Source organism: Rousettus aegyptiacus, unplaced genomic scaffold (assembly GCF_014176215.1).
Source record: "Rousettus aegyptiacus isolate mRouAeg1 unplaced genomic scaffold, mRouAeg1.p scaffold_m13_p_4, whole genome shotgun sequence".
Lineage (NCBI taxonomy): Eukaryota > Metazoa > Chordata > Mammalia > Chiroptera > Pteropodidae > Rousettus > Rousettus aegyptiacus.
Genome location: NW_023416307.1, coordinates 92,206,032 through 92,350,210, shown reverse-complemented (window position 1 = coordinate 92,350,210; position 144,179 = coordinate 92,206,032). Strand labels below are relative to the sequence as shown.

The following is a 144,179-nucleotide window of genomic DNA, read 5'->3' as shown; positions in this document are numbered from 1 at the left end:
TCTGTGTGCTGTAAATGTTAATTACTAACTATCCTGTACCCACCAATGTAAAAGAAGTATGGGTCTCTCCATTTTGCTTTTTATTCAGTCTCAGAGATTTCTCTGCTTTCCTTTCTCCCACCTTCCTAATCTACCTCCAATAAATTTTATGTAACTCCCCTTACATCTCCTCCTTTGATTCTAATGTATAAAATAAGCTATAAGACTTCCATTCTCTGAAGCATTTCCTCAATCCATAAACTCTTTTTCTTATTCTGGACATTTTTTTGTTGGCACTTAGATCATACAAAATAGACTTTAAAATAAAGTCTATAAAATAAAGCTATAACAAGAGACAAAGAAGGACCCAGCAGACAGAAAAAGTTGAGAACCATATGATTTCACTCATACTTAGGATATAAAATTGAAAGCAACAAATAAACAAGATAGGCAAACAAAAAACTCAAAGACAAAGACAGCTGTTTAGTAGTTACCAGAGGAAAAGGAGGAAATGGGGGAAGGTAGATAGGGTAAATGGGGTTAAATGCATAGTAATGAAAGGAGATTTGGCTTTGGACGGTGAACAATACAGATGATGTATTATAAAATTGTACACTCGAAACATATAATTTTATTAATCAATGTCACTCCGATACATTTTATTTTTTAAAAGGACTAACTAATTCTACTTCTGGGTATTAATCTTAAAAAATCCCAAAACACTAATTCAAAAAGACATATGCATCTATATGTTCATTGTAGCATTATTTACAATAGCCAAGATATGGAAACAACCTAAGTGTCCATTGATAGACTATCAGATATAGAAGATAGGTAAACATACACAATGAAATATTACTGAACCATAAAAAGAGTGACATCTTGCTATTCATACAACATGGATGGACTTAGAGGATATTATGCTAAGTGAAATAAGTCAGACAGAGAAAGACAAATATATAATTTCATTTGTACATGGAATCTAAACATTAAAATAAATGAACAAACAAACAGAAACAATTATAGATACAGAGAACATTTTGATGGTTGCCAAGTGGGAGAGGGTTAAGCAGGATGAATGAAAAAAAGGGAATGGATCCAAATGTGCAAATTTTCAGTTATAAAAACAGTTGTGAAGAGTTAAAGTACAGCTTAGAGGATATTGTCAATAATATTTTAATAACTATGTATGATGTCAGATGTGTGCTAGATGTATTCAGGTGATCGCTCTGTAAGTTATATAAATGTGTGATCACTATGTCGTAGAGCTAAAACTAATATAGTATCTGTCAACTATTATTACTAGTATTAGTATCATTATTAAAAACAAAATGTTTGGGAAAGAAATAAAGAAAACTAATTCATAATAGAATCAGTGCTATAAGATATTTAGGAATAAATTTAACCGAGGAAATGAAAAATCTATATAATGAAAACTATAAGACTTCCATGAAAGCAATTAAGGAAGACACAAGCAAATAGAAAAATATCTTGTGTTCACAGATTGAAGAAATTAATATTGCTAAAATGTCCATACTGCCAAAAACCATAAGTAGATTCAGTATAATCCCTATCAAAATTCCAATGGTATTTTTCACAGAAATAGAAAAAACAATCTTAAAATTTGTATGGAATCACAGGAGGCCCTGAATAGCCAAAGTAAAACAAGGGGGAAAAAAGCCAGAGGCATCACACTTTATGATTTCAAACTATACTACCAAGCAGCAATAATTTTACAAGTATGGAACCAGCATAAAAATAAAAGCATAGACCAATGGAACAGAATCAAGAATCCAGAAATAAATCTTTGCAAATATGGGCAACAAGTATTTGACAAGGGAACTAAGAATACTCAATGGGTAAAGGATAGTCTCCTCAATAAATGATATTAGAGAACTTGGGTAATCACATGTAGAAAAATAAAGTTAGATCTCGTATTTTACGTCACTCAAAAAAAATCAACTTGAAATGGTTTAGAGACTTAAATTTATGACCTGAAACAGAAAAACTTCTAGAAGCTATCATAAGAAAGAATCTTTTCGATATTGATCTTAGCAGTGGTTTTTTTGGATGTGACACTGAAAGCACAAACGATGAAAGAAAAATCACCAAACAGGACTACATCTAATTAAGAAGCTTCTCAACAAAAAGAAATAATCAACAAAATGAAAAGGCAACCTAAGGAATAGGATAAAATATTTTGCAAACCATATAACGGTTATGGGGTTAATATCCAAATATATTAAAAAGTTGTACAATTCAACAATAAAAATCCAATTAAGAAATAGACAAAAAACTAAATAGACTTTTTTTCCTAAAAAAGACATTCAAATGGCCAACAGGTACGTGAAAATTGCTAATTATCAGAGAAATGCAAATAAAACCCACAATGAGATATCACTTCACACCTGTTAGTATAGTCGTCATAAAGAAAGGAGATAACAAGTATTGGCAAAGATGTGGAGGAAAGGTAGCAGTGGTAATGAAACTTGGCTCATCCACTATGAAAAATAATATGGAGATTCCTCAAAAAATTAAAAATAGAAGTACCACATAATCCAGCATTCCTACTTCTGAGTATATATTCAAAGGAAATGAAAACATGATATTGAAAAAATATTTTCAGTACCATGTTTATTGAAATATTATTCACAGTATCCAAGGGGTGGAAACAACCCAAGTGTCTACTGACGAATGAATAAATAAAGAAATTGTGATTATATATATCATTCAGTTACTGAATGACTGAATATATATGTGCATGTGTGCATACATATATATTCATTTATGAGAAAGAAATACTGTCATTTGTGACAATATAGATGGACCTTGAGAACATTATGTTAAGTGAGATAAGTCAGATGGAAAAATACAAAAACTATATGATATCACATATGTGAAATCGAAAAATGTCTAACTTATAGAAACAGTAGAATGGTAATTACCAGGTGCTCAGGGTGTGGAAGAATTGAGAAGATATTGGTCAAAGAGTATAAACTTGCAACTGAAAGATGACCAAGTTTCAGAGATAGAATGCACAGTATAGTGATTATAGTCAACAATACTGTATCGTATACATCAAATTTGCTGAGATCTTAGATCTTAAGTGTTCTCACCACACACACTAAAAAATCATAAGTGACATGACAGAAGTGCTAGCTAACTAGCTTGGTAACCATACTGCAATATATAAATTTATTAAATTTTAAAAACCAATCTGATTAAATTTCAAAACCTTCATGTAGCATAATATCAAGAATTAAACATGCAGAGTGATGACTGATGTCTTCTTTCTAAAGCATCTACACTCTCAGACATTTTAGGATGACATGGTTTAATTTCTCATATACTTGCCTCTTAAAGCAAAGCACATGGTAGACCCCTGAATATTATGCTTTTAATCCAGAAATTCTCCTTTTTATTTCTCTATAAAAGAAAATTCCTAGGTTATTTTCAGGTTCCAGAAGAGATAAAAGATAGATGACAGCATATTCTGTAAGTGTGTACAGATATTTATGTGCACTTTTTGTTGTAAATTTGTATCTTACGCTTTGTATTCTGGTTACCATTGCTGGGTCACAAATTACCCCCAAACTTAGTGGCTTACAATAACCATTGTACTATGCCCACTACTTTTAGGGTTAAGAATTCAGACAAAGGACAGTGAGAGCCATTTGTCTCTGCTCACCATGTCTGGGGCCTCAGCTGAGAAGATTTGATGACTAAGGTGACTCAACAGCCAGGGGCTGGAATCTTCCCATTTATTCTAGTTATTGGCTGGGACTTCAGCTGAGGGTGTTGACCAGAACTTCTCTGTGTGATCTTTCCTTATAACCTGAACTGCTTCACAGTATGGTTTTCTTAGCATAGTCTGACTTTTCACATGAGGAATGAAGGCCTTAAATTTAGTGCCTCAAGTAGCAAGACAGAAGCTCAATTGCCCCTTCTAACTTAGCTTTGAAAGTCAGATAACATCAATTTCGCCTCATTCTATTGGTTATAAGTCAATCACAGGCCATTTCAGTTAAAAGAAAGGGGACATAGGAGAGTAACATAGGTAACATGGCAGAGTAGAAAACTCTTTTGTTTCTCTCCTTAAATTTATAAGTTATATGACTATAACTAAACAAAGGATCTACTCAACACATAAATATGCCTGAGGGAGCCACACATTTGTACATATGAAGGTGAACGTATTGGAATGAATAAGTGAAGTGGTCACAGATGCAATTTGGCTTCCACTGCACCCACAGCGAGCATGGCAGCAGTGGAGAAATCAGGATGAAGCCCTCACACTGTAGCCAGGAGCACAGAAGGAGCAGAAGCAGTGCCATTTCCTAAGAAGGTAGCCCTTTCCTCTCTCCTTATCACAGCAGAGCTCACTAGAGGTGGCTAGGATGCCTTAAACTGCTCAATGGTGCAGGCAGCTGTTGCAGATAGGGAAGAGAAGCCATGAAATTGTCTCTTTTTCTCACCCATCTCTGAAGAGCCCAGGAGAGGCAACTGAGATGCTTTAAAACAAACAAACAAACAAATAGCAGTGTCAGCAGCCATTGCTGGCAAGGGAACAAAGGCATAAAATCACAAACTTGCCTCATTTAACATACCCAACCTAGAAGAACCTGGTAGAGGTAGTGAGATGCCTTCAATGACACAGAGAAGCCAATAGACATTAGTAAGAAGAAGGCAGAAGCTCCTTCTTGCAAAATGGGTTCTACACCACCTTCCACATTTCCTCACCATGGTGGTATGCTCCATAACCGCAGAAAGCCAGTCACAGAGAAGACAACCATCACCCCAATAAGCAGATGGCATTTTCCTCAACAGAAATGATGCCATTCCACTGTGATCCCAGAGGTGCAGATAGTGCAGGTAAGAGAAAACAAAAAGTTGTGCTACATCAACAACTATTGGAAAACAAAGTAAAGAATTCTAATTATCAAACTGCTGAAATGTGAAGAGCAGAAGAGTATCTAAACTCTTTTGAGCTGACTACCTCAAAAGAACAGGCAGAGAAACAATCCATCAAGTACAATGAACAACCAAGATAACATGGGAGCACCAAAAAAAAATTGAAAAGTTTTCAGAAATTAAACTCAGTGTAATATAAGACTACAATTTAAATGATAGAATTTAAGAGTACAGTTATGAAGAAACTCAATGAGATACAAGAAAATTCAGAAAGGCAGTCCAATGAATAAAATTAATGAACAAAAGGAGTACTTTAAATGAGACATTGAAAATATAAAAAAGAACCAAACAGAAATTCTAGAGCTGAAGAACTCAATAGGAGATGAAAAATGTATTAGAGAACGTTGGAAATAAAGTATAGAAGGTGGAAAATAAAATTAGTGAGCTAGGAGATAGAAAACTAGAAATGACCTCAGAGGAAGAAGAGAATGAAAGTTAAAAAATGAAAGAACTCTATGAGAACAATATGATTCTATTAGAAAGAGCAACATAAGGATAATAGATATACCAGAAGGAAAAGATAGGAAGAAGGGGACAGAGAGCCTATTCAAAAATATAATCGATGGGAACTTCTCAAACTATTAGAAATAAGTGGATTTTTAAATACAAGAAGCTAACAAATATCTAATTGTCTCAACACAAAACATTTTCTCTGAGACAGGTTACATTAAAAATGTCAAAAGTTAATGACATAGAAATAATTCTCAAGTCATCCAGAGAAAAAAGACTATAAATTATAAAAGAAACTCTACTTGATCATCATCAGATTTTTTCAATAGAAAGTTACAATCCAGAAGAGAATGGAAGAAAATATTCAAAATATTAAAAGAAAAAACATCAACTAAATATACTATATCCATCAGAGTTATCCTTCAGGTAGATATGAAGGAGAAATAAAGGCCTTCCCAGGCAAAGGCTGAGTTTACCACCACAAAACCTGCATTACAAGAAATGTTGAAAGGGTGCTTTTGCCAGAAACAATAAGACAAAAGTATGCAACACTTTCAGTAAGATCATTAACAGACAGAAGCAGAAAATTGTAACTCTATTTTAAAATAGGATATTTAACAATTATATAGAAGGTAGAGGGGAAAAGAGATCGTGAAAATAATTATAACTACTGCAATTTGGTAATAAATACACAGCATAAAAAGGAGTAATTTGTTATAACAAAAACATATAAGGGGAGGAGAAAAAGAACTGACAAAGTACAAATGAATAAAGATAAGATACAATCAGAAGAAAAAAATCATAGAAAACCATGAAAATAAAATGGTACACAGAAATACAAAAGAAAGGAAACAATGGAGATACAGAGTAACCAGAAAACAAAAGACAAAATGGTGGTAGTACATCCTCATATACCAATAATCATCCTAATAGTAAATAAATTTTTTAAATGTTATCATTTTTTAATAATTTTTAATTTTTCAATTACAGTTGGCATAAAATATTATATTAGTATCAGGTATACAACCTTGTAATTAGACATTTATATAACTTGCAAAGTTATCACCCCAGTAAGTCTAGTGCTCATCTGATACCACACATAATTATTAAAATATTATCGACTATATTCCTTATGCTATACTTTACATCCCCATGACTATTCTAGCAACCATCAAATGTTCTCTGCATCTCTGAGTTTCTTTCTGTTTTTATTTTGTTCTTTAGATTGTTACATGTAATTAAAATCATATAGCAGTTGTCTTTTCCTGTCTGACTTACTTTACTCAGCACAATACCCTCTAGGTCCAAACATGTAGTTACGGATGGCAGGATCTTATTCTATTTTATGGCCTAGTAATATTTCATTGTAAATATGTACCACCTCTTTTTTTTCCATCTATCCTTTGATGGACACTCAGGTTGCCTCCATATCCTGGATATTGTAAATAATGCAACAGTGAACATAGGAGTTCTCCTTTTGAAGTAGTGTTTTGGATTTCTTTGGATAAATACGCAGGAATGGGAATACTAGGTCTTTGTGTCTTGTTATAGCCTTTGTTTTAAAGACTATTTTGTCTGGTATAAGACTTGTATATCACTTTTTGTTTGTTTCCATTTTCATGAAATATCTTGTACCATTCCTTTACATTGTCAATATGTGTCTTTCAATCTGAAGTGAGTGTCTAGTAGGCAGTATATGTAAGAGTTTTATTTTCTTATCCATTCAACCACCGTATATTTTGATTGGAGCATTTAATTCATTTACATTTAAAGCAATTGTTGCTAGATATGCAGTAATTGCCATTTTTTTTTCTCAGTTTCTTCTTAAAACATTTCTTCTAACATTTTTTGAATATTAGTTTGGTGTTAATAAACTCCTTTAGCTTTTTCTTGTGTGAGAAGCTCTTTTTCTGTCCTTTGGTAGTTTTGCTGGGTAGAGTAATCTTAGTTGTATGTCCTTGCTTTTATCACTTTGAATATTTTATGTCAATCCCTTCTGGACTGCAAAGTTTCTGTTGAGAAATTAACTAACAGTCGTATGGGAGCTCCCCTGTAGGTAACTAGCTGCCTTTTTCTTGCCGCTTTTAAAAATTCTCTCTTTGTCTTTTAACCTTGGACATTTCCATTATAACATGTCTTGGTACAGATCTCTTTGGATTCATCTTTTTTTGGTTTCTCTGAGCTTCCTGACTTTATATTTCTTTCACTGGCTTCAGAAGTTTTCAGTCATTATTTCTTTAAATAGGTTTTTAATTCTTTGTTCTTTCTCTTCTCCTCTGGTACTCCTATGATGCAAATGTTGATCTGGTTTATGTTATCCCAGAGGCACCTTAAACTATCCTTTTTCTGCCATTTTCTGGATTTTTTTTTTTTTTTTTTTGCTGTTCTTATTGGATGTTTTCTGTTACCTTATCTTCTAAATCAGGGGTTCCCAAATACTGAGCTGCAGACTGGTCACAGTCCGTGGCCTGGGTGAGTGGCAGGTAAGTGAAATCTATATTTACGGCCACTCCCCAGTGCTAACATCACCACCTCAACTCTACCTCAGATCATTGGGCACTAGATTCTCATAGGAGCACCAGTCCCTGGTGCCAAAAAGATTGGAGACTGCTGTTCTAAATCACTGATTAGAACCTCTGCTTTATCTAATCTACTGCTGATTCACTCTAATGTATTCTTTATTTCAATTATTATATCCTTCATTTCTGAGTTGTTTTATTTTGTTTTCTATCTCCATTTTCATGTTTCCTATCTCTTTATTATTGAACTCTTCCCCAAGTTCAGTGAGAATCGTCATAACCAGTATTTTGAATTCTGCATCTGGCACATTGCTTGTCTCAATTGTGCTTATTCTTTTTCTGAAACTTTGTTCTATTCTTTCATTTGGCCCAATTTTTTGTCTCCTATTTTGACTGCCTCCCTCTGTTTGTTTCTCTGTATTAGATAGGACTGTTATGTCTCTTGATCTTCGTAGAGGGCCTTGTATTGTAGGTGTCTTGTGGGGCCCAGTGGCATAGTATTTTCTAGCAACCTGAGCTGGATGCTCCAAGTATATCCCTTTTATGGGTTGTGCGTGCCCTCCTGTTGTAGTTAAGCTTTAATTGTTGTTTGCATATCAATGAGAGAGATTGACTCCCGGGCAAATTTGTTGTAAGAACTAGCCACTAGGAGCTAGCCTTACGGAGCAAGATTCACTTTAGCAGGGCTCCATTGCCTACTCAGGATGCCCTTTGGGTGTGTCATTCTCAGATGCAGCCCTAGGTGGTGTTCCAGCTTCTCTGAAGCTGGCCACTGAATGTGCCATCCCTGGGCCTCCTGGGAGAAGCCCAGCCACAAGCCAAGTTCAGCTGCAGCCTCTGCCCTACTGGGATCCCCTGGCAAGAGTGACCGAGCAATCCACAGATTGCCACCACTCATATGCTGGGCTTAGAGGTACCTTGAGATATCAAGCTGCAAACCAAGGCCAGCTGCCACTGGTGCTGGTCTTGGGGCTGTTCAGCAAGAGGTACGGGGCATGTCAAGGCCAGATGCTGCTTGTTTGGGTTTTACAAACCTCTGAGAGATTTTAGGAAGCCCACATCTTGAGCCAAGACATGCTATTTATATAGGAAAGCCACTGGAAGTGGTTTGGTTGGGTGGATGGGGCAGGATCTCAGAGAATCACCAGGGCGGGGTGACCAGTTTTAGCCAATTAATGGAAGCTCAGATATGGTGCTGCCTTCATCTGCACACCAGGCAGGAGAGGGCTAAACAAAGAAACAATGGGTTCTGCCAGCACTTTTGTCTAGTAGAAAGCTGCTCCTCCAGCCCTCACCCTAAAGCTGGACAACTCATTTCTTCCCCATAAGTCACTTGCACCTTTCAATCTGCATCCCCAGCACTGGAGTTCAGAATGAATGAGTCTGTTAGAAAGTAAGTCTGCGTGTGAACTCTATAAGAGGAGTGCCTGGGACTCCAACAGCCCTCTATCTCACTCAACCTCAATCTCTGATGGTTTTTACAGCTAGAATTAGTGGGAACATCTCTTCCTGGCACTAAACTTTGGGTTGGGGAACCCACTGTGGGGCAGGGAACACTCACTCCTCCAGGGGGACCTCTGCAACAGAGATATCCATCCTGGTTTTCAACTGCCACAAGCAGGTATCTAAATGTAAATGAGCTGAATTTACCAACTAAAAGGCAGAAACTATCATGATGGGTTAAAAAACAAGACCCAATGATATGTTTGTTGCCTTCATTAGACTCAGTTCAGCTCCAAAGAAAAACATAGACTCAGAAGGAAGGGGTGGAAGATTGCCATCAGAAACATGGCAGAGCGAGAGACATCACCAGATCTTTCCCCTTGAAACAACAATAAGCTGACGATCTAAAACTCAACGACAACAAAAAACCACTCAAATTGCACACCAGCACATCTGAGTGTGGAATCTGAGCATAAGAGCTACCACAGGTTAGAACCCCAAAAGTCACAGGCGGTAGACCAGGAGAAACAAAGAAGCTGCCTCTTGAAGTCGCAGCTCCCTGCAAGAGGAGGGGGAGGGGTGAAGGTGCAACAGATTCCCTGAACAGCCCTGTCTGACAGAGGCGAGAGCTGCATGTGTCCCACAGCAGTGTCTGGAGTTCAGGGAAGAAAGCAGAGAAGTAGAGATGGCAGAGAAACAACAGTTGATTATTACCAGCAGCGATTGCAAAATGCAAGGTTGAGCTGCAGTCCTCATCCCCCAACTCAGAGGGCTCCTCCCCCCATATCTTCCAAGACTAAATACTGCAGAACCCCAGGAGAATCTGAGCAAATGCTACCGAAACTGTCCTTAATGCTGGAAGGGACTGAGACTGAGGGTAGTGGGCATGAGTGAATGTCTATTAGAAAAAAAGAAAGGCATTATTAAGACTTTAAATAAAGCAGGGACCCAAGAGGCTTAGACGCTACCTACTGGAAAACAAAACAAAAACGCCTTCTTTGCTACAGGCTTAAAGAGAGACCTTTATATAATAGATCTTTGTGGAAAAAAAGGAGAATACAATTCCATTAATGCTCAGGCAGAGAAATAGTTGATTAAACACCATGAACAAGCAAGGTGACAAGGCATCTCAGAAAGAAAAAGAAAAATATCCAGAAAATAAGCTTACAGGCATAGAAATATGCAACTTAAATTACAGAGAATTCAGGATGATATTTCTGAAAAAACTCAATATCAGAAACAATTCATATTCAAAAAAAAAAGCTAGATGAACAGAATGAATTCTTCAGCAAGGAGATGAAACCTTCAAAAAGTATATAACACCAAATTTAATAACCTAGAAGAAAAGGAAAAATACTTAGAAGGATAAAACCTTCCTAGACTGAATCAAGAAGAACTGGAAAATTTAAATAGACTGATCAGCAGAATGGAAATTGGAAAAATCATCAAAAACCTACCAAAAAGTAAAGTCCAGGACCAGAGGCTTCACTAGTGAATTGTACTAGACATTCAAAGAAGATTTAATATCTATTCTCCTAAAATTCCTCCAAAGAATCTAAGAGAAGGCAATACTTCTCAACTCATTTTATAAGACCAATATTACCCTGATACCAAAACCTGGTAAAGATAACACACACAAAAAAGAAAACTACAGACCAATATCTCTCATGAACACAGATGCAAAAATCCTAAATAAGATACTAGCGAACCAAATACAGCAACATATTTAAAAGATGCAGCACAGTCAAGTGGGCTTCATCCCAGGGACAATGAGATGGTTCAACATACACAAACCAATTAATGTGATATACCATATAAACAAATTAAAAAATAAGAATCATGTGAGCAGATGAACAGATGTAGAAAAAGCCTTCAACAAGATACAGCATCCATTTATGATCAAAACACTTAACAAAATTAGCATAGAAGGAAAATACCTTAATATAATAAAGGCCATATATGACAAACCATCATCCAACATTATACGTAATGGTAAAAAATTAAAAACCTTCCCTCTAAGATCAGGAACAAAGCAAAGCTGTCCACTATCTCCACTGTTATTCGATATAACATTGGAGGTCCTAATGAGTGCAATCAAACAAGAGAAAGATATAAAAAGCTTCCAAATTGGAATCAAAGAAATCAAACCATCACTATTTGAGGATGATATGATTCTCTATATAAAAAACCCTAAAGACTCCACAAGAACACTACTAGAAACAATAAGCAAATACTGTAGTCTCTGAATACAAAGTGAACATTCAAAAATCCATAGCATTCCTATAGTCTAATAATAAAATGTCAGAAAAAGAAGTAGAAATAATAATTTCTTTTGCAATTGCAACAAAAAGAATAAAATACCTAGGAATAAATTTAACAAAACATGTGAAGGACTTATATAATGAAAACTACAAGACCCTATTAAAAGAAATGGAAGAAGATACTAAGAAATGGAAAAGTATTTCGTGTTCTTGGATTGAAAGAATCAACACTGTTAAAATGACCATATTACCTAAAGCATTATACAGATTTAATGCAATCCCCATCAAAATCCCATTGGCATTTTTTAAAGAAATAGGACAAAAAATCATCAGATTTCTATGGAACCACAAAAGACTCCAAATTGTCAAAGCCATCTTGAGAAAAAAGAACGAAGCTGGAGACATCACTCTGCCCGACTTCTGGTAATTACCAGTTTGTTCTCTCTTTCTATGAGGGTTCACTTTTTTCCATATGCTCACTAACATTTGCCATTCTGGCAAGTGCGAGATGACAGCTCATTGTAGTTTTAATTTGCATCTTTCTGATAATTAGTGACATTGAGCATATTTTCATATGTCTGTTGGCCATCTGTATGTCCTCTTTGGAGAAATGCGTATTCAGGTCCTCTGCACATTTTCCAATTGGATTGTTCACTTTTTTGTGTGTCGAGTTGTATGAGTTATAAATTTTGAATATTAATCCATTATTGGGTATATCATTGGCAAATATCTCCCATTCAGTGGGTTGTCTTTTCCTTTTGTTGATGGTTTGTTTTGCTGTGTAAAAACTTTTTAATTTGATGTGGTCCCATTTGGTTATTTTTGTTTTTGTTTTCTTTGACTTAGTAGATGGATCAGAAAAAAATATTGCTAAGAGCAATGTCAGAGAGTTTACTGCCTATGTTTTCTTCTAGAAGTTTTATGGTTTTAGGTCTTATATTTAAGTGTCTAACACATGTTGAGTTTATTCTTGGATATGGTATAAGAAGGTGGTCTGGCTTTATTATTTTTCATGTATCTATCCAGTTTTCCCAGCACCATTTATTGAAGAGACTATCTTTGCCCCATTATATAGTCTTGCCTCCTTTGTAATAGATTAATTGACCATATAGGTGTGGATATATTTCTGGGCTCTCTATTCTGTTCCATTGATATATGTGCCTGTTTCTGTGTCAGTACCATGCTGTTTTGATCACTATAGCCTTGTGATATAGTTTAATAACAGGTAGCATGACAACTCCAACTTTGTTCTTCTTTCTCAAGATTGCCGTGACTATTTGGGGTCTTCTTGGGTTCTATATAAATTTTAGGATTATTTTTTCTAGTTCTATGAAAAATGCCATTGGTATTTTGATAGGGATCAACTTTAATCTATAGATTGCTTTGGATAGTATGGCCATTTTAATGATATTAATTCTTTTTACCCATGAGCACAGCATATGATTTCATTTATTTGTATATTCTTTAATTTCTTTCTTTGATGACTTATAATTTTTCAAGTACAGGTCTTTTACTTCCTTGGTTGAATTTATTCCTAGGTAGTTTATTATTTTGATGCAATTATAAATGGGATTGTTTTCTTTCTGATAGTTCATTATTGTTGAAAAATGCAATCAATTTCTGAATATTAATTCTGTATTCTGCTACTTTACTGAATTTGTTTATCAGATCTAAAAGTTTTTTGGTGGAATCGTAGGGTTCTCTCTATATAGTATCATGTCATCTGCAAATAATGACAGTTTTTCTTCCTTTACAATTGGAAGGTCTTCTTTTTTTCCTAGTTTGATTGCTGTAGCTAAAACTTCCAATACTGTGTTAAATAAAAGTGGTGAAAATGGCCATTCTTGTATTCCTGATCTTAAAGAAAGTGCTTTTAGTTTTTCCCAGTTAGGTATGATGATAACTGTGGTTTTGTCATATATGGCTTTTATTGTGGTAAGTATGTTCCCTCTATTCCCACTTTGCTGAAAGTTTTCATCATAAATGGGTGCTGGATTTTGTTAAACACTTCTTCTGCACCTATTGATGTCATCATATGATTTCTATCTTTCAATTTGTCGATAGGATGTATAACAGTTGATTTGTGGATACTGAACCCTTGCGCCCCAGGAATAAATCCCACTTGATCTTTTTAATGCCTTGCTGAATTCAGTTTGCTAACATTTTGTTGAGGATTTTGGCATCAATATTCATCAAGGATGTTGGCCTATAGTTTATTTTATTTTTTGTACTGTCTTTGGTTTGGTAATCAGGGTAATGGTGGCCTTGTAAAATGAGTTAAGGAACCTTCCTTCCTCTTGAATTTTTTGGAATATTTTAAGAAGAATAGGTATTAATTCTTCTTTGAATATTTGGTAAATTCGCCCCTGAGGCCATCTTGTCCAGGACTCTGTTTGTTGAGAGTTGTTCGTTTGTTTTTTAATTGATTCAATTTCGTTAGTAGTAATAGGTGTGTTCTGATTATGTTTCTTATTGGCTCAGTGTTGAAAGACTGAATGCTTTTAGGACTGTATCCATTTCTTTCAGATTGTCCAATTTGTTGGCATACAATTGCTTGTGGTATTTTCTTGTAATTTTTTGTATTTCTGTAGAGTCAGTCATCACTTCTTTTTCATTTCTGATTTTACTTAATTGGATCCTCTCTCTTTTTTCTGGATGAATCTGATAAAAGGTTTCCCAATTTTGTTTACCTTTTCAAAGAACCACCTCTTGTTTCCATGTATCTTTTGTATTGCTTTTTTAGATTCATTTTGTTCATTTTCATTCTGATCTTCATTATTTCTTTCCTTCTACTCACTTTGAACTTTGTTTGCTGTTCTTTTTCTAGTTCCTTTAAGTGCAAAGTTAGGTTGTTTATTTGAGACTTTTCTATTTCTTGAGATAGGCCTGTATTGCTATTAATTTTCCTCTTAAGACTGTTTTTGTTGTAGCCCATACATTTTGGTTTGTTATGTTTTCATTTTTATTTGTTTCAAGGTACGTTTTGATTTCTTCCTTGATCTCTTTGTTAACCCATTCATTGTTTAGTAGAGTATTATTTAGCCTCTATGTGTTTGTGTGTTTTTTAGTTTTTTTTTCTTGTAATTGATTTCTAGTTTCATACTATTGTGGATGGGGAAGACACTTGATATAATTTCAATTTCCTTAAAGTTTTTGAGGCTTGTTTTGTGGCTTAACATGTGACCTATCTTGGAAAATGTTCCATGTACACTTGAGAAAAATTTCTATTTTGCTGCTTGGGGTGGAATGTTCTAAATATATCGATTAACTCCATCTATTCTAGTGTGTCATTTAAGGCTGCTGTTTTTTTGTTGATCTTCAGGAAAAATCTGTCCATTGGTGTCAAAATGGTGTTAAAATCCCCTATCATGATTGTATTACTGTTGATCTCTCCCTCTTTGTCAATCAATATTTACTTTACATATTTAGGTGCTCCTATGTGGGGTGCATACATGTTTACAAGGGTTATATTTTCTTGTTAGATTGACCCCTTTGTCATTATGTAATGTCTTTCATCTCTGATGATATCCTTACTTGGAAGTCTATTTTGTCTGGTATAAGTATTGCTACCCAGCCTTTTTTCATTTCCATTTGCATAAAATATCTTTTTACACCTGTTTGCTTTCAGTCTGTGTATGTCTTTTGATCTGGAGTGTGTCTTTTGTAGACAGTATATGTATGGATCTCGTTTTCTTATCCATTTAGTCATCCTGTGTCTTTCGATTAGATCACTTCATCCATTTTAATTTACGTAATTATTGATAGGTACATAGTTACTGCCATTTTATTATTCAAATTTATGTTCTTTTTTCTCGACTCTTCTTTAAAAAGTCCCTCTAACATTTTTTGCTTTACTGTTTTTTTCTTGCCTCGAAAGCTTTTGATCTCCCTTCATGTTTTAATTGATAGCCTTGCTGGGTAGAGTAGTCTTGGTCGTAGGTCTTTCTTTTATCACTTTGATTATTTTGTGTCAATCACTTCTTGCCTGCAAAGTTTCTGTTGAGAAAGCAGCTGAAAGTCTTATGGGAGATCCCTTGTAGGTAACTAACTGCTTTTCTACTGCTGCTCTTAGAATTCTCTTTTTGTCTTAACTTTTGCCATTTTAATGATTATGTGTCTTAGTGTGGGACTCTTTGGCTTCATTTTGTTTGAGACTCTGAACTTCCTGGATTTGTATGTCTATTCTATTTGTCAGGTTAACAAAGATTTTAATCATTATTTCTTCAAATATATTCTCAATCCCTTGCTCTTTTTCTCTTCGCCTACTGGTACCTCTATGATGTGAATGTTGTTCCACTTGATGTTGTATCAGAAGTCCCTTAAACTATATTTATTTTCTCTCTCTCTCTCTCTCTCTCTCTCTCTCTCTCCATATATACATATATATATCTATATCTATATATAGATATATATATAGATATAGATAGATATAGATATAGATAGATATCGATATAGATATATATAGATATATACACATATATAAATATGTATATATATATATTTATATATATAACATATATAATGTATCTTTTTTTTTCTGCTTCAATTGGATTTTTCTGCTACTTGTCTTTCAAATTGCAGATTTGATCCTCTGCTTCATCTAATTTACAATTGATTCTCTCTAATGTATTCTTCATTTTGGTGAATGTATTCTTCATCTCTGACTAGGTCTTTTTTATGTTTTCTATTGCTCTGTGTAAGTTTTCACCGAACTCATCTATTCTTCTTCTAAGTTCATTGAGCATCCTATAACCGGTGTTTTGAACTCTGTATCTGGTACGTTGCTTTCTTCCATTTTATTTAGTTATTCTTCTGGAGTTTTTTTTCTATTCTTTCATTTGGGACATGTCTCTTTGTTTTCTCATTTTGGCTGCCTCTCTGTTCATTTCTCTGTATTAAGGAAATCTTCTACATCTCCTAGTCTCCCCGGCTAGCTTTATGTGGTAGGTGCCCTGTGTTTCTCAGTGTTCCAGTGTCCTTGATTACTCATACCAGGTACTGCAGGAGTGTCCCTTGTGTGGGTTGTGTGTTCTCTTTTGTCAAAATTGAGTCCTGATTTCTGTTGATACGTACATGGGTGAAATGACTCCCAGGCTGACTGGCTGTGAAGATTGGCCACACCCAAAGGGTATTAGCTGCTGTGTGGGGGCTGACCCCACAGAATAGGATATACCCTAGCTGGCTTGTGTGCCTGTTGAGATCACACTTTGGCTCTGCCACTTTTGGGGCTAATCAAGTGGTGTTCTGTTGTGGTTTGACATCAACCTCTGGGTGTGTTGATTCTGGGGCCTCTTTGGAGAGGCTCCCATGCAGGCCAAGGTCAGCCACTGCCTCTGACCACCTGAGGCTAACTGGTAGAATCTACAAAGTTTTATGTAGTTGGTCACTGCCTGTGCTGAATCTGGAGGCATATGAGAGAGGGATGCTGTGAACTAAGGCCAGCTGCCATCATACTGGGCCTGAGGCAGCTTGGCAAAAGGCCCAGGACACCTACAGGCTGCCTATAAAACTCAGTCACTAAAGAAACTTTGAGCGATATGTGAGATACATGATGCCGGATTCCAGGGGTCACCAGGGGCAAGTCACCATGGTGGACCAAGTGGTATTCCCCAGGTTAATGCTGACTCAGACCTGGTGCCTGTGCTGAGCCAATGGCCACTCCTAAAAGTCTCAGATCACCTGGATGCCATCCACTGCCAGCTTTGGGCACACAGGCCCCCAATATTTGTTCAAGAAATACTGAAGCTGGGGATGGTTTCCCACCACTGAAAGTGGTATGGAAGCAGAGGCCTGTTGATTGCTGCTAAAGGAGCCTCCTGCTGAAAGCTCAATGTTAAGCTCATTGCCTAGCCATGAAATTGCTTCCAGCAAGGTGAGAGTTGGGTGGAGTGAAGTTTCGGGAAGTCACCAAGATACAGCGAATGAAGTTCACTGATTAAGATTTGGCTGTGTGGAAGGAGGGCTCAACACAGGAAAGATGGTGCCCACCTTAAACTACACAGGAGAAGGACTCAACAAAGATACAATGGCAGCTATCCCTCCAGCTTTTGCCCTAAAGCCACTCTCTTCAGTCTTCTCCAGCATGGCTCTGGTATCCCTGGAGCTACTGTTCCTCCACTGGAGCCCATGGTAATTGCCTACAAGCGAGTCTTTGTGTAGGCCCTTTAAGGGGATATCTTGGTTCCCAGTAGCCTTCCATCTCATCCAGATGGTCAGAATCCCTGCTGATTTTCACAGGCAGAATTTGTGGGGACTTCTCTTCCTGACACTGGAACCGTGGGCTAAGGAACTCTAATGATGAGCTGGGGTACCATGTTTCTTCAAGGCAGGGGTGGGGGGTATTCTGCAGCTAAGATATCCCTTTTGATTCTCAATCACCACACATGAGTGTGGGGGCAGCCAATTTCATGTCACTTTCCCTCCTACCAATCTCAATATGGTCTCTTCTTTGTATTTTTGGTTATCAGGGTTTTGTTCATCCAGTCTTCATATTGCTCTCCAGGTTGATTGTTCTATAATTTAGTTTTAATTTTAATGCAGTCATAGGAGTAGGTGAGCACAGAGTTTTATTTACTTTCCAATCTCCTCCTGTGATTTTTGATGAAGGAGCAAAAGCAATCCAATGGAGAAGAATAGTATCTTGAAATTTTGGTACTGAAACAATTGGTCATTCATATGCAAAAAGATTTAGACAAAGATATTAGACCTTCATGAAAATTAATTTTAAATGGGTCCCAGACCTAAATATATAAGTAAAAACTATAAAACATCTAGACTATAACACAGGAGAAAATCTATATGACCTCGGGCTTGCTTATGAGGTTTTTGATTCAACATCAAAAGCATAATCCAGAAAAGAAAAAAATTATGTTAGCCTTCATCAAATTAAAAAAAACTTCTGATCTCTGAATAATATTGAGTAAATGAAAAAAGAAGCCATAGCATTTGCAAATAATATGTATAACAAATTTGTATCCAAAATATACAAGAACCCTTAATACTCAACAAGAAGAAAACAAACAACACAATTAAAAATCAGCAAAAGATCTAAATAGACACCTCGCCAAAGAAGTTAAACAAATGGCAAGTAAAAATATGAAAATATGCTCAACCTCATATGTCAATAAGATATTATGAGTTAAAACAATAATGAGCTACTGCTACATATATATTAGAATGGCTAATCCCCCCAAACGAGCAACAATACCAAATACTGATGAGGATGTAGATCAACAAGAACTCTTTCATTGGTGGTAGGAATGCAAACGATATTGCCATTTTGGAAGACTATTTGGCAATTTCTTATGAAGCTAAATTAAATATAGTCTTACCTTAAGATCCAGAAATCACACTCCTAGGCATCTATCCAAATGAGCTGAAAATTGTGCCCACACAAAAGTCTGCACATGAATGTTTCTAGCAGCTTTACTTATAAAACTAAATGCCAGAAACAACCGAGATGATCTTCAATAGGTGAGTGGATAAACAATCTGTGTGTGGTACCTCCATACAATGGAATATTATATAGCTATAAAAGAAATGAACTATCAAGATATGAAAATATATAGAAAAACCTTAAGTGAATATTGCTAAGTGAAAGAAACCATGTGAAAGGCTAAATAATATATAATTCCAGTTACATGATGTTTTGGAAAAGGCAAATCTGTGAATGCAGTAAACATATCACTGGTTGCCAGTGCCTCAGACTGGGAGTAGAAAAAATTAGTAGGTGAAGCAGATGGAAATATAAGATGGTGAAACCATTCTATGTAATTCTGTAATGGTAGATAAATAACATTATTTATTTATTATTCATCAAAACATGTAGAACTGTACAACCCAAAGGATAACCCATAATGTAAACTGTGGAATTTAATAAAATGTATCAAAATTTCCTTATTAATTATAATGATGTACCACACTTATGTAGAATGCTCATAATAGGAAAAACTGGGAAAGAGGAAAAGTGTCATATGATATTCTTGGTGCTATCTGCCCAATTTTTTTTATAAATCACAACTATTCTAAAACTAAAGTCTATAAAAATCTAAGAATCAGAGAAATGTTAATTTTAAAACTTTCATTAATGAAGAATTTCAAAAACTCAAGTTTGAGAAAGCGGATTGAGATAAACAATCCCATTCTTGAAAGAAAACTTTCTAAGGATAAAAATAATACATATCCCAGAGGAAAAGTAATATACCAAGGTTTATAATACAACCAAAATCTTTTCAAAAAATGAAAAAATTGGCAGTGACCTAAATTCCAACAGAACTGAATTATTATACTATTGAATAATATTTATAATGAGTTTACGATGCTTTGGAAGGGGAGAATTTAATTTTGCATGACATAACCTGGAAAAAGTAAATTGAAATATTAATCCATTTTTCTCTAAAACCTATAGTTCAATTTTTTTAAAAAAAACTCAAATTGCAGAAAAGTATAATGATCCAACTTAAGGTTAAAAAATATAATCTCTAAGTGAATTTAAAACTGTTAAAATTAATATAAAAGGAAAAGCAACCACTTGTTGATATCCTTTGCCTTTGGAAAGGGATGAGGGATTGGTAGAGTAAATGATATATTCCAGCACTTTTTCTTCAATTTGATATCATTTTATTTTACCTTTTTATTATAGTCAGCATACAATATTTTATTAGCTTCAGGTGTACAACAGTACAACAGCACAAAGGTATTATGTTTTTGTAACATGATTCTGTATATTACTTATACAATGTAAGATTAAAATATAAAATATAAATAAAAAAGAAATATAATGTTTATTAAATTAATAAAAACAAGAATCCAATAAAACTAAGCAAGTGGAGTAGAAAAGTTACAATCTTAATAGAAATTCACAATGTATGGCATTAAGTTATACCTTTTCATTTAAGATTCAGTTCCATGCATGCATCCTATGGATATAGTACAAAATGTTGAAAAAACTTTAAAGAAGGCATTAAATGAAGTATTATTATGTAGTCACTAAAGTGTTAAAGAATTTATAAAGGCTTGTGGATAGAATAAAGCTATACACATTATCAAATGAAAAAAGAAAAATGAAAAATTACTTAGTGTAATTCAATTATGCAAATAATACACAAAAATAGAATTAGAAGTATATCCAATAATAACAGTGGTTAAAATAAAAACTGGGGATGACTTTCCATCTTTCCCACTTAGTGATCTTGAATTTATTTGTTAGTAAAGAAAATTAAATTTAAGGAGAAAAGGGAAGATATTTATTTAAAAGACACCATCTAAAAACTTTTAACAGATGAAGGCTAACATCGTTGTACTCTAAGCCAGGTAGTCAGAAATATGGCGCCAAGGTTTCAGGAATGAATGAAATCAGCGGATGTAAGAAAACCAGCCCTTCCTTTGCAGCACACTCACTTGTCTGAACAATCTCATGATTCAACCCATTGCCCACTTGGAGACTAGACTATATGTAGTCAGTAAGGCATTGTCAGTGTCCCCAGTTCTTGCCAATGGCAATATAGAGAGTGAAGACAAGTATCATGGGCTTGGGTGTAGAAGGGGATAGGATGGACCTTACCAGGGTGGGGGCTTGATGAAATGGCTGTGATGCTTGTCAAGAGGATGAAGATTCCTATGGCTTATATAAACACAACTCTTACGCAAACTTTAGCGCATGAAGAAAATACTGAAAGTGTAAAATTATCAATTCACAAAAAACTGATGTAAAAACTACATCTTATTTTTATTTCCACTTTCAATGATCCTGTTAGGTGGGGCAGTTAAGACCGTAGTATAGACAAGTCACATAAATATCGCAGAGGTTACCTGGTTGATGTGACACCATGGGATCCTATGCCAGTAGGTGATATAACTCCTAAGGACTAGATACTTGCCCTCCTTTGTCCATCTGTATACTCACAAAGACGTATCACTGGATAAGGTAATGAAATGGAGGCAGAAATGTGAGAAGCGAAGCAACATGCGTACCACTCATTTGTATAATATGAGCTTATGGTGTTCTCTAAAGGCTATCAGATGAATACTAGAGATGGATAAAAGTATCAGATCCCTCCCAGTTTCAGGAAATCACATTAATACCAGGAAATCTCCAAAGAGGAAGTTCTGTGATGTTCTAGACAATAAAAAATTTACTATCTTTTGTGCTATTTTCATAAAAAACAAACACATAATAAGTTTCCAGGTACCTTATAACGGTATCTGAAAATTTCATGTCTAAACATTTTGAACTTAGGGCATGATCTTTAGACCCTTGGGTTCATAAGTATAATATACAGTGCCATTTTTTTGCAACTTCTTTAAAAACCTTTAAAATGTTATTGAAGATCCTTCTATCTTGGTACATAAATAATATGCTCACTCTTTTTACAGATGCATTATATTCCATTGTGTATGTGTAGCCTGGGCTGCTTTTTAAAACACTTTATTGAGGTATGATTGACAAATAAAAAGCTATACAGACTTCTGATTCAAGATGACAGAATAGGTAAACACTGTGCTTACCTCCTCCCATGAACACATAAAAATTCAACTAAACTGCTGAATAACCATCATTGAGAACTGATTGAACACCAGCTGAATAGAATTTCTATAACTAAGTATTTAAAGATGTAAAGATCAGACAGGTAAGAGGGGAAGAGACATAGATTGGACAATCCCCACACATGTGGTGATTAAGAATCAGGAGGGATATCTCAGCTGTGGATGTCCCCCTGAGGAGTGAGGGGTTCCAGCCCCACACTGGGGGCCCCAGACCAGTGCTTTAATGTTGAGACAAGAAGTCCCTATAACATCTTGTTGTGAAACCAGTGTGGATTGCATACAAGTGAGACAAAGAGCTGCTGGAGTCCCAGGAGTTCCTCTTGAGGGGCCCACACATGGCATACCTTGCTGATAAACTTACCTGCTTTATGTTCCAACATGGGGCAGCAGCTCAAAAATCACCAGGGACATAAGAGGGGGAAATTGAATTGACTACCTTCACAGTGAGAACTGTAGCGACGGGAATCAGGAAGTCTTCCCCCAGGGACTGAAGCACTAGCAGATGCCACTGTTCTTTTGTTGAGCCGCCCTGCCACAGACAGCCTAGCACAGACAGACACAAAAGCTGAGTTCTCCATTAACCTGGCTAATACTGTTCTCCCTGCTCTGGTGATTCTCTGAGACCCTGCCCCATGTAACTGGCGTGCCTTGCCTGAGTCACCTCCAGAAACTTTTTCACACAGTGTCTGCCTTAGCTCATGCTGCAGACTTTCTTAAAATCTCTCAAAGATTCATAAACCCAAAATAGGCAGCAGTGGGTCTCAGTGTGCCCTGAATCTCTTGCTAAGTGACCCCAAGCCCTGCATAAATGGCAATTGATCTCAACTAGAAATGTACTCCCATTGGGTGGCTCCAAGCTTGTCATGGCTGTGGCTAGTGTTGGCATGGAATATAGCTTCAATTACGTGGCTGCCAAACTGACACAAGTAGCAACTAGCCTCAGCTCACATTGTGGTGCCTACAAAAGGGTCCTAAGCATGGCAATAGTGGCAACAGGCTTCAGTTTGCAGCATTGTCTTTCCCAAGACCTCCAAGTCTAGCCAAGCAACAACCAACTGCAGATCACTTTGTAGCTCCCACCAGGCCGCCCCAAGCCAGGCATAAATGGTAGCTGATCTTGACCTGTACCAAAGGGCCTCCTAAGAGGCACCAGAACCAACACACCCATTCGCCAATTTCACACAATACCAGAGCACCATCCAAGCAGCTCCACAAATGACATACCTAAGGGCAGTCTCAGGTGGCACCAGAGTCCTGCTAAAGTGACTCATGCCCTGAGTGGTCTGGCCCCGCACACCATCTTGTCCGTTGTAGTCATGGCTAGCTCTCACAGCCAGTCAGCCTGAGGGTCAATCCCATCTACTGATGTGCCAACAGTCAAGGCTCAATGACAACAGGAGTGCACACACAACTCACACAAAGGACAGCCCTCAGATCAGGAAAACAGGTCCTCACAGGATACTTACACCCATTCCACTACTCCCATGTCTGGGAGACATAGAAGAGCTCCCTAATACACAGAAATGAACACATGGAGGCAGCCAAAATGAAGAGACAATAAAACATGCTCCAAAAGAAAGAACAGAACAAAACTCTAGAAAAAGAATTAAATGAAATGGAAACAAGTAATCTCCCAGATGCAGAGTTCAAAATACTGGTTATAAGGATGCTCAATGAATTTAGGGGAAGAATAGATGAACTCAATGAGAGCCTCAACAAAGTCATAGAAACCATAAAGAAGAACCAGTCAGAAATGAAAAATACAATAACTGAAATGAAGACTACATTAGAGGGGATTGATTAGATGATTCAGAAGATAGAATCATTTTAGTGATCTGGAAGACAAGGCAGTGGAAACACACACAATCGAACAAAAAGAAAACAATACTGTTTTTAATGAGGATAATTTAAGAGACCTCTGGGACAACATCAACATAGTAAGGGTACCAGAAAGAGAAGACAGAGGCCAAGGGATTAAAAATCTATTTAAAGAAATAATGACTGAAAACTTTCCTAACCTGGAAAAGGAGATAGAAATACAGGTCAAGGAAGTGCAGAGAGTCCCAAACAAAATGAACCCAAATGGGCTCACGCCAAAACACATTAAAACCAAAATGCCAAATTATAAGATGAAGAATCTCTAAATGAGCAAGAGAAAAGCAGTTAGTAACCTAAAAGGGAGTTCCCACAAGACCGTCAGATGATTTCTCAACAGAAACTTTGCAAACCAGAAGGGATTGGTACGAAATATTCAAAGTGATGAAAAGCAGGGACCTAAAACCAAGATTACTCTATCCAATAAGAATATCATTTAGAATAGAGTGAGGGATAAAGTTTCCTGAATAAGAAAAATCTAAAGGATTTTATCACCACTAAACCAGTACTGCAAGAAGTGTTAAAGGGACTTATTTAAGAAGTAAAGATCAAATATGGGAAAATATAGGGAAGAAAAAAATGCTCGCTGACAAAGGCAAACATTTTTTAGTAAAAACAGTGGTCCAACCAGCTGTATGGCTAGTACAAAAGTTAAAAGGCAAAAGTAGGAAGATGATGTATAATTACAAAAATAATTTAATGGAATAACACACATACATACAAGAAGTAAAAATAATGTTCAAAGCATAAATATAGTGGGAGACAGTAATAATTGTAGTGATTTTTATAATGTTTTCAGGTTTAAGTGACCATCAACTTATAATAGACTGCTATAAACATAAGTTGGTATGAACCACATGGTAATTACAAATAAAAAAATCTATAAGAGATATAAAGAGAAAAGACTCTAAACATAACACTGTAATCATCAACATACAAGAGAAGAGAGTAAGAGAATAAGGAACAGAGAATAACTACAAAATAATCAGAAAGCAATAAAATGGCAATAACTATATACTTGTCAATAATTATTTTAAGTGTAAATGGACTAAAATAGTCCAATTGAAAAAGATAGGGTAGCTGAATGCATTAAAAAAAACAAAACCTGTACAAATGCTGCCCACAACAGACCTACTTCAGATAGAAAGACACAAGCAGACTGAAAGTAAGGGAATAGGAAAAGATATTTCATGCCACTTTAAAACAAGACTTTAAAACAAGAGCTGTAGCAAGAGATAAAGAAGGGCATTTACAATGATAAAGTGACTATAAGTCTAAATATCTATGCACCCAACATAGGATCACTTAAATATATACAACAACTATTGGTGGACACAAAGGACAACATTGACAGTAATATGGTAATAGTAGGGGACTTTAATACCCCATTGTCATCAATAAATAGGTCATCCAGACAGAAAACCAACAAGAAAACAACAGCTTTACATGACACACTAGACCAGATGAATTTAATTGATATTTTTAGAGCATTTCACTTCAAAGCAGCAGAATATACACTTTTCTCAAGTGCACATGAAACGTTTTTCCAATATAGGCTACAGAATAAGTCTCAATAAACTTAAGAAGGTTGAAATTATATCAAGCATCTCTGATCACAATGGTATGAAACCAGAAATCAACTATGAGAAGAAAGCCGAAAAATATACAAGCACGTGGGAGCTAAATGACATGCTATTAAACAATGAATGAGTTAACAAGACCAAGGAAGAAGTCAAAAAACACTTTGAGACAAATGAAAATGAAAATGCAATGAACCAAAAATCCTAAGAGGCAAATTTGTAGAAATACAGACCTATCTCAAGAAACAAGAAAAATCTCATATAAATTAACATTACACCGAAAGGAACTACAAAAAAAAAAAAAAATCAAGCAAAACAGAAAATGAGTAGAAGGAAGGAAATAAAGATCAGAGTGGAAATAAATAAAATAGAGTCTAAAACTATAGAAAAAAAAATCAATGAAACCAAGAGCTAGTTTTTTGAAAAGATAGATAAACGTTTAGCTACACTCATCAAGAAGAGGGCCCAAATGAGAAAAATCAGAAAGGAAAAAAGAAAGTGATAACCAACACCACAGAAATACAAAGGGTTATAAGAAAATACTACAAACATTTATATGCCAACAAATTAGACATCCTGAAAGAAATGGATAGATTTCTAGGAACATAAAATTTTCTAATACTAAATCAAGGAACAACATAAAATCTGAGCAGATCAATAGCTGCTAACAAAAAACTAATCAGTAATAAAAAAAAAAGGAAGAAGAAGAATAAGGAGGAGGAGGAGGAGGGGGAGAGGGAGAGGGAGAGGGAGAGGGAGAGGGAGAGGAAGAGGAAGAGGAAGAAGAAGAAGAAGAAGAAGAAGAAGAAGAAGAAGAAGAAGAAGAAGAAGAAGAAGAAGAAGAAGAAGAAGAAGAAGAAGAAGAAGAAGAAGAAAACAATAAACAAAAGCCCAGATCCAGATGGCTTCACAAAAGAATTTTACCAAACATTTAAAAAAATAATACCTATCCTTCTCAAACTATTCTAAAAATTTGGGGAAGTCTCCAAACTCATTTTATGAGGCCAGCATTACCCTGGTACCAAATACCAGACAAAGACAATACAAAAAAAAAAAAAATAGAATTATAGGCCAATATCTCTGATTAACATAGGTGCAAAAATCCTCAACAAAACTTACCAAACCAAATTCAACAAGACATTAAAAAGATCATACACCATGATCAAGTGCGATTTACTCCCAAGATGCAAGGCTATTCATAAATCAATTAATGTTATATACCACATAAGCAAAATAGAGAATAAAAAGCATATGATCATAGCAATAGATGCAGAAGAAACATTTCAAAAATCCAGCACCCATTTATGATAAAAAATTCTCAGCAAAGTAGGGCTAGAGGGAACATATTTCAACAATATAAAGACCATATAAACAAACTCACAGCTAACATCATACTCAACAGTGAAAAACGGAAAGCTTTTATTTAAGATCAGGAACAAGACAAGGATATACACTTTCACTACTTTTATTCAATATAGTATTAGAAGTACTCACCATAGTAGTCAAGAGAAAAAATAATAATAAAAGTCATCCAAATTGGAAAGGAAGAAGTAAAACTGTCATTATTTGCAGATGTTTCTATATAGAAAGAACCCTAAAGACTTTATCAAAAAACTATTAAAACTGATAAGTGAATTCAGCAAAGTGTCAGGATACAAAATTAGAGTTCAAATATTGGTTGCATTTTATACACTCATAAAAACTACCAGAAACCAATCCCATTTACAATTGCATGGGGGGAAAAAAATACCCAGGAATACATTTAACCAAGGAGGTAAAAGACCTGTACTCTGAAAACTATAAGACACTGATGAAAGAAATTGAAAATGACATGAATAAATGCAAGGGGATACCATACTCATGAACTGGAAGGCCTAATGTTGTTAAACATCCATACTACCTAAAGCGATCTACAGATTTAATGCAATTCCTATCAAAATATCAATTACATATTTTATGGAACTAGACCTGATAAGCTTAAAATTTATATAGAACCACAAAAGACATCAAATTGCCAAAGCAATCGAGAAAGAAGTTCAAAGTTGGAGGAATTACACTCTCTGATTTCAAATTATATTACAATGCATTATAATCAAAACAGCATGGTACTGGCACAAAAACAGCCACATAGACCAATGATATAGAATAGAAAGCCCTGAAATAAGACCATATTTATATGGACAATTAATCTGTGGCAAAGCTGACAAGAATATACAAAGGAGAAATGATTGTCTCTTTAATAAATTGTTTTGGGAAAACTAGAGAGATAACATGCACAAAAAGTGAATCTGGATCACTTAATTACACAACATCCAAAATAAACTCAAAATGAATTAAAGACTTAAATGTTAGAGCTGAAATCATAAAACTCCTAGAAGAAAACATAAGCAATAAACTCTTTGACATCAATTCTAGCAATAAATATGTTTTTTGGATAAGTTTTCCTGGGGCAAGTGTAATAAAAGCAAAAATAAACAAATGGGACTACATCAAACTAAAAAGCTTTTGCATAGCAAAGGAAACCATCGACAAAAGGCAAAGACAACATAGTGAATGGGAAAAGATATTTACAAATGACATATCCAATAAAGGGAGAATATCCAGAATATATAAAGAACTCATACAGCTCAACATCTAAAAAACAATCCAATTTAAAAAATGGGCAGAAGACCTGAATAGACATTTCTCCAAAGGGTGCATATAGGTGACAAACGGACACATGAAAACGTGTTCAACATCACTAATTATCAGAGAAATGCAATCATAATCACAATGATGTAATATCCCACACATGTCAGAATGACTATTATCAATAAATCAACACAAAACAAGTGCTGGTAAAAATGTAGAGAAAAAGAAATCTTTGTGCACTGTTGGTGAGATTGTAAATTGGTGTTGCTATTATGAAAAAATAGTATAGAGGTTCCTCAAAAATAAAAAATAAAAATATCATATGACAGCAATTCCACTTCTGGGTATTTAGCTGAAGAAATCTATAATACTGATTTGAAAAAAATATATGAATCCCTATGTTCATTGCATCAGTATTTACAACAGCCAAGAAATGGAAGCAACCTAAGCATCCATCAAGAGATAAATGACTAATGAAGATTGTTCCATATATATATATATATATATATATATATATATATATATATATATATATAATGGAATATTATTCGGCCATAAAAAAAGAATGAAAGCCTGCAATTTTTGATAACATGGATGGACCTAGAGGATATTATGCTAAGTGAAATGAATCAAAGAAAAATGAATACCACTTGATTTCCCTTATATATGAAATTGAAAAGACAAAATAAAGGCACAAACAAAACAGAAACAAACTCATAGATACGGGAACAAATTGATAGTCATCAGATAGGAGGGGTGTTGGGAGATTGGTGAAAAAGGTGAAAGGAATTAAGAAGTACAACTTGCCAGTTATAAAAATAGTCACAAGATTATAAATTATAGCATAGGGAATACAATAAAAAATATAATAACTATAGTGTTAGATCGATAGTAGACTTATCAGAGTGATCACAAGTTATATAAATGTCTGATCATTATGTTGTACAGCTGAAACTAATATACTGTATGTTAACAGTAATTGAAAATAAATTTTAAAATAAGCCCCTCTGGTTATAGAGGCTCACTCATTGAGAACTAATTTTTGCTTACTTTCTCTTTCCCACTTGGACTTTGCCCAAAGTATCTCTTGCTAATTTGGGGGTGGCGGAGCTCTGTACCATCAATATTCCAGATAGATAAATAAATAAATAAATAAATAAATAAATAAATAAATAAATAAATAAATAAGCAGGTTTGTACATGCCCTGATTTAGGTTTTCTGGTATGATGTCAAGAGGAGACAACTTAAGTTTACAAAGGAATAAGTCTTCTACAAGTTTTCAATGAGTCTTAATTATTTCATTCATCTGTCCTATAAAGCCAAAAGATCAGAGATGATAAGCACAATAGAGATATAATATTGCCCACACGTACTTTTATAGAATTTATTCTGTAGAGGGGATTCCCCAATCACTATGGAGCTCTGTGGGGAATCTTCAAGAAGAAAAAATCTTTCTAGAAGTATTTCGCTGACTGCTGTGGCTACAGCCCTTCGGCATGAGAATGTTCTGTTAATGAGAATACATTCAAATCATCATTAATAAATGTTATGGTTGAGAAGGGGGCAATTGGATTAAAATTCACTTTTCAAACCTCAAAATTCTAGCATATCAAATAAGCCTAAATAGTTTAATACCCTCTTTTTATACCAAGAGATTTCCTTTGACACGCTTTAGGGATCCTTAAGAAGAATCCCAAAGCTATTTTCAGGCTAAGAGAAGGACCATTTAATTTTGGAATTTTAGGAACTTTGTCAAATATATGAAAGTTTGAAAATATTTGGTTTAACTAGATCAAAGGTAACTGTGAAATGACACAATTATCCCTTTAATCATCAGGCAAATACAGAAAGTTTAATGGTTGGAAGCAAAATTTAGCTCTTATAATATTAAGATTTGGTTTACATAAACAATAAAAGATCTGATGATATAGAACACAAGAAATAATTTTAATGAAATAAAAAATCTTTGCTTTCCCTTACAATTTCTTATTGAGCATACAAATTGGATAGAAAAACTTTTTCCTTTTTAATACAAAGAAGAAACCAAATTCTAATTCTGTACCAGTGTACTTTTGATATTGAAAAAATTAACTTAAATCTATTCTAATCTTAATTAATTAGACCATAAATAAGATTTTTTCCCAACATTCCTTTTTCATAAACCTTCTGCAACATTCACAATCCTTTTGCAACTTTTGTAAACCTTTCAGCTTTTGTCCTATTTTTCTTTCTTATTCTGGAAAATATTTTACCTCAGAACAAAATTATTTTATTTTCCTTCAACTAAATGCATGTTCATTCCTCATGCCTTCTTTTAGTAAACACATATATCTTACTTTCCATATATAATTATTTTCGATCACTATAACATCTTTCTCTTCCCTCTCAACAGATTCCCAGAGATTTCACCTCTATTGTCCTAATTAGACTTTGTCACAAGCGTCTGTCCAGATCCTTACCTGAGGCATCTTAAGCCCTTCTAGTCTTCCAAAGCTGCTCACCAAGGTCTCTAGCTTATTATTCTGCTTTCCCACTTTGTCTGTAAGTCCCAAAGCTAGCACGTAGTAGAAAACTGCATGTCTTTTTCTAATCTAAACTCTTCTTTAAAGTTTAGTTTGCTTAATCATTTAAGCTTAGCAGACTTTAAGCATCTGAGTAACTAAAGGATTTTGGGAAACTATTTACTGAAAAGTTCACTCAGAAAGTCATATCTTATTTATCTCTAATTAAGCCATCTGTTTTTAACAATCACATCTGAATTGTTCTGTGATAATTTCATGCAACTTGAAAGCAATTAACTATTATCTTACATTTTTTTCTTGTTGAAAATTTTATATCAGATAATATGAGCTTATTTAACTAATAAACTCAGGTAGAATGAGAGTGGTATGTTTGCATTATGTTACAGTCCTGATACTCTAAAGACGTGTCTATTTTAATTAAATCAACAGGCTCAAACTAGCTTTTATTTATTAAAGATTAATCTTAGACTATGGGCAGTTGAAGGGTAGTTGGGTTAGTTTCCATAGTTCTTTAATTCGCATAAGCACTTGTTTATTTTTAAACCATTTGAATAAGGCTTCTTTACTTCCTAATTTTGAGTTTACAAATTAATCCTAGCCATACTAAAAGTAGATAAACACCTATATCCATACCTATATACTGTATCTATGGCATACATATATAGACATACATAAACAGACAAGACAGAGGTTGCACAGCTTATATTTTATAACCATTAGCTATCATATCCCAGGCACAAAACTCTGGCTGATGGTTTAAATTAAAATTATTTGTTCAGATAGGTTAACTTTTTGCATGCTATACGAATTTCTTCAAAATTATTTTTAAAGTTAATTTATCTTCTAGAAGTTTCTGAATCAATTAAAGAATGCACTCCATTGTCTCTGGGAGGTTTGGGGTTCCCTCTTTTAAGGGTGCCCTTTAAGGTGGACTTCTGTGCATAAAATAAAGTCAGAGCTCTCAGAATGCAAAGAAAGCAGCCTCGGAGGCCTGAATTTTAAAGGGGGCAGATTTTTCTAGAATGGGAAAGAAGAACATGGCACTGGAGGGGAAGCCTGAGCATAAGATGGCTGTCACATGCCTGGAGACAAAGAAGATAGAGGAAAGGAAAATGAGGCCTCGGAAGTTATTTTACTTCTTTCAATTATTTGTTCACCTTGGTTAATTCAGAGTCTTGAATATGTTTGGAAGCCTTAAGGTACCACTTAAAATAGTATACCATTCAGTTGGTTTTATTTTAGAGCCATGGTTTTCTAATTTAGTTTTGAGAAAAACAAGCTTTGATCGACTTATCTGTAAATCATCCTGGCTAATCATAAAAGGGTGGCCAACCAGTAGAGGAAAGCTTAGAACGTGGCTTACCCATTTGCATTCATCTGATGAAGGAAGGCATCTCTATAAGTGCCCTTAGTGTGCATGTTCTCACAAATCTTATGAACAGGGTCTGAAGAACTATATGGACTGAGTCTAAGCCTTATGGATAAGGTCTGAGAGCTGTATGGCCCAAGTCTAAAGAGTCTTTTCCCTGAGGTATTCTATGTAGACACACAGAAACAGAAAAGTCGAAACCTGAATTTCCATCTTCAAAACAAAAGGAGACAGAAGCTGGCAGACAGGAGAAGGAAGGAAGGAAGGAAGGAAGGAAGGAAGGAAGGAAGGAAGGAAGGAAGGAAGGAAGGAAGGAAGGAAGGAAGGAAGGAGACAAGAAGGCGAGAAGGCAAGAAGGCAAGAAAGTAAGAAGGCAAAAGAAGGCAGGAAGGCAGGAAAGAAAGGAAGGAAGGAAGGAAGGAAGGAAGGAAGGAAGGAAGGAAGGAAGGAAGGAAGGAAGAAAGAAAGAAAGAAAGAAAGAAAGAAAGAAAGAAAGAAAGAAAGAAAGAAAGAAAGAAAGAAAGAAGAAAAAGAATGCTCAAATAAAGGCCAGAATCTCGACAAAGGAAGGAAGTTCAGATCCAGGAGAACTTAGCATCAAAAGCCAGGACCACCAGAGCAGACAGTAGAGAGCAATGGTCTCTTGTAGATGCTTTGCATGAATCTGAGGCAGAGGTGGGAATCAGAGGATGGTTACTCTGAATCCTACCGCTGCTACCACTACTGTAAACCAAAATTAATTTTAGACTGTAATAAATAATAAAAAGCATTTATTTGAGCAAAAGTAGCTGCAGTCTTGGAGACACAGATTCAGGTAGAAACAAGAGGTGCCAAGTTCCAGGATGTACACTTCCAGCAAGCATGAAAGTCCTAAAGTCCAAACTCATCTGGCTGGGAACTTGCATAAGTCTGACTTCTCTAATGACCTGACTGCATTTTAGGGTCCCCTGATATTTATGACTCTGTTTTAGATATTTCAGTTCACAAAGGAAGTAGTATATATTGCCTCCAGCCTAGCCCTAAAATGTTCCACTCAATCTTCCTCTCATAGGCTAGAAGCAGGGATTGGGGGTTGGCAGAGCCACAAGTTGTTCTAGCCCAGACCTCAAGACATCTGGAGTTGCTGCCCAGAGTGACCCTCCAACCACATTGCACCATCCAGTGAGTAAGAAATAAACCTTTTTATGTTAAGTAATAGATATTTGGAAGCTTTTTGGGCACCACAGCTAACATTTACTCTCCTAGACACATATAAAAAGTACATGTAGAGACTGATTCATTTAGAACAGTAGATACAGTAGATATCTCTGTGACGGTACCTGAGCTAGATATATCAGGCAAGATGAACTTCAGCCTAATCTGCAATAATTTTATTTTCATGAGGATAAGCAATATATGGATTTTAGGTATTAATAACAATTAAATTTAAAAGACAATCCCTGCATTCCCATTCTCTTGTTTCTGGAAGACTCTGTGTATCCCACAACTGCCCTTCCTTCATGCACCTCCATGGTTCTCTGGTCTCCATGGCCTAGGTACAGTTAGGATAGGAGGGGAACTATGAGACACAGTCAGTGAATCAGTCAACAGGTACCAGAACCAAGCACTTGGGCCCTGGGCTGGTGCAAAGCAGGTACCAGGAGGAAAATGAGCCATGTTCTCTGGCCTTGAGCAGCTTCATAATATGGCAGCTTCTCCTCAGAGTGACTACTCTGTACAAGGAATGATACTGCATCAACCATGCTCATATGCTGAAGATGGGCTTGCTCAGGATATAAGGGAGTCCACTCCCTGGGTCTCAGTCTCCTCATGTTTGTCCAAAGCTGGCAGAAAAAGCAGAACAGAACAGATAATTGCATCAGGGCTAGCATACAGGTGTGTCCTCTGATGGAGGGAAAGGGTCGTAAAGATAGAAGTGATCAGATCAGGAAGAAGTAATGACTTGCTTGAGATATGCCTTCATGAATGAGCAGAAGACACCAAGAGTAGGGGAGAGGGCATGCAAGGCAGTAGGACCCACATGTGCAAGGGCACAGAGGGGCTGAAATGATCCTTTACTTTCAAGGCATTGATGGCTTTAGTTTGGTAGAAACAGGGCAGGTGTATGGGAGAGGCACTCAGGGCAGGCCCCTCTGTATGAATTTAGACATGATCCATAGGGCTACCACAACCACAATGTAAATTGTGCCCTTGAATGCCTTGCCAAGAGGGCAAGTGGGGTGGAAATTCAATCACGCTCACTCACCAAGCCATTCACCCGGGCACAGGTTTGGGTTTACCAGAAAGAGATGCCTTTTTCTATTCTGCCTAAATGTACTATGTATTCTAACAGCATCCTCGTTTATCCTGCCCTCAACACCTTCTTTCAAAGCCTTTTCACTTGCAGGATCTTACTGAATACTCACAACTCCATGAAATGGGGATTATGAGAACAATTTCATAAATGAAGAAATGAGGCTGCCAGGTTGAGAAAAACAAAACTCTCCCAGAGACACCACTCAAGTTCCAGTGATTTCACTCAGGCCAGAAGATCTTGGAATGACCCAACAAGACTCCTGGCCGTTTGCACTGTGCAAAACACAGGCTTGATGAATACAACCAAGATTCATTATGTACATTACACAACATGACCAAAAATAGAAAAATTTAAAGGTAAAGTAAAGTAATAATTCTTTTTTATCATCCTCATATATAAAAGGGTGGTATGTCCCCTAATGAATGGCCTGGCAGAAGAGATCAGGCATGTCCACTTTTGACATTGATGAAAATACATTTTGTGGCCCTTCCTAAGATGAAGAAGATCTTAAAATTTCACACATTTGAAATAGAAGAAATTTTGCTGAGAAGCGAGTGCAAGTAATATCTGGCTTTCGCCTAATACTAGTTGGGTGGAAAATAAATAGCGTTTTGAGGGAAAAATCCTTTTGAATTCTGTTTTCCAGATTCTAAAAAACAGAGCCTAAAAAAAGAGAGGGGAATGTCTCCGACCTTGCCCAAGGTCCCTAAAGCACCCAGACAACAAAAATTGTAGGAACAGGGTGTGAGAAAGTTTGGACCCTGAAGTGGTTTCTGAGTACAATTATGTGGCTTGCTCTCTGAGAGCTAGGTGATGATATTGAAACACTGAGTAGACAGGTTCATAACACTACTCTCATTCCTGTTTATATCTGGGAAATTAATTAGATACATAAAATTCATTGAGAATTGTACTAAAAATATACAGGCTGCTTATAAAACAAGTTGTAAGGGGCTTTCTAAAAGGCCCGATAAGCAAGCCAGTTTACAGGTAGCGAATAGTGGCCTCTAGAGAAAGCCTTTAGGACAGTTCTGGTGCCATCTTGTGTCTAACGTTGAGATCAGCACTTCTAAACAAGAATTAAATACACAGATGGGTGAAGGAGATAACATACTCTGAGAAGGGCCAGTCAAGAGTTCCTGAAAATTTGGGGAGAAAAGGAAGGTGCAACTAGAGAAGTAGGATGAGACCAACTCCCGAGGGAGACCTTGATCTCATAAGCACTGACGGGTTGTCAGCACTTAAGAAATGTGATCAGATGTGTGTTTTAGAACAATGCAGCTGTAAGCATTAGACTGGGAGAGGCTGGAAGAAGGAATCAGATGCCTACGGGGTCAGCGTGTCCAAGACGATGTTGACTGCCTGAATTCTTGGGCCAGACCATTGCAACAGCTGCCTCCTACTAGAATATAAGCAGGAATTATGGCTTATTTGTTCACGTCTACATCCTCACTGCCTACAATAGTGCCTGGTACATAATAGTTTTCATTAAATATCAAAAGAGGTATTTTTACTATATGAAAGACTACATGATAATACTGTCAAAATATAGATCCCCTACCCTATCCATCCCCAAAGCGTCTTTCTGAGAATAAAGAATTAGCTCTGGGCTTTATACCATCCTGAGAGGCAGGCATCAGGCTCTTCGTCTTACAGATGAAAACAATGAGGCTCAGTGAGGTTGCTCTCCTCTTCATTTATAAGCCCTTGTTTCCCATTTTTGACTTTCACTGCTCAGGCTCTGGAAACACCTTGCCTGTTTCATAAAAAAACACTGGAGTTTGGGACCAGACCAGGCTTAACTGAGTGTTAGCTTTGTCACATAGTCAGCCTTTCTGGACCTCCAAGCTAGAGCAGCTATCACAAGAGGAGCCAGGAAAATGTTCCCTGAACAATGTAAGGGATGATTACTGTTCCAGAAAAACAAATGACCTTCCCCAGGACCTCTCCCAGGTTAATGGGACCAAACAAACCTCACAGAGAGAGGTAAGATCCAATCCCACTACAAAATATGAAGTCTGTATCATCCCACAATGGGAAGGGCTTCGGAAAGGCTGCGGCACACCAGTGTCTTCTGCCTCCCTCCATTACCTTAAATTTACAAATGAGGAATCTAGGGCCCCTAATGGAAAAGATTCTCACAGAGGTTATTTTTCAGGCTCTGAAAACTGATTTCCCATTTATCCTTGAAAGAAAGGGTCCACAGGTGATGAATTTTCAGAGCAGTCTCGCTTCTACTGCCTCCATTAGGTCCGAAACTCTTGGCCTTCTTTTGTTACCAACTCCACTGGCTGGACTCCCTCAGCACAGGTGCTGGACTCTGCTCCACCCCATCGTCTCCAGTTGCCCCACTCGGCCCAACTTTGTCCACTTCGTTGGCCTCTTTCAGCAGGTGGCACTACATGGATTCACATGTTCATTCTACCTCACTCCATGGGGTCACTTGCTGGTCGAGCTAAGCCTCAGTTTCCACCACCTTGGGTCTACCTGGCCTACCTTTCTCCCTTCTTCAGTCAACTAAGCAGCACCATCTGTTTGCTAAGCAGGGCATGAATGCAGAAGGGAGTTGGATGACAAGATGGTGAGAGCCCTGGCCTTGTATCCTTCAGGAGCACACAGAGAACAAACTGGAGGGTGGGTGTATAGAAAATCTGGCCCTCTGTTTTACCTATCTGTGTGGCTTTGAACAGATTGCTTAGACACAGTGAGCCTAGGTTCCTGCAAGTAAAATGAGCATGGCACCTTGGCCAGTAAGAACTATACATGCTTGCACTGCCCTCCAACCCAAGACATCTTAGAATGAGGCTGCACAAGTATAAGTTGCATCACATATCCTTCAGAAGATTAGGTTAGGGGGAAAATGGCCTCTTATAATGACCCTCGATGTAACTTGAGATTTATTCAATAAACCTTGAATAACTTAGAAGTCAATGCTGGGCAAGTAGCAGAAACTAAATTTACTAATTTAAATAAAAACAGTTGTCGAAAGGGGAGATAGTGAAATAAGAGAAACCTGACAGTAAAGGTAAAGGAAAGCAGAAGTCAGACTGTCTCAGGTAGCCTTGGTACCAAAAACTTCTGCACAGTCGCCCCTGGACACTGCAGTTATATGAAGGCATGCCAAGCCTTTCTGTTGTCACTGCTCAGACTGCATGTGTCCAGAGGCAGGATCTGATTAAAGGGGCATAGGTGTCAGGAAATTTTTCACATTGAAATAGGTTTTGAAGGATTAATAAATTTGCCAAAGAGAGAGCAAAAGGCCTTGCAGGTAGGAGCAGCAGCATAGGGGATGGAATCTTAGGGCCATCTCAGAATTCTGACTGCCACACTAGGCCAAGTACTCTCCTGGTCATCTTATACCCACAAAACCCTACAAAAATAGGTATTATTAATTGTCTTAGAAAATGTTTTTTATTTTCTTTATAAAATATTAAATGCTTTTATAAAGAATTCAAGATACACAGCAAAATACTGCAAAAGTAGATGGGTTGGGGGGGGGCGGGGAGGATCACTGCAAATTCTAATACCCCAAATATCTAGTATTAATATTGGGCAATGTCATTCCAGATATCTTTCTAAGCATATACACATATATAAGGCAGGAGGCAAGATAGAGAGAAGGAAGGTGGAAGGTTGGGAGGAAGGAAAAGAAGGAGGATGAAAGGAAGGAAGAATTAAAAAGCATTTTATAAAGCATACTATATACTAAATTTTAAAATATAGAGAGCTTATTTATATTTGAATTTAACAAAAGAAGAACAATTTAAGTGAAATAAAAGCTGTTGCTAATTTTACCTATTGTTTTGTTACCACAACAGATATTTCCTACAATCCCCTTCTTCAAAATTATGAGGTTTGATCATTTATTTTCTTAAATTACTTGTTTAACTCTTAACTCTATTTTTCCTATTATGAAAGATGAGAAAAATAAGTCCCTCACACTTTCTTACATGCCTACACCCAACATTCTGCTGTTGGGTTGTTGTTTTTATAATGCCAAGGTCTATAATATTCGCTGTGGACCAAAAAGGACTTATATGGAAAGTAAGCTCACAGGGTGATCTGATCATAAATTCCTAACTGGACAGGTCATGGTGGGTAGTCACACCCCAGGCATACAACTTCTTTAGTAAAAGAAGTTGCATACAATTTCTTTAGTTTATCTCTGCCTTAAGCAAGCCCTGTCCACTTTTCTTGTGTATCTAGGTTAAGGCATCTTTGAAATGCCAAAGTAATCTTTTTCAGACCCCTCAGAGATACAATCACTCTCAAGGGAGCATATAATCTTATTCACTATCCTGTACTTCAGCTCCCACCTTGCTTTCTACCACCTTCACGTAATCTTTCTTAAGTTCTCTCATTAATTCCAAATACATAAAAGAAGCTGCAACTGTCATTTCTTGGAAGGATTTTTCTTATTTCCTCGAGATCTTCCTTCCATGTGTATCCTCTATTTGGTTCAAATAAATTTTTATAAAAATTCTTTACAGGTTTGGATATACTTAATTACCCTCCCCTTGGATGTTTAGTTCTAGTTCAGAGTTTGTTTGGAAGTATTGTTCACCTCTAACTCCTTTACCTTGACTTTTCCCTCTGTGAGTTCCTTGTTTAGATTTATCTCTTGGTTGGCATAGCCCTACTTTACAACAAACTGTGGGCTTCCTCCTCCCCAGCTGAGCTCCGCCTGTTATGTCAGGCCCAGAGTGGGTCACTAGCCAGAAACTGGAGGGCTGGCAGGTAGGCAGGGTTCCAGGGCCAATTTTGGAGGAAGTCACATGGTAGAGGTCACAGGCCTGCCCCAGGAATGGTGAAGAGAGGAAGATATTTCAGGCCTGAGAGGAAGGGCCCATCCCACAAGATGAATCGCCTGGGACAGAAGACGACCTTGGGAGTGGAATTGTGATAAGCAACCTCCTCCCAAGCTGAGTAGGAACTCATAGTAAGCTGGCCAATGATCAGAAAGTCCAAGTGTGGCTAGAGCACTCGGATGTATCTAGGAACTCCCGCTAGCTCCAAATGCTTTCCAGAAGTGACTTCTCAGTGACCTCACAACATGGCAACGATTACTTCCACTTTAAAGGTAAGAAAATGCAACCTTGTAGATAAGCCACTTGCTCAAAGTCACACAATCAAAGACAGGATCGGAAATGAGAGTTTGCCTTTTCATTGCTGCCAGCTTGCTTCCCCAAAGCAGGGAGCTAAGACTGCTACTGCCCTTCCCCTTCTCATGCTCCCTGCATGGACATGAAGTCTTACAAATAAAACAACCAGGCTGTAAACTCACAATGCAAACCAGGCTTCAGGTCTTATGCTTGCTTTGGGATGAGTCACTAGACTTGTCCAACCTCTTCCTTGTACAAAGGATGGAGTCCAGAGAGAGCAAAGGGCTGACCCTGGATTCCACAGTAAGCCTGGCAGAGACCTACTCAACCTGACTTCCTCCTCCCATCTCATAGGTCCATATACTGCACTACCACTTGGTGTTAAAAGTATCACTATGGAACATTTTCTGGATTTCTAAATGAAGTCCTGGAACATCAGCATGGCCTGGGGACTTGTTTGAAATGCACATTCTTGGGCCCCATCTTCGATAGGCTGTATCAGAACCTGGGGGTGGGCAGCCCCTCTGCGTGTTAACAAGTGTTTCAATGGATTCTGATACCACTAAACCCAAACACACACACACACACACACACACACACACACACACACACACACACACACACACTTTCATTCTTTAATGTAAAATGGCCTTATCCTAACTTTAAGTTCAGTAAAAAAAATCCCATTTACCTGATGGACCATCTACTGACTCACAAACCATGAGAGTGCATAGGTCTTTGGAAATCAATGGATAGTTTTTCTCAAACTTGAGAAACATGCAGTCCTCTTTCAAGGGGAAAGCTGTTTGTGTGCTACTCCCTTTGTACAAAAGAGTGATCTGACTGATTTTTATTATACCACTGCCTAAATATATACTATCATAAAACTAAGTTTACGCCCTTATGAAATTCTAAAATTAGCAAATTTCAGATTAAATATAGACCACTACAATCTACATTACAAAACCTAACCTTTTTATTAATGATATTGACAGTATGGCAGAGAAAGCTGATTTGCTGAGGCCAAGTGGCAGCTTGCAGCCTGACTGAGGCACTGCCCATACCATGCAGCACCCTTTAAATCTGACACCATGCATTACCTGTGTCATGAGATGAATCAACTTTCCCACTCCTTTTCTCTATTCCAACTCTGCCTAACCCTTCCTTCATATAGTGCAGTGTCTTCAATACATTATCTACATGTTGTCAACTTCTGCTTTCTCCTCATTAGCTCTAAATCATGAAAATGGTTTTAGTTGGCAACCTCATGACTGTAAACTCAAGCAGGGAACTCAACTGGAGGGTATCTCTCAGTTATCAAGTGGTCATCTCAATAGTCCAAAATGAATATTAGATTTATGTTGACATGAAATAAGACATTTTCACTCTTGGAGGCTTGACCCTGTTTTTGGAAAACTAAGGGTCTGCAGAAGTCTCTTTTGGAGAGATGCTGACTTAGAGCTACCACGCCTGGCCCTATCTCTGAGCTGGACAAATCAAGGCTCAGAGAACAGAGTGGAACTGCTTTTCCCTTCTAATGTCTATCCTTCTAATGTCTATCAGCTGATTTCACATTGGTTTGAAGAACTGTGTTCCACCCAAAGTTGTCCCCAAATGCAAGGGGCTCCTCTAAAATGAAGTAAGCTGCCCTTCCTAAAAGACGTTCGTGCATGGTTGGCCACCACTCAGTGGGGATGCATTAAGGGGTATGGACGTTGGCTGAGCATTGGGCAATGGCAGGGATCCCCAAAGGCCTGTGCTTCAGTGAAGCCAGACTTCGTCGGCACCTAGGGAGCTGCTCATAAGTAGAGAAGCTACGCCCACCTCTGTCAGGAAGTCCTTTAGGATTTCTTCTGGTTCTAAATGGCTAGATTCCAATATGCATAATTATCATCGTAATCATCATCATAATCGTCATCACCAAATAGATTTTATATGTTGAGGGTATGATGTAATACAGACACTCTTTTAAGTGCTTTACTTTTGTGATTACATACAATCCATGTAGCAGCATTATTGTTATCATTCCCATTTTACAGGTGACATAATGGAGGCTGAGGGAGGTTAATCATTTTCCTAAGATCACACAGCAAGAATCTGGGCCAGCACTCAAGACTGGGTGTGCTGTCCCAATGCCCTCAGTAGCATTTCATATCTGACTCTGTCTCTAGCTGGCCATGTATCTTGGGAGCCTCTTGTTCCTGCTTTGAGATTCAGTCTTTTCATCTATGGAATAGAGTCTCTTTGCACCCTTTGGGTTCCTTGATCTCTGTCCAAATTTGCAAATATGCCTTTTCCATTTGCTGCCCAACCTGGCAGTCACCTGGACTTTGGCAGCAGGCACAAGAAGGTACTTTTCCAAACTGATGTCTATGTCTCCATTCCTCCCAGTCAGGATGCTTCAGCCCTATCTGTCCTGCCCCACCTGTGCTAAGCACTGAATCACTACCTGGAGTGAGCAGACTTTGTGCATAACAGTGGGAGGTCTGAAATGTAGATGAAAGCCTTGTAGATGAAATCAGCGTGAAGGACCCTATTCTAAGCAGGGGTGGGGAGATGTGGGGGAAGACAAAAAAAGTGACTGAATGCTGGGCAGCAGCAAAATAGTGGAGATTCACCTTACCTGCGAAAACCCACATGGAACTATGTCACTGCCCTTCTCAGATAGTTAACTTTTATTAAGCAGTCAGTATGTGTCAGACCCTCAATGCTGGGTGAGCAATTTAACCTCTCAATACCTGATTTCTCTTTTGGAAAATGAGGTTGTCATGAGAAGTTAATGAGATTAGTTCAATTATTCATTAATCCAACAACCATCTATTGACGGTTAACTATGTGCTAGCCATTACTCTAGGAAATGCAGCAGTGAAGTGACAAATATCTCTATGTCGTGGAAATTCTAGTGTAGCATGGAAAACAAAAATATAAGTCAACAAATGAATATATTTGTAAAGTTAGAGAAGGTGGTAATCAATGCTAGGAAGCTAAATAAAGCCAGGGTAAGGGGTATCTAGAGAATGCTGTGAAGGGACAGGGTGGATGCTCAGGGACTACTCGAATAAAGTAAAAGACTACTGATAAAACTATCTTGGAGAAGAGTGTTTCCATAGTGAAGAAATAAGAAGGATCCATCGGGGAGCCTCGCACGTAGCAAGTGCTCAATCAATAGTGCGTGCCCTCATAGTTCAGAAAAAAGGGCCATGTTCTTATTTTTCTAGATGGATTGCTCCCCAGCTATAAGAATGTGGCCTGTAGTCCCCCCTTCTCATGCCACTTGCTCTTATCCTGGGAGAAAGGACTTGGAATCGACAAGCCCCCCAAGCAGGAGGAAGGGGAAGAACTTCCATAGAGGAGGCTGCACCTTTCGCCCCAGCCTGATACAGTGGGAGGCTCTCTGAGTGGAGACCAGGGTGCCAGTCATAAGGAGGCTGAATGCTGGGCAGCCACAACATAGTGGAGGTTCACCATGCTTGTGAACACCCTCATGGGACTATGTCACTGCCCGTTTCAGAAAGAGGTAATATGAGCAGCTTTCCACATCTATGGAATGAAGTCCACAAGCTTTTGCAATCAACTGAACAGCTTCTATGACCTTTCCAACTTCTCTTCCTAACTCTTTGTTCTCCATGGGCTGGTCACCCTGAGATCCTTTGAGCACTGCCTGAGTGTCTCAGCCACAAACTCTCCTCTGGAGGTGTTCGTGTCAGGTGAGCGGGGGCAAACAAACACACACCGCGATGGCTGCTCTGGCAGGGGCGAGCATGGAGGCTGCGAAGATAGCCCCCAGGTGGAAGAGTCGGCAAGGGATGACTTCTGAAGGAGAACTGAATCTTAAAGTGTATTTTCATTATTTAATTCTCAGCACACATATCTCTCTTTCAGAGAGGCCTTCTCTGGTCACACCAGTCGAGATTCCCCACCAAGCCACTGTCTTTCATGGCAACTTATACAAGCGGAGCTGTGATGGTAAACAGTACACCGTGCCAGCCCCTACTCGACCTCATGGAGCTCTCCTTCCAGTGCCGGGAGACAGACAAGAAAGAAACAGTGGGCACAGAAACAAAGGCAGAGTTCCCTGGAGCGGCCATTGCCATGAAGGGAATAAAATAAATAAAGGGAAAGAAGGTAACTGGAGATGAGGCTGCTTTAGATTGAGTCACCTGGGAAGGTGTCCCTAAGAAGTGACATTTCAGGGACCTTCTCAAAACCACACAGACTAGTGACAAAGCTGAGAGGAGAATCTCATTCTCTTAGCTTCCACACAAGAGCTCCTATCGCATGTCTCATGTCCCCAGTTGTCCCCGATACTGGGGGGGGAGGGGAGGAGAAAAGAAAAAGAAAAACACTTTTTCAGCAACTTTCCCCACTGCAAATCACTGGGGAGCCTGGCTCTCAGGAATCTCTACTCCTCCCGGCTGCTCCCAGAAGCTCCCCATACTTCAGCAATAAAAGCTTTTTCTCTGATTTGTGTTGCTGAAGTTTTCTTATAAGCACAAATGAAGAAAATTAAAGCAAATTCAAATACTCTGTAACCCCAGCCCCAAGAATCCAGTATTGGAAACTGTCTTAAACAGAGATGTCTTTTCCTGGCGGGTAGGGATACCAAAGTGGTGGCTTACTTCCCCAGTAATTTAATGCTACAAATGCATACGCAACACTCATTATTTTCCAGGCAATGTTCTAAGTACTTCACGTGTAGCATCTCAAACCTCACAATCCTAAGAGGTAGGAACTGTTATCATCTCCAGTTTATACATGAGGGAACAGAGGCAAGGAAACATTTAAGTAACTTTCCCAAAATCATAGAAATAACAAATGGTGGAGTCAGAATTTGAACCTCTTTAGAACCTTCATTTACAACTATGTCTGGTGACTAGCAGAGGTCAATGCATGTTGTAAATAATTATTAATGTTGTCCTTGGGACCCAAGTCACTTCTCCTTCTGTATTCAGCAGAGGGAGTCAAAGTTCCTGGCCCACTATATCCTTGCCATAAGGATGTTTGTATGACTGAAAGTAGAATAGCATCTGCTATAGAGACCTGCCCTTCTCCTCGCTTGATCCAAGATCTCAAGAGGGAGCCAAACGAAGAGAAAGACTTTGGGTTAGCATGACTCTGCCAAAGAAGAACTTTCTTCAATGGACAAGTGAAGGTTTGATGAATGTATGAACAAAGAAGAGACCAAGTGCCTAGGACAGAAGCAAGGTTAATCAAGGAAGGCTTTTCAGATGAGGTCCTATTTGGGTGGGGTGTGAAGGATGAGTTAGGAGTTTGCCAGGTGGATAAAAGGGGAAAAGGCATTCCAGGCATATGCAAAGAAATAACAAGGTGGAATAAAAAGTCTCTCAACTTTTTTTTTTTAATCACAACCTGCAATAGACATACATACATACACATAAGATGCACACAATATATATGCATACATACGATTAGAACTTTATTATGTATAATGCCCTTTGTTATTTTCTGATCTATTTTGATTTTGTAAATATTTATGGCAATCTACTAATTTGTTGTGATATGGGCACAGGGGATTTGGCAAAAGTGGAAGCTGGAAGGGAAATTTGGAACCAGAGTGTAAAGACCTTTGGAAGCTAGGATGATGATCTAGACCCTTTTTTGTCTTTGACTTCCCTGCAAGGCTAAACCCTGCACACTCTTTGCTCTTTTTCTAGCTCTTTGAGTAACTTCTTACAGCTCTAGCTAGTCTGCTTTAGTTGCTTCTAGCTGCTCCTTTTCCCCAGTTGGTTCTTTAAATTATGCTGAGTTCCTGGGCTCTGCGTTGGGCTCTTCCCACTGGGTATTCTTGCCTCCCACAGCAAACCATCGATGGCCTTGGTTCGGAGGACTGCCCACTTCTAGCTGTGGAGATCCATCAATCTTGAAAGCCCATACCTTCCCTCCCAAGTGTCCAGCACATATATTCAGCCACCCCTCCAGTGACCTACAGATACCTCGAACTTGCTCTTCTAAAATTAAGGTCATTGCCCCCCCCACTGGATCCTTCTCTGACAAGCTCCATGTCGTCATCACCAGCAATATTGTCCCACAGTACAGAATCCTGTCCTTGAGGCCACTTCATACTGTCTATTCTGCTCTCAAATCCATCCACTTCTCTCCATGCCATCTGCCACTACCCTTGTCTGGGCTGGGCCTTTTCTCCCCAGATAACTGTTTTACCTCCTGCCCTCGTTTACTGCCCTTTCTACTGATTCCCCATAACAGCTGCAATGAGCCTTCTGAAACATAGATTGGACAGTGTAACACCTCTTTTTCCCTTTATGATGAAGCCCAAACTTATTTACATGCCCTAAATGTATCCCCAGTCTCCCTGTTGGGCCCCTTCTCTGTGACCCTCCCTCACCCCAACTGCCTCTCATGCTCCATCTTCCATACCCCTCAGACCATCATGGTCCCTGCTTCCTCTAACTTCAACACTTCTACCTTGTGAACACCGAATCATTCCTTCAGGATCTCAGTTTAGGAACATCTCTTCCAAGAAACCTTCACCTGGACTGGGAGTCCCTGTTTCTGTTTCCCCACAGTCCACTGTGCATCACCCAACTCGATGCCTAACACATTCTTTTCTATTGCAGTGGTTCAAGTCTCTTTTCTCCATTAGGTGGTCAGTATAATCAAAGCCAAAACTCTCTAGGTTAACATCCCAGCTCTGCCATGTATACTGCCTGTGGGAGTTTGGAAATTTATTTAATCCCTCCATGATTTGTTTTCCCCATACAATACAATAATGATAATTACGAGATAATAATAATAACAAAAAAAAACACCTATATCATAGTACTATTAGAGGATTAAATGAGTTAATATGCTGAAGTTCTTAATGACAGTGCCTAGAACATAGTAAGTGCTATCTATGCATTTGGTTATTAAGTCAGTCCTCAGACTAGTTTTCTCAGAAGAGTAGACACTGGTTTTGTTTGATCCACTACTATGCTCCCAGCACCTGCTCCAACATCATGAGAGTGACATGGATGAATCTTTGGTCTCAGAGAATGACAATACATATAGAAAAGGAGGCATACATTTGTGCAATGCTTTGGAAGCAGACTGATGAGGGCTTAGTGCTGACTGTATCAGGAGGAGGAAGAGAAAGAATACAGGAGAAGGAACATGGCCAAGACAGACCTTGTGACTTTTACTTCCAAAACTTTGGTTGTTCCAATTCACCACCCCCTCTCCCACCTCCATCCTCTCTAGCATGAGTCATTGTTCGTTTCTCTCTTCTCGATACTCCTCCATCTCTCTACTGAATCCTTTCAAGTTCTGTCAGTTCTGCTTGTGTCTTAGGCTCAGAGTCTTGTTTCCTTTCTGCACCCCACTTCCACCCTAGTTGTTCTAGTTATGACTACTGTGTAACAAATGACCCCAAAACATAGCGGCATAAAGCAACTATTTCATTATACTCGCAAGTTATGGGGCTCAGGAATTTGGACAGGACACACTGCAGACACTACAAAAGCCACCGTCTATAGTGCTTCAGCTGGGAAGACTGGAAGGCAGGGATGACTTGACGGCTGGGGGCTGGGATCATCTGGAGGCTCCTTCACCCACATGTCTGACACCAGGGCCAGACTAACTCAACTGGGATTGTAGACTAGAGCATTTACATGTGACTACTAAGTATGCTTGGACTTCCTCACAACATGACAGCCTCCAGAGCCCTTCGACTGTGGCTCAGGTCTCCAACAAGAGTGTTCTAGACAAGGCAGAAGCTGCATTACCTCTGATGACATAGCTTTGCAAGTCTTGCAGCATCATTTTTGTCACACCTCATTGGTCTAAACTCTTACAAACCCATGCAGATTCAAGCAGGGAGAGCACAGAGGACCCACCTCTCAAGAGGAGGCATGTTGAATAGTTATGTGGCCCTGTTTCGAAACTGCCACTTGAATCAAAACCACCAAGTCTCACACCTAGACTGGTGAGTAGTCTGCTCTCTGGTCTGCCTTGCTCCACTGTGCCCAAAGGGGCAGTCAAGGGGAGCTTGTGAACACCCAGATCAGATGAGTCACCCTTCCTTCCTATCCCTCTAATGTCTTCCCACCAAACTTTCCACTGAAATCTAAGATCCTTGACATGCCCACACAGTTCTGAGGGATCTGCAAAGGCATCTCCTTCCTCCTAACTCAATGGTCTTTTCTTGAGCACAGCCTCCCCTCCCCTCCTGGGACTCATGTCCACCTCCTTTTTACTGTTGTCCTCCTTCCTGAAATGTCAGGCCCCCAAATACTGTGTCCTTCAGATCTCAGCTGGAACACCACCTCCTCCTATCTAAAATACACCTTCTAGCACCCAGTGTTGTCTCTCCCATAACTCTATGTTATTATCTTCACTTGCCCCTGGGATGTCTGAAATTACGTATTTGCCTACTTCTGGTCTGTCTTCCTCACAAGCGCCAAGAGAGAAGGACCTTTGTCTTTCTTGCTCCTTGTTGTATTCATGGTTCCCCACCATGGTGGCTGGCATAGACATTTGTGGAATGGGAATGAAAGCGTGAATCGTAGTTTTCAGGGAATGAGTGTGTGGTTTTAAAAAGAAATTCTGAATGACAGACAGGCCTGGCCTGGGGGCGGGTGGCTTACTAGAGTCAGGCACGACTTGCTTCCAACCTAGCTCTGCCATTCACTAGCTGGTGACTTTGAGAAAACACCTCCACGTCCCTGATCCTCAATTTCTCCAGCAGAAACTTGAGTTCAACAGCCCCCAGCTCACTGGGCTGGGGTGTAAATCATAGGAAAGGGTTCAGCACCCTCTGGTTACCCAGAACCCTGTTCCCTAGAGTGAGGACGAGCCGCACCGCCAGATGTCGCCGCGAGCGCATGCTGAATGGCCCGCTACGCCCTGCGCTCTCGAGTGGCTCCGCAGTTTCTCGTCTTGGTTCCATGAGGGGCATCCAGGCCTTAACCTGACTCTGACTGTGCGCTAGAAGCTGGCTTCTAGAGGAAGCTGCCCAACCTCGGCGCCCACCTGCTATCCTCCATCGAATAGACAGCGGTGGTGGTGGTGGTGGTGAGAGGGAATATGCTGAGCCAGTTATCCCCGCCTCGCTAGTAGCACTAAGGAAGGGGGGCGCCCTCTCCTGAAGCGGGTTTCTGGGAGCTTACGGGAAGGCGAGACCAGGGTGCGACCTAACACCTCACCGCCAACGCCAAGCTCTAGGCCACACAAAGGTGACGGGGAGGCAGGCGGGCTCGCAAGTTTTCTCCGCGGAGCCCTGGTTCCCCAAAATCCGAGGGCAGTCCTCGGGCGCCCACTTGCCCGGCAACATGCGAGTTAGCGACGGGTAGGGATAGAGCGGACTCCTACCTCCCCTCCCAGGTTTCCGCGCCCCAGAGCCGAGAGGGGGCGCCGCGGGAGCGCGTGGGGCAAGGCTCGAGCGCGCGCCGGGAGCAGGCCTCTTGGTCCCGCGGGCTCAGGGCTGCGGGGCGGGCGCTCCGGGGAGGCGGGCAGAGGAGGGACAGTGGAAAGGAGGGAGCGAGGGAGGGAGCGGCTGCAGCGCTCCCGCACTCCCCCCGCGCCTCGCACATTTGCACCGGCAGCTCGCTCGCAGCGCGGCGTCGCCCAGCGCAGTGTTCAATCCTCCCTCCCGTCTCCTGCTCCGTGTCTCCCGCGCTCCCGGTGAGGCTCAGGCACCTAGCGCGCGGCCCGACACACAGACAGACGGCACTGGGGACACCTCGGCCCGCGCCTCCCGGGCGGGCTATGTTGATTGCCCTACCGGGGCCGGCCCGCGGGATCAGCGCAGCTCGGCCCGCGGCCCCGGCGACTAGCAGGGACTATGAACCGGAAAGCGCGGCGCTGCCTGGGCCACCTCTTTCTCAGCCTGGGCATGGTCTACCTCCGGATCGGGTAAGGACCGCTCGCAGTCCCTGAATTGTGTCCTGGCCAAGTTGGCGTGGCCCGGGGAAGGGTCGTGCCGCCCACGACCGCCGTCGGCCACCAACTTCTGTGGCCCCTCAGTGAGGCTGGGTGGGCACGGTGAGGGAGCGGTAGGCACACAAAGGCCCTCCGCAGGTGGGCACCCTAGGGGTGCGCACAGCTCGAGAGGCATGAGCAAGGGGACCGGCCACCCTGAGGACGTGTCGATCTGGAAGCCCTCAGAACCAGAGACAGTCCTCCAGCTTGGGGGACTCAGAAGACGGCTAGCTGTTGCAAAGGGTCACTCAATACCAGGGGACCTTCAAAGCCAGGCATAGAAACAGCAGGTCCAGCAGGAATGCCGAGCCTAGAGCCAGGACCGTAGCCTCTCCCAGGGAGCTCAGTCCCCAGAGCCCCCAGAAAGACTGTACACAGAGGCCCGGACACAACCGATCCTGGAGAGACAGGGTAGTCCCCGGGTGGCAGGCAGGGCCGGTCCGTGCAACAGGGAACAGGTACCCCGAGGGAGGGACATTCGCTGGCAAAAAACGCAAACCGCTGCTCAGAGCCCTGGCACCACCCCATTTCCAAGGACTCTCAGACTCCCTGAGCCCTTTCCTAGGTCGAGGGTACGGCGCCTACCGGCCTCAGCAAACACACACAAAGGTAGGGCTAGAGCTTGCGGGAGACACCCAAGGAGACAAGCTCGCAAAGCCATCTCCTGAGAGAGGCAGGACACCACGCCCCCTAAGACTGGGCGCTGGAGTCCGCGGGCGCGCGGGCAAAGCGGCCCTCCCCGCTTCACCACAGCATTTCTACGGAGGTGGGGACTGAGGCGGCGCTCTGACGAGACGGGGAGCTGGGGAGAGGCACTCCGGATGCGTCTTGGAGCTGCATTTGCACGGCCAGTCGCCCTTTGTACTTAGATAATGCGTGTGAAGCACGGAGGGGTGGGGATGCAGGGGCTTTGGGGATTCATAGAGGTTCTGGCGCTAATGGGCCTCCTTGGCAGGTGGCACACAACCTGCACTCCCACCCCCCACAGAGAACCTCCTCACTGCTCTGCTTGGGGAGGAGGCAGGCTGGGGGGGGGGGGCGTTGGCTGCGGCAAGAGGGTGCATGTAGCAGATTCTTTGTGTTTTGTCACTACTCCTCCCCTCTGCCCACTCCACGTCTCTAGAGCGGGGATTTCGCAAGTTGACCCGAAGTAGCAGCAAGCAGGTGCGCACAGAGCGAATGAGACGGCCTGCCAGCCCAGACCGCTGGCCAAGAGGCGACCGCGGGCGGAGAGGCGGCTGCAGGGCTCGCGCACTGCCTGCTTGCCCGTGTGTTTTAAGTGTTATTGATTCGTCCGCGTCTGGGTGGCTTTCCTTTCTTCCCCTTGCTTTAATCTTCACCTTGGCTCGCGCCCCCTCCGCCCAGCGCGCACCCAGCATCCAGGAAGCCGGTAGGGCTGATTGGCGCTGGCCGCTTGCGGTTTTATCTCCTTTTTCATTAGAAACGGGGAGGTGGGACCGGGGAATGGGGGGAGAGAGGGAAAACAACAGAAAATAACCTCCGCTGGCTGCCCCGCCCACCCGACCTCCCGCGGGCGCCAAAACCTCAGCGGCCCCGCGGGGACCCTGCCGCCCTGGAGGGAGGGAGCTAGGGAGAATGCCGGCCTGTGACCTAGCTGCTGCCCTGTAGGGCAGGGAGAGGTCCAGGTTGGGAGGAATGGCAGGGTAATTTGGGGCCAGACCCTGCTGCTCGCTGGGCCTCAGGTTTTCTATCTGTAAAATGAGCTTGAGGGGCAGTCCCTAAGAGGCCTTCTAATTCTCTAGATGTTACAGGTTCCTCCCCGCTCAGAATCGATGTCAAGACATCTGTGCTGCTCTTATTTCATTTGAATAGTTCAAGTGACTCAAGCACTAGCCTCTTGTGATCCAATAATAACAACTTCAACAACAGCACCTTCTTAGCATTTCCATGTTTTAACACGTTTAATTTTCACAGCAATCCTATGAGGCGACGACTAATTAGCAATACCTTCATTTTAGAGATGGGAAAAACTGAAGTACAGAGAGGGCATGTAACTTGCCCAAAGCCACACAGCTAGTAGGTGAAGGAAACTTAGATGTCACCCTAGGCCTCACCTCTTAGCTGCTAGACTATTATTCCCATGAGTTTTTAACCCTAATATATCATTACACTCTTTGCTGGTGTAGGAATTTCCTAGTGGTCAGTTAAGTGTTCAAAGGTTCCTCCTAACTTGTGGCCAGAACCTCCACTTGACTTAATCTTTCTGTGCCATCTCTGCTCCAAACATTTCAAACATTCTAGCTCTGTGTTAGACTCTTTTAATGGCTGAGATGAATAACTGATAGCTCTTGCCAGGCTCCTGTTTCAAATCCATCACTTGCCAGTCTCCACTTCTCAATCTCTGTGAGCCTCAGTTTTCAGATATGTGAAATAGATATGGTGAGTTCTGCCCAACAGGGCTGTTTAAAAAGGTCATGTAGGCTACTGTTTGTTACGGGACATCCCCATACTGCCTTGGATCATAGTAGGGATGCTGTAGAAGTTCACTGATGCATTCAATGCATATTTGGGGAGCAGTGACATTCTTGAAGCTCCACAATCCATTTTTTCAGTACCCATTTAGTGAACCAGCAGACAGCCTTCCTGCTCTCAAAGAGTTTGTAGTCTAATGAAAAAGCAATAAACAAGTGAGAACACAGATTAAAAACAAAAACACACATTGAAACATTTCAGAAGACTATGAATAACCAAGAGTATTAAGTAACAAAACAGAGATTGTGATGGAAAGTTAGGAAGGGTGGAGTGGAAAGGTAGGTTCCCTTAACCAGGTGGTCAGAGAGGTGACCCTTGAGGTCACATGAATGGTGACAAGAAACCAAGCATGTGAAGTTTAGTGTGGAGAGAGCTTCCAGGAAGAAGTACCAGCAAGGACAAAGGGCCTGAGGCAGGAAAAGGGCTTGTGTGAGGCAGGAGCAGAGAGAAAGAGGAGGCAAGAATGGTCAGTTATGTGCTTGGAAAGGAGTAGGATCACTTCATCTCTGGTGCTGTGATACAGGAGAACCTCACTTTAAGAAATTCCAACTCCAGAAGGACTTTCCTTACTTGAGCTCCAGGATGGAAAGTGTGAGGTACTTAGCCCAGTGGCTGGCCATGGCCCGCAATATGTAGAAGCTCTTATTATAACTACAGTAAAACATCTAGGGTGAGGTCTTCTCTTTCAAAGTACTTTTGATGAAGTTTAAAGAATTATACAAACAGAAGCTCCAGATTAGTGGGCCATCTTTGTGTAAAGGAAGGGCTACTTGAATTATCAGGGTTACCATAAGAGCCTGTTAGGAGTTATCTTGATATTAGGAAATGGCCCCACCCTCAAGCCAGATATCCACAAGTCACACTGATGCCTGTGTTTCCTTTGTACCTTTCCCATCTCTCCCCTCAGTTTCACTCTGTCATTCAGTCCATCAGTAAGTTTGGTCATCTCTATCTGCAGGCTCCCCCGTCACTGTCACCAAAGCCAAGCCACCACTCTGGGCGCGAGCATCATCTAGCCTATCTGTTTTCTCTGTTCCTGCCTTGGCATCCCACAGTCCTCTCACATGAGGCTAAAGAGATGGGATCCTATCAGTATAGAGCTTACAGCCCTTCAGTACTTCCTAATAATGCACCTGAGAAAATTCCAGCCCTGAGCCATCTCCTTTCCTCAGAGTGTCCTTCCCAAGCTCTGTTTCTGCATCAGCTTCTATGTGCTCTTTTTGTTCCTTGGCAACCCCAAGCTTGTGCTCCTCCCGGGACTGTCCATTTTTTTGTCCCATTTGGCCAGAATACTCTTTCCCCAGACATTTCCACTGCTGACTCCTGGCCAATCTGCTTCACTGTCATTTCCTCAGAGAGACCCTCCTTGAACACTCCAGCTAGAGTGGCCCCTCTCCCATCTCTCTCAAACCCACCCCTAGTTGCCATCACAGCATCTTTGCTTACTTTTTCATAGTGTGCATCACTGTCTGAGATGGCCTATTGTATTAATTTGTAATGTGTGCCTTGTCTCCCTCCACAGTTCCTTGAGGGCAAGGCTTAGCACAGTGCCTAGCAACTGATAGGTGTCCGATATGTATCTATGCAGTGAATAACCTTGCCAGAATAGTCATGAGCATCCTCTAGGCCAGTTGTGTCCGTAGGGGGATAAACTTACTCCATTGACATGCAGAGAGAAAAATACTTAGAACCTCTTTTCACAATTTCTCTTTATTTTGTAATAAAACATATACATACATACCATTGAGTATATATAATGTGTACGAATAGTTGTCTTTTTAAATGAACATTTGCGCACTCACCACTCTTTCAGAGGCAGCCGCTACATGAAACTGTAGTTTCCCTTGCTTGCCTTTGCAATTTCACCACATAGAAATGATTCCTAAACAATATTGGGTTTCCTTTTGCATGATTTTAAACTTCATCTCAATTGAATCCTATTATAATTACAAAGACAACTTGCTTATTTTACTCAATGTTTATAGTTGTAACATACTCATCATTTTTTGTCTCTAAAAAGGAAATCAAGCCTCACTAATATTGTACATACACGCTGAGCAAATGCCAATATGAAATCTCAAATGAGTAAACACAGGTTGGGGTGCAGTATCAAAAAGTTGGGAGACTCCTGCTAGGAGTTGCTGAGTGAGGTGATCAGGGCAGAATGCCCACGGAGGGGCTGTAGGCTGTGAACCCCGCTTTGCTGGCCTAATGCTCAGTCTCTCTGTGTCCCCTGCTCTAGTGGCTTCTCCTCGGTGGTAGCTCTGGGCGCGAGCATCATCTGTAACAAGATCCCAGGCCTGGCTCCCAGACAGCGGGCGATCTGCCAGAGCCGGCCGGACGCCATCATCGTCATAGGAGAAGGCTCACAAATGGGCCTCGACGAGTGTCAGTTTCAGTTCCGCAACGGCCGCTGGAACTGCTCTGCTCTGGGGGAGCGCACCGTCTTCGGGAAGGAGCTCAAAGTGGGTATGTGCTCACCCGACATGCAAACAGGGCCAGAGAGGCTCTCCAGAGACCAGAATGCCCTCTGAGCCCTCTGGGACCCCTCACTTGACCCCTGCTGGAATGCTCCCCAGTATGAGAACCTGAAGATGCCACTCTTGAATTCACATCTCCCGATGAGAGTCAGCTTTCTGGTTTGAACCCAGATCACCCCAACTGTTATGGCAAAGTTTAAAACCAGTGGCCCCAAATGCTAACTGGCTGATACACAGCATTTATGTTGTTGTTGTTGTTTAAATTGAAGCCCAAAATTTTAAACTAGCTGTTTCACCCAAAAATGCAAGTTTCTGGCTTCTTTTGAAAAATTGGCTTATACATGTACCCACATAGTTATAATGAGCTGGAGCTAGGAACACAGTATTTTTAGATGGAGCTCGGGCATCCCATTCACTGCCACAGTACACAGTCCTCACCACTTTCTATTGTCCACCTCATACCCACCCTTATCTGACTTGCCTGACCCCTGTGGGCATTTGAATTTGCAACCCCTGTTTTATGGGAATTGTGTGTCGGTTGGACATCCACACACACATCCTCACACATAAATATGCACAAAATGTTGGGCCACACATTTGGTTTTCAAAGCAAGCATGATAAAAGCCTGGTGGAAAGGGAGCTGATCACCGAGAGGTCCTGATCGGTGTGGGCAAGGACATGTTGTGTGTCTAGCTTGTGTGCGTCTGGATTGGGGAGCCAGCAACTCTTGCTCTGAGCGGTAAACTTCCAGGTCAGCCTCACGTCTTCTGGGGCTGGAGTGGTTCACCTGACCTGCTAGACTGCTCAAAGGGCACCCCTGAGTTCTCTCTATCCCTCAGCCCCAATATCAGCAAATCCAATGGTTATTGAAAAGATTCGCCCCAAATCCAGACACTGCTCCTTGTCCTCACTTCCTCCTTCTTGAGTCACACAGCTGGCATATATAGGCTTCCAGGTGCCTTTCTGCCCCCACCATCCTGCTGTACATGGGCCTTCCTGCAAACCCTCCTGCAGTCAAGGTCATCCTTTGTAAATGGAAATCAGAGCATGTTATTTCCCTGCTTATAACCCCAGGATTAGAATGAAATTCCAACTGTTGATCTGGCATTACTGACCTCTACATTCATCTGCTCCCATCTTCCCCTTCTCCCTTGCCCACTTGGCCCCTTTTTGTTTCCCAAACACAGCATACTGGGTCCTGCTGTTGGGCTGCAGCACCATGAGTTCCTCTGCCTCAGATCCTTTCCCATACCCCATATTCCTGAGCCCCTGTCGTCTGTGCGCGTGGCTTCCTCCCAGCATCCAGGTCCCCAGAGCCTCCCTTGTCTAAAGTCCCCTCTAACCACAAAGCTCCGTCCTATCAGCCAAGCACTTGGCACTGTCTGCATCTATTCTTCACCTGTTGGGAATGCTGGCTCCATGGGGGTCAGGGTTCTCTTGCAGCATTCACCTCTGAATATTTTCTTCCCCCTTCTTGAAAGTAAGAATAGCATCATCTTGGTCCTGCGGCAGGACTTGTTTTTTCAGCTTCCATACCTGCCTTGTGCTCACACATGAGGGACTGCAGAACAGGATCCAAAGATCAGGGTGAGGTTGGGAGGGGGCAAGGTCATCTCCTCCCGCAGGGCTCCTCTCCACATGCACACCCTTTCTGGCATCTTGGTGCAGGATTTTGCCGTGCACCACCTGCCCTTGTTCCAGCATCAGGGCTTGCTTTTCAGATGGGGAACCAAGGCCCAGAGAAAGAAAGGATCTGACCCAGCTCATACCTGGAGGTGGCCTCAGCACTAGGACTCTAATTTAGGCTGCTGAAATCTCCATCTTGTGAACCTTCCCTTGTCATCACCTGTAGTTTTTACGTCTTCTCTTGGTCACACCCCTGACCTTGGTTTTGAGACCCAAGCCTGGGCTCTGGCATTATTTCAATGATGAGAAAACAAGCTCAGAAGAGACCTGCCCAAGGTCAACAAAAGTGAGTGTCAGGGTCTCCAAGACTGGGTTGATTCCAGCACAGCTTGCAGTCTTGGAATAGCCAACCCATTGGTGGCATCGTTATAGTGCCTGCTGGGGTGTGGTGGAAGGCTATGGTGCAGGGAGCCCCTGCTGTCCAGCATCACACCCCCTCACTCAGCTGGCCAGAGTTGTAGAATGGAAGGATTTGTTGCACATTGAGATGGAGAAATACCATTAATGTGCACTGCCAGTATACACTGGGGAGGAGCAGAGGCCTGAGGCAAGGAGCATTCTTAAAGAGGATGGCTCGGGTGGGCAGAGGTGGCTTCAGGAAATTTAAGCAAAGAAAAGAGCCCAAGAAAACCTATAGAGTAACAATGCCCTAGCCTGGAAGAGAATAGGATCCAGAGCCAAGAGGCGTGTGAATTTCTGAGCGGTTTGAATTTCTAGGTTGTGGGAGCAATTGGAGAATTTTGAGCATGGGTGAGACTACCAAAGTGAGTTCAACATTGTATAAAATAGCCACTATTCAGTGATTTTTGGCCCACAAAAATGACATCATATGATTAAACCTAATAGGAGTTCTGGAAGATTTATTAAAGTGTGGGTGTGGAATTCATTCATTCATTTTGTCATTCATTGATTCACTCATGCATCCACCAAATATTTATTGCATGCCCACTTTAACTGGAGGCAGTCGTTCCACCTGTGTGGTAAGGGAAGACCCCCTAGATTCATAAAAAAGGTGAACCACAGATATGTCTGGGCAGAGAGGATGCCAGGCAAAAGAAATGGTACATACAAAGGCCTTGAGGCAGAGACCTGTTTGGTGGCTGGAGGAACAGCGAGGCCGCTGTAGTTGGAGAACAGCAAAAGAAAGGAAAGAGGAAGATTCATAGGTCAGAGAAGGAGCCAAGAGCTGGACACTGCAATGTCTGTCAGGCCAAGTCAGGAGCCTGGTAGTTTTCCAGGCAAGAATAATGGTGGCTGTAGACTGAATGAAAGCGGTGGAGATCTGCTTTGGAAGTGAGCTGCCAGGATGGAGACTGATGACTCAAAGTCTATGTAGGAAGGAGCTACCTTGCTAAGGTGATAGTAGTGGGAACAGAGGAAGATGAGATCAAGTTGGAATCTCCCCCACCTCCACAAGTTTGAGAAGTCACTTTCCCTCTAAGCCTTGGTTTCCTCGTATATTCCTCAAGGGCACCAAGAAACAAGTCTCAAATTCAGGCATTCTGGGCTCGTCATCAGTGCTCTTGCCCTTCTGAGTGTTCCAGATTTTACTCGTTGATCTGAGGAGAAGGCTATGGAGAGATCTTCTTGGCTGCAAGAAACTGAAACCCAGTTTAAGCCACCTCAGGAGAAAAGCCTTTCTCTGGTAGCAACTGCAGAAGGTTCACTCTGACTGGATCAGCTACCAAGGCTTGATGTTCAGTCGTGTGTCCATTCCAAACCAATCATAGTGGCCAAGGGCAGCAGTGCTTTTGTTAGCCAGGCCTGGGAGCCCCACCTAGACCATTTCTCATGAGAGAGAGATTGCTCACGAGTTTATTAATCAGGTCAGGTCACTGTAACAAAGTACCACATGCCGGGCAGCTTAGACACAGGTATTTATTTTCTCACAGTTCTGGAGGCTGCAAGTCCAAGATCAAGGTGCAGCAGGTATGGTTTCTACTGAGGCTTCTTTCCTTGGCTTGCAGATGGCCACCTTCTTACTGGTCCTTTCAAGGTCTTTCCTCTGTGCCCATGACCTTGATGTCTCTGTGTGTTCTAATCTCCTCATTTTATAATGACTCCAATCAGGCTGGATTAGGGTCACCCTAATGGTCTCATTTCAATTTTTTCACTTCTTTAAAGGTTACACCTTCAAATACAGTCACATTCTGAGTTACTGGGAATTAGGGCTGCAACATGTAAATTTTGGAGGGGGGTGGGGGGACACGATTCACTTTATAACAGTGAGCTTGGGGAAGGCATACAGGGTGTGGTGGGAGCACAGAGGTGAAACTCCTAGGTGGGAGGAGTGGCCTGGACAGTGGCAATGGCCCTTGACATGGGTCTTGAAGGGTGAGAAGAATTTTATTGGTCAGCGAACGGGATCCCAGGCAGAGGGAACAGTCAAATGAAGATATAGATGTTTGATTGCTAAGGGGATGGTGAAGGGATCTGCAGCCTCAGGAGGCAGTGTGTCAGTAGCCTCAGGTGAAATGACAGGCTGGTTATTCAAGGGTCTTAAAATGCCAGAGATTATTTGGGTGTGGTGTGTGACCCAGTGTAGCTCTTAGGGGCTTAAAAAGGCATTCATCCACCTCTCAGCTTTTCCTTTTCTTAAATAATACAATGGACTCTCCCTTGAATCCAACTCAGCAGCTACCCCTATGAACATCCCTTGTGCACCCCCTGCCACTCCCTCCCAAGCCACACTTTTTCTATCCTGAATATTGGATTTTCCATTCCTTGCTTGTTTATGTCCAATTTATCATATAAATGCATTCCCCAGAAGTCAAATATTTAATTTTATTTATATTTAATTTTTATAAAGAAAAGGCATTTTATTATATGCAATCTTTTGGAATTTGCTTTTTCACTCATAGTAATAAAATTCATTTATGTTCCTTATAGCTATTGTTGATTCATTTTAGCTCTGGTAAATAGGCGCCAATCTATGCACCCACTCTTTGGGTTGTGGGGCATTTGGGTTGTCTCTAATACTTGTGATCACTAACAGTGCCACCATAGGCTTCCTGGTGCACATCTCCTGGTGCCTGTGTGCACGCATTTCTCTTGAGCATATAGAAAGGAATGGAATTGCTGGTCATGGAGTATGAATGTCAACCTGATTTCCACAGTTATTGTACCAAGTGCCACTCCCACCAACAGGCAGTGTCAATTGACAGTCTTGTCTGCAACAATTGGGATTGTCCAGACATCTTCATTTTTGCCTAGAGAATGGGTGTGACATACTTTCTATCTATCATCTTGATTTGTACTTCCCTGAGAAGTGATGCTATTGAAATCTCTTCCTACATTTATTGGCTGTGCATGTTTACTCTTCCGTGAGTTGCCTATTCATGCTTTTTGCCTACTTTTCCATCGGGTTGTGTGTTCTCCCCTCAGTTTTGGCCATTACGGCTCTGTTATGTCATGGCACCCCAGAGAGGCTTGTTCATGGAGCCCAGGGCTTCACTCCCCTGTAGGGACAAAGAGCTGAGACAGTCCTTCCTCATTTATCTCATTTGGTCTCATCCACCCTTGAAAGGAGGGCTGTCCACCTATACCTCAGGCTGGGAATGAGGTAGAAGCTGACCAAAGTAATGTGGCTGTTTTACAGCAGGAGTGAGATTGGTAGTAGTTCACTGTTGCTGAGAGATTCTTCTGTTTATGTGAGCCTGCCAGATTTGAGATTCCCAAGGCTGCCATGAATGTGAGAACTTTGTCTTGTTTCTGGGCTGTGGGGCAGCCATGCAAGCACTGGCATCAAAGTCATGCAGCCAGCTTTTCATCCCAGCCCCACTGCTACCTTACTGGTGACACTGTGTAAGTACCTCACCTTTCTGATTTCAGTCTGCTCATCAGCAGAATAGGATAGTCACATGGCCCACCTTGCCAGGTGGCAACGGCATTATACAGGATAGAAGTCCTTGGCATCTGCTGGGTTAAGGCCGTCAGAGGACATCCTTTTTCCCCTCCAAGGAAGCCTGCAAGCCCAACTCAGATGAAGAGGAGCTCAAGGAATGAGGGGTGCATGTTCTGGATTTTATTCTTGTTACAATAGAAAGAGGGGATATAGAGTAGAATGGAGAGAAGCTATTGGTTCAATTATTAATTTAAGCTCACCTTTCGGACTCTTCCTACAAAATCTAACTCCTCTCCCAGTCTGTCTACTTCTCACCACCTCCATCACCACCTCCTGCTTCAAACCTCCATCTTTAGAGAGTTATTGCCCAGACAACTGCACCACATAGCCATTCAGCATAGCATCTTCCGCATGTTGCTCTGATCATGGCAGCCCCATGTGTAAAACCCTACTATGGTTTCCTATTGCCCTGGGAATAAAACACTTACAGACCACAATGACCTGCATCCCAACTTCATCTCCACCCTAGCCCCTCTGGCCTTCTTCCAACTCTCAAGCAAGCAAAAGTCCTTCCCACCTCAAGACATTTGACCTGGCTATTCCTTCTGACTGGATTCTCTTCTGCTTTTCCATTCTGTGCTCACATGTCACCTGATCCCAATAGAAGCCTTTATGACTCTCCCGTGTAATGTAGACCACCCATCTCCATCTGCCCCTCATCTTGCCATACTTTCTTCATATCACTTTACCACTTTATGGCACAGTCTTGATGTATTTGCTCATTGGGAAGCACTGTGTAACGGTTCAGACCTGAAGCTACCTCTCAGCTCTCTCCCCAGCTGAGGACCTTGACCAAATGGTAATGATAATAGTGCCTATCTCAAAAGTGTGGGAGAAGAAAATTATTTATTCCTCATGAGGCACTCAGAACCATGCCTGACACGTTGCACAGGCTCCATAAGTCATAGTTGTGGTGTTGTTATCATCTGTTTCTTGGGCCAGAAGGCAGCTCCATGAGGGAAGAGAGGAGACTGACACAGTGCCTGGCGCATGAGGGCGTGGTCACCATGGGCTCAGTGAATGTGGAGACAGACTCCTACCCAAATTCCTTCTGGAGCAGGAGGAGGAACAGAAGGGTGACAGGAAGAAGCTGCTGAGTGATAGCAGGTAACTTGCCCACTCAGCATTATGCAGGTCTCCGCTCAAATACCCCCTCCTCCAGAAGGCCTTTCGTGACATCTGACCTGAGACAGTTTCCCCCGCAGGTTACCCTATGCAGCTATCTTTACAGTGTTTACCAGTTTCAAAAGTGACCTTGCTTGCTTTTGTAATGATGTGTCCAACATCAGTCCATGGAGCCTGGGGCTGTCAATCATGTTCTCCTGGTACCTCCAGTGCTTATCATACAGAAGGTGCTCAGGAAACACATGAAGAAATGCATGACCAGCTCCTCTCTGTCCGATGTGCCAACAGTTATTCTGAGCCCTTGAGGACAAGGCCCAAGTCTTGTTTATCTTTTGACTCCCAGGTCTGAGTGGCACCTCATACATATGAAACACTCTCTTCTCTCTGTTGTGTGAGTGAATGCTTTTTGACCCAAACAACAAGACTGAGCGTTCATTCCTACATGTTTTCATTTTCATCTGTTTCAGCCCAGCATTCTGTTAGCTTTCCCTTCTGCCTTTGCATTAGCTTCAAATGGGATAAAAATGTTGACTAAGTCAAGGCCTAGGGAAGATCTGTTCCCAGGGTTGGTTCAGTAGAAGGCTAGTCTCTGCTACCTCCCCAAACCCACCAGCTTCTCTGGGAAAATAGGGGGGTTCCTTGCATGATAAATTTATAAACTCAGAACAGTGTACTCCCTGCTCAAGAGAGCAAGAGTTTCTACCAGCATATTAAAGGTTCTGAAAACCTGTAGACAAGAGAATAGATTGAGCAGGCTTCCCTTGCAGGGTCCACTCTTATCTCACCTTGGACTCAATGACCCACCTGGCTGAACTGCTCTTCAGAGGCACCCACACCAGGAAACACTGTTCTGGAGGCCCTCACAGGTTGACTGTGCACATAATATGGGTTTCGTGTCGATCAGTAATCTCCCAAAGTATATGCACTCACCCCCAAGTCCAACGTTTTTCTCCAAGGGCATAGCAGACACACATCCTAGCTTCTGATATTGATATGGATGGTGAAATGTAATTCTAGTCAATATTACCCTGGAAAGTCCCTTAAATCAGCAACAAAATTCAGAATACCTGGTTTTCTATGCAGGTGTACGTTATACATGTGAATTCAGAATGAAGAGTACCTATCCAAAATATACATATAGTAATTTTGAGTTTTCTTTCTTTCTCTCTTTCTTTCTTTCTTTCTTTCTTTCTTTCTTTCTTTCTTTCTTTCTTTCTTTCTTTCTTTCTTTCTTTCTTTCTTTCTTTTAGATTTTACATATAAGCGAGAGCATACAGTATTTGTCTTTCTCTTATCTCACTTAGTATGTCTTCAAGGTCCATCCATGTTGTTACTAGTGGCAAGACTTCATTATTTTTTATGGCTGAATATTTCATTGCATATATATACCACAATTTCTTTATTCATTCATCTTTCAATGGACACTTAGGTTGTTTCCATGTCTTGGCTACTGTAAATAATGCCCCACTGGACATCTCTTCAGGATAGTGATTTCGTTTTCTTCGGATAAATACCCAGAAGTGAAATAACTTATTTTAGTTTTTGTGGCCCCTCCATTCTCTTTTCCATAGTGACTGTACCAATTTATATTTCCACAATACAGTATTTTAATTTATTTTCTCCTTGGTGTATTTTCTTGAATTTATATAAATTAAATGTTCATGGAATCACACACCATGCCTCCCACTCCCATGGGTCCACCCATTTAGTCATTTATCTGACTCATAGATATTTACTAGAATCTTCTGAGTGGTAAACAGCTGATGAATTGGCCACAGGCTCTGCCCTCAGGGTGCTCACTGTCTGGTGGTGACAAACAGCAAAGTCAGAGCTGAAATGTGCTCTGGGAATCTAGTAGAAGGGAAGAGGGTACTGGGCAAATAAGCAGGTGGACAATAGCAAGGAAAGCTGCCTGTAAGGGTCACCTGAAATGGGCTGGCCCACAACCTCAGAGAGGAAGAGTGTAACAGGGGAGGAGCAGCCAAGAAAAGCTTTCAGGTGTGACCCAGCCAGGAGCCAGGGATTCAGAGTGATCCAGGCGCCCTGGACTACAGGGTGTCAAGTAAAGAAGGCAGAAAGAGACTGGAGAGAAAGGTGAGGATAGCCAATCCACAGGGTCTCATGTTCCAGACATGTGGGTTGCCTAGGTGGGGAACTGTCAGAAGAATTTCTCCCCTGTCTCAGGGTAGAGATAGGATGTAGCATATAGAAATTTGCTATGTCTCCAGCATTATTGTCAACAAAGAAGTGGTGATTTCCTGACGTGTGCTCCTGGGGACAGCTGCATTCTTTTTCAAATACTCATGACCTCCTGTTTGGTACTTCCCTACCAGAATTTTTCCAGGGATGGGCACAGATAACCTAGGATTCAGTCCCTGGGGTCCACCCTCTTCTGTCTGTAGACTGAATAACTCTGGTGCATTTGTGGGCTTCTGTTTCTGTCACATTTGTCACCACTTCCCTTGAGCAGTCACTTTAGCAGCTCCCCCCTCTCTCCTTTGGGTGCCCAGCTGGATGTAAGATTCCTCCTCTGAGTATCTGTATGCCTTGCACAAATGGCTCCATCTTTTTACCCCTCTGGGTCTGTGAGAGTGGGTGGAACACATGTCTGATCAGCTAATGACTACTTGGAGGGATGGATCTGAAGGCCTTTCCAGTGAGTGAGACGGAGGCAAGGAGTGGGCCAGCTCCACTGTCTCTGCCATTTCTTAACAATACGCCATCTTGCCTGAGCAAGACCTTTTCTTTCCCTGTTCTTGCTTAGAACACAGCTAACAAAGGACTTTTTGTTTCATTTGCAGGTTTTGCAAACCTCAGTTCATCCTGGGTTGTAGCTTTTCTGACACTAATGTTCTCTTTCCAGCTTTCATATGGTAGACAAACAGACAGGCACACATACACATGCATGCACGCTTTTACACCCACGGTCATTCATTCATTCAATTGTTGAGGCTTCACAGATAAATAATCCAGGTCACTACAGCATAGTGGGAAGAGACTGATAATTTCCAACACAAAATAAGGATGATTAAGGTGCTAAGCCATAAGCAGAGAGAAATCTTAGGAAAGCCTCTCAGACAGGGGACATTGGAGCTGCATCTTGATGGGTATGGTTAACCAATAATGCAACTGATAAGAGCTACTGCTTGTTGATCCTGGTGTTATGCGAGCCTGTCATATGCCTTGGTTTATTTAATCCTCTTAACAACAAGGCAGGTATTTTATTATTTCCATTTTATAAATGAGGAAACTGAGGCTTTGAGAGGTCAATTAATTCACTCAAGGTCTTGCCACTGGCAAGCGGAGCCAGGACATGAACCTAGGTTTATCAGCCTCCAGGGTCTTGCTTCGAAACTACTGGACTACATTGCCTGACACCAGCAGAAGGGAGAGGAAGGTCATTATCAGGCTGAGGGAACAAAATATGCAAAGACATGGTGTCACGAAGGAGCAGGTGTTGACCCTGGATAAGTGGTCAGCAGTGCACTCTCACCTGGTAGAAAAAGAGACCCTTGGATGGAACCAAGGCAGAAGAGAAGGACAGAGGCTGGGGGCCTGCACATGTCCCTCCCCCACATCCCATCTCTGTGACCTTAGCCAAGCTCAGTGCAGACACACACTCTCTGCTCCCTTGATTCTTCTGATTGTTCACAGAGAGGCTCTCTAGTTCCTCTGGATAAAGACAGCCAGATGTGGCATTCTGAGCCCAGAAGGGCTGTGAACTGCCATGCCACAGGGCTGGCAAAAGTAACCTTTTTCCAGCTGTATATTTTCCAAATCATATATTTCAGCCTGTGTCACTGCAGATTGCTCACTCTCTGACCCATTGGCTTTAAATAGAAAATGAAAAAAAAAAAAATACAATGCACTTTGTGGTTTCCAGTAAGATACCGTAAATACACCCAGATAATATTCCGGTGCAAACCATTTACAGTGGCTGCACAGGGCGGTGGAATGGAATCTTTTGGGCAGGCTTGGACATCAGTTTATTTCCTTTGTACTCGCGGGGATCGTTACAGAGCTGGAATGTGTGGAGGGCGTCAGCCGGGCTCCCCATTTTCATCTGAGTAATAATCCCTTTCTTTACAGAGTACCTCTGGAAGCCTAAGCTCTTTCCCCGGGGGATTCCATTAAATCTTCGTGGAAACCTGGCAGTGTCCTCCTGTTGGTCCCCATGTCACAGATGGGGAAGATGAGACTTGGGGGAGGCAGAGTCCTTGCTCAGTGTCACCCAGCTCCATTTTATTCAAGTTCTGAGCTGAAACCATCTGGACTTCGGGATAGAAATTTTACTTGGAGATATGGGTAGACTGAGAATTAAGAAGGATGTGGTGGAGATGGGAATGGGGATTCCATGCTGAAGACCTTGGATAAGTCTCCTGGCTTCCATGAACCTGTCATTCCAGGAAGAACCATGTCTGTGGAAGTCCAGGAAGAACCAGGGCTTCATGTCTGTGGCTCTAGGAGACTATTCTCTGATTCCAGGGACATCAAGACCTCTACCCAGGGCAGAATGGTGGTGGCCAGCTGGACCCACCACTGTCTTCTATAGCTTCGGGTCCCCCATACCCCCTGGCTCACTTGCTGCCACCACAAGCTACATCATGTCAGGGCCATCACACAGGCTGCCCCTGGGTCTGAAGCCCATTTCCCCACCCCAGAAAGCCTCATGTCTGGCTCCTCCCCACTCAAAAGTTACCACCCCAGATGCCCCCTGCTCTCATCAGTGTCCTGTTCTACATTCTTCAGAGTACTCAGCTGCCACTGAGTGATCTGATCTCACTATATGTCCACCATAAAGGCATGTATAAAACCCTCTTGTCAGTCTCCCCAGCCCCCGCCATGGTGCCTGGCACATAGTAGGTGCTTAAGAAATAGCTGTTGAATGAAAGAACAGGGTACATGACTCAGTCAAGAATGTCAAAGAAAGAGCTAGGTTTGAAGAGATTCTCCCTGTGCTTGTGGATAGAAGGGATGGGTGGATAGTCAGGGCAGAAAGGGAGTGGTTCTGTTTATGGAGGGTATATGGTCAGCGATGGCCAAGCCCAGTGTCTACTGTTCACCAGCCCAATGTGGAAGATCCAGAAAAGAGCTTGGGCTGGCGTCAGTAAGACTGGAGTGATTATCCTAACCTTGGGGCAGAGAGTAACTCAGACACTGGAGCCAGACTAATCAGGTTTGAATCCTTGGCATCACTGATCTGGGCCTCAATTTCCACATCTTTGAAATGAATATAACTGTCTATACCTCATAAGATTGTTGCAGAGTTAAGTGAGTTGATCCATATTGAATGCTTAGAACAGAGCCTGACAAAATAGTAAGCAATTTTATGACTTTGCTGTGCTTTTTATGAACTATGTGCCATTGGGCATATCATCTCACTCCATTTCTGCAGCAATTTAACAGACATCTTAGAACCACCCTAAAAGACATGTTATAAAAGACAAATGAGATGGCATTCAGACAATCATCTAACTGGATAGGCATCCCCATACTAAGGGACGGGTCCTTACCTAAGTATTGAGCACAGCTAGGGCTTGGGGAAGTTCTCTGGAGTTGTTGGAGAGCATGTGACCTCTGAGTTTGAATCCTGACTCTTCCTGGGCAAGTCATCTCTCTGAACCTCAGTTTCCCCACTGAAAAAATAAGGATGAGTGAAGGAGGCATGAGTGGCTGGAGTTCAATGTGACCTCTCACCCTGAGAGTCTGAGATCTTAAGCTTACAGGATCCTTTTCAACCTTCTTTCTGCCATCAAACCCTGTTCTAGGCTTAGCAAGCTTAGCCGTCTGAGTTGAATGGGTCTTATAAATAATTTATTGATAAATCTTTACTGATAACAACTGAGTAGTATCTCTGGACAGAAATAAAGGCATTTTATTCTGATGCCTTAAACCGAAGGAATGGTGAGTTTTCAGATGCAGCAAGGAACCAGGAGGGCAGGCAGGATGCGACCGAGGAAGGACGCTGTCCCACTCTGGCCCAGAATCCCACTCTGGCCAGTTTCTAGGTGGGCAGCCTCAGTGGGTCACGTGACTTCTCCAATCCTTGGTTTCCTCCCTTGTAAAGTTGTAAAGAATGATGTCTACCAAATGGGGCTGTTGTGAAATACCACACAGAGTGCCAAATGTGGGTCTGGCACATAGTAAATGCTCAACAAAGGTTACTTTCTTTCCACCCTTCTCCTCCACTCAGAAACAAACCCAAAACCCTAGTGGTGTCTGGCTAATTCTGTGCTGACACCCTAGGGGAAGTCATGCTGAATGGGCTGGAGTTCATTACTGCTTTGCACCCACCTCGCTGAATCTCTCTGAATCTCAGTTAGTATGTTCTCCTAAGAACCAGATGAGCATGCTTTCCAAAGCGCCAGCATGGAAGCATAAAATAAGGGTCATCCATGGTTCTCAATCACTATTTGGAGCTTTCTTTTATTCATTCATTTTTTTCATTCAACAAATAATTATGGAATGTCTACTACTTGTCAGGCCCTGGGGACATGACAGGGAACATGACAAAGTGCTCACCTTCAAGGAAATTATTTTCTAGAAGGGCGATGGAGGTGGTAGATGTGATGGGAGGAGCAGACAATAAACAAATAAGTCTAAAGTAGCAGGAAGGTTATGGAGAAAACTAAGCAAGAGGAATTCTCTCTCTGTAACTCCCAACGGTGCCTGTGATTTCATCATTATTAATCATTATAATACTATTGTTTACTTAAGTACTGTGCATGTGACAGGTGATATCTATGTCTTTCTAGAGGGTGGATGATATTAACAAATATGGAAATGGAGGCTCAGGGAGGTTAAGTGACTTGTTCTGGTAAGGTTGAACTTGGAATTCAGGTCTGCTCATTCATTCATCTCTCACACATTATGGTGGGTGTTGTAAACTAGAAGCAAGATAGACATGGTTCGTGTCCCCTTGTGAACCAGTTTGGGTGGGCATATAGATGTCGGATTACCCATACACTTGCCTCTTCATAGGCTGTCTTATCCCTCAAAGTATCATAGAGCACAATGAGGCAAAATGAAACACAGCAGTAATAATAATAACAAAAACAACAATGACTGGCATTAATGGAATGAACACTTACTACATACCAGGCACTGTGCTCAGCACCTTCCCCTCATTCTATGATTCAGCCCACCCAGCATCCCATGACATATAGATGCTGTTATTATTCCCATTTCACCGGGGAAGCAAGAGAAACTTAAAGAGATAAACAGACTTCTTGACAGTAGTTACACAGCTAGCTTGATGCCCAGGGCAGTTTCCTCAGTGGTCGTGTTGAGGGAAGAAGGTGGGACTGTGCAGTGCCAGCCTAATATTGTGAGCAAGGCCAGTTTCCAAAGGCTGAGTCTGCAGCTCAGCTCTGCAGTTCACCAGTTGGTGGCCTGGGCAAACCAGACCTGTCTCTCTCCTCAGTTTCTTCAACTGTGAATGAAGATAAATGAAGACTTCTACTCCTTACTTCACAGTTCTCTTATGAGTAACTGTTAACTACTGCCATCAATAGAAGTTGTAAATCTAATATTTGGGGCCATTTTTCCTATGCCAGGCTCTGTGCTAAACGCTTTACTTTTGTTAATTTTTTTCTAGCCGTAAATAAAGTGGATAATTGAAATCCCTATTTTATAGTGGAGGAACTGGAATTCAGAGAGGTTAGTGACTTAGCCAAAGTCACATAGCTAGAAAGTGGTGGAACAGGGATTCCCCACCACCGTTCTGTTCTCTTTATACTCTCCATCTGATTATTCTGTTCTCTGATGCACGCGAAGATCTAAACCCCCATTGTCTGTCTGCTCTAGTACTTTTTTTGCACATTTGACACTCTGTAGCCGTTTGAGCTGGTGCCCAAGGGCTTTTATCTTTGCTCCTTCAGGGATTTCAGGGAATCACTAATTGGCATCATTCTTCCCCCTTGGCTTGGGAGACCTTGGAACATTCAGGGGGAAAATTTTAAGCCTTAAATCTGTGCAGAAACAGAAATAAGGATCTAGTTTCCAGGAGATCCTGGTTGCCCACCTCTCACTCTCCCACTTTCCCACTTTCTGTTCTGACCAAGTCAGTCTCACTTGTTGTCCAGTTTTGTTAGTGGGTAGTAATTTTCCCAATTTACTCTCTCCATGGAAGTCTATCCATCAAGTGCTCTTTTTAAATGTCCTGCCTCAGTAGGACTTGAAGCCTAGTCTCTTGCCTTTGTAATCTTAATTCCAAATCTTTCTCCTTTGCAGAGCCCAGCAACATGAAATGACCACATTCTGTTTCTATCTGCCCTGCAGGGGTTCAGTTCTGTCTTCAACACATGGCCCCAATGGATTTCCTTGCCTTCCTGTGAGCCCAGGCCAGCACTGGTAGATCTTATGCATCATATCTTAATTTCACATAACAAAAGTTTTGTCAAGTACCCAGCCCGCCAAATTGCCAAACCAGAAGTCAAGCCTATATGCATGTCCACTCTGTAGCTTTCCCCTGTCTATGTGGCTCTGCACCAGGCCCTCTGTCAAGCCCATGATACACACATATTTCTAATACCACTATGATAATATCTGCAGAGTCAGGAACACAGTTGGTAAGTAATGAAGCTGGAATTGGAGCCCCTGTGTTAACAGGTGCCATAGTTAGGCTGGCATGGAATGTCAGAGCAAAGCGGCCCTGGTACAGTGAAGTCTTCCAGTCTAGCAGGTGGACAGGCTTATGTGTCTACAGGGTGAGAGAGTGGTGATTAGGGTGGAGAGGAAGGGGCTACAGGTTGTTTGTGTCTTAGCAGCCCAGGTGAGGGAGGCCATAGGTAGACAATGGGTGGGTAGGAAAAGGGTGTGTCTGAGTGTGGGGGTCAGAGAGACCAGGGGTTCAAACTAACTTGGAGGTTGCCTCATCCACTACCTTCCCCACTGCTTAAGCCATCTCCACCCCAACATCCTGAAACATTTCTCCCCACCCCATCATGCCTGGTCAGCTCTACTTCATCAACCTGCTCTGGGCTCAGAGAACTTTTCCTCCAGGGTACATTCCCTGAACCCTACTCCGTGCTGGCTCTGAGCATGAGCTTGCTTAATGCCTACTCAGGGCTCCCACTGCTCACGTGGCTTCTCATGGAGTGCCTTGGTTCATCTTCACCCTATACAGTAGACATTGTTCATGAACCCATTTTGCAGATATAGAGACTGAGGCCAAGAAAGGCTAAGAGTGTGGGCAGCAGCACTCTTGCACCCTAGCTACTCAGGACCTTTTAACCCCCCACTAAAAGTCCCAGAACCATCTGGCAGGGCCATCTCCAAATAGCTGGGAAGGCCTATGGGAAAGCAACTTCTCAGCAGCTTCCCAGACCCTCACTGAACCTTCTCGTTGATGTACCTGTCTCTTTCCACCATGACTATGAGCAGTCTTTTCTCCCCTTCTCTAGTCTCTGCCTTTTATGTTGGACAGAGGTCTGAGGATGCTGATATGAAGGGGGCTAGGTCCCAGACTCCTCTGGAGATGCTCACAGTCTAGTGAGGGGACCACAAAGAAGAAGAAGGGATGGACCTATAAATGGCAGGCGACACACAGCAGTAATAATAGGGGCCAATTGAGAACAAGAGTTGTTATGTCAAGCAGGTGCCAGAAGCCAGGCACAGAACTGAGAGTGATATTTTTTTTTAACTTCTAGTTTTTATTTTTTGAACATTTATCAAAAGAAACGATCAATCAAAATTTAAAATTTAGGATGAATTAATTTATGATAAAATAATCAACCTAAAATATTAGCCTTTTCATTTAGGGCCAAGGAAGTCAATAGTTCCCATTTAAACAGAGAATTATAAAATTGATATTTTAACCTATATTTGATGGCACAGAAATATAAAAGTCATACACCTTTCATTGAGACCTTCCTTTTCTTTCATAGTAGAATTCATATAATTGCTCCTTAGGTTGGTAATCAGGCTTTTAAAAAGTCACTAGTTCTTTTTTGAAATATATCTACAACTCCTCTGATAATGAGAACACTTTTAAAACAGTTCTTATAGGACAAACTCTTATTGTTCTCTGTCACCAACATGAGAAAAATACTACTGCAAAGTTCCTGTTGTATAGCTGAGACACTGAGACGCAGGGAGGGGTCATCGTTGGCTAGAAGTCACAGAACGAGAGACTGATGTTCCTGGGATTTAAGCCCAGGCCTCTGGTTACAGAGCTTGTGCACACTGTAGGTGTTCAAGAAATGCTGCCTTATTGTTTGTTGCCAGATGTTGTGAGCATTGCACATGTGTACAGTTTACACTGTTCTGTTGAGTGTTGGTGGGAGTGAGTGCAATCAATAGAGGGGTTCCCTCTTCTGGCCTGCCAGAGCCTGGGCAACCCAACCAGCTCACATGTCTTTCTCCTCTCCTGCTCAGATTCTTAAGGGCATGTAGTGATTGGAGGTTGAATGAGTATGTGCCTGACAGGGATGCTCAGGCACTGTCATCACCCTAAGACATAGCTTTCTTGGATGTAAAGAAATGGCTTGGAGCTGTTACCATGAGCTCAGCTTTCCTTCTTATCCAGGCCTGGCATTCTCCCAGGATGCCCTGGACCTGACCCCAGTCTTTCCACTCTTCTCCTTGCAGGGAGCCGAGAGGCTGCCTTCACGTATGCCATCATTGCTGCCGGTGTGGCCCATGCCATCACAGCTGCCTGTACCCAGGGCAACCTGAGTGACTGTGGCTGCGACAAGGAGAAGCAAGGCCAGTACCACCGGGACGAGGGCTGGAAGTGGGGTGGCTGCTCTGCCGACATCCGCTACGGCATCGGCTTCGCCAAGGTCTTTGTGGATGCCCGGGAGATCAAGCAGAATGCCCGGACTCTCATGAACTTACACAATAACGAGGCAGGCCGAAAGGTAGGCAGCCAGGAAAGGGAGCCGGGAGGCTCTTGCAGAAATGCTTCAAAACAACTTATTCATAATGGCTGGTGTTGGGTCTCTGGTGATGAGCCACAGGGCTCTGCCCTTAGTCTCATTCCACTTGACTCCATTGTCCATTCACTGTTGGTTGGGATCTGTGTATGGCAAGGAGCTTATCTGTTACTAGAGAGATCAAATAACTGAATCTCTGTTAAAACATATTGCGTATAACTCAGCAAAGTGGAAAGAGGGATGCATGTGAACTTTTATCTTTGGGTCTACAAAATCAACTGTACAAAACTCTGATTGAAGGGAGGGGTCGAGGTGAGTTCAGTAGGAGTCATCCCTATGAACCAGGGTCTCTAACATGTCATTGGTCACCTCAACCAAAATCTAGAGTTAGAAATAAAGGAGGTGACCATTTTCTCTTTATTGCCTCCTTAAGTCATCCTGGATTCTGGACTCAGCTTAGAAGAGAGTTGGGATGTTTCAGGATGTTTCAGTGGAGATGGCTGGGATTTAAAGGGGGCTGGACACCCAATCTCATGAGAAGCTGGTTGTCCCAATGCAAGAGAACCAGCCCAAAGTACAGAGTGAGGGCACATGCGGTGGGGTGGGGGTATGACAGAGAGGCAGCTCCTGCCAGGGTAGGGATAAGTCGTAGCCATGAGATTCAGAGTGAGTTAACAATAAAGGAGTGAGCTCTTTATCTCAGGGAGTATGTGGGGAGAAACAGCTTGACCAGACATCTCAGGGTACCCAAGTCAGTGCCACCTGGCTCAGGCAGTGCTTTAGGCTGTGGCCTGAGGTTGCAAGTGGCTTCTTAAATACCTGCGAAGGCCGAGGGGCTCAGAACCCACCCTGGAGCCTTCAGGTCCAAGAGGTGCTGAAAAAGAAAAAATTCTCATCTCAGGTTGGAGCTCTGTGGAGAGTTGTCTGTGAGCCGGGGCAGATGGGAAGGGAGGGCTCAGTGCTTTCTGGGTGGAGGACAGACCACTGCAGTGACAGGACTTGTGCTGACACCACCGGGGGCCACAAATGCAGGTTCCCAGGGAGGCTGGGCAGGAACAAGAGTGACAAGGACCTAGGCGACTATGCATAGGGTTATGGTGAACCAAGGAATGCAGACGCCATCCATAGGACCCCCAACTCAGCTCCAGCTTATTGTGGCTGTGCAGAAATGCCAGCCCCCAGTGGCCAGACCTTCTGATTTTAGACTCAGATTTTTATGTACAATCACTTCATTTTTAAGTGTTGGCATTTAAAACTGATAGTCACCAGTAACTCTTAAAAAATATATAAAAAATTAAAAAGAAAGAGAATTACCAGAGTTTCAAACACGTAAATCTACTAAGTGTGGGCTGTGAGCTGCCACATTTGAGTGACGGATATATTAAGTGGTCCAGATCTCATTCTGTTATAGCACGTCCATGGGCCAGGCAGTCTTCTAGCTCTGGACACGTCAGCTCACTTCATTTGCAAGGCGTCTCTAAGAACAGTAGCATCTTCATCTCCATTTTATAGGTGAAGAGATTGAGATACAGAGGGGTTTAAATGATGTGCTGAGGGTCCCACAGCTAATGAGCAATGCCAGAATTCGAACCCAGCACATTTGGCTCTCAAGTTGTCCTTCTTTGCACATCATATGCTGCTGTAGCGTGGTGGTCAGAGGTCTATCTGTGAGCTTTGTCACATTCCTTCCCAAGAAGAAAGCAGAGCTGGCCACGGTGTCCTCAGGGCTCAGGTGAGGAGGGAAGGAGACAAAGCAGGAGAGCACTTACCACAGGGCCTTGTTCCTAGTCCCCTGCATGGGAAGGGTGTGATTACAAGTTGTGCAAATACGTGTCACACAGGAGGGAGTCTGTCTAGTAAGTGTGTTGGAAGGCAGCCTGCACACTTTGGAGGGGAGCGAGGCCCCACACATGCATGTGAATGGGAGAGGCAAGCTGGCCCTTCCTCCAGCCCTCACATACTACTCCTCCTTCCCTCCACTCCAGCCTCTGGCCACATCCTGTGTGTCAGAGCCTCCCAGTCAGCTCAAGCCGCTGTGAGTCACACTGGCAGAGCTGCTCACCTGGCCTGCCCCACGAAATGTACTGCGGTAAATTGTAAGGCCCTGCCTGGCCCTACCTATTCAGTCTTGTGGCTGAGACCTACTGCCAGGGCCAGCACATCCTTCTAGACTTCTCGGCTATTTATTCCTCTATGTTTCTGTGGTCAGATCACTCTTTAGAGCAGAGGTCACAGGCCACCTCCTACTCTGGAAGCTCTCACTCCCTGGGGGCAGACAGAAAGAAAACAACTGGCTTACCTCTTCCACCTCAGTTTCCTCATCTGTGGCTACCCAGTTGGACCACCGTGAGAACTAAGGAAGAGAATTTCTAGCTTGAAGTAGGAAGGGTTCAGTAAATATCAAGTAAGAGAGAGTTTTATAAGCCACAGAGCCCCAGCAGACATGAGGGCAGTTGTTGCGGTTCGAGGCAACTCTTGGGTAATGCAAATGCTAGAAGCTATCGGACATCATAAGACCAACCTCAAGGGGCTTCCTGGAAGAGATAGACCCTTACAAGATGAATGAGGTTTGGCTAGACAGGGAAAATAGGTCAAGGCAACTCGGTTCTAGTGTGGAGAGGTAGTGGCCAAAGGCCCAGAGGTAGTGGCCAAAGTCCCCAGAACTTAGGGCAAGTTTAGGGGCCCAAAGTGGCTGGTCTGTGAATCCCTATGGGGTAACAGCAGCCAAGGAGCTTGCAAGGTCACCTGCCAGGCCAGAGAGTGAGAGTCTTGCTTTCTCTCAAATCTTTCTGTGGCTGCTGTTCAGGTTTCAGCTCAGATGTCCCCTCCTCAAACAAGCTTCTCTTTCAATTCCTTCACAGCCTTTACTTGGAAGTAGCCTTGTTCCTGAGCTTTTTCCCACTCCCCAACAGACCATATGCTTCAGGGAGACAGGGACCCCAAGGATCTCATTTGTACCTATACCCCCAAGGTCAGCATACAGAGCTGAACTGTGTATGTATAGAGTGAATGGTTGAGTACCTTATGGTCGCTGGGGAGCCACTAATGGTTATGGAACAGGGAAGGGACGAAAGTCAGAGATCCTGACTCCAGGGAGGCAATGTGAGGCTGTGGAAGGCACCGGAAAAGAGTTCTGCACTAAGTGTAGTCCGGGCTCTCTCAGCTCAGGGAAACCAGCCTAAGAGACACCCCATCTCCACTCTAGTTTGTGAGGACTTTTGTGGATGGGTTCCTGGAACAGCATTTCAACCTGGCACTATGTATTTTCCAGAGCCAAGAGGTGGAATTTGGGACTCTCCAATGTGCATAAGGAAGAGCCTGACCGACCACCAATCTGGCCCCTTTGTGGTGTTGGGGTGCAAATGGAGGCTCAGTGGTGGTCTCGACTGGCACTCAGGCACCCCGGGCAGTGGCCACACTGCTCAACCAGAGCACCACATGAAGGCGTTGTCTCAGCCTAGCCCTGGGGTAGCCAGACCCTCACTCTTTGCCACGGGGCACCCCAAGGGCCCAGACACTTATCCAAGTGGTTAGGAGCAAGGGTAGCCACTGAGGTCGAGGTAAACAAGGCTTAGCGTATATTAGCTCTGAGTTCTATCCCTACTTGAGGCCTCGGTTTCCCCATCTGTCAGAGGAGACTATGACACTCATTTGTTCTGGATCCTCAAACAAAAAAGAAAAAGAAAAGAAAAGTCAAAGAGCCAGTCAGGGCCATGTGAAGACACACACTGGAGATGCCTCAGAATTCTGCTATTCGAAGGCATGGGGCCCAACCCCAGAATCTCCCCCACAGTAGGCTTCCATGCCCCCCGCCACACACACAGCAGAGGTGAGGAACCAACAGGAGAAATGGGGCCAGCCCGTAGCGTCTCCTGGCTGAGCGTCTTGGAAAGGATCACACATGTGTTTATCACTGGCTCCCTTGCTCCTGCTGTGAGGAGACAAGACTCAACCTGACCAAAGGCTCCAGGGTTTGTTGGCAGCTCATGCGAGAAAAGGAGGAGGCAAGGGAAGTCAGGGAGGGGGTCTATGTCCTGAGGGGCAGAGGTGTTTACAGGCCCAATGAGGGGGGACCCAGGGCAGCCCACTGGGTCTCCTTCATCTGGCAGACGAGGGAGAATAAACGTTGTGGGAGCATCCTGCCCTCACAGGTCTCCAGTTTGGGTCCAAGGCTGGGCAGAGCCCAGTGCTAGCCTGTGGATATAGGCCACAAGGCTGAGGCAGTAGGGGCATCGCACTACAGGCTCGCCTGGCTTTCCCTGTCCTCGTCGTTTCATGCAATTGTGTGATCTGCAGGGTCAAATAAGAATGACCAGGCAAGATAGAAATTATAGTATTTCCCTATTGAAATTTTAGGACTATAAAATTTTTGGATTAAAATCATAGACTGTTCAGGTTGGGACTGTAGAATATTAAATTCACATTCTCACATGTAAGGTTTGAAATGATAGGATCTTTGGTTGTAAAGGAAACAGGCATGAGAAGCATTGGGTTGACATCTTCAGATGGTAGAATCTCGGTCTTTGAGTGATTTTTTTTCTAGCCTTTTGGGCAGTGAGGAGATGAGCTAATCATGATTCTTGCTCTCAAGATACTAGTCTAGTGAGAGTCAAATAAGAGGAGCAAAAATTATGATTCAGGGTTCACACCGCAGAAGAAATGCCACACAGAAGGCTCAGAGGGAGTGCAGAAGAAGGAGTGATTTTCTCTCAGAGAAGTCTGGGGACCTCTTCGGGGAGAAGAAGGGACCATTAGCAGAGCTTTGAAGGATGAACAGAAGTCCTCCAGGTGGACAAGGCAGGTGGGAAGGAGGAAGGCAGTTCAGGCAGAAGTAATAGAATGTATTAAAGCATGAAGGCTTTAAACAGTATGGTTAGGCTTTGTGGGAGAGGGCAGAGCTCTATGTGTCTAGAGAGAGAAGGGGGATGGGTGATGAGGCTGCAGATGGGGCTGGGGCCAAACGCAGGGCCTTGAGTGCCAGGCAAGAAACAGGACTTTCCGCTTACACGAAGGTTCTTGGAGACACTTTGGTTGGGGAGTGCTGTGGGCAGGTTTCTGGCACTCTATGGGATAGAGTGTAGAACTAAGTGAAGAGGGACAGGGCAGCAGCTGGTGTCCAAACCCAGCAAAAGCCTTGGGGTGGACAGGAAGAACAGCTGTTAAGGAAGCAGAATAAATAGGACCTGCCTTCAGTTACATTTGGGAGGGATGGGTGGGTGTTACCCCTCGCTGGGGTCAGGAACTGAGGCAAGGGAAACTGATCTGGGGAGAGATGATGAGGGTGCCTTTGGGTGTGGGAGTGGGAGACCCTGTAGGCAACAGGTAGGGATGCCCAGGGACCACTGGTGCCTGGATCTTAATTTTGGAAAGAGGCCTTGGCTGCAACCACTTCCTGACAGCTACCAGCAAGAGGTGGTAACAGAAGCCCTGGTGTTTGGTAGGATTGCCCATGGGAGGATTTACATGGGGAAAGTCAAAGAGCTGGGCACAGCCCTGGGAAATGGGCACTGGAGCAAGCGGGCTCTGAGAAGTCAGAGAGCCGGGCAGAGTGCCAGGAGTGGGCCCCGTGGGATACGGAGAAGCCCAGACTGCACTTTGAGCTTCTGCTATGTCCTCGCTCTGGAACCTCAGCCAAGAGCCCAGCCTTTCTGAGCCTCCATGATGGTATTACCTGGACCACTGTAGAGGCCTCGCTGTACACTAAAAGCAAAGTGTGCAGGGAGCTCTGGGGGCCTCGAGGGAGGGAGGAGCCCTCGGCAATCCCTTCCTGGGTGTGTGGTGGCTGAGCTCAGGAGAGGCAGCCCTGGGGATGGGGGCCCAGCTGGGACAGGGCTGGCCCCTGCTGGAATGTGCTGCTTTCACCCACAGAGGTGAGCTCAGGGGGATGGAATTCCACCTGAGTGAGAAGTCACCTCCCAGTCCCTGCCCAGCTTCATGCTCCGGGAGGGTGCCGGTCTTGTCCCTTCCTGCCCTGTCCCGTCAGGTGTGGGTGCTCCTGGGAGCTGGATTACTACCCTGCCCTGGCTACAGGCAGGCCTGTGAGTCAGGGGACACCAGGGACCCAGCCAGGCCACTGGGGTGGGGCCCAGATAAGGCTTGCTCAGCTATGCTTCTCTCCACTGTCCTGAGGGCCACTTGCATATTTGGCCAGTAAGAGTGGTCGGTGGTGGTACGTGGAGGGCCTGGAGAGCCAAGCCCTGCCTGCCTGGCCTGAAGCCTCTGACCAGGGCAGGCTGTGAGGACGCCTCCTCAGGCCACTGTGCCCTCCATTCCTGCCCTAGATCCAGGAGCAGATGTACCTTCTCACCTTCCTAGATGGAAAGATCTCTAGCCAGAAATTGAGGGACTTGGCCCAGGGGCATCCTTAGGTAAATCTCATCCATTTAGGGCTTTGGTTTCTTCCATGGTGGGACCCTATGGTCTCAGAAGGGACCTCTAGGTCTGACATGTATGGAGGGAAGTCACAGGCAGGGTATTTAGGGCTAATGGAGGCCAACTTTGTCTGCAGCCACGTACTCCTAGAATCCACCAAGCTCGTTTCTGCCTCGGAGCCTTGGCACATGCAGTTTCCTCTGTCAGAAATGTTCTTCACTCAAATCTTTGCATAACAAACTTCTATTCCTTCAGGTTTCTGCTTAGATGTCCCATTCTCGGGGAGGCCCTCCCTGACTTCCCTATGTCCATGTTATCTCTCTCCATATACTACATTGCTTTGTTTTCTATGTGACATTTATCACCATATGAAATTATGTTATCTACACAGCTCTTCATGTGTTTATTGCCTGTCTTTTCTCACTACAATGTCAGCACCATAAGAGGTAGGGGAAGCATGAGTTCACAGCTGCATCCCCCTGTACCTAGGACATTGCCTGGTACACAGTAAGTGTTCAAGAAATATATGTTGAGTGAATGAATGAAATGACAAATGTCTGATCTAACCTTGAGGAATTTCCCAGGAGTGCAGTTGTCAGATTAAAAAAATAAAAAAACAGTAGTCCTAGTTTAATTTGTATTTGAGATAAAATGAATAGTTTTTAGTATGAGTATATATAGTCAAGATACAGAACATTTCCACTGCAAGGATCCCTGTGCTACTCTTTTAGAGCTTAATCTACTTCCCTCTCTCCCTTATCCCCCTCCTATTCCCTGGTAGCCACTAACCTGTTTTCCATTTCAAATATTTTATCATTTCTAGAATGTTATATAAATGGACTTATACAGTATGTAACCTTTTGGGATTGGCTTTTCACTTAGTATAATTCACTCAATATTCATTCATGTTGCTGTGTATATCAATAGTTCATTCCTTTTTATTACTGAGTAGCAGTCCGTGCATGGATAGACCACAGTTTGTTCAACCATTCACCTGTCGAAGAACATCTGGGTTGTGACCAGTTTTGGGCTACTACAAATAAAGCTGCTATGAACATTTGCATATAGGTTTTGGTGTGAACAAATGGTTTCATTCTCTGGGATAGATGTCCAAAAGCACAAAAGCTGGATCATACAGTAGTTATTTGTATGCTTAGCTTTGTTAGAAAGTGCTAAATCATTTTCCATAGTGGTTGTACCATATTACATTCCCTCCAGCAATGTATGCATGATCCAGTTTCTCTGCATCCTCACCAGCATTCGGTGTTGTCACTTTGTTTTACTTTTGCCATTCTGACAAGGGTGTGCAATATTTCACTGTGGTTTTAAGTAGCATTTCTCAAAGGGCTCATGATGTTGAACATTTTTTCATGTGCATATATGCCATCTGTGTATCCCCTTCAGTGCCATGTCTATAAACGACTTATGCCCGTTTTCTAATTAGACTGTTTATGTTCTTACTGTTGAGTTTTGAGATATCTTTCTACGTTCTAGATGGTAGTCTGTCAGACTTATGGTTTACAAATATTTTTTTCCCTGATCTATAGCTTGTCTTTTCATCCTCTTCACAGGATCTTGTGCAGAGCAAAAATCTTTCGTTTCGATAAGGTTCAATTTATCAACTTTCCCTTTTATGAATACTGCTTTCGGTGTTGTCTAAAAACTTTTTCCTCAGCCCAAGTTCTCAAAGATTTTCCCCTATGCTTTTTTCAGAAGTTCTGTAGTTTTACATTTTATAATTAAGTTTGTGATCTGTCTTTAAATTAATTAATTAATTAACTATAAATCAACAAAGTTTCTATCTTTTAACACTTTATTTATTGAAATTTATTTATTTTTAATTGTAAAATATGCACAACATAAAACTTACCATTCTAACATTTTTAAGAATAGTTCAGTGGCATTAAGTACATTCACACTGTTGTACAAACATCACCACCATCCATCTCCAGAATATTTTTCATCTTCTTCAAACTAAAACTCTGTTCCCATGAAACACTGTCCCTATTCCCCACTTCCAGCCCCTGGCAACCATTGTTCTACTTTCTGACTCTATGAGTCTGACTACTCTGGGGATGTTGTGTAAGTGGAATCTTACAATATTTGTCCTTTTGTGACTGCCTTATTTTGCTTAACACAATGTCCTCAAGGTTCCATGATACATTTTGAGTTAACTCTTGTATAAGGTTCTTTTTTTGTTGTTGTTGTTCCAGTTATGTGCTCAGTCTGGCAACTCTCCTCAGCTCCTACAGCCCCGTGGAGGAAAACAGCTTTTGAATAGTGCCAAGAACCACAGAATAGTTTTAGAACCAGAGACTCTTTCTTACTTGGGCCCATTTAATAGATGAGAGGTTGACAGGACGTGGCGGGCCCTTGGCAAGGCTACATGTACTAAGAGATTGGAGGATCAGGATTCACACCTAGGGCTCAGCTCTCAGATTAGTCTCCTTACTGCTTCCTGTGGCTGGCCAAGGAGGATGGTGCTGGGCTGGACAAAGTGCTGACGTGGGATCTGAGAGGTCCATCAGGGACAAACCACTGGGATGAGTAGGCCAGGTTGGGCATGACTAGAGGAAAAAGCTAGATCCAGAGCAGGAGCTGATGAGGAGGGATCAGAGAGGAACTGGCCCAGGCCCTGATGGAAGATGCCCATGAGACCTGAGGTGCTTCCGGTTTTCTCTGATGACACAGCAAGGGCAGGGTCCAGCCAGGTCTAGTCAGTGATGCCACAGTGATAGCAGTGGATATTACCAAGGAAGGGAGTGGGCCATATAGGGTGTCCTTGGTGGGAGGAGGCAGAGACAGGGCAGGAGCAACCCCTCTCATGGAGAAGAGAAAGGGCAGTGGGCCCAGCATCATGGAGCCTGGTCCTCAGTATCCCACTTTGCTCTGGATGGGCTCCTGAGATCACTTCCCCACCCCAACCCAGAATGGACACAGGCCACCTAGAGCAGGCCCAGAGGAGGTTCAAACTGGAGTGGGGTATCCTCAGTTACTGAAAGCCTGGGGGTCCTGGGGGAAAGGATCAGGCAGGACTGGGACTCAAGAAATAGAGTTGTGGAGAAGATGCAAGTTTTAGCTCTGGTGAGAAAGAACTTGCCACCAAAAAGTGAGATAAACTGGAGAGCAGATATGCTTTTGATGAAGAATAAAGACATAATTCTAATATTAGCACTTGAAATGCATATACTAATTTAATTCCTACAACAGTCCTCCTACAAGGTTCATATTCTCTGTTTTCTCTCCATTTTACAAACGGAAAAACAGAGAAATAGAGAGGTAATTAAACTTACCAAGGGCCATACAGCTGATCAGTGCTGCCCTGGGATCGGAACCCAGCAGACTGGCTCCAGACTTAGTCCTTAACCACTGAACTGTTTTACCAGTCCCATGGATTCTTGGACTTGGATGTGTTTATCCTCACCTCCAGTTCTGACACACTGTGATTCTAGGATATTATCCTAAGATACTCAGATCCCCTGTTCCAGGGAACTTGAAGACTATAGCCTTCAGCTCCCAAAGGCCCCAATATTTGGTATGGGGATCGCGGATTACTCAGACACTGTGAGTCCTCTCCCGCTCTGGTCACTGTGGCCCTGTGACAGTCCTTTGGCTACCATCCTCTGTCTTGGAGAGGACACTTCTAGGCCAGGAGGGAACCTGGCTGTGTGGAGAGGAGAAGTCTGAATGTTGCCCTTCCCGAGCAAGAAGGGGAGCTGGGCTGTAATGGGGGCAAGATCGGGGAGAGGGTGGTGGTTCAAGGTACAACTGGATAAGGAATTGCCCAGCCCGTGGCATGCCCAGGAGTGCCCTTGCCTATGCAGAGACCTGAGGCACCTCTTGTTTCACCAGAGTTTCTGTGCTGGCTCAGTCTGGCGAAGCTTGGGGAGCCACATCCTCTTCCCTGGCAGAATTCTCCTTGTCTTTCCAGGCAGCTGTGAGTCACCCCAGAGTCTCCCTCCCAGAGCTCAGCTTGGAGCCTGGCATACAATAGGTGCTCTTAGTGGAGTAGGTTGCTCTTACCTTTGCTGTCCAATACAGTCACCACAGGCCACATGTGGCTATTTAAATATAAACTAATTACAAATAAATAAGATTCAACATTCAGACCCTCAGTCCGTGTTTTGAGTGGCTACCGTATTAGATAGTTCAAAGGAAGGTCTGTTGGACAGCGCTGGCTGGCTTAGAGCGCAGGGAGCACAGACGTGAGTGCTCGTAGCTGTTATTAAGGGGACCCTGGAAGTCTCCGCAGTGGTGGGGGCCAATCGTTTCACCTCCTTGGCCCACCTGGCCAGCCCAAGGGTGCCAGTCTCAAGTATTGGCCATCTGATTTCTCCTGAAAGGAATTCACAGTGTGGCTGTTGGCCCTTCAGCCAGGGGCTCATTTGAAACCAACCTGAGATGGGAGGGGACCGTGCAGGGGGTCCTGGGAGGCCTCCCAAGTGAGGTGGAGCTGGGGGCTTGGTTACACCACGGTGAGACTAAGTCAAAAGGCGCCTATGGAGACAATTGCCGCCTTTGTCCTCAGGAGGGGGACTGGGACTCATGGGTGTTATCAAATCTGCCGGGATGAAAGGAGGGAGAGCCAAGTGGTGGTGAGGAAGGCAGGGGAAGGGAGGGACAAGAATAGTGCTAGAGGGAGGGAGGAATGGGGCGTGGCCCAGGTGATGTGGAGAAAGTGCGCAGGAGCAGGCTGCTGTCACTTTCACTAATCCTGAACACTTATGGGTCCTTTGAAGAAAAATCCAGGTGCTCTTATGTTCTGCAAAAGGACATCTTGCCTGACAAAGGGGCTTCTTTAAATTGTCACCTTGTAGTGTGCATTTGAGATGCAAATAATAGTCACTGCTCACAGCAGAGATCACTCTCTCTGTCCCAGCACTACTCTGTCCACATGAGTTAATCCATTTCATTGGTCCAACAACCTTGGGGGTCTTTGTTAACTCCATTCTGCAGATGGGCAGTAGAGGTCCAGGCAGTGATTGAGCAGTGTCATAGGCCCCTGAGCAGTCCCAGCTGCAGTAGAATAAGGGCTCACCTGATCTCAGGGCTTCCCAAGGACATTGTGGGAGGGGGATAAGCCTTGAGCCAGTGGAGCGTGGACAGTGCGAGTCCAGCATTCCGCTTCTCTGTGTGCTCCTCTCAAGACCTGGCACATTATGTGCCTGCCTATTTCCAAGTGCTCTCCAAATGATCTCATGGGGAAGACTCTATTGTTGTTACTCCCATTTTACAGATGAGGAAAACCAAAGCACGGAACAGTTAAATAGTGTACCAAGGTTGCCCAGGTAGAAAGCATCTAAGCAGGATTCTCTCCCAGCCATCCTGTCTCTGTAGCTCATGCTCTATGTGGCCTCTTTTTAGCCCTCAATAGTGTGTTTGTACATGTATATGTGTATACATGCATATGTGTGTCTATGAGTACATATATATTTGAGGGGCAAGGCTAGAAGGATCAGTAGTATTTTGAAACGAGTGATTTTAACAACAACATTTGTAAAACACTTTTTAATTTGCAAAACCTTTCTTTAACACTTGCATGGCCAAGCCTAACAACTCTCCTCCAGGCGAGATGTGTAATTATGCCCATTTTGCAGGCATGAGACTTGAGGCTCTGAGTAGGTGCCACTCAGTTTGCTGGGAGGGTGGCTTTGCAAAGGTTGTACTCCTCTGGGCTTTGAAAGCCCCAGTGGGGAGGCAGGTCAGGGAGCGCCTAGCTACACCTGAGCTCTTGACTCGTGAAAGGATGCTGAGTTTTTGTTCCATGGGAGATGGAAATGCCATGGTTGTGGAAAGAGGTACAGTTAAAACCTGACTCTGCAACTTGTTTGCTGCACGACCTTATTTAGTCTCCAAGCCTCAGTTTCCTCCTTGGGAAAAAGGCAATGATAATTTGTACTTCTCAGAGCTGTTGTGCAGATTGAATGAAATAATACCCATTAAATGCTGAGCGCCATACTCTCTTGCATGATGCATGCTCAAGAATTAGCTACTATTATTAATATTGTTATTATTAGTAGTAATAGTAATTTTAAAGCCACATTAGACTTTAATTCCTATATTCTATTCTTAAAGTTCTTTCTAGGTCTAAAATTTCCTTCTTCTTCTTTTTTTTTTTTTTTTGCCACATAGCATGCTAGAAGGATGTGAAGAGAAGGAGATGTTTAAAAGGTCATCGAGATTTCACTTTACTGAACAGATAGGGTCACAAGGGGACCAAGCTTTTGTGATCTCACATTGGTTCTCCCCTTTCCAAGACAGATGAGGTCCATCTGGGGATCTCAGTCGTGTCTAGGCAGCCACCTCCAGAGAGGGCCCCGCCCTGGCTTTTTCCAGCCCCATGCCACTGGTACCCAAGTACGTGCACATCCTGGGACCTGCAAAGGTATCCGTCAAGTCCAGTTTCCGGCCCAGACATCCCACCCTATCTCAAGCCTAGTATCTCCAACTGCCTTTCCCCATCTCCCTCCTCTCCCAAACCTCACTCCTGACCTTTCTTCCATGAAGGCACTCCTGCCTTCATCCCTTCCTACTTCATTCCCACTCCAGCTTATCTTCCTAGTATAGGAAATAGCAGCTCCATCCTTGCAGTTGTCTGGGCCAGCGGTCCACAACCCTCTTGACACCAGGGACTGGCACTTCTATGAGAATCTAAAGCTTGATGATCTGAGGTGGAGCTGCGGTGGTGATGCTAGCACTGTGGAGCGGCTGCAAATACAGGGACCAGGACTAGTCCATGGCCTGGGGTTGGACTCCTAGTCTAGGCCAAAAATCTTGGCTTTGTTCTTGATTCCTTCTATCACACCCCTTGGTTCTACCTGCAACACCCATCCATAATCTTCCCTCTTCTACCTGCAACACCCATCCATAATCTTCCCTCTTCTAACAACCTGCACTCCTGACTTCATGGTCTGAGCCACCATCATCCTGAAGTAGTACAACAGCCTTCTAACTTGTCTCTCTGCTTCCCCATTAGCCCCCCTGCAATATTTTCAAACATAAATGAAATTGTCTCCCCTCCATCCATAGCCTTGCAATGACTCCCAACTCACTCAGAGTAGCAAGGCCCTTCATGATTTATGACCCTCTTACTTTATTTCCTTCTACTTTCTCTTTGCTCACTCTGTCCCACCTATACTGTTCCTCAGACACACTGGGTAATCCTTACCTCAGTGCCTTTGTACTTGCTATTGCCTTCGAATGGAGGGCTCACCCTCCAGACATTCACTGTCTGACCTCTTCAAGTCTTTGCTCAAATATCACCTTAATGAGGCCTTTCCTGACCACACTATTTGAAATTGCTCTCCCATCTGCTTCACCAATTCCTGTTCCCTTCCATGTTTTCTTTTTTCTACATAGCACTAACGACCACCTGACATAATATTGGTAGTTGACCAAATGATCCCAGTGTGGCTGAGAAAATTAAAATGTTTGCGATAGAGGGCCTCCTGTGGGAGCAGCACGGGCTCAGACAGAAGCTTTCTTCTCACCTTTTGAACTCAAGAGTCTGTGCCTTCAATATTTGTTCCTATGGCCCACTTTTAAATGTGAGTTTTATTTTTAAACGCTTATGTAAACCTTGTCTTATTCCAGCACTATCAAAAGTACGTCATATATATCAACTCCAAATTCTCATAAGAACCCAGTTAGGTAAGTACTATTATTATCTTCCTTTTATAAATGAGGACACCGAGGCACAGAGAGGTTCACGGACTCAACCAAAGTCACACAACTAATAAGTAGAGCCAGAATCTGAATCCAGACAATCTAGCTCCAGAGTCTATTTTCTTGCTGGATATAGTTCCCCTTTCTTTCATTCACTCATTCATCAAATATTTATAATATGTCTTCTTTGTGTTAGGTGTAAGGTTTTAGAGACCAAAAAATGATTGAAAATGTTCCCTGCCATCAGAGAGTTCACAGTCTAATAGGAAATGCAGAAGGGAAAAGAAAAAATATATTCATGTAGCAAACATTCACTGACACCTACTAAGTGTAAGCCCTGTTTTTCAGGTACTGGAAATCAGGATAGGAGGTTTATCATTTGGGGGCTGGTTTGGATGCATGGATGGTGAGTGGATGTATGGATGTATGGATGAATATTTGGAAGGAAGGAAGGAAAAAAAGAAGGAAGGAAGGAAGGGAGGGAGGGAGGGAGGAAGGGAAAGAGGGAGGAAGGAAGGAAGGAAGAAAGGAAGGATTTAGAAGAATGGTTGGATGAATGGTTATATGAATGGACAGGTGGATGAATGGATGAAGGGATGGAGGGAGGGATGAATGGATAGCTATTTGGAAGGATGATGGTTGAATGGATGGGTGAAAAGCTGAGCTCATTGCTGGTTAGTTGGATGTTTTCCCAGTGAGATCACCAGACCAGTTGAAAGAAAGGGATGAAAATCCATGTATTCATTCATTCAGCAAATGTTTATTAAGCACCTATTTATGTGTCTGGGACTGTTTTAGGCTCCGGGATTAGATAGTACTTGCCTTTATGTAACTGACATTCCAGAGGTAAAGCAGAGGACAAACAAATAATCAAATATATCTACTGTCACAGAGTAATAAATGTTATGGTGAAAAAAAATAAAGTGAAGTGAGAGGGCAGAGATGACAGCAGCAGAGAAATTTATATTGGGTAGTCAGGAAAGGTCTCTCTGAGGAGGTGAATTTCGAACAGGAAGTGAGGAAGTGAGCCATCTGGGGACAGAGGGAATAGCAAATATAAGAGTCTGGGGCAAAAAGGTTCAACAGGCAGAAGGAGAGAGAAGATGATTGTGTTTGGGAGTTCGGGGTAGGAAGCTGAGGAAATGGGCAGATTACTTCCTGGACCCCGTGAGGAGTGTGAGTTTGGCTGTATCCTGGAAAACCAATGGTGGACTTTGAACTTGGGCTGATTTACATTTGGAAAGGCACCACCCTTTCTGTTCCCCTCTTACGGTTTCCCAGCCCTGCTCCCTCCTAGTGTGTTCACAGTTGGGAGGCTGTCAGCATTTTAATTACAGCTCCCAACGCTCAGTGGTTTACAACTCAACCATAAAACAGGCCCTGGGCAACATGTTGCACCTCTGAGTGATTTACTTGCTCACCATTTCCATATTTAGTGCCATTCGATCCCTGTAGGCCAAGTTTTCAGAGAAAGAAAGAGGGAGGAATTTAGGAGGAGGAGTTGATTAGTTGTGTGTGTGTGTGTGTGTGTGTGTGTGTGTGTGTGTGTGTGTATTTCAGCACATAGTTCTATTTTTCAGTTGTTTCCTGAGATTATTTACCAGCCTTTAAAAAGTTACAGGATGCCAACTAAGGGCATATTATATGATATTGTTCATTTCTAAGAGAGCCTAGTCCCTTGCTATGCTGCCCTTTTCTCTTGAAAGTATGTTTTTGCTTCCTGGCAAGAGAAAACTGGATTTAAAGAACACCATGGACTGAATGTGTGACTCAAAGGCAAAGGCATTGATTACTTAATATTTCACATCTTCTGGGCTGGACTTCAGGTCATTTGCTCCCATTCCCTCCTGAAGCAGGGATCCCTCAGACCTGAGCCAAGGCATCTGCAAGTTGTTTCAAATTTCGATGTGCAGATAAATCACCTGGTGAGTGTGTGAAAATTCAGCTTCTGATCTTTTAAGTCCAGGGTGGGGCCTGAGAATCTGCATTTCCAAAGAGCTCCAGGGTGATGCTGGGACAAAAGCCCAAGACCCTCTGGGGCCTGGGTCTCGATTTCTATGGCAGCTCCTCATGGCTTCAGAACAGTAAGGAATTGGTTATTCCTCAGCTGTGCCTACCACCTTGGGAGAAGCCCCACCCCATCTCAGCTGGAAATTGCCCTGGGACAGAGATAACCCAAGGTATTTTTCCCAGTCGCCTGGCTGGAAAAATCCTGACTTCACCAGGGGCAGGAAAACCATTATCTGTGGTCAGGTTGTGGGGCAGTATAGAACCTCAGGCCAGGCCAGCTCACCCTCCCAGATACCAGCTTCTGCACCAGACACCAACACAAAGGGAGCTCGTGTTCTCAGATGGGGGCTTCAAAGGGCATCACAGGTACCTGGTCACCCAGACAAGGCCTTGCTGGGGTCAGGGCAGTTTACCTGAAGGTGGCCTGGGGCGCAGAGGGTGTTTGGTCAACATGACCTGGCTCCTGGGTCCTTCTTCCATGCTGTGGAGCATCTGCCCTTTCGATCCCTTCCCAAAGCTTTGTGGGACTAAGTCAGGGCCTCTTCTACAAGACCCATCCATGAGGGAAATGGCTATCTAGGCCCCTGAGCCAAGGTGAAATCATTCATTCATCCATTCACTCACTCAGTCATTCACTTACTCGTTTGCTCATTCAGGAAATGCTTGCTGAGCTTTTCCTGTGAGGCACACCTCTTATAGATGCATTCTGACAAGACAAATGAGAGCAATATATTTCCGGAGATAATATTGAGGCGGAGAGGGAAGAGGCAAGCAAGTCATCCTCAAGTAGCTCAAGTGCTTGGGAATATAAAACAGGGTGATATGAGAGGAGGTGACATCAGGGAGAGTGGGTGGGTGTACCATGGAGAGGTTGGCCAGTGAAGGTTGCTTTAAGGAGCAGAGCTGGAGCTCAGGAACTGGAAGAAGTGTGTCAAATACAGAGGAAACAGCAGCTGTAGAGGACCTGAGACAGACATTGGCTTGGTGTGATTCCAAAAGACCTGACATTAAGTGTTTGCAGAGGGCATTCCGAGTTATACAACCATCACCACAACAAATTTTAGAACTTTTTCCTCACTCTGTAAGGAAATCACACACCTATGAGCAGCCACTTCCCCAGTTCCCCTTTCTCCCAGCTCTAGGGAACCACTTCTCTGCTTTTTGTCTCTGGTTTTCCCAACTTTAAACATTTCAAATAATTGAAATCCTACAACATGTGATCATTTTTGACTGGCTTCTTTCACTCAGCATCATGTTTTCAAGGTTCATCCATGTTGTAGCTTGTATCAATACTTCATTCCTTTTTGTGGCTGAGTAATAGTCAGTTGTAAAAATATGCCACAGTTAGTTTATCCATTCATTAGTTAATGGACATTGGGTTGTTTCACCTTTTAGCTATTTGTGAATAATGCTGCTGTGAACGTTCATGTACACGTTTTGTGTGGACGCATGTTTCTTCTGGTCAGACTCTTCTACCATCCTTGTGGGTAGGTAACACATGTCTTTAAAGTCTACCATCTTCAGGGTTGTTGCTGAAAGAATGCAGACCTCTGGGTCAAGAGAGAAGGAGGGTTGGTACAGATGTAGACACAGGCCAACTGGGCAGCATGAACCAGCCCTGCGCTGGGTGGTCTGGCTCTGCATTCCCAATGGGCTGGCAGGGCTATGCAGGTCAGTAGGTGCTGTGTGTGCTGGCTCAGCCCTCATCAGCTGGGCGGTTTGTAGCTGATTCACCAAAGTGGGTTCACAGGGTCCTTCCCCTAGAAAATTGCCAAGTGATCCTCTGGCTTTTGTGTGCTTCCTTGCTCTTCATCTGCCTCCATCTCATGTCTTCCTGCACCAGCTCAGGCCTCTGGTCCTCCAGTGGCTGCCTGAGGGAGCTTCTCTAATGTCAAGCACCCCTTTGTCCCATCATGAGGCTAGGCTAACCCTCTAGCCTGACCCACTAACCTCCTTCCAATTTCTTGACCACTACCTGCTCCTGTCTCCATTGGGCCTTTGTTCATGCTGTCCCCTCTGCCCAGCCTTCCCTCTCCTTTTTGTCTATCCAAGTCCTCCTCAAAGTCTTGTTCTCATCTCAGGGGTTATTTCCCTAACTTTGCATTCCAATCACTTACTGCTTTCAGTCATTCATTCAGCAAGTATTTACTGAGCACCAACTATGTTCCAGGCACCAGTCTGAGTGCTGGGAACAGGGCAGGGAGCAGATAAGCCCAACTCCCTGCCTTAGGGCAGTTTACATTCTAGTGGGAGACAAGAGAAACCAACTGAACAAGGAAAATTTGTACTATGTCAGATACTAATACCTGCAAGGGAGAAAACATCAAGAAAAGTGTCCTTGGAAAGGTGAGATTTGAGCAAAGGTCCCAGGGAAATGAGGGAGGGAGCCATGTAGAAAGTGAGGAAGAGTGTTCCAGGTAGAGAGATAGCTAGGGCATAAAAGCCCTGAGGCAGGAGCAAGTCTGATGTGTTGGAGGAACAGCAAGGAATATGTTGTCACTAGAGCTGAGAGAACAGAGACATAGGAGGTGAGGTCGAAGTGGTAACAGGGGGTAATTAGGAATAGAGGGAGAGAGGAACCTGACGTACCCAACCCCAGCATTTGGCCAACAGACATCAACATCCTTTTAGTTGCTACCCTGGAAAAGTTTAGAGCAAATCCCAGACATGTTACTTCGCCCATGAATTCTTATGTGTGTATCTAATCAATAAGGATTTCTTGAAAACATAAAACTGTGCCATTATTACTTGCAACATCATGAACAATTCATCAATGTCATAATATATTGTCTCAGAATCCTTCATTGTCTTAAAAACACTTTCCAGTTGGGTTGTGGAAGGGAAACCATTGTGACCACAAGAGAGGCACGTTTTCATTGTTGGTAGAGGTTGGCATTGGTCTCATGCCCATGTGACAATTGGAGGCAACTCATCTTCCCCTCCCCACTCCCCCACCCAGAGGATAGGTTTCAAGAGATCAGGGGGCTTGCCTCTTTCTGCCCACCTGGTCCAAAACTTCAGGACCTAGCCTAGGGCAGGGATTAAATTAACATATGGTGGAAAGATGAATTAGTGAGTGAATGATGAAAGATGAATGAGTGAACTAATGAATGAATGAATGAATGAATGAATGAATGCCAAGGCCAATTCACTGATACTCCAGAAGTTGGGAGAAGCATGTGGGTTCAATAGCTCCACTTCCCCCTACCAATCTCCCTGCCCCTTATGCTGTAGTTGGGGTCACCTGACTGCCTCACTCTAGGCCACAGTCCACATTCCCCACCCAAACTCCATTTCTAGGCTGGACCCTGTCAAGGGAAGCCCCTGACCCTTAGTCAACCAATTTAGAGGTAAAACAGATGAGCTCCAAGATAGGCAATAGCTGCTCATGGTGCAGCCTCCTTACCCTGAGACTTTCAGTACCCATGACAGACTTCTAAACGGGTTGTTTTAGCCTTAATTTGCAGGTGAGTAAAGCTAACACCTGGGCCCCTGGCTAGCAAACACAGTGGAGCCCACCTGCTGGCCTCCACTGTCTGGGCTCCCCTCATGTTTGAGGATGTGTATATGAGTTTGTGTGAGCTTGTAGGTGGAGACCTGTATGTGTATATGCATGTGTGAGCACAAGAAGGTGTGACCGTGAGCAAAGGACTGTGTGAGCATGTGTTGTGCAGGAGAAAATGGTGTGTGGTGGTATGTATAAGGGTGTGCAGGGAGGGCATGAGCATGTGGAAGTGAGGGGGAACATGTATAAAGGTTTGTGGATGAGTGTGTAGATTATGTGTGTGACTATGAAGGAAGGAGCAGGTGTGTGTGAACACACACATGACAGAGTGTGTGTTGATTAATGTGAGGGTATGTGAACAAGTATGTGGGTAGCTGGGGGATATGCATATGGGGGAGGACATGTGTGTGTATAGCTTGTGTGTATAGCATGTGTGCATGACAACGTGCAAGGATATACAGGTATACTGAGAGGATGTGGGAACTAGAAAGAGACAAGTGTGGAAGTGAGGGGGTGTTCACCCACAACACACGGCTTCCTTCAAGACCCCAGTTCATGGAGGCCTCAGAGCCAGGCAATGAACTCTGGGCTTTCACCCCAGGGACGTAGTGTGTCATAGATGTTTCTTAAGCTGTTGTAACCTGGCCACCACTGAATTTCAGAAGGTCCCAGTAGAGAACAGGAAACCCTTCTCTCTAATTTTGGTTGGCATTCTTCTTCCTGAGGCCCTGGCCAGACTCTGCACCTCCCTTGCAGTCAGGGCTAACCCAGGTGCATTCCAGTGGCCCTGCTGTATGGAATGCAGCTTTCCCCCTGCCATCCCCACCTGAGGCAGACAGAAATATTTTCCTGAAGTCAGTGCATCCAATATGACTTAAAGAATGTGACCAAAGAGAAAATACTCCAAATGTTTACCCCCCCCCAAAAAAAAGTTGTCTTTCTCCCTCTTTCATCTGAGTTGCCCAGAGGAATACAGCTGCAGGTGAATGAAATGCAGCTTTCTGCTCATGATGGATTGACATGCAGGAGGAGGGGCGGTAGAGCAGCAGAAGCGACAGGAGGACGATGAACCAAAGGAAGAGGAATAGTAACAGAAAGAAGAGCTGGGATAGGAGCAGAAAGAGGAGGAGCAGGAGGAGCAGGGAGAGGTAGTATAGGCTCTGGGCTCCCAGGATGTGCTCACACCTGTAGTCCCTAGAGGTGGCGTCTACGAAGGGTTCTGGGGAGATAACACCTCTAAGGAAGTGGAGAGAAATTGGGCTGTGATGCCGCTGCAGCACAGGTTTCAATTGTTTGCATCAGAAGCTCTGGGGCCGGAATGGCCCCTCAGAGTTGTCCCCAGTTGGGGCAGGGAGACCAGGCCTTTGTACCCAGCCTCAACCAGTCATTGGCTGGGGCTGCTCTGAGGAGGCGGCTCCCATAATGAGCGAGCACTTCCTGGGAATAACTGAGCTGACTGCATCAGTGCTACACTCCAGGCAGCTGAGCATTGAGTGCCTGGTCCCGGAGAAGGACCTGAGTGGTCACCACAGTGTCCACTACACAAAACTGCCCTGTGAACCATGGCCGTGGGAGCTAAGTCATCCCGTCCCTCCACCTTCCTCGCTGCTTCGCACAGCTCTAGAGCCAGCCTGCCTAGGTTTGAATACCAGTTCCAACACTTCCTAACTGTGACCCCTTGGTGCCTCAGCTTCCTCATCTGTAAAATGGGAGTGATAATAATAAATCTTCCCCATAGGATTTCTTTGCAAATTCAATATGTTAAGCACTTAAAGCAACAGCTGACTCAAAGTCAGCAGCTTTTATTGGAGTTGGGCCTGGTTCCTGCCCTCATGGGGCTCACAATCTTGTAGGGGGAACAGGTGTGCAAACAGGAAGTAATGATGCTGAGCAGCTTGGGCACGAAGCCAGAGTGGAGTTCTATTCTGAGAAATTGTCCCCGTTCTTATCCAAAACCAACACAAAAAATTCACGCAGCGCCATAAATAATTTAGCAACCACGATAACCTAGCAGCATTTCCTGAGAACCTCCTTTGGCCCAGCACTATGCTTTGGGTCATTCAATCCTGATATTGCCACCACTGGGTGTTTCATAGAATGAGGAGACAAAACTGAGGCTCATGGGGGTGGTATAATTGACCCAGTGTTCCAGACAGGGTCTGGTAGATGATATAATCGGGGGTAACAGAAGAGAGTTTAATGAAGGGATTATTTATAGGAGTGTGGGTGGCATTAAGGGAATCCTCTAAGGCAGGGGTCTCCAACCCCTGGGGCGCAGACCAGTACCGGTCTGTGGCTTATTAGAAACTGGGCTGCAAAGTAGGAAGTGAGCAGCAGAGGAGTGAGTGAAGCTTCATCTGTATTTGCAGTCACTCCCCAGGACTAGCATCACCCCCTCAGCTCCACCTCAGATCATCAGGTTTTAGATTCTCATAGGAGCACCAGTCTCTGGTGCCAAAAAAGGTTGGGGACTGCTGCTCTAAGGGTTATTGCAACACCTGCGGGAGCTCTTCCTACCTGGAGCTCTTCCTACCTGGAGGCTGAATGGGGGTGAAGGGAGCATTGTAGCTGGAGGAGAGGGGCACTTGGCAGAAGCCATCATTATACGTAGGGGAACGTGTTAACAGCTACCACGTGGCCCTACAGAGAGGGAAATCGGGAATAAATGTCCTAGCCTCTCTCTTCCTGCCCTCTAGTCTCCTGCTGGTGGGAACTGACTGGAGGCCGGAGGGCAGGGAATCCATGTATGTAGTATACACAGGTAGCCTCCGGGTGTGGAGAAGGGGGCCCTCAGAGAGTGCCCAGCACACTCAGGCTCTCACGGAGCTGGCCTTGACTCCAGCAAGGCTCCACCTCATTAGGCTCCTTAGGATGATACCCATGAGGTACCCAGCGCAGGAAGTGATCTGTGTGTGGCACTGTGCAGTAAGGAAGTCAAAGGTTCGACTCAGTCAGTAAAGATGGTTTGGGTCGGGTGCTGCTTGAATATGAGACACATGTGTAACTGAGGCATAGAGAACTGGGAGAGTAAATCAGCCAGACTTGGTGACCATCGTCCTGCCTCAAATCTGACCCAGGTAGGGCCTTCTACGGAAACAGAACATCAGCCTAGGAAGAGGAAGCTTCATGCCCAGCAGATCTGCCACCTGCTTTTTTCACCTCTCCTTGACTGGTGCCCAACTTTCTCAGATGATCCATCTGACTCAGGGTTTATTGAGAGGAGGTTCAGGAACCAGGTATTCTGCTGGGGAGAGGGTAGCTGGGATCCAATAGTGGGAGAAAGCACCAGTGGTAGCATAAATAGGAGAGGATGTTGTAGGGACCCAGAGAAGATGATGTGAGAGGAGAAGGTGGTAACAATCTTAGGGCTTCTGAAAGATGCCCTGAGTTCCCATGCCAGGAGGCAGACAAACTGCAGGAGCTAGCCTGGGGCATTTACAACAGGATGGGGTTCTGGGATGAGTTGGCCTGGAAATAAGAGGGAAATCAAAAGGCCAGAGCTGCTTTAGCAGTGTGTACTCAACACTCACAATGACCTCTGGGGGAAATGGGCACTTCCTCATGTCTCTGCAGATACTGTACCACCTCGAAATTGATTCCTACCTGGGGCACATCTGGGAGAATATAATAGCTTCAGCCAAGCTGCTCCTCTCCTCACCCTTCCTTTACTTATTCCTCTGTGTTTTTATCTTCGCTCTCAAAGATCCCCTTTAGGCCTTTCATTGTACAGGGTGGGAAACTGAGGCCCAGAGAAGGAAATAGACTTGCCTACAGCCACATAGCATGTAGAGGCAGAAACAAGACCTCCAGCCAACTGTCCTTCCACCCCATAACCCTGCTCCCCTACCCCTGCCCTTCTATACTGTCCCAGTTCATCCCAGATGTCACTAAAGGAAATGAGGAAAACTCACACAGATTGGAGGCATGTAATGCGATGCATTGTACCAGGTCTTGATAGCCTTTTCTTCATTTAATCTCACTGTTCCCTCTGAGGAAAGACTGGCTCCTACTTTACAACAAGGAGCCAATCACTGAAGATACCTCTGCTTCCAAGTAACAGAATATCTTACTAGATATGGCTTTAATGATAAGAGTTTGCTTTTTCTTGTCAAATGAAAATCCGGATGTTATTACTTTCAGAGGCTCAACAGTCCCTTCAAGGGCCCAGGCTTCCGGTCTGCCATTGTAACATTTTCAGCTTCTAGGTCTCTTGCCTTTTGATTACGAAATGGCTGCCTAGACTCCAAGAATCATGATCTCACACTGCAATGTCCAAAGATAAGAAATGAGAAGTCACTCTCTCATATCTCTCTTTTCATCAGACGGTGGGTGCGGTATATTTTTAGCCATGGTCAGAGCCAGGTAGGCTGTAATGAGAAAATGGAGATCCAGACAAGAGTGTGCCCAGCTCTTTTTGGCCATTTCTGCCATTACTTGCATGTGGCAGCCAGAGGTCGGATTTGAACCAGGTTCTTGGGCTACCTGGCCCTGACACTGGTTTTTTTCTCCCCTGTGGCAGGCTTTTTATTTTATTTATTTATTTTTTATTTTTTAATCATCACAATGTGCTGCCATGTAGAGACTGATTCTGATTACCTTGGTCACTGATAACCATCTGGGGTCCAAATGGTTCAGAAGTGACTCCTCCCTGCAGAGGAACCAGACTGGCCAACAGCAGAGGAAACCAAGGGAAGAAAGCATCAACTAACCCAGAGCTCGATCTCCAGCCATCAAGGTCTAGGCTTCCCCAAAGTCCTTCCAAGCAAACCAGTCCTTGGCTCACCAGATCTACTCCATGCTATGCCTTAGAACTCGTGAACTAAGGACTGGCTATTGGGTTTTACAAAAGACATTCCGCTGTATAGATGAACGAAACTCTGTACTATTTAGGATATTTTTAGCTGTAAGGGACAGAAACCTAACTCAAGCTAACTTAAAAACAAAGGGAATTCATTAGTTTATGGAACTGAATGGTCTTGGGCTTAATGAAATCAGATCCAGTTTGATCCATGGTGTAAATTATATTCCCAGGAACCAATTGCACACACCCCTTACCCTCTCTCTCTGTCTCAGCTCTGCTTTCTTACTTAGTTAACTCCATTCTCAGACTTACGTGGTTGCAAGATGCCTGTCCACAGCTCTGGCCCTTGCATTCTTTCCTCTTCACATGTGCAGAGAATAACCAACGTTTCTTGTTTAATATTCACACTGAATCCCTGGCACTCGCTCTAATTGGCCCTGACTGGCCTGAGTCACCAGCCTATCCTTAGCAATGACCAGTGGGACCTGGAGGCAATGACCGGTGGGTACTTGAATGACGACTGGTGGAAACTGAGAACTATGGCCAATGGGAACTGAGAGAGATGACTGGTGGGATCTTGGAGTGGTGACCTCTGGGAACGATAACAGGTGGGGCTACTTTAGTTTCAGTGGCTAGGGAAAGCCTCACTGAGGAGCTGGTGTTTGCAGAGTCCCAAAAGTTACGCCAGGCTTGCTATAAAACAAGGCTCAAGAGAAGGTCATCCAGAGCAGGAGAGATCATGCTGGGAGAGTCCTGCTGTGGTAGGGTGGGGCAGGATGGCTCTGAGAGAGAGGTGGCATTTGTGGGGACCCTTGAAGGGTCGGACTGGGCCCTGAGGAGATGAATGGAGCCATGTTCCTGGAGGAGGGCATAGCAGGAGTGACTGATCCCTATGAGGTGGGAAAATCCTCCTGGACTGTGTCGAGGACATCAAATTCTTCCTCGGGCCTGCAATGTGGGAGGGAACATGAAAGGGAGCAGTGGAATTCAATGCTAGGAAACAGCTTTTGATTTTTAAAAATTAGATGTCCTTCAAAATGCTATGGAGGGTGACAGGATCACCATGTGGCATGGACCATGTAGAAGATCACTGTCTGATCTCTTTCCCCTCAGAAACCTTTCTTCCTCCAGGAAGTTCATCCCCTGGATCTTCTGGGCAGCTTAGAGAGTCTGGGACAATCCAGGAGGCTACCTTCAATAGTGTCTATTTGGTGTTATGAATCAAGGGATTTTCTGGAGCCAAGTTTCTCTCAAGGCCCCTCCTAGGCCTGAGAACCCCGCCCTGGGTAATTCCAGGCTCTGGGCAGCACCTGGTACATTGTTGGCACTTCCTGGGGGACCTGTCAGAAAGAGATTGATTTTCTCCCTCCAGTGGTGTGGAACATTCTTCCTGCTGCTCCAGACAGGTTTGAGGGTGAGCTGGGGACAGAGAAGCAGATTGAGAATGGCTGCCTGACCCAGTGGAGGAATCTCCTTTGTAGACCCCAGCTGCTACTCCCACACACATCCGGGACAGAGAGCTCATCACCCCTGTAATCCCTTCCAGCTCTGGGCAGCTCGGTGGGGAGGGCTTGCCTCTCACTGAGCTTGTATCTGTTGCCCCCTGCAACTAGAGTCCCAGTTTTGCCCTCTGGACACATAGTCCCTCCTCCTCACTCTGCCCTGGGATAGGCCTGAAGGGCATGTAGGGCAGTAATCAGGCAGAAACTGCCTTCTATCCACTGAGTGGCTCCAGCTCCTTCAGTATGGGGTCATCATCCTCCTTCTACACATTCTGTTTCTGTCCATCTGCTGAGGTGTTGCCCAGTGCTGAAAATATAGCAAGACCATTTCTTCCCTTACTGTGGGCACTAGACCTCAGTTAATATGGCCTCAGATGGCTGGCTTTTTAGCAACCTCTTAGTTCATATTGAACTTGTGGTCATCTAAAGCTTTCAGTGTTTATCCCACTTCTGGCTGGTTTCAACCACATGTTTTAATCTATGGAAGTGACTGAATCCTGGCTGGGACTTAATTCACATTATCCTCTGTGGGCACTCAAGCTGACCTGAGCCAAATTTCAGTGGCACCAAAACACCCTTCTGCTCCCCAGATGTCCTTCCCTTGGGCCACTCACTGTATCTGAAATTTTCTCATTATGCCTTCAATGTGTACTCTTTCCCAAGCCTAGTTCCTCGTCATGTTCCTTGTCTCAGTATACAGCCTCTACATCCATCAGAGGCCCGAGAGTCATCTCTAGGCCCCCCACAGTCCTCAGGGGGTCATTTATAACCACAGATCATTCACAACCAAGTACTGCCAGTTCTGCTCCTTATCTCCCCTCCACTACCACCATCTTTGTTGGAACCATCATTGTCTCTGGCCTGGATGATGGGGATACCTTCCTGACAGATCTCCATCCTTCCACTATGAGTTTCCCAATCTAATTGCCACTCCATCTGGAATGATCTTTAAAGTTGTCCGTCAGACCTCATCACACCCCTGCACAGAAAGCCCCTCAGTAGCACCCCTTAGTCTGTGGATAATCCAGAAGCTTGCTGCTCTGAGTGGCCATCTCCACTGCCTCCCAGCTCCATGTTCCTCTCATTCTGCCCAGCCATGCCTGTGTCATGCTGCTAAATTTGGCCAGCTACTAACTTATTCTTCCTGTTATCTGGCTGCTAGCTTGTCTTCTTGGCGGTGGCTTCCTGGAGCTGCACAAGAGCAGCTCCTCCTGGGTCACGTTTTCTTTGCTCTCTGTTCCACTCCTTCACACCAATTTATAATTAGATTTGGGGCAGGGGGTGGGTCTGCAGGCTCAGAGACGGCAAGAACAGCATCTGCTCGTATCTTGTTCCTCCCAGGACCTCCAGAGCAAGGTTGATGCCAAATAGCACACAGTAGGTGCCCAATGCAAAATGAGAAAGTAAGTTGGTGAATGTTTCACATAAGAACGGACACACACTAGGTCCTTCTTCCACCTTGCACCTAGTCAGCACCTTTTCCTTGCCAGGCTAGTCTCTGCCAGAGGGAAAGATAGAAGTGCATGTCCTGGCCCCAGCCTCTTAGGAGTGTCACACGTGGGGTTCTCCAGAAACAGAGGCTGAGATGGAGTTTCAGGTCCACGCTGTTTATTAAGGGTCAATGAAGAAAGAGAGGAAGAGCAGAATTGGGCAGAAGTGGAGCTGCAGTACTGGCTGGGCTGCTTTGGTGGGAACTCTGGAGCAAGTACTGCCCATCAGAGCGGCCAAACATTAAGACTCCTGCCTCTCTCTGTCCCCTGCAGCAAGCCACCAAGAAAGGCTGCAGTTCTCTGTAGTTGGGACAAATCCCGAAGGATCTGACAATTGGGCAATGTGTGCTGACCTTACTCTTGGTCCTGCGGTATGCTGGAGCTGGTCCTCATGGTCTTGCAAGACCCAGTGTTAAATATTCAAGGACTTGTGAGCTAACTGTTAAACCTTTGGTAGCTTTAAATTAGCCATAGTGGGAGCATTTATCCCATATTACAAAACAAGGCTTTTTTTTTTTTTGAGAGCCGTATTATGAGCACACCACTACCTATAGCTACAAAGCAAGAACACCTTTGAAGAGGGATCTGGGTGGTATATCTCCATGTTCACCACGAAGAGTTGTTGGCCTGAAGGGGAAAGCTGACAGCTAGACAGTCATCACAGGGCCAAGGTGACAAGTACTCAAAAGCTCAGACAGCTATGGAAGCCATGAGAGAGCCACTGACTGCCCTGGCAAATCAAGGAAGGTTTTATAGAGGAGGTGACTTTTTTTTTCTGACATAAAATATTCAAAGGGTAAAAAAGGCAATCTCATGAAAAGAAAGGCTTTCATCCACCTGGCCATCCTGTCCTCTCCAGGTGCCTACCCCAGAGGCAGCTACTCTTACCAACTTCTCACCTATTTTTCCAGAGATACTATTCTGTGCTCTTATGAGCACACATACACAAGGCTTTTCTTTCTTACACAAACAAGCTCATCCCCTACATACTTTTCTGTACCTTGCTTTTTTCTCTTACACATGTATCTTGCTGATCAGCTCTCATTAGTAAATGCAAGTCTACTTCATTCTCTCTAACAGCTGCAGAACATTCCGGTTTATGATTGTACCATCATTTACATAACCAGTTCCCATTGGTGGAGCTTTAGATTCTTTTGGCCATTTGATATTTCAGGTACTTCCTCTGTGCAGCTCTTTGTTATTTCACATATGTACAAGCCTTCCCGGAGGGTACATATTCAGGAGTGCAATTGTTGGGTTAAGCATCAGTAATATCAGTAAAGATTGGCCTTCCAGATTAGGAACAGCGGGTACAAAGCCGAGAGGTGGACATGGAGCAAAGAGCACAGGACTGGGAGTCAAAAGGACAGGGCTCATTCTGGGCTTTGCCACAGAGGAGCGGTGTGTAGCTGCCAGGGAATGGCCAGGACAATGAACCCACTCAAACTGGGGAAATTAAGGAGAGTTTAAAAAGAGAATACTGTTTAACAACTTATGAATGGGTAGGTAGTTTGTGCCATACGCATACAATGGACCATTATTCAGCCAGGAAAAGGAATGAAGTACTGATGCTATACCATGGAGGGATTAGTTACACCATGCTACACCGTGGATGAGCTTTGAAAACATTACATCCAGCGAAGAAAATTAGATACAGAAAGGCCATGTAGCGTATTATTCCATTGATATGAAATGTCTAGAATAGAAAAATAAAGACAGAAAGTAGATTAGTAGTTGGCAGGGACTGAGAGAAAGGGAAAAGTGGGGAGTGACTACTAACAGGTGTGGAGTTTCTTTTAGGGGGATGAAAATGTTCTAAAAGAAAATAGTGGTGATGGTTACACAACTCTGAATATATTAAAAACCATTGAATTGTATATTTGAAGTGAATGAACTGTACAGTGTGTGAATTACATTGAAAGACAACTGTTAAAAAAGAGAGAAATTGCTAATAAAACAAAGGACAAAGTTAAAGGCACCAAAAAGGATGATGCAGTATCCTGGGGCTGGCAATAGTGAGGAATTGTTACTCCTTAGGCCTAAAGGACCAGGAGATTGGAGTGCTAGAATCCTGGAAGACTGTACCAGAAGGACGTCTGAGCAGGAGCTGTGACCTTTGATGGAGAATGCAGCCAACCTGTGGGGCCCATGGGGAGGAGCAAGAGTAATAACTACCAAAACTCTCTTCCTTCCCTCAGCTCCTTCCAGTGCCTTTCAGTGTCCAGACCCACCTGGAAGTGACACAGCTGCATACAAATCATCCCACAACCAGTATGCCCTGAGCCCAATCACTCAGGGCATACTGGTTGTGGGATGATTTGTATGCAGCCATGACTGTATGATAGAAATGGTCAGGGTCCTGGAGCAAGCAAACTCATTAGTGCGGCCCTAAAGTTTACCCTTCTGGGACATGGAACAGGAGGAGGAAGTATGGGAGGTGGCCTGGAAAGACATATGGAGGAGATCCTGCATATTCTGTTACCTTAAGTCCCTTCCTTTCTCTGAGCCTCAGTTTCCTCATCTGTGAAATGGGATGAAAATCCCCATCTCTCAGGAGGTGTAGTAAAATCCAACTCTGTCAGGGCTTTGGAAACATTTTGTATAGGTTAAAGAGCAGCATGGCTAAGATTCTCAGAGAGAGTCAGAAGTGGCCATAGAAATCATCTAGTTCAAACTCTTGAGTTCAAAATGGGAATCCAAGGCTCAGGGAGGGTACCCAACCAATCGGCAGTGGAGAGAGCCAAGTTTCCACTCCAGAGACAGTCCCTACATACAGCTTCTCTCCTGAGATCATTTTAAAGCAGACTTTACTTTTCAGAGCAGTTTTAGGTTCACAGCAAAATTGAGCAGAAGGTATAGAGAGTTCCACGTACCCCCTGCCCTTACATATACATATTCTCCCTACACCCCTCCCCTCTGGCAATTATCAGTTTGTTCTGTGTCTATGAGACTGTTTTCATTTAGTTTATTTCTTTTGTTCCTTAGATTCCGCATTTAAGAGAAATCATATGGGATTTCTCTTTCTCTGACTTATTGCACTCAGCATAATACCCTCTAGTTTCATTCATGCCATTGCAAATGATAAGATTTCATTTTTCATGGCTGAGTAATAGTCCACTATGTAGATATGAACCATAACTTCTTTATCTGATCATTCATTGATGGCCAAATAGTTTGCTTCCATGTCTTGGCTATTGTGAATAGTGCTGCTGTGAACATAGAAGTGCATAGATCATTACGAACTAGTTTTGGTTTGGTTTTCTTTGGATAAATATCCAGAAGTGCAATTGCTGAGTCAAAGGTAGTTCTATTTTAATTTTTTAGGAACCTCCAAACCGTTTTCCATAGTAGTTGTACAAATTTGCAATCCCACCAACAGTGTACAAGGGTTCCCTTCTCTCCACATCCTCACTAATATTTGTTTTTTGATTTATTAATGGTGGCCATTAGGCCAGGTGTGAAGTGAGATTGCATTGTGGTTTTAATTTGCATTTCTCTGATGATTAGTGACCTTTATTATCTTTTCATAAGACTATTGGCCTCCTGTATGTCTTCTTTGGAGAAATGTTTATTCAGATCCTCTTCCCATTTTTAAATTGGATTGTTGTTTTTTTGTTGTTGCTGAGTTGTATGAGTTCTTTATAAAATTTGAATATTAATCCCTTATCAGATGTATCATAGGAAAATATGTTCTCCAATTCAATAGGTTGTCTTTCTTTCATTTTTTTGATGGTTTCCTTTGTTGTGCAAAACCTTTTTAGTTTGATGTAATCTCATTTGTTTATTTTTTCTTTTGTTTTCCTTGTCCTAGGAGATATATCAGAAAAAAAAAAATTACTAATAGCAAAATTAGAGACTTTACTGCCTACGTTTTCCTCTAGAAGTTTTATGGTTTTAGTTCTTACATTTAAGTCTCTGATCTATTTCAAGTTTATTCTTGTGTATGGCATAAGAAGGTGGTCCAGTTTAACCTTTTTTCACATATCTCTCTTGTTTTCCCAGCACCATTTATTGAAGAGACTGTCTTATCTCATTCTATATTCTTGACTCCTTTGACACAAATTAAATGAACGCATAGGTGTGGATTTATTTCTAGGTTCTCAACTCTGTTCCATTGCTCTATGTGTCTGGTTTTGTCCCTGTTCCATGCCATTTTCATTACTATACCCTTGTAGCGTAGTTTGATATCAGGTGATGTGATATCTCCAACTTTATTCTTCTTTCTCAAGATTGCCATAGCTATTCAGGGTCTTCTATGGTTCCATATAAGTTTTTTTAATATTTGTTCTAGTTCTGTGAAAAATGCCATTTGTATTTTGATAAAGATTGCATTCAATCTATAGATAGCTCTGGGTTAAATGGGCATTTTAACAATGTTGATTATTCCCATCCATGAGCATTGGGATATGCTTGCATTTATTGTATGCTCTTCAATTTTTTTTTTTTTCAGTGACATACTTTTCCAAGAATAGGTTCTTTACCTTCTTGGTTAATTTGATTCTTTATTTTATTGTTTTGATGCAATAGTAAATGTTTCCTTCATTTCTCTTTCTGAAAGTTCATCATTGGTGTATAAAAATGTAACTGACTGCTGCATATTAATTTTGTATCCTGCTACTTTAATGATTTTATTTATCGGTTCTTATATTTTTTCGTGGAATCTTTAGTGTCATCTGCAAATAATGACAGTTTTACTTCTTCCTTTCCAATTTGGATGTCATTTATTTCTTTTTCTTATCTGATTGCTGCAGCTAGGACTTCCAGTACTATGTTGAATAGAAATAGTGAAAGTGGACATCTGTCTTTTTCCTGGTGTTAAGGAAAACATTTATAGCTTTTCCCTATTGAGTATAATGTTAACTGTAGGTTTATCATATATGAACTTAATTATGTTGAGGTATGTCTCCTCTATTCCCACTTTGCTGAGAGTTTTTATCATAAATGAATGCTGGATTTTGTCTAATGCTTTTTCTGCATCTATTAATATGATCATGTGATTTCCATCTTTCAATTTGTTAATGTGGTATATCACATTAATCGATTTGCAGATATTAAACTAACTTTGTATCTTGGAATAAATCCAATTCAATCATGGTATATGATATTTTTAATATATTGCTGAATTCAGTTTGCTAATATTTTGTTGAATATTTTTGCATCAATGATGGGTATTGGCCTATAGTTTTCTTTTTGTATTGTCTTTGTTTTTGGAATTAAGGTAACGGTGGCCTCATAAAAAGAGTTAGGGAGCCTTCCCTCTTCTTAAATTTTTTGGAATAGTTTGAGAAGAATAGGTGTTAATCCTTTTAATGTTTGATAAAATTCACCTATAACACCCCCAATTCAAGACTTTTGGTTTGGGGGAGTTTTTTGATTACTAATTCAATTTTGTTAGTGGTAATCTGTCTGTTCAGTTTTTCTTTTTCTTGTTTATTCTGTCTTGAAACATTGTATGTTTCAAAGAATGTATCCATTTCCTCTAGCTTATCCAATTTGTTGGCATGAAATTGTTCATAGTATTTTCTTGAATTAATTCTTTGTACTTCTATAGAGTTCATAGTTACTTATCCACTTTCTTTTCTGATTTGATTTATTTGGGTCTCTTTTTTTCTTGATGGATCTGATTAAAGGTTTAACACTTTTGTTTATCCTTTTAAAGAATTAGCTCTTGATTTCATTGATCTTTTGTATTGTTTTTCTAGACTCTATTTTATTTATTTCTGTTCTGATCTTTATTATTTCCTTCCTTCTACACACTTTGGGTTTCGTCTGCTGTTCTTTTTCTAGTTCTTTTAGGTATAAGGTTAGATTGTTTATTTGAGATTTTTCTTTTTTCTTGAGGTAGAACTGTATTGTTATGAATTTCCCACTTAGGACAACTTTTGCTGTATCCCATAGGTTTTGAGTTGTGTTTTTCATTTTCATTGTAGCTAGGTATGTTTTGATTTCTTCCTTGATCTCATTGTTAACTCATTCATTGTTTAGTAGCATGTTGTTTAACCTCCATGTGTTTGTATATTTTCCAGTTTTTTTCCTCTGGTTGATTTCTAGTTTTATACCATTGTAATTGGAGAAGACACTAGATATGACTTCAATCTTCTTGAATTTATCGAGACTTGTTTTGTGGCCTAACATGTTTTATTTTGAAAAATGTTCCATGTGAAGTTGAGAAAATTGCATAGTCTCCTGCTTTGGGGTGAAATGTTCTGAACATATCGGTTAAGTTTAGTGTGTCATTTAAGCCTGTCGTTTCTTTGTTGATTTTCTGTCTGGATGATCTGTCCATTGATGTTGATGGGGTGTTGAAGACTTCTACTATGAATGTGTTACTATTGATCTCTTCCTTTCTGTTGGTCAATAATTGCTTCATATATGTAGGTTCTCCTATGTTGAGCACATATATGTTTAGTAGGATTTTATCCTCTTATTGTATTGATCCTTTATAATTATGTAATGTTCTTCTTTATCTCTTATTATAGCCTTTGTTTTAGAGTCTATTTTGTCTGATATAAATACTGCTACCCTGATGTTTTTGTTTGTTTGTTTGTTTGTTTTTATTTCACTTGCATGAAATATTTTATTCCATCCCTTTACTTTCATTCTCTGTGTGTCATTTGACCTGAAGTGGATCTCTTGTAGACAGCATATGTATGGATCTTGTTTTATTATCCATTCAGCTATCTTATGTGTTTTGATTGGAGCATTTAATCCATTTATATTTAAAGCGATTATCGATAGGTACATAGTCATTGCTATTTTTATTTTTCTTATTTATGGGGATTTACTTCTTTTTATAGAAGTTCTTTTAATATTTCCTGTAATTTTGGCTTGTTGGTATAGAATTATTTTAGCTTTTTTCTGTCTAGGAAGCTCTGTATCTCTTCTTCATTTTCAATTGATAGCCTTGCTAGATAGAGTAGTCTTGGTTGTAGGTTCTTATTTTTTTATTATTTTGAATATGTCATGCCAATCCCTTCTGGCCTGCAAAGTTTCTGTTGAAAAATCATCTGACAGTCTTATGAGAGTACCTCGTAAGTAAATAGCTGCCTTTCTCTTGTCACTTTTAAGATTCTCTCTTTGTCTTTAACCTTTGGTGTTTTAATGATGATGTGTTTTGGAGTGGGTCTTTTTGAATTCCTCTTGTTTGGGAGTCTCTGTGCTCCTGAATTTTTATGTCTATATCCTTCACCAGGCTAGGGAAGTTTTCTGTCATTATTTCTTCAAGTAGGTTTTCAATTCTTTGCTCTCTCTCTCTCTTTCTCTTCTCTTCTGGTACTCCTATAATGCCAATTTTGGTGTTGTCTCAGAGGTCTCTTAAACTTTCCTTATTTGTTTGATTCTTTTTTCTTTTTGTTGTTTTGAATGGATGTTTTCTGTCACCTTGTCTTCCAACTTGCTAATTTGATCCTGCACTTCATATAACCTACTGTTGATTCCTTCTCGTGTATTCTTCATTTCAGTTATTGTAGTCTTCATTTCTGACTGTTTTTTTTAATGGTGTCTATATCTTTTTTTATGCTTACTCTTGCTCTGTTGAAGTTCTCACTGAACTCATCTATCCTCCTCCTAAGTTCATTGAGCATCTTTATAACCAGTGTTTTGAACTCTGTCTTTGGTAGGTTGCTTGTTTCATTTAGTTTGTTTTTTTTTTTTCCTGGAGTTTCCTCTATTGTTTCACTTATGGCATGTTCCTTTTTTTCCTCATTTTAGTTGTTTCTCTGTGTTCATTTCTATATGATAGGTAGATTTGTTACATTTCTCAGCCTTGGCCAGGTGGCCTTATGTAGTAGGTGTCCTGAGCAGTGTCTCACTGGCACAATCTCCCTGATCACCTGCTCTGGGGGCTCTAGGTTTGTTCCTTGTGTGAGTTGTGTGTGTTCCCCTGTTGTAGCTAAGCCTTGATTGCTGTTAACATGGCAATATATGGGACTGATACGGAAGATGGGCTGTGAGGATTGGCCACACCCACAGGGTATGAGCTGCTGTGTGGGGGCTGACCCCACAGAGTGGGATTCACCCCAGCAGGCTCATGTATTTCTTGAGACCACCTTTTTGGTGTTCTGCTTATGGAGTTAGTCAGGTGGTGCTCTGTTGTGGTCTGATGCTAGCCTATGGGTATGTTGGTTCTGGGGCCCCTTGGGAGGGGCTCCTGTGTAGGCCAGGGTCAATCGCTGCCTTTGACTATTTGGAGTTACCTGGTAGGAGCTATAAAATGATCTGCAAAATGTTGCTGTCTGCACTGGACCTGGAGGCATGTGGGAGAGATTACACTATGAACCAAGGTCTCTTATCCCTAGTACTGGGCCTGTGGTGGCTCGGCAAAATAAGCAGTGCATCTCAAGGCCTGAGGCTGTCTGCAAGTTGTCTGTTAAGTGTCCACATTTGAGTTCCTTTGGTTGGTAAAGAGTTGGGCAGGTTGGGGACCCAGGGTGTCCCTGGGGTAAAACATGTAGATTTCACCTGGCCAATATAGAATCAAGGTTTTTTTCAGTGCTTAATCTGTGTCTTTCTGTAAAAGCCTCAGATCACAGTAAGGCCAGCTACTGCCAGCCTCAGGTCTACAGATGCTCAAAATTTGTTCATGAAATATTGTAGCTTTGGGCAGGGTTTGTGGCCCACCACCAAAAGTCTCTCCCGGGATGCATTGCCTCTGTGCAAGCCACGCAAGCTGAGGGCTGTTGTTTCTTGTCAAATTCACAGCCCAGGGAAAACACAGGATGGGACTGGCTGCCTGACAGTAGGCCCACCATGGGCAATTTGTGGATTGGGTTGCACACAGTCTCAGGGAGACACAGGGTGGAAAAAGTCAATCCTTCAGACCAATGCAGATTGCTGCCAGAGCTGAGCCCGTAGGGTCCCACAAAAGTCACAGATTACCATGAGGCCAGCCACTATTGGCCTTAAGCCCACAGACCTCAGTGATCCACCCAAGAGACACTGCAGTTCGGGTTGGCACCAGTGGCCCGCCACCAAAAGTCTCTCCTATAAAGTGCAGGCCATGCACAGTCCATGGAAGGTGCAGGGAGGGGCCAGCTGCCTGGCAATGGACTGCCGCAGGCAATTTGTGGATTGAGTGGGGTGTGAACCCAGGAAGACATGGAATGGAATGGGCTGATCTCACCAGGCCAATTCAGATTCAGAATTGGCCATGCAGGGGGAGGATTAAACCCAGGCAAGATGATGCCTCTCTACAGACTGCCTTGGAGAAGGTCCAACAAAGGCGCAATGGCAACTGTCCCTCCAGCCCTCGCTCTCATGCCACACAGCTCAGTCTTTCCCTGTATCTCTCCCATACCTCTCAAGCTGCTGACCCTCCACTGGTGCCCAGTGTGAGTGCCTGTGAGTGAGTAAAGGGGATGTCTGCATTTTCATGTTCTTTCCATCACACCCAGATAGCCAGAGTCTCTACTAATTTTTACTGTCAGATTTTGTGAGAACTTTTCTTCCTGGGAGTGGACCCCTGGGCTGGGGAGCTAGGGCCTCTCTTTCCTTCGGCAGAAACTCTGTAGCTGCTCTCTCTCTCCTGGTGCTCAGCCACCACAGGCAGGTGCGGGACCAGGCCGCTTCACACCTCTGCCCCTCCTACCAGTCTTGATGTGGCTTTTTCTTTCTATCTTCGATGTATGTGTTATAATCAGCAAGAATTCATGGTTGTTCTCGAAGTTGTTTGTTTTATAATTTGGTTGTAATTTTACTATGGTCCTGGGAGAAGGTGAGCCTTATTTTTAACTAGCCTGCCATTTTGATCTAAACCCTTCTATGTGTGTTTTTTTTTTTAAATCATAAATTCTGCTCCTTGTCTCTACTGGCTTTCCTATCCACTCAAAGTAAAATCTCATCCCCTAGCCTAAGGAGACAAGACAATTAAATCATGTGGTGGTTGATATGAGATCCTGGAACAGAAAAAAGATGATCAAGTATAAACGAAGGAAAGCCGAATAAAGTGTAGACCTCAGTTAATAATAACGTATTAATATTAACTGATTAATTGTAACATTTACGATACTAATGTGAGATGTTAGTAATAGGGGAACTGGAAACAGTGTGCATGAGAACTCTCTATACTATCTTCACAATTTTTCTTTAAATTTGAAACTGATCTTAAAAATAAAATTTATTTTTAAAAAACTGAATAAGAAATAAATCCCACCTTCGCATGGTCCATGGAGCCTGTGGGATGGGAGCCCCAACCCGTGTCACCTCAGCACCTGTACTTATTGTCCCAGTCATCACATTCTAGCCAGATGGCCTGGCTCTACTCTGCAATAATAATAATAATAATAATAATAATAATAATAATAATAATAAAAGTCTCAGACCCTTTGCCCTGCTGTTCCTCACATGGGAATGAAATGAGAGAATGATTCTGCGCTGCCATGTGCTTGCTTGTCTTATCTTGGGTTCTGCCCTCTGCTCAAATGTCATCTCCTCAAAGAGGTTGCCCTCTACCATCAAGGTCACATAGCCTTCCCTTACCTCATCCCTCACTCTCTAGCTCATAACTCCTGTTCCATTTTCTTTTTCTCACTTATTTTATTATTTGAACCAGTTACCTGTTTTCCTCTGCCATATAGATTGTGCTCTTTATAAAGATGGCAGCTCCATCCCCCTTTTCTTTGCTGAATCCTCAATCCTTGCATGATGTAAACACATAGTATGTGTTCAGTTCATACCCTTGGTTTCTGTGAAAGCCAGTTTCCAGGCCTGCACTGACTGACGAGCAGTGAGTGGGGCCTGTGGCTGGAGCTGGAGGTGAGAAGGGAACACAGCCCTGTCATCATGTCATCTGAGGCCCCTGGTGGTTTTCAGCCCCCAAACCACTGTTGAGGCAAGAGGCATAAGGAGAACTGAGCGTGCTCAGAGGCTGCTGAGACCAGACATCAGACTCTGGACCTCACAGATCTATTTTCTCGTTTCTTTTCCTTTTGTACTGAGGCATCTCTGCAACACAGGATGGTAAAATAGCAGACCATGAGCAGTTTTATGTTGCTAGTCTTTAAGCTGAGACCCAGCAATGCATCCATGGATGTAAAATATTGGCATTGATCCATACCAGCGGTTCCAAGACCCCTCCTTCCCCACTATGGATCCTCCCTGGATCCTCCTAATTTCTCTTCCATCCAGCAATGTAGGGTCGATGCTCAGGGTGGTTGTTTGGGCCTGAGCATACCAGTTGTGGAATAGTTTAAATGCATCCTGTTAGCAAATTTACCTTTGGGAATTTTCTGAGAACACCTGCTGTGTACCAGGAACTGGGAAAGTACATGGAGTCATGTAATTTACACCCTGAAAACCCTCCGACTGGTAGATACTGAATTACAATCCAGACTTCAAGCATAAAGGGAGATCCAGAAGTCTCTCTGGACCTCTCAGAAGCTGGTAGTCAGCCTGGCCTCATGGGGTTGGCACAGAGTGTGCAAAGAATGTAGCTTTGTCCTGCACACACTTCCTCTGTTGTTGTCTCCTGCCTTGGAGAGAGGGCCTGGGGCTTACTTGGATGCCCATCTGGGTGACCAGTGCTGGCCAGGAGGGCTGTGATTATGCCCAGCTTAATGCAGACATAATGTAATCACTGAGGCTCTCAAAATGCAGAGTTTGCAGGGTTAACAAGCTGGTGTCATCTGATTAGGGGCCCACATAAATACCACAATAGCCTCAGGTCATAGGCAGCCACAGAAGAAGAAGGAGGACATGTGCAAGAGTGGCAGCTATACACAACCCAACCCAAGAGCCTGCCCTTCAGCACTGGAGTCCCTTGCCCAGGGTCCACCACAATAAAAACTTTTGGTGTCACACACCTGCAAATAGTGGTTTCTAATTAAAACCTTCTAGGGACTTTTTTGAAAAACAACTTTGTTGAGATATAATTCACTTATCGTACAGTGCACTCATTTAAAGTGTGCAGTTCAACACTTTAAAATAATATTCACAGATGTGTGCAACAATCACCACAATCAATTTTAGAATATTTTTGTTACCTCAAAAAGAAACCTGTACCCTTTAGCAGTCACTCTTCATTTACCCAACATCCTCCAAGTCCATAGTCAGGTTCCGGAGACTACTCTCTTTCTGGTTCATAGCCAACACCTTCTCACTGTACCCTCCCGTGGCAGAAGGGTCTGGAGTCTCTTTGGAGCCTTTTTTACAAGGCACTAATCCAATTTGTGAAGGTTCCACCTCCATGATCTTAAAAACCTTCCAAAGGCCCCACCTACTAAAATCATCACCTTCTTTCAGGGTGTGAGTGGGGGAACACAAAGATTCAGAACATAATTCTGAGTCATAGGATAACTCCCTGTCCAATGCTTTGAGAAACTGCCAAGCTGTTTTTCACAGAGGCTGTACCATTGCACATTCCCAGCGGCGGTGTATGTGAGTTGTCACTTCTCCACATCTTCACTAACACTTGTTATGTCTGAATTTCTTTCTTCAGCCATCCTAGTTTGTGTGAGGGAATATTTCACTGTGGTTTTGACTTGCATTTACCTGATGATTAGTGATGCTGAGCATCTTTCCACACGCTTATTGGCCATTGTACTCATTGCTTTTGTGTAAATTGCAAGATATAGCTTACATGCAAAAAAAGGGCTCAGACTACGCTGATTTAAAACAACTATAAAGTACCCATATTAAGGAACAAAACATTACCAGAACCCCAGAAGTCATCTGGGTGACCATTAACAAACAGAGCCCTTTACCTCCTACCCCAGAACAACCACTGTCTCGATATTTGCATCTCTTATCTCTTTACTTTTCATACTTTTTCCTTCTGTGTGTGTCCTTAAACAAGATAATCTAGTTTTGCCCACCTATGAACTCGATACAGATGAAATCACTCTGTGGAAATCTTTTGTTTGCATGTTTACCTCCCCACTACATTTCTGAGGTCAGCCTCTGTTAGTATGGGTTTCTGTATCTGTTCATTGTCCCTGCCCTATAGTGTCCTGTTGAGTACACACACCTCAGTTTATCTTTGATGGACATATATTTCCATGACGGACATCTGGGCAGTGCCCAGTTTGGAGCTAGCCTAAAAACTTCTGCTATGAACATCTCTGAGCCTGCTTCCTGCTCACACAGCATACATTTCTCTAGACTCCATGTTTGGAAGTGAAATTTATGAATCATAGATCTGTGCATCTTCAGCTTTCTTAAACACTCTGCTACATGTGCACTCCCAACAGTAGTGTATGAGAGTTTCAGGTGCTCCACGTCCTTGCCAACACTCAGTAGTGTTGAAATTTGTTCTGAATGTCCCCCAGGCATCTCTGTGTTGAAGTCTCTGACTGCACTAAAATCTCAGTCAGCCAGGCTGTCATGCCTCAAAAAATGTCTGCCTAACCCTGCTCCAAACACATATCACACCTCTGAACTTCACTGTTTTACTGCTTTTTAGGCCAAGAAGAAAGGTAAGCTGGACCTTTGGGAACTCTCTCCTCACTGACAACCAAAAAGGATGTCTTTGTTATTTGGGCAACTAATCATCGGTGCTAGCTGTAAGTGTATAAAGGTCACATAAGGGTGTCAGCTTACAGTAGGCACTCTGTCATACTAAGTGTCCTGATACTAGAACTGTCAACCATCCAGAACTTCTGTCCTTGAACATTCTGGATACTTGTGGCATCACTTGCTCATTTGACTGCCGGTATTGTGGTTGAAATACAGTGACCCCCACTTCCTGTTGAGCATATTGACCAAGCCCTGGTCATCTCCTCCTGGAAGCAGAACAATCAGGGCTGGAAAGATCCTGAATACGAACCCATCCTTGAAGACGGGAACCTTATCTTGTCACCTCTGTATCTCCAGCACCTGCACAGGCCCAGGCCCAGTGGAAGAACTGATGACTATTTTCCGAACATTTGATTCTGTTTCAGAACTCTAACTTTTGTCAGAAAAGATAAAATTGCCTTAACTCCCTGTTTCAGTGAAGGCAACTGAGGCCCAGAATCAGGGTGTGACAACCTCAAGGGCACATAGCCAGTAAGCAGCCACCAAGGATCTGGTTCACACTCCTCAGCCTCCTTCACCAGTATGCCCACTCTAGGAGTTAGCTGAGTCTCAGTTTCTTCCCCGTAAATGGAATCATACTAACCTCACAGAGTTAAATATGATGCCATATATAAAAGCATGTGCCCAATGCATGTACAGATGATTAATAAATGTTCAGTCATTTTCTCATTTGTTCACTTATATTCTTTCACTGTAAAACAGACAAAGGCAATTTGACAATCCAGATGAAGTCCCATAAAAATGTTCATACCCTGTGACTCTAATACATCCCCATCCTTGGTACACAGAAAGAACTTAATAAAATGTCTATTAGGATGAAATCAAACTGAAGAGGATAAGGAAGAGAAACTTCAGTTCCAAATATACTTGCTTCCACATTACATATAGTTAAAATGAAGAACAGAAAGAAAGAAGGAAAGAAAGAAAAACACAGAGAGGAAAAGGAGGGAGGGAAGGAAGGCATGAGGAAAGGAAAGAAAAAAAATTTTTTTTAACTTGAAAACAACCTAAATATCCTGCACTATTGGAGAGAGGGATGGTAAATGTTGCCTTCTTTTATTGTTGGGGTGTTCCAAAGCTGGGAGTAGCAAAATATGGCCCATGGATCATCTCTGGCCCATTGCCTAAATATGTAAATAAAGAGTGAATGAAAATCAGCCATTAGTTTTGCCTGTCCTCAAACTTCCTATCAATAAAATCATACAGTATATTCTCTTTTGTAGCCAACCTTTATCATTCAGCTTTATACCTTAGAGATCTGTTCTTCTATGTATTTAGTAGTTCATTCATTTTTACTGCTGTCTAGTATTTCATTGTATGATTATTATTAATTACTACTTATTATCCCCATTCTGCATATAAAGAAACTACAGTACAGAGGGAAAAATTAAGTTGCCTCAAGACGCACAGCAGGTTCATGTTAGATCTTGGATTTAAACCCTGGGTCTAGAGTCTGTGCTTCCCCTCACCTCCACCCTTTCCTTACAATGCTGCCTCTCATGCTATGATGATGGAAGCCCAAGAGATATTGGAAACTCGAAAGAAGGAGCACAGTATCTAGCCTGGGAGTCAGAGAAGCCTGCCAGGGAAGCTTAAATCAGAGCCATGGTTTCCAGATTCAGCTGTTCACAGGGCCTGGCAGGTGTCATAAGTAATCAAAGCAAATGACCTGGAAAACCATAGCTTTAGATCAGGAAGGCAATAGGGAGCAGTGAGGACTAGGGCTTACTAACAGATACTGACCCATGAGGAAGATAGATACTGGTACTGATCCAAGTACTGTTGCCATATGACAATGCCAGCAGAAGTTGTGGTGAGCTAGAATATAGCAGTACTGCCAGGCTGGCATTTGTGGCCAGCTTCTATGCTAAGAGGTCAATACTCAGTTACACTAGTCATTAAGTAGTTTGAATATCACCCCAGAGTTGTCAGATACCCTTTCTATTTGCCACAAAAACAAGAACAAGAACAACAACAACAACAACAACAACAAAAACATGGAAGTCTGCCTGTTAATATCTCCTGGTTTTTAAATGTTGGTTCAAAAATTATTTTAAACCTGTTCAGACCTAAGAGAACCTATGTGTGTTCCGGACTAACCCGAACTGATCTAAGAGCAAGTCTAACAATGTCATAGGAATTGGGAGACAAGGAAGGCAAGTTAGTTCCAGGTGAAAGACAATACAGGGGTTGGAGATGACAGGGATTTGAATCCAGGTCTCAGTTTCCTGTGCCGAAAAGAATAAAATCAGACTCAGCTAGGTGGGGCAAAGGGTGGGCCAGGCTGAGGGCTGCGCTCTGCTTAATGTACAATGACATGTTCTATGCTCTTTTCTGCCCACCCCTGCAGATCCTGGAAGAGAACATGAAGTTGGAGTGTAAGTGCCATGGCGTGTCAGGCTCGTGCACCACCAAGACGTGCTGGACCACACTGCCACAGTTCCGGGAGCTGGGCTATGTGCTCAAGGACAAGTACAATGAGGCCGTCCATGTCGAGCCTGTACGCGCTAGCCGCAACAAGCGGCCCACCTTCCTGAAGATCAAGAAGCCACTGTCATACCGCAAGCCCATGGACACAGACCTGGTGTACATCGAGAAGTCACCCAACTACTGTGAGGAGGATCCAGTGACCGGTAGTGTAGGCACGCAGGGCCGCGCCTGCAACAAGACAGCCCCCCAAGCCAGCGGCTGTGACCTCATGTGCTGTGGCCGTGGCTACAACACCCACCAGTATGCCCGCGTGTGGCAGTGCAACTGCAAATTCCACTGGTGCTGCTATGTCAAGTGCAACACCTGCAGCGAACGCACGGAAGTGTACACGTGCAAGTGAGCTGGAGACTGCACCATATGTTGCCCTTGGACCAGGCAGGCTACCTCCAGCTACAAGTTAGAATGTGGGGAGGACCAGTTTCCAAGCTGAAATCATCCTGGCAGGTCACTTCTCAGATCTTCACAGGAAACTACAGAGATGCTGAGCTTGTCTTTTCTGCTGTGGGGGCACCTCTCTTGGGTTTCCGGCAGGCACCTGTGGGAAAGAGCTCTCCAGAGCCCTTAAGGATTCTGCTCCACACACAGTTGCTGCTCCACCCTGCCCCAGATGCTGCCTGGGGCCCTCCTTGGCTGCAGCAGAGCCTTTTGCAGCAGAAACCCTGGATCCTTAAGCCTCATCATAGCAATATTTAACAATTTATTCTGATAAAAAAATAATATTAATTTATTTAATTAAAAAGAATCCTTTCACCTCATCGGGATCCGTTTTCTGCAATCAAAGTAGACTCTTTGCTTTCCTTGCAGGATAATTTTGTCAGTAGGACAAGGAGCCAAGTAGACTACTGTACATAATTATTCTTTATGCAGATATTTCTACTAGTTGATTTTGCAAGTATCCTCTTGCAACATTAGATGTTTAAGTACAAGGGCAAATGTCCTTTATGCATATATAGATACACACACACACACACACACACACACACACACACACACTTTTTTTTCTGTTTGCTGCTACTTATCCAGAAATTTAAGCTGGTCCATCCAGATTTGAAGATGTTTTTCAGAATATGTTTCCCATCCTTTAATCCTTCTCAATTCAAACTTCATCATTAGGAAAATCCAGTTTGGAATATATAGGAAGAGGAAAGATAATAAAACTTTCAGCAGTTTCTGTCTTTTGGAAAGAGAGCCACTGGATAAGAAAGAATATTTTGTAAGAGACTATTTTTATATGAATATTTTATTTATATCAACTCTGGCTGTATCATTCCATGGCCTGTGCCTCTAATTCTGATACTTGCTTTGGGATAAGGAGGGGCCAGGCCTGGGTGTGGAGTCGGGACCCATGAGGACCCTCACATAGCTGGTTTTTAGTCTTATTGGCCAAGCGGGCAGAGTGGCCCCTGGACACCTAGGCTGCAGTGTCGTCGGTGTTACCTGGGAGAAGAATTGAGTCCCCAGCCTCGACTTGTTAAGCTCAGGCCTCTGGAACAAGGTCACTGAGTGGTGATCTTGTAAGGAGCCATGTGGTGAGCAGGTCTGTGCCCTCAGCATTGCATCACTATCACAGGGACTTGGTCATTGCCACATAGCAGAAGCCTGCCCAAGGAACCCACTCCTCACCGGAATATACCTGCCGTTGCCGTGTGTCCCCGGGAAGGGAGCATGATGAGGCACAGTCCTCAGCTGTAGGGCAGAAACCTGGAGTGAGGGGTCCCGTCAGCAGCAAGGCCCAGCAGGGCTTCCTAGCTGTCACAGTCCAGAGCAGAGTGTCAGAGTTGTGGATAAGGCCACCCTGCTCTGGGCCCACCTACATCCAGTGCCTCTCAACCTGAAAAGCTTTCCCCCAGGTGGCTGTGGGTATTCTGTGTCTATTTGCATGCGTGTGTGTGTGTGTGTGTGTGTGTGTGTGTGTGTGTGTGTGTACACTTTAAGAGTTCTTGGGGGAGTCATGTGACTTTGCACCTTCAAATACCTCTGGGGTGCTGATTTGTGTGTAGCTCATGTACTCCTATGTGTACCCAACTTTCTCTTTATCACTCTCTATCTGTGTGCCTGAGCGATTTGGGGTGGTGTGTGGATGTAGGTGTGTGCCTGTGCATCTGCTGGTTTCCAGGTGTCTCTGCTTGCGGGAGAGGACTTGTGGTGTGAGGCAGACTGCAGGGACCTTTGGCAATTGTGCTGAGCCACCTATTGATGGCACCTCTGAATTCCATGTCCACAGACACTGGTGAAACTCAGGAACCTCTGAGATTACAGCCCCAAGGCCCCAAGCCCTGGGACCCTCTTGGTGTCTAGGCTCTGTCAAACACCCAATGTCAGCACTGGGCCTGGATCACAGCATGGACAAATAAAATTGCTGGACGGTTGGTTGATTTCTTCCCTTGGACCATTTTTTCTTCTTTACTTGGGTGTTAGGATGGGTAGCATGTGAAGGAATGAGTGGATGGATGGATGGATGGATGGATGGATGGATGGATGGATGGATGAATGGATGGATGGATGTGTGAGTAGATGAATGGGCAGGTGGGTGGATGGGTAAGTAAGGAGAAAACATACAGAAGCTTTTTGAAGGCCCCCATATCACAGTTTATCTTTGTCTTGGAAAACCTGCAGTGTCTACCATGAACAAAGAGGTTTCCTAAGCCCGCAGTCCCTCTGTTCCTGGCCTCATGGCACCTGAGAATGGGAGAGGTTCTGACCAGTCTCCCCAGATGACTAATGTTAATCACATATACATGATTTCAGAAGTCACTCCCATGTCCTACCTTACTATTCATATGAGGACTTGGCATGAGGGCAGCCAGGTTTGTGAGAAGAATGGACAGGTTGGCTGGTAGCCTGTCACCTGTCCCCATTGCACACTGTCAGTTCCCAGCCCTGGAGCCTATCCTCTCTCTGAGGTGCCAAGTTCAGCTGTACTCTAAGCCTCAGTTTCTCCATCTCTACAAGTAGGATTACAAAAAACGTGCCTCACAGGGCATTTTTGAGAGTCCTCCCAGTAATGATTGTATAGCATTTTGAGTTTCAAAGCAATGGATGAATAGTAAATATTATTATTAACTATTATTATTACTATTATTACTATTCTCTTCATAATAAGATTCTTAAAACACAGCTTATGGTAACAAATATTTGGCTCTCTATTAAGCAAAGCTATTTTCCCCCTTTTGCTTTATTCCTAAAGTAGCTTTCCAATAAAACTAACATTAAAAAACCAAAAATTTTAAAGGCTGAATCAAAAAATCAGAAGGTCCAGGTAGGTAACAAAAGTGGGATGTGAGCTGCTCAAAACAAGCTCATTATAGCCACATGGGAATATAGGATTCCTCATAATCAGACCCTCTGATTTTTCAAGAAGGGATGAACATCAGGTTTTAAAAATAAGATCTCCTACTGTTTTAATATGTTGACAAATGCCATAAGGATGAAGCAAAAACATGACTACAAGCTTGACTTGGCTTTTGTGCCACTAGTGTGCAGCCTTTGACTTGGACTGAATCTCTTCTTTTAGCGATGGAGAAACTGAGGCCCAGAGAGACAGGTCTTTACGCAAAGCCACACAAACCAGCAGAGAGAAGACCAAGGATAGGACTTGTGCCTCCTGGGAGGGCCTTTCACCAATACAGCACACACCTGAGGAAGCAAAATAATTTGGAGTGGGGGTTGCAAGGGATAAATTTCCTACTCACTCAGTTGTACATAAGTGTTCTCATGTTTGTGTGCAGATGCACTCACATACCCTCTGGACTTAAGTTCAGAATTAGGCTCTTCAGGGCAATGGACCTATGCCCCAAACCATTCTGCAGGGGGTGGGCTGGCAGCCGGCTAGGGGAACCCTAAATCCTCTCATTCTCTCACCCACACCACTCCAATAAAGAGAATTCCTCACCAATACCTGGGTCAAGAGAGTTTTGGGGTAACTTTTTATCCACCTAAGATGGAGCTGTCTCCTGCAATCTTCAAGGCAAGTTTGTGATGTGTTTTCTGAGCCCCTAGGAGACTTTCCACTCCAATTGACAGATCAGGACCAGTCTCAGGAAAGGGAAATGACTTCTTCAAGACACCACCACCAGGAAGTGAGAAAACAAAGGCTGTAGTCGGGTTGTCCCACATCAGTCCATTGCACTTGGTCCTGAACCTTCTGAAGTTTAAGGAAAATAGAGAAGCCTGTGGACCACACAGGCCTGAAACACAAGTCTGACACAGATGGTCATTGTCAACTCTTCTTTCCACCTTATCAAGTGCATCTGAAAGGTTATAAAGCTCTAGCACTTCTTTCCATGGACATGACACAGTCCACCCACCTTCTTCCCTGATTCCGGCCACCATTGTCTGCTACCTAGAATAATGCCACCACCTCCTCCCAGGTCCCTCTGCCTCCACTTACACCCCATCAAGCCAGCCTTCCAAGCTCTGGCTAAACCAATCTAGTCCCTGCCTGCAACCAGCTGTGGCTCTTCATTATCCTGAAAATATAGACTAACTTCCTTAGCCCCTTACAACCTGGCGCTTGCCATGTGGAGAGTTTTGCCTCTGCCTCTTCTGCACAGCAGTAACAAAGGTGCCATTTGTGAAGTAATTGTTCTGTGTGAAGCAAGGTCCTAGCAATTTTTGTGTCCTCTCTCTTATCTTCACACTTCCCTATGCATCTCATATCTTTGCTGTTCCCTCTGCCAGGAGCACCCACCTTCCTTTCCTCCACTTGTTAGACTCCTGGTCCTCCGAGGAGCCTTCCTGTACTGCTGCAGGAAAGATGGGAACTGGAGCCACCTGTGTGCAGGTGTGGCCATGCCCTTTTTCTCATCCTGAGCTGCTGGAATTGGAATTACATACTTCCTCATGGTGTTCCAGAGCTACCTTCTGGATGAAAGCAGAGAGACAAAGAGACTCATCCACGTAAATCACTGACAGGTACAGGACCAGACCTATGACCCAAGTTATATGACTGGGTCTCTTTGTCTGCTCGAGGAATTGTATCAGTTAGTTATTACTGAGTAACAAACCACCCCAAAACTCAATGACTTCAAATAATTTTATCATTGCTCCTGAGTTTATGGATGAGTTGGGCAGTTTTTCTGATCTTAGCTGGGTTCCCTCATGCGCCCACAGTCAGCTGTGGATAAGGTAGGTAGCCCTGCTAATCTTGGCAGAACCGAGTCATGTATTTTGGGGTTAGCTGATTATGGGCTGGTCTGGAATAGCTTCAGCTAGAATAAGTGGTCCATCTGTCACATGATCTCATTCTTCAGCAGGCTAGCCCAGGCTTGTTCACACCAGAGAGGAAGGATCTCAAAAGTAGAAGCAGAAGCTGCCAGGCTTCCTGAGGCCCAGGCTCAGCACTAGCACAATGTTAGTTCTGCTACGTTCGACTAGTCAAAGGAAGCCATGGAGCCAGCCCAGATTCGAAGCATTGAGAAGGAGACTCTCTCAGGGATGTGAGCTGCACAGTCACATAGCAATGGGTGTGTGATAGAGAAGGGACTTGACCACAGGATCAGTGTGAAGACATTCACATCTGCTGTCTTGAGCAGAAGAGAGCCTTAACATTGACCATGTGGCAGGGACACAGTCACTCTAGTGGACTTCCTAGAGCCTCAGCTTCTCTATGTCTCTCAGCTACCTGGTTCTGAAGTCAGTCTTAAGTCTAATCTTCCTTTACCCCCATCCATCAGCAAATTCCATTGAATATACCTCAAAATAGACCCACTCCGCACACCCACCAACCATTCGTGTGACCAAGTTGGGCTAAATTCTCAACACTCCCAGGTCCTCTTACATAGATCACACTGCTAGACTATCTTTCCTAACTCCCATGCAGTTGGGAGTGGCCATATAACCAGGCTCTGCACCATGGAGTAGGGATGATGTGCTCTGCTTCCAGGCCTATCAACACCTCCCATGGCTTGGCACAGCCGCCCAGGGGACTGTGGTGCATGGGCAGTGGAGCCACAGAAGGAAGGTCCCTGAGTCCATGAGTGGCCACCAGAAGGAGAGTCATCTGATGATCAGAAACACCCATGGGGAAGGGATATGTCTGTTTTAGGAAAACACTGAGATCTGGGAGCTCATCTGTTATAGCACAGAACCCCCTTCTTTGCTAGGCTTCAGCCACAGTGGTATTCCTTCTGTTCTTCCAACATACTAGATTCTTTCCTGCCTCTAGGCCTTGTACTTTCTGTTCCTTCTGATTTTTTTGCAAAGCTGGACCTTTTTGGTTAATAAGATTTGACTCAAATGCCAACACTTAAGTGTATACCTCCAATCATCCTGGCTTCCAGCACCTTTCCTCCACAATTTTTGTTTCTCTGTAGCATTTACCGCTAACTGAAATGATATTTCTCATTTATTAGAGGCTATACAATATAGTGGTTAAGAGCATCAACCCTGGAGCCAGACACCTTGTGTTCAAACCTGGTTTTGCTGTTTACTGGCTATGTGATTTAGAGCTAACAACTTAACATTTCTCTGCCTGTGTTTCACCATTTGTAAAATGGAGGCAGTAATAGGACTATCACAGTGATTAAATGAGCTAACCCATGTAAATTGTAAAATACAGTGCCTGGTACACTGTAAGGACTGTGGATGTGTAAGGTTTGGGCATTACTTACTGTGTTTATTGAGTTTCATGCATACAGGACTCCAGCTGTCTTAGTTGTCACTGGGTCCCCAGTGCATAGCACACAGTTAGGTTTAATAAATGTTCGTTGAATAAAAATGAATAAAGAGCTGGAGCCTATCACCAGGTCCCTGCCTAGGCCCACGCTAGAGGTGGTAGGCTCAGGCAAGCATCTGAAACCAAGAGCTAAGGGATAAGAGGCAGGGGCTTGGTGGGGGAGTGTACAGAGACAGATCGAACCCCCTGGATGTGGTCACAGGCACATCTGCCCCCATTGACAAGGTGGCTGCTGGTTGCCACAACAACACTTCTGACCCCAGAAGAATGTGCTGGAAACAACAGGAGAGTTCTGTAGCCACCCTTCAGCTTAGCCCCAAGATGGCAAGCTGCCTCTGACCCAGAGAAAGTGTCATACCATATGCTTGTGCACAGACCCACAGACCCATGGGTGCACATGGACACTGAACAAGAGACCCAGAGGAAACTGAACACACCGGAGGGCCATACAAAGCCAAGGGAAGGACCAGACCCTCACAAAGGAAATACAGATACATACAATCATCATGGACAGGGCATTAGACAGACCCCACGAGAGGTCCCAAGAGATACACACTGACCAACACAAAGTGTCCAGGGTCACATTCACGAAATGCTACCCACCCAGGTGCCAACCACAGACTGGGCAACTTGTCTCACCTGGGAGGCCATGGCTTAACTTTCACTATTCACCTGTAATCCTGGCAACTGCAGGCCCCCAATACATGTGGGTGTATGGTGTAGGGGCAGGTAGAAATCAGGGGTGTACAGGTTGGAGGGAGACCCAGGGCCATCTCCCTCGGGAGAGAGGCCACGCTTAGACTAGAGACAATTGAGTATAAAGAGAGAAAACCTCTGAGGCCTGAGAGAGAACCTGCTGAGGCTCCTGCTTCACTCACACAGAGCAGTGTGACACCACGAAGGCCCCTGCTCTCAGCCCAAAATGCTGGGGTCTGATTCCAGTTCTGCCCCTTCCTACTGCGGAGAGGTTGGACAAGGGCTTCCACCCTCTGAGCTTCAGTACTCTCACTGCAAAGTACACTGGGTGATTTCCAGTGGGGCTCCCCAGTGCTGCCAGAGCAGACAGTAGCTGTGAATACCCACCATCGATTGACAGAAGCCTGCAGTACCTTGAAACTGCAAGCCTGGATTCAGTCCTCACTGCCTTCGGGGTGCTGGGTGGGTGCCAGTGATGGTGGGGAGCCTCTGCCGGAAATAGGCCTCAGACAAGGATTCTGAAAGCCCAGTCCTTGGACTTCTCTGAGGGGATCAGGAGATCAATAGGTCAAAACTATTTTCATGGTAATACTAAGTTATTTGCTTTTTTCACACTCATTCTCTCACAAGCCTAAGGTGGAGTTTTCCAGAGGCTATGTGACTGATGGTAACACAAGCAACGGAATGCAGTAGCAGATGTGAGAATCCAGCTGACTTCCATTAAGGCACACATTAAAAAGATTTGAAAAATTGTAAAACAATGCCACTCTTCTCACAGAGTTTTATTTTATTTTATTGGTTTTAAAACATAAAAACCTATTTTTCATTAAAAAATGTGTTACTTATGTAAACATAAGTGGGTTCATTATTATTTTAAATAAATTAATACATAAACATTTCTATTTTTTCTTGGCTTTGATTTATGTTACTGTAAATATTGATAGATATGCATACACACAGCAGCTCTTCGTCTGCAATAATTTTTTAAATGTTAAGACGTCCTGAGACCCCAATGACTGAGGCCTGCTGCCTGAGACACACAGTCATAACTGATTAGAGTTCCTTTGTTCATCCAAAATCAATAAATAATAAAAATAAGGAGCATATACTGAGTCCTTCGCATGTGCCAGGCCCTATTCCAGGGGCTTTAGAATCCCCACACCAGCTTTATGAAAGAGGTACTATTGAGGCAGAGAAAGAAACTCAGACTGTTTCCATAGAGCCTGATGCTCTTGTGGGACCAAAAACTGGCGGAGTCAAGACTGAAATCCAGGCTATTTGACCTGAAAGGCCACCCCTCCCCCAATCCCACTCGAAGTCTCTGCCCCTCCCTGCTCCAGACAAAACACAAGATGCCCATTTAAATTTAAATTTCAGATAAGGAACAATAATAACAAAAAATGTGGTACAAGTTTGCACCAAACATTGAATGGGATGCACTTATACTATACTAAGAATAACTTGTTTATCTGAAATTCAAATTTAACTAGCATCCTATATTTTTATTTGCTTTTTTAAAAATTTTTATTTTATTTTTATTTGCAACCCTGTGTGTGCCAGGCCTGCTCTGGGTGCTGAGGGCCCCTGCCTCTTATATGTCTGCCCCGGGAAGCATGGACCAGCCACTTTCCAGCCATGTACGATGAGGGCAATGCCTCCCCCTCTCTGATCTGCTTTATGGTCCCTCACCCCAGGACAGAGATGAGGGAAGGAGACAGGGATAGCTGAGTTGTTGTGGTGATCATGGGCACTTTTTCTGGTAACATTTCCCTTAAATTTCAGAGCCTAGTAGAGTCTCTCCCTCAAACACCCATCTGTCCCCCGTACCATGTCACCTTTCCATATTTCATAGCTAGTCGAGCCTACTCTGAGAGCTTGTTCCAGAGCTGCTGCAATCTAGTAACCCTATTCCCACCCACTGCCATCCTCTAAGGCAGCCTTTCTCCCTCCTGCTTCCGCACCCCAGTGGACCCCACCGTCACCTCAGCACTGGTGCCCAAGGGAGGACCATGTTCACTGTAGCCTTGCTTTGACCTTCTCTTGCCTCCATCAGGGCATGGCTAGGGAGCTGTCACTCAACAACAGGATTCTGAACATCCGCAGGTCCTGGGGCTCCCCCATCATGGGGACACCCATTTTACAGACAAGGAAACAGACTTGGCTCCTAGGGCCTGGCATTTGGCACTGACTTAGATACCAGGCTACTGCATTCTGAAATCCAGGCTCTCTTCTTCACAGGAATGTCTGTCTTCTGCCCAGAACACCCTCCAGCTTACCTGCCAACCAGCACACCTGGAGAGGAGCAGAGGGGTGACTATGACAGACACTCTGACCAGCTCTTGCTGCTGGAAAGCAGCCAGAGCCACACATCCGGCAGGGACATGGCAGCACTGAGTCAGTGAGCACGCTGGTAGACTGTTTCGCTTAATATGTAATTATTTCCTTGAGTGAGAGCCTTTCTCCACCAACCTGTCCCTCTTCTTGGCTGTTTCACTTTTTTCTCCTTTGACCTCTGAGAGGAGGATCAATTAGTGTAGTTAAGCATCAGCTACAGGCAAAGGCGGCACTGGGTATCAGGAGCCCCAGCAAAGTGCACTTGGGAGAAAACTTAAGATGGAGATCAGGCAAGATAGAAGAGTTATCCAGAGAGTAGGGTCTGGGCTCAGACACTGAGCTACGTGATCCGGCAAGTCATTGCATCTGTCTGGGTTCGGCTTTCTCGTCTATTATTCACTGTCAGTGTGTGCCAGGCCCTTTTCTAAGCACTTTCACATATTCTTTCATGTAACCCTCACAAAATAAGATAGATACTGTTACCAGGTTTGGTAAGTGAGTTTGCTCAGGCTGCTGTGACATAGTGCCACAAACCGGGTGGCTTAAACAATAGAAATTTATTTCCTCACAATTCTGGAGGCTAAAAGTCCAAAACCAAGGCATCAACAGAGTTGGTTCCTTCTGAGGGCTGTGAGAGAGAACCCACTTCACACCTCTCTCCTTGGCTCATAGATGGCTGTCTTCTCCCTGAGTCTCCATACTGTCTTCCCTCAGCGTGTGTCTCTATGTCCAAATGTTCCCTTTTTATAAGGACATACTGGATGAGGGTCCACTCAAATGACCTCATTTTAACTTGAGCACTCCTTTAAAGATTCTATCTCCAAATAAGGTCACATTCTATGATACTGGGGTTAGGGCTCTAACATATAAATTGAGGGGACACAATTCAACCTAAAACAGCTGGTTATAGGTGAGTAAACTGAGGCTAAGAATCTAAGTGACTAATCCAAGATCACACAGGTTTTAAAGGCTAGAAGCAGAATTTGAACACAGTTTCTAAAGCCCCAATTACTATCAACTCCTTAGCAGTACTGCCTGTTAAAAACTGAGTCAATTGTTCCAATCCAATAGGGTTGTGCCAGGGATGAAATAGCACAAGCCATGCAAAGTGTTAAGAACAGTGCCTGGCACAGAATCAGTAGTGAACAAATGTCAGCTGGTAATATGTGGTCTGTCAAGCCTGGGTTCAAATCCTGCCCTGACCTCTCATGCTGTATGATCTTGAGAGGGGCTTCACCTTTTGGGGCCTCAGTGTTCTCATCTGTGAAATGTGGAATGGATAACAGTCCTTTCCCAGACCTTGTAGTAAGACTCCTCTGGGCTCCCAATGTCCTCCAAGCACATCTGCCAGCAGGTGTAGGCTGTGATGCCAACCTCTCTGCCTTCTCTCCAGGTGCTGGAGCCACTCCTGACCTCACCTTCATGTGGTCTCCCTCAGGGTATGGCAGGGGATCTGATCCAGGACACACATCAGCCTAGGTTGACAGAAGGAATAAAAGAAAAATGAGAAAGAACTGAGTTTATTCCAGGTGAGAAGGTTAGAGAATCACTAGGAATGTCTGCTTCTGGCCAAAATGGAGTCATAGGGACCAGGTTACCCTCGTGTCTGAAACAAACCAACAAAACAGGCAAAATAAATAAAACAGTAATTATCAAGACACTGAATTTCAGACCACAAAGGACAATGATTCCTGCAATATAGGAAGCAAATTAGGTGAGCCCTATGAATGCCCAGCTTGCTGCCTTGAGAGTTCGAGTTTCTAGGCTGGCGCATGGGGATGGGGAGCAGCACAAGGCTCATGGAATTCCCTGAAGGTACATGGAGATCAAAGCAGCCATGGTTTTCAGGGCAGAGCACCTGCAAGGAGAGAATACCCAGAGAGAGAAGCCTGCATATTCGCGAGGGTCCCCCTTGAGTACCCAGTAGAGTAACCAGTGCTTGCACATGAGGACACTATTTAAAGCCAGGAGAAGAAGAATCTGAAAGGCTTAGAGAGAAGATCTCCTGTTGTCACACAGAACTGGAAACAGTACCTACTCCCAGTGGCCAGACTGAAAAGTCTCCCAGTTCACAGAGTGGTGAGTCGAGTGCTCAAGAAGGCCTTGCCTCAGTATTGAAGAACAATCACTCCTGAACTGAGCCCTGCTGTTGACCCACCTACCAGACCATAACAGTCAGATCTGAAAGAACCAAATAGTTTCCAAGTGACTTGACTACGTCTCTAAAGAAGTAGGACAAAAATATCCAGCACCCAACCAAATAAAAAATCACAATGTTTGGCATCCAATAGAAGATCACCAGGCGTGCAAAGAGGCAGGAAAACATATCTATGGTGAAGAGAAAAATCAACCAATCAAAACCAACCTAGAATGGACACAGGCACTAGAATTAGTAGAAAAGAACATTAAAATAGTTACTGAGACTGGATGCCAGTTTCAAAAAGTTAAGTTGAGATGTGGAAGATATATATAAAAAAAATACCTTCTAGAGATGAAAACTATGAGGTCTGAAATGAAGGATATACTGGCAGGAGTAACAGCAGATTAGACACTACAGACGAAAAGATTAAAAACACAAATACTCAGCAAGAGAACTATTTACCATGAAACACACAGAGAAAAATAATTTAAAAAAAAATTAAAAGTGCATTTGTGAGCTGTCAGACAACTTCAAGCAGCCTAACATACAAATAATTGGAGAATGGGAAGGAGAAGTAGTGAAGAAAGCATTAAAAAAAAAAAAATTGGGAGTTGAAAAGAAATAATGGTTAAAAAATTTCCAAATGTCATGAAAAATTATAGACCCACAGACCCAAGAACTCAAAAAACTCTAAACATAAAAACATGAAGAAAATTACACCAAGGCACATTATGTCAAATTGTTCAAAACAATTATTAAGATAAAATCTTAAAAGAAGGCGGGGGGGGGTGGAAATGTTACTCTTTCAGACATAAGAAGATTGAAAGAATTCATCACTAGCAAACAAATACTCCAAAAAGTGTGAAAGGACACCCTTTAAGAGGAAAGAAAGTGACCCAGACAGACACCCAGGCCTACACAGAGAAATGGAAACTCCATGGGGAAATGTAAAGTAGATTTCCCGTATTATTTAAATATATTTCCAAAACAATTGACTGTTTAAACGAACAAAAAAAACCCCAATAAACCATCTGTTATGAAAGTTATAATTTCAGTGAGGAGAATGTGGCACAGAAAAGTTAAGTCACCTGCTTAACAAGGGTGTAGGCATTGTGAATGCCGTTCTGGTGAGCTCTGCTTGAATTTAAGAGTTTGGTTTTATTTCTGGTGGAAATAAAAATATTATAGTTACAAATACTTGGAGATACAGATACATAGATATACAGATATATGAATCTATACCTATATAATGAACATATTTACATAGAATTGGCCTGTAAGGATAGTCACTGCGGTTACACCAGGTGGTGAACTTATGTGCTTTTGTGTTATTTTTGCGTATCTGTATTTCATAATTTTATTTTATTCTGATTTGGTACAAAAACTTTAAATTACTTTGAGAGGAATAAAGCCCGTGGTTACACTGGGGTGTGAAAACTTTTCGGAATTCATTTCCTTTCTTATCCATTTATTAAAATTGGTCTCCACAGGCTCCCCTTCTCAAGAAGCCCTAAGGCAGCATGACTCCCTCTTGGAAATGTGCTGGCTTGTGTGTCCAGAGACAGGGCTCTGCGGTACCAGGAGGATCCCCTACTTGCCTCTTGTATGTTGCTGTCTAAATAATGGTACAAAAAATTATAGAATCAAAACTAAAAATAAAAAGCAACTCTGTTATCAGTCCTTCCAGTGTGCCAGGCAGAGCAGGTGGCACAGTAGCCCCCGACTTTGACTGCACATTGCATCACTCGCCAAACTTTGGAAAGACAGTGCCTTGACTCTGCCCCAGAACTGCAATTGAATGGGGCAGGGGCAGGGGTGGGAGGCATGAAGATGTCTCAAAGATCAGTGTTGTGCTCGTGAGCAGTCAAGATGCTATCAACATGGCACTTAGGTGACATCAGTTAACTGCCTACACCCCCAGAACTTCGCAAGGTACATAATATTTGTTGCCAGTTTACCAGCTACAAATAAGGATCAGACAAGGACAGGCTTCTGGCTTGTCCCAGACCACACAGCCAAGCAAGGGCAGATCTGGGTTTAAAGCCTAGGGCCTCACGACTAAGCAGCACACTGTCCCACCAGACACTTCACTTCCCACGTGGCCAAATGTAGACTTATTTTCTTTTGCATCTCACAGTCTTAATTTCAGAAAACAGCCCTTTCTCAAGCTTCCCAGTTACCTTTGGTCCCCCTTCTCCTCCCAGCCCCCAAATCAAATTAGTCACCAGGTGCTGCTGATTCTACTTCCTAAGTCTCTCCTCTCCAGCCCACTGCCACTGCCTATTTAGGCCTTGTCTTTCCCTAGGACTATGGTCTTGGTCCCCTAGCTCTCCAAGCCCAGGCACCTCTCTGGGCATCCCTGACCAGTGTGCTTCTCTCTCACACATTGGATAGTAACCGCCTCCCCCACCGGACTAGGAGCAACTCAAGGACAGGGATCATATCTGATTTTGCTCCAAGGCCCCAACAGGGCAGGGCACTCTATGAGCCCTAAACAAATGCTTCGTGGATGAATGAATGAATGAATGAATGATCAAAATTTATTAATACCCAGCCCTTTCCTTTCTTCCCCATTGGGCTCTGAAGTCTTCAGATTTAGAGATCATTTCATTCTTCCCCATGTGCCAAGCTCTCAGAGCCTACCTACCCAATCTGAGAAGGCCCTAATAAATGTTTGAATAATGGAATGGGCCTTTGCTTCTCCCTCTGTCCGTAATGCTTTTCCGTCAGACATTCCTGAAAGGGACCAAAGTTTTGCCACCCTAAAGCTGCCCTTTGGGATATAATTTTAAGCTGATTATTAAGAAAAAAGACTCAGAAAGAACCTTTGACCCTCCCTGCCCCACTTTCCTGCCTAAGAAATTTGAAGGTAAAGACCTACTCCAAGAAGAAAATCTTAGAATGCTCTCCCTAGAAGCCTAATTTGAATTGAGTATGGTGAATGCGAGAGGGTCAAACAATGGCCTGTTTAATGGAGTTACTTAGCAAAAATTTACCTGCCATGTGTGTTCTGCTCTTCCTCAATTACCTGTAAATCACCCATTCTCACTTTTGAAATCTAGGATCCCATCCCCCTGTCTTTCTCCTTTGTCCAAAATATTATATATACCTACCTAATTTTGCCACACTGTCTTTTGAATTTTCATGCTTATGTGAATTCCCCCTGCACGTATATCAAAATTTGATTTTCTCCTGTTTATCTGTCCCTGTTCATTTGATTATTTGACCAGCTAGAAGAATTTAGAAGGTAGGGAGAAAAAGTTTTCTTTTTTTAGTCCCCACATGACTCACTCCTTCATCTTTTTCAAGTCTTTGCTCAAATGTCCCCTTCTCAGTGACGCCCAGCCACCCTACTTAAAATCAAAGGTGTCTTTTCTTACAGGACTCAGATCTTTCTTCTGCATTGTTGTTTCTACCTCCTCATTTATGATATCACTCATTTATTTATTATGTTGACTGGTTATTGCCTGTGTTCCCACCACCACCAGAAAAAAAGTTTTTTTTATACACAGATATTCCTAATGCCCAAGACAATGTCTGGCACATAGTAGCTGTTCGATAAATACTTATTGAATAAGGAAATGGCTCTTGTTCTTGTTCTGTTTTGTGATCTGGGTCTGACTCCTTGATCCCTCTAAGCCCCATATTTAAAATAATATTAGCAACAATAATAAACAGTAATAAAGTAGGTCAGGTGGTGTAGTCATTGGCACCGCTTGCAAATATTTTGCCTCTCCATTCTCCAGGTATATAGTAAGACCATACTCCTTGCCCCTTTGGGTTTGGTCATGTGACTTTCATTGGCCAATTTGAATGGAAGGGGAAGTGATGCGTTTCACTTCCAGGCAGACACTTTAAGAGCTGGTAGCAACTCCCAGCTCCCTCTCCGCCCTGCCACAGTGATCGACAGTGTTCCTGACAGTGGCTGCTCCATCAGCCTGACTCAATGACACAAGCAAAGCCACAGCTGACCCATTTTGGACATGTTGCATGAATGAGAAATAAACTTTTGTTGTATTAAGCCACCAGGATTTGGGGCTTTTGTTACTGCAGCATAACTTAGCCTCTCCTGACTGATGGAACTGACAAATCAGATTCTGCAGCTCCTGGGTTACCCTGAGGGCTCATTCCTCTTTGCACTGGGGGATGGAAGATGGGGAAGGTAGACCTGCAACAATAACAATGACAGTGGCTTATCAATGTTGAATGCTTAATGCCCCTAGATTGTCCCATTGTGTGGTCACAACAACCCAGAATAGGCACTGCTGTTGTCTCCTTGGGTGTACAGAGAGGTGAGATACTTTCCCAGGGAACTGCAAGGAAGCAGGACCATGACTTGAACCCAAGCAGTCTAGCTCTGGTGTCTGGACTTTTCACAGTGAGCCATACCATATGTACCTCTTGTTTCCACTTCTGTCATTCTTCAAGTTCCTGCCACTGCCATCCCAGTTGCTAGATTGAGGAAAGCTTGCAGCTCAATGCCTGGCCTCTCTGTTTGTTATACTTGGGCCCCGGCTGAAGGCAAGGAGTGCCAGGTCTAAGTATCTTTGCTAAGACAGTTACAAGGGGAGGATCTGTTGTGCAGAGTGAGGTCTAGTAGGCACCAGGACACAGACTCTGGCTGTTGTAAACGCAATATGCCTTACATGTCAGTGCTGAATTTAACTTTTAAAAACCAGTTTCCATGATTAGACATACTCTCTCTGAGAAGACTTCCTTATTTAAATTTGGAATGTACGATAAGAGATTTCTTCCCATGTACCTGAAAAATGGTGAGAAGGAAAAGAGACATTTGTTATGCCAGGAGCTCAACATAAGAAGCCTCACTAAAGCCTCTGAGGTGGGTCTCATTGTGCCCACTTCACAGGTGAGAAGCCTGATGATGCCAAGAAAAGGGGCCACTTCTCTGAAGTCATAGGGCTGTTGGATGGCCACGCCAGGATTTACACCCTGGCTCCTGACAATAGCCAGGTCTTGACCTGCAAGATCATGTACCACCAGCCTCATGGCCACCATCTCTGCAGGAGCCGAACCGAATAGGGAGCTGAAACCACCCAAAACAGCCGACTTTGGGGGACACAAATCACATCAACCTTAGCTCTTGGTTCTTTGTAATTTGGGTCAGGGCTTCTATTCGCTGAGCCTCAGCCATCTCAACAGTACGAGGGATCTTTTCTGCAATGATATAATGAGGTCAAGTGCATTGTACTGCACTTACACAGAGTAGGTGCTCTGTACATGTCCACCCCAAGCACTCCCCAAGTAATGGGCACTCAGGTGCCTGCAACACCTGCTGGCCCAAATAGCACTGCATGTTGCCTAAGGGATCTGTGAAGAATGTCTTGGGATAGGTATCCAAGAGCAGAATTTCTGAGTCATAAGCAGGTGCCACTTCATTTGCCTGAGCTCTGGGAGATCACTTTCTTTATTGGCGAAACCAGTTGCTGTTCCCACGTAGGACACCAGGGGTCCTCTATGCCCATGCCCATGTTCATGCCAGCACTTGGTAGTACCCACCTTTCCAATTCTTGCCAGTCTAATCAAGACATAAAGTAATATGTTGGGCTTCTCTGGCTACTAATGAGTTTGCCCCTCTCTTCATGTGCTTTTTGGCCTTTTCTGTCTTCTCTTCTATAAATGGTGTTTGGCCCAGTTTTCCTCTGGGGCCACTATCTGGGAAGCCCTTCCTGAGCTTCCTACATGGTCAATATTTTTGATCCCTAGGCATGTCTCCTTAGGAAGCCTATACTGGCCACACATCTGCAGGTTTCCCTGGACCCCTGCCGTTCCCTGTGTTTCACCTCTCCCTGCCAGAGCTGGACCATGCTGCATTCTCACGCCTGTTTGCTCTTCTGCCTCATTTATTCATTGGTTCATTTCCCATCACGGTTGGAATAAAATTTAAACTCTTCACCATGCATAGAGAGTCCACATAATCTTGCTCCTACTGGCATCTACCTCTCCTAAAGGGCTCGCTTTCTTGCTGAAGTCAGGGCTACCAGGCTAGGTTTGATCTGTCATGTTCATCCCTGCCGTGGAGGACTCCACATGGCTCTCTCCCTCCAGGCAGTTGCCTGTTTAGAAGTCACTTTCTCACGGAGGTCTCGGCTGCCTTGCCTAAAATATCAGCACATCGCTATGTGCTACCCCCCCCCCCCCACCCAATCCCAAGCCCAGCTTTATCTTTCTTTCTGGCAGTACCAATACTGCTCATTAAATCATAGACTTTTTTTAGTAATGTTTAAAGAAGAGGAAGCTGAGGGATGCCAAGTCCATAGCAATCATAAAGTCCTCCCTGAGCAGAGGCCCAGAGCAGGCTCTGTGGGCCTTCTCCAGCACCACCCTGGAGTAGTTCCTAGGGTAGTTTTAAAACAAGTCCACCTGGATAGTTAGGAGAGTCCATCTAATTTCTATCATGAACCCCACTGCCTGCATCTAAGTTATGGCAGCTTCTTAGCACTGTTTATCTTCTGAGAATCAGAAGCAGGAGTGGATATGCATCATATCCAGACCCATGTAGAGAAGAAGTAAGTGGGCCTTGCCTACCTCTCCTGCCCCCACAACCACCTTTACAGAGGAGCCACAAGGTGACAGGAGCCCAGGGTGGTCTCCCCTGTGGAGATCGCCTGCAACACATCCATTCTAGCCTGCTGAAATGCAAGGAGCTGACCTCAATTGCATTAAGCCACAGAGATGCCTAGGTTTTGCTACTAGGGGAACTGGAATTGCCAACTAGAACAGTAGGATTGGGGCCATGTCCATCTCATTAGCTAGAAGGAAGTACCTGTCCCAGCCTCAGTGAAAGAACTGATAGATGGAATTAAGTGAGCCAGCCTTCCCTCTCACATTCTTGCTAGGTGGATTGTCTCGGTGAAAGAAAAGACATTCTCTTTGTATTTTTATATATATTTATGTATTTTTATATATCAATTATAAAAGTAATACATGTTCCTTTGTTAAAATGTGTACACACACACACACACACACACACACACACAAGGTCTAAAGTAAAAGATGAAAATATGTATGTCTTTTCCAAAACCCTCCACCCCAGAGGGAAGCACTAGGACCAGACTTTGTCTATAAGTACAAACATACATGTATATACCCCTACTATATGCCTGCTTTGCAAGTTGTTTTCTGAACTTTACAATACATGTAAGTAGACCTGCATCATTCTTTTGAACAGTCCTAGAGTATTTCATAACATGGAGGTACTCAAATTTATTTCATCAACCTCCTGTTGATGAAATAAATTCTATTTGTTTTTCCACCATGACACACAACATCATAACAAAGATCCTTGAACATCCGTCCTTCTGTATTGGTGTCAGTCTTGCCATAAGATGGTGTCTTAGAAGTGGAGTTTCTGGGTCAGACAGGTGGCTTTGACACTGTGATAGATATTTCAGAAACAGGGGTTGATTCTCCCAGAGGGTGACCCTGGATAAACCCTGGAGAGAGCTTTCCTTTGCTGGAGGAATTCAAAGGTCTTTAAACAACCACTCATGAGGGTGCTGCAGAGCGGGGCCCTCCATCAAGTTCTGCGTTGCCCTGGACAACCTTTCATTTGTTCCCACTGGCAGATTTTATTTCTGTACAAAACTTTTGGGATGGATGATCCTAGTTGAGATCTGCATGAAGTTTCTTCACAGCCACTATCTGAAGTTCCATCTCCTGGGGGCATGCTGGGGGAACTAGAGCAGCCTTGAGCCAAACACCCAGCTTGAGGATAAAACTCCCCCATCCTCCTCTGGGATGGCCCTGTGAAGTCCACCTAAGAAATGCACAGCCTTGTAGAATGAGTGCCACTGTTTGTCACCAGATGTTCAGAGGCAGGAGTGCTAATTTATGCAGGCTAGTAGGAAGGGAAAGATGGGAGAGAAGCTGCTAGGAAGAGGGGTGGGCTGTCTGAGGGGAGGCAGGGGAGCCCCACACTGGGGGTGTGCATGGAAGTGCATCTGTAGGAGAAAATGAGCAAGAGGTGGGGCACTGAACATTTAGGGTCTCCTGGAAATGACATGTAATGAGCCTGAGAATCAGGATCTCTGATATTATTATAAGAATCTATAATACTGTTGAGAATTTCTATCATCAGTTTCCTGGATTCTACACTCCATTTTAAAATGCTCTGATCTTATGATTTTGAGCCTCCGATTCTATGTTAAACTCCAGGGGGAACACAGAGTAGGTGGCTTTAGAGAGAGGCTACTGGAGATAAAATTCAACTCATATGAATGTTGAGAACTTGGGTTCATCGCCTCCCAGCTCCACTCCTCCGTTCCGTGGAAGATAAATGGGGAAAGAATGGTATTGGCTCATAGTGTCCCTGGGAGGGTTGAAGCATACATGGACCCCTCAAAAGGGAGGTTGGAACCCAACAGGTGCCCAGCAAAGGCTTAATTTGATTGCTCTTCAATTAGTTTCAAAGGCCAGAGGTCCAAGATTTGATTCTGAGAGCTGAGGCCAGGGACTGAGCTGTTGTTCTAAACTGCTTACTTCTCTGACTCTGGAAGCATCCGGGGCTCCAGGGCTTGGGTCCACAGGGCAGCTAGCCCTCCACAGCAGGCAGCTGCTGGGAAGAAAGCAAACACACAGAGGGAAGGAAGCTCCTGGGGCTCCAGGAAAGCAAACAAGGGCCACTTCCTCTAGCCGCAAGCTGCAGAGGACAACCTTTCCCAGGGTCATTCCTTGGGAGTCGTCCTTGGGCACCTGGCCAGTATTTGGACAGCTTGAGTGGTGCCGGGGCAGAGAAAGCAGAAATGCAGAGAGCTAGGCCTGGCCAGGTCAGCCTCGGCCCCTCCTGCCTGTCACCTTGGCAGGCCACTGCCATGTGGCCTTCCTGGCCACATGCCCAACTCCATCCAGGAAGAAGCGGTGGGGCTGGGACTACAATAACATCAATAATAATAATTAGCATTAACTAAATGCTTACCAGGAACCAGGCACTGATCTTAGTGCTTTATGCAGAATATATCATTTAATCTTAATCATCATAACAATAACAGTAAAGGGGGGGGGGTGTTATTACCGTAATTTTGCAAATAAAGAAACCGAGGTAGAATTAAGTAATTTTATAGCCCAGATAGAATGGCTCTGGGCACTACGCTCCCAAGAAATTACATATTTCCTTTCAAGAGATATACTGCCAACAGGGAGCCTTTTCTGATCTTTCATGATCTCTCTCAAGTCTTTTAATATGACATCTTATTAGGTAGGTATCATTATAAGCCCCATTTCTCAGCTAAGGTACACTGAGACACAGAGAAATGAAGCCACTTGCCCATGATCATCCAGGTAGAAAAGGTAATAGCTGCGATTCAAACCTGTTTTAGCCCAGCGCCCAAACTGTGGATGTTAACCACTATGCTAGTGTATTGGTTTCCTTTTGCTGCTTTATCAAATTAGCACAAACTTGTTATGTAAAACAACAGATTTATTCTCTTACAGTTCTTGGGGTCAGGAATCAGTTTCCCAAAGCTAAAGTCAAGGTGTCAAGACCCTCCTTCTGGAGCCTCTGGGAGTAGAATCCATTTCCTTGCCCTTTTCAGCTTCTAGTAGCTGCCTATTTTTCTTGGTTCCTGGACCCTTCTTCTATCTTCAGAGCACATAGCTCCAGTCTTTGCTTCCATCATTATATCACCCTCCTGCTTCTTCTAATACCTTTATGATTACATCAGGCCCACCTACATAGTCCATAATAATCTCCCTATCTCAAGATCCTTAATTTACTCGCATACCAAAGTCCTTTTTGCAAAATAAGGTAATATATGGTCAGGTTCCAGATATACTGGGGGGCCATTATCCTGTCTTCCACACTAAGGTTAGACTCTGTATTTCAGAAATGGAGGTAATAACTCCTCATTCCTGGATGTGTGGAAGCATATTTTAGGCCCACTCCAAATTCTGGTGGTGGAATTTCAGGTGTACTTAACTCATAACTGGAAGGCCTCAGAATTCATTGTCGACCCATCTTGCACATTTCTGTATAGATAAATGACGGTATCCCTTACTCCACTGGGGGTGACTTCTGCTCCACCAGGCCTCAGCTCGTGGCCTGTACATCTCTCCAGGGACTTAACACAGGTTTATGTTACTGTGATGTGCAGCCTGGCCTTCCCTCAAGTGCCTGCTGCAAGCTTGCCAAGGACAGAGCTCAGGTGCCCCCCTTCCCACTGCAGCACATGGTGTGCACCTAGTATGTGTGCACAGAAGGAGCAAGTACTGGAAGTGGGGCCTGTTACATCATAGGTGCTCCGCAAGCACGAGCTGAATTAACTAACCCACCAGGCTCTAAAGCAGCGCTGTCCAAGAGAACTTTCTGTGATGATAGAAACATTTGACAGCTGCACTGCCCAATGTGGTAGCCACTGGTCACATGTGGCCACTGAACACTTGAAATATGGCTAGTGTGACTGACAAACTACATTTTTAATTTTATTTATCTTAATTGTAAATAGCCATATGTGGCTGGTGGCTACTGTGTTGGACAGAGAAACAATAAGGTCTGCCCAGGACCGGGGCTCTCCTACAGGTGAGCTCAGACCATTTTTCAGGGCCTGGTCTTTGCTTGGGCTGAATTCGCTCTCAAGGACCCCAAGTCCTGGTATGAAGTTGCACCTCTGCTGTGTTACCTCTCCACCCTTCTTTAATACGTACAGGCATACCTCAAGATTTTGCAGGTTTGGTTCCAGATCCCCACAATATGGTGATTATGGCAATAAAGCAAGCCACACAAATGTTTTTGGTTTCCCAGTGCATATGAAAGTTATGTTTCCACTATACTGTAGTCTATTAAGTGTACAATAACATTGTCTTTTTTAAAAAAGTACATACCTTAATTAAAAAATAATTTATTGTTAAAAAAAAAGAGTTATATCATCTGAGTCTGTTGAAAAAATGGCACCGATAGACTAGTTGGATGCAGGGCTGTAAAATAATATCTGCAAAGTGCAATAAAGCAAAGCACAATAAAACGAGGTATGCCTGTATTGCTGTAAAGGTCTCAACCTCAATTTTGGAGCTAAGCTGGATCTTTCTCATTGTCCTCAGATAAAAACCCTCTCACCTGATAGTCCCACTTTTGTTCCAGTTCTGATAGGTCTGCCACCACCCTTGCTAGCATTAACTGAGGGCCTATCGTGTGCTGAATGCCAACATTCAGCCCTAGCAACAATATAGAAGGTAGATATCATTCTCTCCATCTTTCAGATGAGGAAGAAAAGGTTCAGTGAGGGCCAGTGGCTTCCCCAGTTCATCCAGGAAAGCAAGGCAGCAGTACACCCAGGCTTCCCATGTGCTACTGCAGGGAAATTTCTGGAGCAAAGAAGCCTAGCCTCTTGGGTCAGAAAAGAGATGAAATCAGAAAACAGCAGCACCCTCCCTTTCACTCCCCCTGCCACTCTCATTCTGCTTTGTGGCCTTGGAGATGGTGTCCCACCACGGGCAGATCAGGGACCCAGGGGGCTGCCCACAGGCAGACGGCTACCCTGGCAAAGGCAGAGCAGACCCTTATGGTGCCAGGCCCAGTCTCGTCCAGGGCTGAGGAACAAAGAGCTTTCATGGGATGTAATCTAGGCCGAGGGGAGAAGAATGGTCAGGTGTACGCAGAGGCAGGTTCACATGGAGGGAAAGAGCGAGCGGAACAGGCCTGGCTGGCACAGGGGCCTGGTTCCGGCCCGCACTCCCAGGGCGGCAGACAGTCTCTGGCAGCGAGTGAAGGCCCTGTTTGTGTGATATGTCAGCTGGGAGGGCAGGCCTTTTAGAGGGGCAAGATCATGTGGCCTGATAGCATGCCCAGGGCCTCTCCCTGGGGCGGGGCAGGGCCCCTGGTGAGGACTGTCAGCCATTGTTAACTGCACCTCATGTGAAGGAAAACCGGGCAGAGGTGGTCAGCTGATACCTGTGCGATCTGGCCACTGGGACCAGCTCCACTGGCTGCGGCTCCAGTTACACAGCCGTCGGACAGATGAGGGGGGTGCACTAGCCCTGGGAAGGGTTCATGGAGTTGCTGGCCCAGTTGAAGGCCCCCTGGCATGTCCACGGCAGGAGGGATGAGGTAACCCACCCCAGAGTGAAAGAGTAAGAATCACAAGGCCACAGGAGTGGTGGTGCTAGGTACAAGGAGGGTATGCCACCGATGGGCCTTCCCCACCCCTCTCAGGGGCCACACAGGAGAAAGGAAAGAACATGAACACATTGTCTGAGATCGCTTGACCACGTGTACCCAACTGTCAACTTGAAAGATGAAGTCAAGGATAACATGGGAAAATTAAAAATTAAACTCCATATAGGAATGAAGGTGACTCCAATTTCCGTGGTGTCAATGCTGGTAGGCACCTGTCACAGTATCACCCCTGACGTCTATCTTCTAACCTGTGATTTTGTAGTCTCTAGGCAATGGCAGTCACTGACTTTATTGATATATTTAGTCCTCATGTGATAGGCGTTATAATAACTACCATCTCCATTTTACAGGTGAGGCACAGGGAGCCTGAGTATGTGCTCAAGGTCACACAACTGTGATATGGCAGAACCCAGACTGTCTGGCTCCAGAGTCCATGCTACCAACCATGACCCACTTTGTCCCTCTCCTCCCACAGCATGGTTAAATAACAGCCATTTAGTGAGCACTAGTGATGAGCCAGCCATACTGCTAGGTGGATTTTCTCATTTAACCTATTCAACCGCCCTATAAGGTGGTTACTATTATCACTCTTGTTGTACAGAAACCAAAACTCAACTCCAGGAGGTGACATGCCTGGTGAATCAAGCAGGGCCCTGGCAGGAAACAGATAGCATAGTCAAATGGGTAACTAATAAAGGGGCTAGTTACAGAAGTCTGGGCGAGGGTCAGGAGAATCAGCAAGAGATGGTAAGGCACCCACGGGCTGGCCACGGTGGGGAGCTATTCTCTCCTGAAGCCTGAGGCACAGAGCCTTTCCTGGAACTTAGGGGTGATTGAAGGGCAATTGAGAGGCTGAGGGCAGCTGCAGCAGGAGGAGCAGGCTGCCTGGCAGGGACCACAGTCTGGTGGACAACAACAGCCACCTGCCACCTTGCAAAAAGGGCCAGGGAGCTCTACTCACCCTTGGACCCACTTTCAGGTCAAGAGAAGCCAGTGAGCTGGGAGGCTGTGAGTGCAGCTCCAGGGCACAGAGAAAGGCCAAGAGTAGATCTGGAGGGGCTGATAGAGAATAGCTAGCCTATTGTCCCCACAAAGCTGGCGAATGCCACAGCCTGGGTTCCCACAGAGCACATGTGCTTCCCATTGGTCCACTAGCTCACCATGCCACCTAGGGACCAGCTTAGGATGGCATTGGCCGCAGAGATGACAAAAAGTCCCAAGGATACCATGCCTCCATCTAGCAAGCACTTATTCATCCATCTACTAAATGCTTCTTCATGCCGAGCAGGCTATAGGCCCCATACCAGATGCTTTGGTAGGCACAGAGTGAACCAGATAAGCTATGGAGGCTGCAGAAAGCATTTAACTCCTGCATCCACCATTACCTCCAAAGTCACCTCTTATGGCCAGGCTTTCAATTGGCATCTATGGGGTACAGAGTTGCCAGAGAGTCTGGACATGCATATGGCATTTTTAAATGCAGATGGTAGTTTTACAAATTGAAGATATCCTTAATATATATATGTACATCTATGTATATGTGTATGGTTGTGGATATATGTGTATGTATATACATGCACACATAATGGATATATGAATATATGTATATGTTGATGTATGTGTGCGCACACACTCATATACACATACGGACACAGACTGTGTTTCCAGACTATGGGTATTTTGTGTTACTTCATTTAGTCAGTCACTGAACAAAATGTACCTGAGTGCCAAGCCCTGAAATAAAGGAGATGGGAAAAGAACTAGACCCAGAAGTTCTTTGAGAAGCCCTTGAGAAAAGTCAAGGACCTCATCATCAAGCAATGATCAGTCATGGGCCGTGGGTGAGACCAGGACCCAGTGAGGAAGCTAAGACACTTGGAAGCTGGTAACCACAAGGGCAAGCAGGACCTGCTGTGAACCGGACATATAGGAGTAGCTGCCAGGCTGATGAGAGGGGAATGGGGAAGGCCAAGGCTGGGCTATATGAAGAGCCAGAGCCAGGTAGCCAGCTAACTCCAGGTCCTGGATGGGCTGTGGGTGGATTCAGGTGGGTGGAGGCAAGACATGCCCTCAGTTGGAACCAATTGAAGAGAATCAGTTACTGGCACTACTTACAGGGGTATGGGAAGGGCTGGGGAGCCCCCAGGAGACAGAGCAGTATTCGGGGCTATCCACAATAGAATGTCATCACCACCCTGAGCCCCAAAGGTCAGGACAAGGAGTAGTTCCCAGAAAAGTCTGGGGCCTTGAACAGGAGCTGTGACTGTAGGTAGAGGAATGCAGCCAGTTCATGGTGACCCTGGATGGAGGGAGATAAGGAAGTGCCCTCATACCCCTCCTCTGCCTTTTCATTGGCCAAGCCCAGTCAGGAGCAAGAGGGTAGGGGAGTGTGGATGAAGGGGTCTACAGAGGTAAGATTCTGGGTGCTAAGGAGGGCAGAGAAGAATGGGGAGTACAGGAGAGAAGGGGTGACGTAAATGAAAACCAACCAGTCCAGGAGACATCATGCAGTATTTAAAAGCAAGCCCTTCACAGCTATTTAGACTGGGTCTGGGTGGCAGCTCCACCTGGGGTAGGCTGGGCCTTGCTACTGCCTCCTTATCCTAGGGAGCTGTGGCCTCAGAAACTTTGAACCAAGTGCGCTCACAAATAGGAGTGAAGTGCAAGTCGCAATGAGGCTGCACACATGTAGGGCTGGGTCACCTCCATGTAACCTGTGGACAAAACAGCAGGTGGAACCTGGATGTTCAATCCCACCGGCTGAGATGCTGCCATCAGAATTTCAGGTCACTGTGGCTGGCTGGGGAAAGGGGAAGTTTTGGTGAGGGCCCATCAGGGTTCATCATGGCCTGACACCCTGGACGCCTGAAAGGCAATGAGCTTTTACTGCCAATCTGAACACTGCCAGGAGACGCTGTACTACCCACCCCACCCCACCCCCAGCTTTGAAACCTCTTGGTCTCTGCCTTAAACCACAGTGTCTGTAGGCTTCATTTTCTAGAGCCTGCAACTGAGGCAAGACCTACCACTACCACCCTAGTAGTGTGCCCTCTAGTAAGTCCCTCCCTCCTCCTCTTTTTTCCTCCATTAAGTAGGAATAATAACAGAATGTATGTCACGGGTTTCATCAGGACGAGCCACTGCGCTTTGTTCACAGCAGCTGCACTTGTTGTTTCTATTCCATTTTCACAAATGTTTAATGCCATTTCCCATAGAAATATAATAAAAGCCATGTAGATCATTTAAATTTTTCTAAAAAGTAAAAAGAAACTGGTGCAATCAATTTTAATAATATGTTATTTAACCCAATATATCCCAAATACTATTCCAACATGTGGCATCAACCGCATTTCAAGAGCTCGGGAGCCACATGTGGCTGATGGCAACTGCATTGAACAGGGCAGGTAAATGGATGCATGCAAACATGAATGAATAAATAAGTTTCCTTCAGGCTACGGAAATCAAGAGACTTCCTGCAGAAAGAAATATTAGCACTGGGTATCTAAGGCTGAGCTGGATTTGAACATGTAGGAGTGGGTAGGGTTTATACTCCTGTTCTACGGTTGGGGAAACTGAGGCCCGGGGAATTGTGAGCAAGAGTTACAAGCAGAGGGCACAGTGTTTAGAAGGACTGTGGAGGTGGGAGAGGGGAACTGTGTTAAGGACACAAGCCAGTTAAGGGGAAAGTGGTGGATGAAGAAGTAGAGAAAATAGGTGAAGAACCTCAAAGGGAAATTGTCTATAGCTTTAAAAGATCCAGCTGCATCCTGCTGCTGCTTAAGATGCTTGGCCTGCCATCACCCTGGTAACGGAAGAAAAATCACAGAGCAATTTGTAATCAGCAGAGGTTCTTGCTGCATCGAAACAGATTAGGGGAGGGCTCGTGGCTCAGGCTACTAGAAAGGTCCCCAGATACCTCTGGCTCAGAGGAAGGGCTTGGGACTCTCGAGTTCATTTATTGTGTAACCTTAGAAAAGCCCTTTCCCTCTTCCAGTTCTCAGCCTTTAGTTCTGGAAAATGGAGCCAGCACGCCAAGCTGAGAGAGCTGGAGAGAGGCTCAAAAGAGGATGTGGCATGGGGGAAGAGCTGGGTTGGGGAGGGGAGGACAGGAGGCATGCCACACCTTAGCTGTAAGGGACCCAACAGCCCCCCCAGCCCTCATTACCTCCAAAGTCACCTCTTATGGCCCCATAACTCACTCTGTGGTCCATTATTGACTGTCCCAACTCCATCCCTGGAAGTTGTCCAGTCGCAAATGGAAAGGAGCATGGTGGGGTAGTGGGTGTGGCAGAGCAGACAACCTGTGGTTCTGAGAAAGGGAGACTCCTCTGGATCAATGGGGTCTGGGAAGGGAGCCATGAGGGAGAGAAGGAGCTGCATCCACACCCGGTCTTTGCCCTTTCACCCCTGACCCGGGAACTGCTGTTGACGGTTTGCAAATATTGACCTCCCTCTCCCTGATACACTTACCTGTGAGGATGAGAGGGCAAGTGATTTACCTACAGTTGGCCATCACGGACAGCCAGCCAGAGCTGAGTTCAGGCAGTCCCAATTTAGGTTGCCCATAGCTTCTCCCAGCTGCCTCTCCCTGGGTTCTCACTCTGGAAAGTGGCATTTCCATTTGTAAGTGAAGGAGCCTTGTAAATCTTTGAAGAAATTGGAATAGGAAGGACTCTCCTAGCTATCTTCTACAAGAATTAGGTGAAAGGGCAGCTCAGCCACTCCCTCTCTATATGTGTCTTTGGATGAGTGGGCCTTTGTTTCCTTGTCTGCAAAATGGGTTCAGCATGGGGAGGTTTAGCAAAGAAAAGCAACC

The 144,179-nt window shown here is 43.5% G+C and overlaps 1 protein-coding gene across 1 annotated transcript; it reads left to right on the top strand.

Annotated features, from left to right (window-relative positions):
• The first annotated feature begins 49,141 nt into the window (after positions 1-49,141).
• WNT7A (Wnt family member 7A) lies at positions 49,142-117,296 on the top strand. The gene is made up of 4 exons (XM_016129584.2): positions 49,142-49,414; positions 54,216-54,442; positions 71,760-72,031; positions 115,251-117,296. The coding sequence occupies exons 1-4, from the start codon at positions 49,344-49,346 to the stop codon at positions 115,728-115,730; spliced, it is 1,050 nt and encodes a 349-aa protein (XP_015985070.1). The 5' UTR covers positions 49,142-49,343; the 3' UTR covers positions 115,731-117,296.
• The last annotated feature ends 26,883 nt before the right edge of the window (positions 117,297-144,179 follow it).

Bases quoted from the DNA above. Each gene is read 5' to 3' on its own strand.
- WNT7A (XM_016129584.2), top strand. From the start codon at position 49,344: ATGAACCGGAAAGCGCGGCGCTGCCTGGGCCACCTCTTTCTCAGCCTG. The intron at 49,415-54,215 runs GTAAGGACCGCT...CCCCTGCTCTAG, and splicing joins ATGGTCTACCTCCGGATCGG to TGGCTTCTCCTCGGTGGTAG. The intron at 72,032-115,250 runs GTAGGCAGCCAG...CCACCCCTGCAG, and splicing joins ATAACGAGGCAGGCCGAAAG to ATCCTGGAAGAGAACATGAA.